The 144,179-nt window shown below is 44.1% G+C and overlaps 2 protein-coding genes across 2 annotated transcripts; one reads left to right on the forward strand and one right to left on the reverse strand.

Annotated features, from left to right (window-relative positions):
• Positions 1-4,136: 4,136 nt before the first annotated feature.
• On the reverse strand, positions 4,137-77,804 carry LOC134339526 (acylphosphatase-2-like). Its single transcript, XM_063036122.1, has 4 exons — positions 77,546-77,804; positions 54,064-54,080; positions 24,147-24,256; positions 4,137-5,661 (listed from the first exon to the last, which is right to left on the reverse strand). The coding sequence occupies exons 1-4, from the start codon at positions 77,604-77,606 to the stop codon at positions 5,547-5,549; spliced, it is 303 nt and encodes a 100-aa protein (XP_062892192.1). The 5' UTR covers positions 77,607-77,804; the 3' UTR covers positions 4,137-5,546.
• Positions 77,805-88,544: 10,740 nt separating this feature from the next.
• On the forward strand, positions 88,545-110,650 carry LOC134339608 (probable G-protein coupled receptor 75). The gene is made up of 2 exons (XM_063036271.1): positions 88,545-88,840; positions 108,282-110,650. Exons 1-2 carry the CDS (start codon positions 88,723-88,725, stop codon positions 109,937-109,939), a joined length of 1,776 nt encoding a protein of 591 aa, XP_062892341.1. The 5' UTR covers positions 88,545-88,722; the 3' UTR covers positions 109,940-110,650.
• Positions 110,651-144,179: the final 33,529 nt, after the last annotated feature.

The raw sequence follows: 144,179 nt of genomic DNA on the forward strand, positions 1-144,179 counted from the left end.
TCAGTTATTAGTAACTGAGCTGTTGGCCATGGTGAATCGAAAATATGGAAGAAGATGTTGCACTTGATTGGGTCATGGACAGTGGAGGTAGACAAACCAATTTTCTTTGTTCTTGCCACCTGCTTGAACAAGATGGAGACAGCCATTTTGTGAGACCCTCCTTTTCTGCATTTCCTCCCCCCCATCCCCCCCCCCCCCCATTTCGTGGACTCTGAACTGGTTCTTGCTCTGGGATAATCTAATCAGAGCAATTGAACGTGGACACAAGGAGCTTCGGGCAATGACCTGCTAAACCTGCTAAACCTCGAGTAGCTGTGTACTATGTAAAATGGCAGATCTACTAGAGATGCAATCTTTAATCTTGTGCAACTCAGTGTCTGGGTCACCTACCTTGACCGGTTTGAGCCAGTCAGAGTTGAAAGGAACAAAGGCACGAGGCGTCTGGGTCACCTACCTTGACCGGTTTGAGCCAGTCAGAGTTGAAAGGAACAAAGGCACGAGGCTGTGGGGTCAGAAACCATAGAACAATGTTGGGCGTGTCCCCGGACCAGAGCCGATATGAAGGTGGTAAGGAAAATCAGGTGATATTTATCCAATGACACTGGAACGCGACTTTTGAATTGATGAGGAATGAATATAAAAGCAGACAGTTCCAGTGCGCTATCGGCTACCGGTTGGTGGTGTAGTGGCACCAGCACTGAACTTCAAGGCGGAAAGTCATGAGTTCAAACCCAGCTGGGTCCCAACCTGGGCAGTGGCAGTATCTGTGTGGAAGAAAGGCATAGACTATGGGTTGGAATTGACTTAACGACTGAACAACATCGCAAATTCAAGCGTCCCCTCACCCCATCCCAGGCACTGAGAGAAAGGATCGATCGCCTGGCCAACAGGGATCCTCTGTTTCACTGTTATAAATTGGGGAAATTTACAAAGTAAGGTGGCTTTAAACGGTAACTCCTTTGCTCGCATCTTTGGAAACAGCTCTATTTCTATCTTTGACATCTTTTTTTTTTCCTTTTCGAGGTTCTCAGACTTTGGTTCTTCGCAGGAATGGGACGCAACAGACTTTTAACATCATAAGTCAGTGAGTTGTTTTGATATGCTGTGAAATGGAGACATCCCTTTTTCCCTCAATAGGGAGAGAGAGAGCCTGTGGTATGTCAAATACCGGGTGAACGAGTAGTCTTTAGGGTACTGCCAGTCTGTGTCTATATTGATGCTTTGCTGCATGCTTGAATGTTTGGTGGAGGGTGCAGATGCTTTTTTTTGCTGGTGGGGGAGGGAGAGGCAGTTGTTGCCTTGCTGCTCCTTATATGTGGGTGGGGGGAGGTGGGGGGGCACTTTGGGTTTCTGACATTTAACTGTCATTTATCTTCTAGGGCACTCCTCTGTTTTTGTGGATGTTTGCAAAGAAAAAGAATTTCAGGATGTATATTGTATACATTCCTCTGACATTAAATGTACCTATTGAACCTAATGAAAATGGTCTAAGTCAGCGGTCTCCAACCACCGGGCCGCGGACCGGTACTGGGCTGCAAAGCATGTGCTACCGGGCCGCGAGGGAACGATATGATTTGGCGATATGAGTCAACTACACCTTTCCTCATTCACTGTCACGCACTGCTGAGATTGAACGCACGCGAGGCCGTCACCTGGGCGTCATCCATGTCAGCGGGGAAGGAGATTAACTCCTCAAGCTTGCAAATGACGGCGGGCTGAAAAGTATGTCTGACATAACATCTCTGCCAGCATTCTGGATCAAAGCCAAGGCGAAATATTCTGAGGTAGCCACGAAAGCACTGAGAATGTTGCTTCCATTTCCAACATATCTCTCCAATGAATGCAACGAAAACCAAATTGCGGAATAAACTGGACATAAGGAACCCCCTTCGAGTATCGCTGTCTCCCATCACCCCTCGATAGGACCGTGCTGTTGCAGGAAAACAAGCCCAGGGCTCCCACTGATTCAGTGATATTGGTGTATTGCAAAGATTTTATATGTTCATACGGGGAAAATATGTGCTGTGTGTTAAATATCCAAACGTTACTTAAAATGTTATGATGCTATTGACTTATAAGTGACTTATATAACCATATAACAATTACAGCATGGAAACAGGCCATCTCGGCCCTTCTAGTCCGTGCCGAATGCTTGGTCTCACCTAGTCCCACTGACCTGCACTCAGCCCATAACCTTCCATTCCTTTCCTGTCCATATACCTATCCAATTTTTCGTTAAATGATAATATCGAACCTGCCTCTACCACTTCTACTGGAAGGTCGTTCAACACTTACTTCAAGCTCCCCTGTCCTCCTCTGATAATTGACTTATCACTATATTCATGCGAGGAAAATATGTGCTGTGTGTTTAATATTAAATTCTTTAGATAAACCCTTTTAGAAAGGAAATTGAGTGTATCAGCCACTTATCACCTAGAAGGTACAAGAGCCTCAGGACTCGCACCACCAGGTTCAGGAACAGTTACTACCCATCAACCACCAGGCTCTTGAACAAAAGGGGATAACTACACTCACTTGCCCTGTCATTGAAATGTTCCTATAATCAATTTTCTCACTTTAAGGACTCTTTTTCTCATGTTCTCATTATTTATTGCTATTTATTTATATTTGCATTTGCACAGTTTGTTGTCTTTTGCACTCTGGTTGATCTTTCATTGATCCTGTTTACAGTTACTATTCTATAGGTTGGCTGAGTATGCCCACAGGAAAATGAATCTCAGGGTTGTTATGGTATACTTTGATAATAAATCTGGTTTGAACTTTGAACAACTATTTATTTTTGTATGCTGCTTGCTGAACTGCAGGGGTGTTTGTGGTTGCCAGTTAACCTACCAGCATGAAGATGCATGGGCCCTCAGCTGTACAGTTGATTCTCAACCACCTTGTGGTCCAGTCAGTCACTCAGCTCAGGGAGCAACCAGCATTCATTCACTAATCTTATGAAAGAATTCAGACGGGTGCATTCTTTGTGTGTCCACAAACAACAGATCCATATATCTTTTCTTCAGCTGTGGTGCCCCACCTCAATCAAAGCTCAGATAGTTTGGACAATGGCTATTTACATGTGCTCCACTACTGAACCATATAACCATATAACAATTACAGCACGGAAACAGGCCATCTCGGCCCTTCTAGTCCGTGCCGAACTCTTACTCTCACCTAGTCCCACCGACCTGCACTCAGCCCATAACCCTCCATTCCTTTCCTATCCATATAGCTGTCCAATTTAACTTTAAATGACAACATCGAACCTGTCTCAACCACTTCTGCTGGAAGCTCGTTCCACACAGCTACCACTCTCTGAGTAAAGAAGTTCCCCCTCATGTTACCCCTAAACTTTTGTGCTTTAACTCTCAACTCATGTCCTCTTGTTTGAATCTTCCCCACTCTCAATGGAAAAAGCCTATCCACGTCAACTCTATCAAACCTCCTCATAATTTTAAATACCTCTATCAAGTCCTCCCTCAACCTTCTATGCTCCAAAGAATAAAGACCTAACTTGTTCAACCGTTCTCTGTAACTTAGGAGATGAAACCCAGGCAATATTTTAGTAAACCTCCTCTGTATTCTCTCAATTTTATTGACATCTTTCCTATAATTCGGTGACCAGAACTGTACACAATACTCCAAATTTGGCCTTACCAATGCCATAGAAACCATAGAAAAACTACAGCACAGAAACAGGCCTTTTGGCCCTTCTTGGCTGTGCCGAACCATTTTCTGCCTAGTCCCACTGACCTGCACACGGACCATATCCCTCCATACACCTCCCATCCATGTATCTGTCCAATTTATTCTTATTTGTTAAAAAAGAACCTGCATTTACCACCTCGTCTGGCAGCTCATTCCAGATGCCCTATACAATTTCAACATTACATCCCAACTCCTATATTCAATGCTCTGATTAATAAAGGCCAGCATACCAAAAGCTTTCTTCACCATCCTATCCACATGAGATTCCACCTTCAGGAAACTATGCACCATTATTCCTAGATCCCTCTGTTCTACAGCATTCTTCAATGCCCTACCATTTACCATGTATGTCCTATTTTGATTAGTCCTACCAAAATGTAGCACCTTACATTTTTCAGCATTAAACTCCATCTGCCATCTTTCAGCCCATTCTTCTAACTAGCCTAAATCTCTCTGCAAGGTTTGAAAACTTACTTCATCATCCACATCGCCACCTATCTTACTTACTAAAATTTTCTTTTTTTTCCAGGAGGTTGTTCAACAGCTTCCATCTCTTCCACCCCTTCAGCGGATTCATGTATAAACTTCGCACAAGTCTCACAATTAGGGTTACTGTTCCGGTTTAATGCAGTCTAAGCAAATGCACTTTGAGCAAAGTAACTCCAAGGAGAGAGTTCTTTCTTGAACATGCCATGCTGTTCCAATATCGATATCTTACATTAATGATGTTGACCAAACCCCAAGACACGCCTATCCAATAGCACAATCCAGCGCAGGACAACCTGGCTTGTTCTGTTGGCCACTTTAGGTCATTCATCAAAAGGACAGTGGTGCAACGTTGTAAAAGCAAAAAGAAAATATGGTTGTGGGGTTACTCAAGTCAAGTACGATGTTCTAAGAGGTTGTCTGTTGGTGGGTCTTCAAGCGGAATATGGTGTGCGGTCACTCAAGTCGCCTCCAAGAGGACCACTACCTTATCGTAGGGTTTGGAGGCTTGCATGCCTTAGTGACCCGGGAGAGCAGTTTTGGCTGGAATCAGGGCTTTCTGCTTTGGCTTTTGGTAGGGTCTCCCATACAAAACAGTTCAAAGGGTAGAGGCCGGACTAAGAGTGGACTGCCAGCTCTCCAGGTTTGTGAGGGTTCAGCTCGGGGCTAACAACCCCGACTGGTCAAAAAAAAAGGTAATTGCTATGGAAACAGCAATGAAGAATCTTTCTACATCTGAGCGCGACGGTGTGGACAGACAGAGATGGAGGATCTTCACGGCTGTCTTAAACGTCAGTTGTGTAATGGCTAGTAAATAAGTAAGTTGAGTATGACGTTCTTCTAGGAGATTGCCTATTGGTGGGTCTTCATATGGAACATGGTTGTGGGGTTACTCAAGTCGAGTTTGATGCTCGTTCGATTCTCCTTTCGCTGCTATAAGGCAGTTTAAATCACATGCTCCAGGATGAAGATTACTTTGAGCTACAGTGCAATAAAAGAAAAACTTTGGGAAGTAGCACAAGGACAGAGGAAAATGTTGCCAGATTTTCCTGGAGACAAGGGAGAAATCACCACTCAACCACTTCCCTCGCAATATTTGGGGCACCCTCCTAAAGATCAATAGTACCACAAAACAGAAACCCAGCAGGGAAGCATGAGGTCATCGATATATGGCACAGTGTTTACTGTCAACATCGGAAAGTGGGGAGGTTTAGCGTTGACGTGAAAATTAGGCTTTAACACAACGGAAAGAAACCATTCCCCTCCAGTCTGGGATCACTCATATTCACATTCCTCCTCCCAGCTAAATGACATGAGCAGTGGCGTTTGCAATCCGGGCACCAGGTTTAGTACTTTGTCGAGAAATTATTAAAATCCAGTTTGGAGATAGCTCTCTCATTGGAGAAATGGGCTCTGTCAATTCGAGACATTGGGCTTCCCACGGACTTGAGCCAATTCATCCTGCAACAGGAAGCAGAGAAGAAAATTATTGGAAAACAAAATTGGTAGCGATTTGTAGATAACTGGTGTTTTACTACGCAAATGTTTGTGACATGAAAGATATATCTCCCTCCAGGCACTGACTGCCCATTCACCTCCTCCCTCACCTCCATTCAGACCTTCCAGATGAGGCAGCACTTCACCTGTGAATCTGCTGGGATTGTCCTTTGTGTCTGGTGCTCCCAATGCGGCCTCCTCTATATTGGTGAGACCCGTCGTAAATTGGGGGGGGGGGGGCACTCCGTCAAGCACCACTGCTCCATCCGCCAAAAGTGCGACTTACCGTTAGCCAAACATTTGGATTCAGATTCCCTTTCTGCACCATCTGCCACAAGTCTGTTCTGCTTTTAGCATGTTTCGGGTTTGAGCTTCAGATAAGGGGCTATGTCGTTCAACTTAGGAATGTGGTGTCAGCCAATCAGGATGGCAGAATTGGGAGAAGGTTTCGGGATGGAGAGGTTTTTGTGATGGACAGTGTGGGTCGAGGTCTTTTTGGCGGGAGCTGGGAGAAGACAGGAGAGAAGATGGCTGAGGTTGCCGTTCCTGTTGCACAGGGTGCTTGGTGCAGATGAATGGCTTCATGGAGGAAGGACTGATACTCCCACGGGACAGCCCGTTTGTACGAGATGGATTTTGGGTGACATTTGGAACGTGATGTGGGCTTTCACGTAGACCATGGGTCCAGTGCATGAGTTAAAGTCAACTTCAAGATGAGCTCCATCTTTATGTGCACATTTGGACTGGGTTAATTATAATTTTTATTTTTTAATTTTCTTTTTCCTACTAACCGTTTGATAAAGCTGAAATTTGTAAATATACTTCCTGTATAACCGTATACAGCGTGCAATCTGTTATTTCTTGCTGACGGCTAATTGCATGGGGCCAGTATTTGCACAGATCGAGGTCCGGGTGGTCGAGTCATCCCAACTTCCCGGTCTTGGTGGGACCCAGGTCATACCGATCCTGGATCTATGGAGTTTGAGAAAGGTGGTTTTCTCACGCTGAGTCCGATGGTTGTTAACAAGGGGCTAATGAACTTCGTCTCTCGAGGAACCCGGTAAAAAGGGGTTTCACGTAAATAAAGAACAAGAACATGAAATAACGAGATAAGGAGTCTTTAAAGTGAGACCATTTGTTGTGGGTACAATTCTACACTGCCATCATAGACAGCATTGTCTCATCAGCCATTACTGTTTGGTTTGGTGCAGCGTCCTCTCATGGAATAGGAAACCTATAGTGAACCATTAATAAGGACACTACCCGCCCTGCCGGAAAGCTCTATAGGGCTATTAAAACATAAGCTTCATGCCATCTTAAAAGTTTCTTTCTCCAGGCAGTTTATCTGATCAATCATTCCAGTTAGCCCCTCCCCACTCCCCTCTGTTACCTCAGTCACTGCACTGTAGACACTTTAAACCAGTTTTTATAATGCTATCTATATTGTAAATCCCCCAAGGGGACCACAACCTTGTCCTAGGGTTTGGAGGTTCGCGTGCCTCAGTAACCCGGACAGCTATGCTGGCTGTAGTCAAACAAACTTGTTACAGAAACAGCAATGAAGAGTCCTTCTACATCTGAGTGCGACGGCGTTCCTGAACCTCCACACGGGATTTGCGTGACTGACGGTAGTGAAAACCGTGAGGAAGCCACTGACATGACCAAGGAAGCCCTGAACACCGCCAGAGACAGAGGACCCTCATCGCTGCCCCAAACGCCAGCAGGGTAATGGACAGTAAGTAAGTTACATTGTAAATACACGCTGGTATTTATGTAGTTATGCACATTTTATTCCATATCAGTGCTTCATTGAACCCTTCGAGCCATGCCACCCAGCAATCCCCCGATTTAATCCCAGCCTAATCACAATGACCAATTAACCTACCAACTGGTAGGTCATTGGACTGTGGGAGGAAACTGGTGTAGTCACGGGGAGAACATACAAACTCCTTACAGGCAGCAGCGGGAATTGAACCTGGGTTGCCTGAGCGGTGAAGTGTTGTGCTAATCACTACCGCGCTAAGGAAAACCTCCTCAGAGGCCAAATAGCCAGTTACTGATCCTTGATGTACATGTGACCCACCAGTAGCTTAAGGGATTTTACAAATAACCTAAATGGACTCACAACCCACCCTCCCTCGTCCTCTATTCCCCACTCTGAACTTGCACTTCTTCCCACCTGCCTATTAGTTTCCCCTGGGTCCCCTCCTCCTATTCTCCAGCCTCCTCTTCTATCAGATTCTTTCTTCTCCAACCTTTGACCTTTCCCATCCACCTGGCTTCACCCTTCACCTTCCAGCTCACCCCCTCCCCCCACACTTTTTATTCTGGCATCTTCCCGCTTCCTTTCCGGTCCTGAAGAAGGGTCTCGACCCGAGACTCGACTGTTTATTCATTCCCACAGATGGTGCCTCGACCAGCTGAGTTCCTCTAGAATTTTGTGTGTGTTGCAATGGCACACAACGTGGCAGGAATTGAACCCAGGTTGCCTCTACATTGCTAACCACAATGCTACTGTGTCTGTGACACATCTCACTGTGTGTTTCGATGCTTATGTGACAAATAAAGCTAATCTCTTTAAAAGTGACACTTTCGATATTGAAGCTAAAAGATATGACAAGGTAGTATTCACATCAAGGAGTTAAGCGCTGACTGCAAGAGTAATGTAGTTCTGAGTGAAATCACATCTAATATTCTGAGGCGCAAATGGATTTGGGAGTCCTTTTGCAGGATTCCCTGAAGATTAATTTGCAGGTTAAGTTGGTGGTGAGGAAGGTAAATGCGATATTAACTTTCATTTCAAGAGGACTGGAATATAAAGGCAAACACGTAATGTTGAGATTTTATAAAGCACTGGTGAAGAACATGCTGAAACTGGAGAGGGTTCAAAGGAGCTGCACGAAAATGATTCCAGGACTAAATGGCTTGTCGTATGAAGTGTGTTTGATGGCTCTGGGTCTGTATTCACTGGAATTCAGAAGAGTGAGGGATGACCTCATTGAGACCTATCAAATGGTGAAAGGCTTTGATAGGGTGGATGTGGAGGGGATGTTTCCAATGGTGGGAGTGTCAAAGACCACAGGACACAGCCTCAGAATAGAGGGGTGTCCTTTTAGAGCGGAGATGAGGAGGAATTTCTTGAGCAAGAGAGAGGTGAATCTGTGCAATTCATTGCTACAGGCAGCCTGGAGGCCAAGTCTTTATGAATATTTAAAGGCAGAGGTTGATAGATTCTTGACTGGTCAGGGCATGAAGGGATATGGGGAAGAAGGCAGGAGAATGGGGCTGAGAGGGAAAATGGATCAGCCAAATGGCCTAATTCGACTCCTATGTCTTTTGGTCTCATGTAATGGTTGGAACCAAAGCATGATGCGGCAAAGATGCGAGTCAGTTGTCTAGTCAAATCTCTTACCTGCTTCTTGGTAGAGAAAACCACAAGCAAAGCACTCCCTATCATTGAGCACGTCTACAGGAAGCACTGCCATAAGAAAGCATCATCCATCGTCAAGGACCCCCACCATCCAGCCCATACTCTCTACCTGATGCTGCCGTCGGGTAGGAGGTACAGGAGCCTTAAGTCCCACACCGCCAGGTTCCTGAACCAGTGTGGGTGACTTCCTCACCTCAACTCTGAACTGATTCCACAACCTAGGACTCCTGTTCTCAGTATTATATTTTGTCGTTCCTCTTCGCACCTAGTGGGGCATCGGGCAGCAATCTTTGACGTTTCCTTCGCATTTTCCATTTTTTTTTCATGAGGCCGAGTTGCTACCTCGACGTTCAACCCAGCACGGCTGGAGAGCGCGCAAGGAGCCGGCAGGACTCGAACCCGGGACTAGCGCCTTGAAATCCGGCGCAGATGCCACTGCACCACTGACTGGCTTTCAGTGTTATTTATTTACTATTCACTATTATTATCTTTATTTGTGTTTTCACAGTCCGTCTTCTTCTGCACGTTGGTTGTGTGTCAATCTTTGTGGGTGGTTTTTCATTGGTTCTATAGTGCTACTGTGAATGCCCGCAAGGAAATGAATCTCGGGGTATGGTATATGGTGACATATACGTGCTTTGAAAATACATTTTTTTTTAACTTTGCAACAATTTTACTGAATAACAGAGCAACTTCAAGGCAGCACAAAATCTACTCTTGTTGCCATTTTAACCAAATTTCAAGAGTTAGCAGAAGAATTTGTGCAAACAATGCAACTGGAAACAATTACCACAACAATTCCAAAGTACCTAATCTCTCACACTTAAAATAATATAGGTCCAATGCATTATTTTAGCAAAGGAACGTCTCGCCTTTATTTCCTGGGAGCAGGCAAATTTGACAGAGGGAATCTAGGTTGCCTCGATCCGTCACACGAATTGAGTCTCACAGTCGAGGAAGATGATGGTGCCAAAAAAAAAACAACTGGCTGTGATGATATAGAGGCAACTGTGTCATTCGGCCTTTTACAATGTTCTTGTTGTTAATCATGCCTCTGTGCTAAAGGTTTGTTCTTTTTTATCAAGTCTTTCCAAGGTCTTCGTCTCTGTAAACCCATTTCTCCAGGACAGTTGTTGTGCCTTCATCGGCCGGGGTCTCCAACTCCAGCACCTCCTTTCAACCTCTCTGCCTCTCTTTTCAACTATCTGCAGATGGCTATTTTGCAGAAGATGCTCTTCTTTCACAACAACTCATTGTTCATTCTGGCTTCCTTCCCCTTCCTTTCCCATGACTGCTGACTAGGCATCGCTCAAATACCATCTATAAATTTGCTGACGATACAACCATTGTTGGTAGAATCTCAGGTGGTGACGAGAGGGCGTACAGGAGTGAGATATGCCAACTAGTGGAGTGGTGCCCCAGCAACAACCTGGCACTCAACGCCAGTAAGACAAAAGAACTGATTGTGGACTTCAGGAAGGGTAAGACGAAGGAACACATACCAATCCTCACAGAGGGATCAGAAGTGGAGAGAGTGAGCAGCTTCAAGTTCCTGGGTGTCAAGATCTCTGAGGATCTGACCTGGTCCCAACATATTGATGCAGTTATAAAGAAGGCAAGACAGCGACTATACTTCATTAGGCGTTTGAAGAGATTTGGTATGTCAACAACTACACTCAAGAACTTCTATAGATGTACCATGGAGAGCATTCTGACAGGCTGTGTCACTGTCTGATATGGAGGGGCTACTGCACAGGACTGAAAGAAGCTGCAGAGGGTTGTAAATTTACTCGACTCCATCTTGGGCACTAGCCTACAAAGTACCCAGGATATCTTCAAGGAGCGGTGTCTCAGAAAGGCAGTGTCCATTATTAAGGACGTCCAGCACCCAGGGCATGCCCTTTTCTCACTGTTACCATCAGGAAGGAGGTACAGCAGCCTGAAGGCACACACTCAGCGATTCAGGAACAGCTTCTTCCCCTCTGCCATCCGATTCCTAAATGGACATTGAACCCTTGGACACTAACTCACTTTTTAAGTATATATTATTTCTGTTTTTTGAACAATTTTTAGTCTATTCAATATACATAGCGTGTAATCGAGTTATTTATTTATTTATTTTTTTCTCACTTCAATATTATTTGTTGCATTGAACTGCTGCTGCTAAGTTAACAAATTTCATGACACATGTCGGTGACAATAAACCTGATTCTGATTCCGATTTCCAGTCCTGCTGAACGGTCTCAGCCTGAAACATCAGCTGTTTATTCCTTTCCATGGATGCTGCCTGACCTGCTGGGTTCCTCCAGCATTTTGTGTGTACTATTTTGAAGTTCCAGCATCTGCAGAATCTATTGTCTCTCTCACTTTTCTGTTGGAAAACCTTCCTCTGATGATGACTGAACATGCTATGCTGTCATCATTTAGCTTGGAGGTAAAAAAGTTAGCACATTTGGCTGGTAACTTAGTAGCACAAGACCATAGACCATAAGATTATAGGAGCAGAATTAGGCCATTCGGCCCATTGAGTCTGCTCCACCATTTCATCATGGCTGATCCACTTTCCCCCTCAGCCCCAAACTCCTGCCTTCTCCCTGTGTCCCTTCATGCCCCGACTAATCAAGAATCTATCAACCTCTGCCTTAAGTATACATAAAGGCCCCCACAGCCGCCTGTGGCAATAAATTCCACAAATTCACCACTCTCTGGCTAAAGAAATTCCTCCTCATTTCCGTTGTAAAAGGGCACCCCTCTATTCTGAGGCTGTGTCCTCTGGCCCTAAACATTCCCACCATTGGAAAGATCTTCTCCTCATCTGTCGAGGCCTTTCGCCATTCTATAGGTTTCAATGAGGTCACCCCTCGTTCTCCTGAATTCGAGCCATCAATGTACAAGCACGAACAACGGGAACCTCTGGGCGTCCTACCCAAAAGAGCCAGCAAGCCACCAATTTGAATGGGAAATATTTTCTCCAGCCCTCGGTCACTTGCTTGTTACGTTACACTCACTGGCCACTTTATTAGGTTCCAGTTAATATCAGAGAAGGTATATGGGATACAACCTGAAATTCTTACACTTCACAGACATCCACGAAACAGGGGGAAAAAACTCCGAAGAATGAATGACAGAAAAACGTTAGACCCCCCAAAGCCTCGCTCCTCCCCGATGCACAAGCAGCAGCAAAGCATCAACCCTCCTCCCTCCCCCACTTGCTCCAGCAGGAAGTGTCAGCGCCCACACCCACCAAGCAAGCAATGGCAAAGCCCCCAAAGAAAGACCATGACCTGCAGTCCAACGACAACCATTGTCCACCCGCCAATTCGACAAGCCCCAGGCTCCCTCTCTCACTAATGAGGGAGAGAGAGGTGTCACCCTTTCCACAGTGAGAGGGGAGATGAACAGGTCGCTTTCTCAACGTTAGGGTCTGACGCGACGCTTATTCGAGCTCACCCGACTCGAGAACCAGCGCTCTCCCCCCCCATCCCTATCGAGGGAGAGCGCAAACGCTCGAGTGCAGAGGGCTCCGACAGCCGCTCCCACTGTCTCGATGTTTCGATTTCCCACGACACTTCAGGTGGCGACATTGTTGGGGAATCAGGTCCATAGGGGCTGCCTGACTCTGTACCCTGAAGACTCCGCATGTCCTGGAGATATCGAAAACGGCCAGTCAGCAGGCTCTTGAAGCCGGAAAACCAGATTGAGTGCAGCTGTAGATCACGGACTCTGACAGAACCCCAAGAGGTGCCGACATGGTTGTTGTTCAGACCAAACAATAGAATAGGGAAGAGATGAGATCTAAGTCACTTTGACCGAGAATGTTTGTAGGTGCCAGACAGGGTGGTTTGAGTATCTCAGAGACTACTGATCTCCTGGGATTTTTACAATAGTCTTTAGATTTTACAGAGAACAGTACAAAAACTATCCAGTGAGAGACAGTTCTGTGCATGAAAATGCTTTGTTGATGAGAATGGCCAGACTGGCTCAAACTGACAGGAAGGTGACAGTAACTCAAATAATCACCCGTTACAACAGTGGTGTGCAGAAGAGCATCTCTGAATACACAACGCATTGAATCCTGAAGTGGATGGGCTACAGCAGAAGATGACAAGGTACCTAATAAAGTGGCCACTGTGTATACTTATAATAAGGGTTGCAACTTGATTGTGTTTGGGAACTGGTAGCACCCATCTTCCGAATCTAGTCCTGATGGCAGCTTTCAGGAAAGTCTATCTTTTCCACTGATGGGATACATTTATAACCTGACCTCATTCACACACCTCTCTCCAATGAATTTCTGACTTTGTGCTAAATGGTCTTTATAAAAATAGCATATATCTGGCCTAGTTTACTGTAGAAGGGACAAATCTTTAAAAAGATCTTCATGTCCGAAAAAATATGGAAAAATGTCCAATGCACAGCTTTGCTAATTTTGTCCTTTCCTTTAATTGGTGATTTAAACTTTGATGTACTTCAGTTTTAAAACCAAGGTTTAACTGATTTAGTTCCCCAGAGGGGTATGTTTTAAATAGGTCATTTCTAACCTCTACCTTTATATGGTAAAACTCCAATAATCCAATATCCCACTGTTGAGAAATCTCAATGGTGTGGCATTTGGCTCAATGGGGCCCCATTCCCATATTTTCTTAATCATACTTTTTCTGGTAAATAATCACTGCAATCAATAGCCGGTAAATTCCCTTTCGGAGTTGAGATTCTGAACTGCCTACATGACCCTGCGTCATTGAAGATTTAAATTTATTTATTTTCAAAGAATGTATAAATTATACAACCTTGAGCTTTGCTTGCTCACAGGTAGCCACAGAGCAAGAAACCTAAAAAAACCCCATTAAAGAGAAAAAAGAATAAAATTAAAAATAAAAGACCAACACCCAGAGTGCAAGAGAAAGAAAAAAAATTTAAATCATGCAAACAACTGAAGCGAAGAACAACAGCATTATGAACCAAAATTAAGTTCTCAGATCCGAACCCTGGAGCTGCTCAGAGTAGGCCCAAGGCCTGGAGTAGGCTTTGCGATATGCACTAGAGTACCAAAGGTGCAGGAGGGTTGTGTCATGCCGTGTACAAGTCGAATGAGGTGGCTTGGCCCAGGCAAAGTTTGGCCATTGCTGGAGGTGATTTGATGCGGCAGAACTGAGGCGAGACAAGGTAGAGTCCAGGCAGAGCCTGGGCCTGAGAGCAAAGAAACACCTGAGGTTTGATTGATTTAGGTGCTGGGTCGAATTGGAAAGTTTGGCTACAGGCTTAATCAAAGCTCTGGGGCCTGGGAGCAAGGAACAAACCGAGGTTTGGACGATTTAAGCACGGAACCAGATTGAAATGGTCAGGGAGTCGGGGCCAGAGACGAGGGTCAGGCCAGTGTTCAGCTCACTGCTCCACAAGGTTTACTCGTCTCTGCGTTGAACTGAGGCTGTGGCCTGCAGTTAACGCACTCCTGAATCGGCTGTGGACTCACATTTGTGAACTTCAGTGCTGAATGTTATTTCCTTGTTTTTCTTGTTTGCAAGATTTGTTTTTTTTTTCTCTGCACATTAGGTGTTTGATGGCCTTCCTTCTTTTTAATGAGTTCTATTGGGTTTCTTTGTTTTGTGGCTGCCTGTAAGGAGACGAATCTCAAGTTTGTATAATAATATATTATTTGATAATAAATGCACTGAACTTAGTTTAAATGACACAGGAACCCGACTATGTACACAGTATACTAACCCTGTTTCCCACAGGTTGAAACGTTGAATACCAGAGGGCATGCATTGAGGGTTGGGGGAGGGAAGTAGGTTCAAGGGGGATGTGTGAGGTAGGTTTTTTACTCAGAGGGTGGTGGATGCCTGGTATGGTGGTGGAGGCAAATATATTAGAGGCTTTTAAGAGATATTTGGATAGGCACATGGATGTGAGGAAGATGGAGGGATATGGACGTGGATTAGGTAGGAGGGATTAGTGTTTGGGTGTTTTTGATTTGCTTTTTCGCTGGTACAGCACAACATTGTGAGCCGAATGGCCTGTTCCTGTGCTGTACTCTTCTATGTTCTATTATTATAATACAAGATCACTCAAATATTATTGAAATATTAAATACACGACTGTCTTGTTCTCCAATTTTTAATGGGTTCTCCAACCTGGTACTCCAGCTTCAGTGCTGTCGACAAAAAAGCCTTGCAGAGGGTGGTTAGGGGAGCAGAGAAGGTTATTGGGGTCTCCCTACCTTCTGTCCAAGACCTCTTTCAGAGCCGATGCCTCCAGAAGACACGATACATCATTAAAGACCCCTCACACCCTCTCCATGAACTGTTTGTTCTTCTGCCATCAGGCAAACGTTACAGGAGCATCAAAACTAAAACCACAAGGCTACTAAACAGCTTCCTCCCACAGGCAGTCAGACTGCTAAACAGCTGCTCCACCTGACTCTGCTTTGGACACTTTTAACTTGCACTGGACACTTATAACTTGATTTTAACTGTTGTGTTTTACTATTTATTGTTATGTTTATTATTTAGTGTTGCGTTTGTTATGTTATGATTGCACTGCTCCTGGGAAACGCTGTCTCATTCTGCCCTGCGGAGCTGATGTACGGTTAGAATGACAATAAAGTTTTTTGAATCTTTGAATCTTTGAATTCGGATATTCCAAAAGGCCTGTATCACGCCTGTCTACAGATCTGTTCAAAGTGTCAAAGACGAAATTAAGTATTTTACAAATGGTCATAGTTCTTCAGAAATAATAAAGTTATGTGTTTTTAAAAAAAATTTTCAACATTTTTGTACTTGTGTTCTTCAGGAACTACGGATCTACTCTTTACGGAAATGGAGCAGGGGACCTTACTTCCTCTTTTGCCTGTTACACTGCTGGCACTTAGGACAGGAATGAAAGTCCTCCATCTCTGGTGGCGTTTGTGGCCATCATAGGTCTCGGTTTACCGTCATGTAAATCCCATGTGGAGACTCAGGAATACCGTCACACTCAGATGGAGGAGGATTCTTCACTGGTGTTTCCGTAACAGTTTTCTTCGATCAGTCAGGGCTGTTTGCCGAATCTGGAGGAACGGTCGACCACTCTTAATCTGGCCTCTACCCTTTGACCTGTTTGGCATGCTGATTCTACCAAGAGCCAAAGGATAAAGCCCTGATTCCAGCCTACATTGCTCTCTGGGTCATTGAGGACTGCAAGTCTCCAAATCCTATGAGGGAGGAGAAGATGGCGGCGCGACGGCAGCGCGTGTGGCCAATTCGGTGGTGATGTCTGTTATCTGTCAAGTAGGGGACCGTGCACAATTCTGATTTGATGGAGACGGATGTGAGAGTACGGAGGAACATCTGGAAAACTTCTGAAATGCCCGCTTCGCTGCCACTGCTACTGTGTGGTAACCGGAATCTCCGGAGCAGAAGGCCCCGAATCCTCGGCTTTGCGTGTTTCAGTGGCCGGGGTGAGGTCGAAGGCGCTCGGCAGAGGATGGCACTCTGGAGGCTGTATCTGAGAGGCTGGTCGGAAGCTCGAAGTTTTCGGATGGATGGACTTAGTGTCAACTGGGGTCGGCTGCTTCCAAGGCATCGGCAAGTTGTCGGTGCCTGGAGGTTTATGGCAGGGAGTTTCTCCCTTTTGCTGCCTGCTATCAGGGACTTTTGAGACTTACTGTGCCCATGGTTTGTTCTTCATCAAATTATGGTATTGCTTTGCACTGCTGTAACTATATGTTATAATTATATGGTTCTGTCAGTGTTAGTCTTTGGTTTGTCCTGTTCTCTGTGATATCACTCTGGAGAAACATTGTATCATTTCTTAATGCATGTATGCATTTCTAAATGACAATAAAAAGAGAACTGAGTTTCTCATAATCTAAAGTTGTGGTCCTCTTGGAGAAGTGAACCTTACTTACAGGCCACAATAGCTCTAAGCACTACTGCAGCTGAATCAATGGCTTGCTTTCTACCACTGCTGTAGAAAATTATCTGCGCAAAAAGATAAAAAAGATACTCAGTGGCCACTTTATTGGGTAGGCCGACCTGTACACCTGCTTGTTAATGCAAATATCCAACCAGCCAATCATGTGGCAGCAACTCAGTGTATAAGAGCACACAGATGTGGTCAAGAGGTTCAGTTGTTGGTCAGACCAGACACCAAAATGGGGAAGAAATGTGATCTAAGTGACTTTGACGGTGGAACATTGTTGGTGCCCAATGGGGTGGTTTGAGTATCTCAGAAACTGCTGATCTCCTGGGATTTTCACGCACAACTGTCTCATGTTTTTTGATTTCTCAAATGCCCCCAATGCCATGCAGCCCTCATTGCTGGGGGAAAACCTCCGTTTAATGCAGGTTGGCACTTCTATTGTATCCTGGATAACGGACTACCTGACTGGCAGACAACAGATTGTGCGGTTTCAGTCATGGCTATAAGCAGCACTGGGGCCCCACGGGGGACTGTATTGGCTCCCTCCTGTTTACCCTGTGTACCTCGGGCTTTAGATACAACATTGAGTCATGTCATCTGCAGAAATTCTCTGATGACTCAGCCATAGTTGGGTGTATAATGGGAAGATGAGAGGATGATGTGGAGGACTTTGTCAAATGGTGCAAGCTGAATCATCTGCAGCTCAACATCAGTAAGACAAAGGAGATGGCGATGGACTTTAGGAAGACTAGGCCTGCACTGCTCCCTGTTACTATTGATGGTGAGGACATGGATGTGGTGAAGATCTCCAAGTACCTGGGGGTTCACCTGGATGTACTCGAGTGGAACACCAACACAGAGGTTGTGTACAAGAAGAATCAGAGTCACGTCTACCTCCTGAGGAGACTGAGGTCCTTTGGAGTGTGCAGGCCTCTCCTTTACATGTTCTACCAGTCTGTTGTCACCAGTAGAATCTTCCATGCGGTGGTGATGCCAACAGGCTCAATAAACTGATTAGAAAGGTTTGGCTCTGTTATTGGAGTCAAACTGGACACACTTCAGGCTACGGTAGAACAAAGGACCCTACGGAAAATCCTGGCAATTCTGGACAATGTTTCTCGCCCTCTGCATGCCACCTTGGCTGAACAGAGGAACACCTTTAGTAGTAGACTAAGTCAACTGCACTGCTCCAAAGAGCGCTATATGAGGTCATTCTTACCCTCGGCCATTAGGCTCTATAATGAGTCAACCTGTAGCGGGGGAAGTGGTGACCCCCCCCCGTTAGAATGTTTGAGGTAACTTATTTTATTTATTCTTTCTACCTCTCTTCTAATATTTATATCTGTGCACTTGTCATGCTACTGCGACACTGTAATTTCCTGTGGAATCAGTAAAATATCTATCTCTCTATCGCTGGAGCTTACAGAGAATGGTGTGGGAAACAAATATCCAGTGAGTGGTAGTTCTGTAGGTAATGTTGATGAGGGAGATCGGAGGAGAATGGCCAGACTGGTTCAAGCTGACAGGAAGGCAACAGTCACTCAAATAACCGCGCGTTACAACGGTGGTGTGCAGAAGAGCACGGCTGAATGAACAACACGTTGAACCTTGAAGTGGATGGGCTACAACAGCAGTTGACCATGAACGCACACTCAGTGGTCACTTTATTAGGTACAGGAGGTATCCAATGAAATGGCCACTGAGTGGATATACATTCTTCAGAACTTTTCACTTTATTGAGCGCGAATCGCAAATGCCGACACACTCTCCGGGCAATCCTTTAAGAATATTCTTTTTTCTCTGAGACACTTCTTCCGGAAGTTAGATTCAGCCGGCTCTTTTCCTAACTGTTTCACTTGCAGTAATTTTGGTGTTCTATCAGCATGGTTTCACTTGGCTGGTTGATGAGATGAGGCAGACTGAGCAGGGCAGGCGGGGTTTAGAAGAATGAGAGCTGACCTCATACGAGAAGGATTGAAAGAATAGATGCAACATATTGACGCAGCTACAAAGAAGGTATAATAGCGGCTATATTACATCTGCAGTTTGTGGAGATTTGGTACGTCACCAAAGACACATGCAAATTTCTACAGGTGTACTGTGAAGAGCGTTCTGACCGGCTGGATCACCGTCTGGTGTGGGGTTGGGGGGAGCCGCAGGGAGTTGTAAACTCAGTCAGCTCCATCATGGGCACCAGCCTCCGTAGTATCCAGGACATCTTCAAGGAGCGATGCCTTGGAAAGGTGGCATCCATCATTAACGATCCCCGCCACCCAGGACATGCCTTGTTCTCACTGCTACCATCAGGGAGGAGGGACAGAAGCCTGAAGGCACACACTCAACGATTCAGGAACAGCTTCTTCCCCTCTGCCGTCCGATTTCCGAACGGACATTAAACCTATAACACTACCTCACAACTTTAAAATTTTTTATTGAATTTAACTATTTAATATAATTATATTTACTACAGTAATATTAATTTAAATAATTCATGGCTCTGCCTGTCTGACAATGGATGCGCCCGGTTCCAGGGAGCAGACCTGGGCGATGAATTTGGAGATCCTGGGCTGCCCCGACATCAAGATCCCCCTCCCGGCCTCGCGGGTGTGGTCCAAAGGAAAGCGGAGCAGTACGTTTGGCATCAGCTCGGCTGCAGGAGCTGCCGGGAGGCGACGTGATACGTCATCCAACCACCTCAGGGGCTCCACTCCAGATCTGTGTAGGGTTTACTCCCTAGCCTTCTCTTCTCCCGAAGATACCCACAAGGCAGTGGGGTCCATAACCCTGGATAGGGGCCCATACCGGGTACGGTCAGCTGGAGCCAGCTGAGCCCAGGACTCGAGTAAGGCAGGGTCGTCACGCCCTGTGGTAGTGACAAATGGAGTCACTACCCACTACCCATTGCAGTAATATAAGTATAATTATATTAAATAGTTAAATAAGTCGTGAAAATTCTTTTTTAAAATAGTGAGGTAGTGTTCATGGGTTCAATATCCATTCAGGAATCAGACAGCAGAGAGGAAGAAGCTGTTCCTGAATCATTGAGTGTATGCCTTCAGGCTCCTGTACCTCCTTCCTGATGGTAGCAATGAGAAGAGGGCAGGTCCTGGGTGATGGGGGTCCTTAAGGATGGATGTTGCCTTTTCGAGATATCATGCCTTGAAGATGTCCTGGATACTACGGAGGCTGGTGCCCATGATGGAGCTGACCGAGTTTACAACTCTCTGCAGCTTACTTCAAACCACACCCCACCCCCCCATACCAGACGGTGATGCAGGCTGTCAGAATGCTCTCCACGGTCCATCTGTAGAAATTTCTGAGTGTTTTACTTGACAAACCAAATCTCCTCAAACTCCTAATGAAATATCGCTGCTGTTGTGCCTTCATTGTGGCTGCATCGATATGTTGGGTTCCAGGTGAGAGCATCAGAAACGTTGGCATCCGGGAACTTGAAATTGCTCACTCTCTCCATTTCTGCTTCCTCTATGAGCATCTTCCCCTTTCTGAAGTCTACAAGCTGTCCTTTGGTCTTATTAACATTGAGTGCCAGGTCGTTGCGGCAACACCAATGAACTGGCTGATATAATCTCTCTCCTGCACGTCCTCTCACCTCCGTCTGAAATTCTGCCAACAATAGGCATTTTGACAACAAATCTATAGATGGCATTTGAGCTGTGCCTAGCCATAGTGGAGAGTCTATTACTCAAAGATTGACTCACAATAACAGATCCATCATTTAGGATGGACGCAAGGAGAAACTGTATTACAAGTTGCCACAGCATCATGGGCTGAAAGGCCTTTACCATACTGTAGCATTCTATGTTCCAATATATCTCCCTCTTTCTTCTTGGATTTGGGTTTGGACTGTTTGTTGTGTTTTTTTTGCACATTGTTTGTCCATCCTGTTGGGGTGGCCTTTCACTGATTCTATACTGTTTCCTGTATTGATTATGATTGCCCACAAGAAATTAATCTCAGGTTTGTATATGTACACTTTGATAATAAATTTGCTTTCAACTTTGCTAGAAGCTCAACAATTGAGTAAATGCAAAATTAGGTCTGACTGATTTTGGATTAACCAGGGGAAGAAGGTTAAGATTATAAAATATGATTATATAATAGGCATCCATAAGTCTTGCGAGACCATGGATCTGCACCTGGGAAGTCTTCACTCTCCAGGTCGCAGGCCTGGGTAAGGTTGTATGGAAGACCGGCAGTTGCCCATGCTGCAAGTCTCCCCTCTCCACGACACTGATGTTGTCCAAGGGAAGGGCATTAGGACCCATACAGCTTGGCACCGGTGTCGTCGCAGAGCAATGTGTGGTTAAGTGCCTTGCTCAAGGACACAACACGCTGCCTCGGCTGGGGCTCGAACTCACGACCTTCAGGTCGCTAGTCCAATGCCTTAACCACTTGGCCACGTGCCCACGCATCTGTATTATAAGAGTAACTTTATTTGTCACTTCGTACATTGAAACATACAGTGAACTGCATCTTTGCATCAACGACTCACACCGACTGAGTGTAGGTTGGAGGCAGCCTGCTAATGTCGCCATGCTTTTGGTGACAACATAGTCGGCCCACAGCTCGCTAACCCTGAACGGTACGTCTTTGGACCATGGGAGGAAACTGGAGCACCCGGAGGAAACCCAGGCGGTCTCGGGGAGAACGTACAAACTCCTTACAGAGAGCGGCGGGAATTGAACCCTGATTGCGGTCGCTGGTATTGTAAAGCGTCGCACGAACTGACTGGGCTCGAGGATCAACCACCGGGTTTGAGGTTCTATTGTGTTTCTTTGTACCTACTGTGAATGCCTGCAAGAAAATGAATCTCAGGGTAGTGTACAGTGACGTACATTTTGAGACCCTCCGTTGGTCGGGGTTGGCCATGGATGATGATTTCGAGCTGTCTAGATACATAAGCCAGGGTGGTATAATATGGAGAGCAAGCTGTTGCCCATGCAGTAAGCTCTCCCTCTCCACACAGCTGACGAATCTTAGGCAACGGCAGAGACTGATTACAGAGGGGTTGCAGCAGTTGCCAGTCAGCATTGAACTCAGCGTAGGATTGTTTCAGGGACTCCAGCTCCGGATTTTTCCCTCAGGGTTTACTCCCGAAGCCTTCCCCATGAGTGGGTACAGCCGCAAGGCAACGGAGGTTTGAGATCAGAGTTTTCTTTCTTCTAGGTGAGCTGATGAGTCCCATCTGCCCGGAGCGGCTGGTTTTAAGGCACCAGTAACCCGCCTTTGCCCCTTCTCCTATCATTGGAAACGGTTCGGCTGGGCTTAGTAGCAAAGCCACACGTGAAGGCCGGGAGCTGGACTTGGTTGTCAGAGGCTATTTGAGACGCACGCCATTGGAAGCATTTAGTAGGTAGTGGGAGCTTGTCCCCATTACCACCTCCCCCGGCTATGACAACCTAAAGGAACCTAACTCGATGGGGTACCTGGTATGGCTCTGAAAACCTGTGCCAACCAACTAGCAGGAGTATTCAAGGACATTTTCAACCTCTCACTGCTACGGGCAGAAGTTCCCACTTGCTTTAAAAAGGCAACAATTATACCAGTGCCTAAGAAGAATAATGTGGGCTGCCTTAATGACTATCACCCGGTGTCACTCACATCGACAGTGATGAAATGCTTTGAGAGGTTGGTCATGACTAGACTGAACTCCTGCCTCAGCAAGGACCTCGACCCCTTGCAATTTGCCTATTGCCACAATAGGTCAATGGCAGACGCAATCTCCATGGCTCTTCACGTGGCTTTAGACCACCTCGACAATACAAACACCTACGTCAGGATGCTGTTCATCGACTATAGCTCAGCATTTAATACTATCATTCCCTGATTGAGAAGTTGCAGAACCAGGGCTTCTGTACCTCCCTCTGTAATTGGATCCTCGCCTTCCTAACCGGAAGACCACAATCTGTGCGGATTGGTGATAACGTATCCTCTTCGTTGATGATCAACACTGGCACATCTCAGGGGTGTGTGCTTAGCCCACTGCTCTACTCTCGGAAGACACATGACTGTGTGGCTAGGCAGAGCTCAAACACCATCTATAAGTTTTCTGACGATACAACTATTGTTGGTAGATTCTCAGGTGGTGACGAGGGGGCGTACAGGAGTAAGATATGCCAACTAGTGGAGTGGTGCCCCAGCAACAACCTGGCACTCAACGTCAGTAAGACGAAAGAGCTGATTGTGGACTTCAGGAAGGGTAAGACGAAGGAACACATACCAATCCTCACAGAGGGATCAGAAGCGGAGAGAGTGAGCAGCTTCAAGTTCCTGGGTGTCAAGATCTCTGAGGATCTAACCTGGTCCCAAAATATTGATGCAGTTATAAAGAAGGCAAGACGGCGGCTATACTTTATTAGGAGTTTGAAGCGATTTGGCATGTCAACAAATACGCTCAAAAACTTATATAGATGTGCCATGGAGAGCATTCTGACAGGCTGCATCACTGTCTGGTATGGAGGGGCTACTGCACAGGACTGTAAGAAGCTGCAGAAGGTTGTAAATCTAGTCAGCTCCATCTTGGGCACTAGCCTACAAAGTACCCAGGACATCTTTAGGGAACAGTGTCTCAGAAAGGCAGTGTCCATTATTAATGACCTCCAGCACCCAGGGCATGCCCTTTTCTCACTGTTACCATCAGGGAGGAGGTACAGAAGCCTGAAGGCACACACTCAGCGATTTAGGAACAGCTTCTTTCCCTCTGCCATCTAATTCTCAAATGGACATTGAAGCTTTGGACACCATCTCACTTTTTTAATAGACAGTATTTCTGTTTTTGCACATTTTTTAAATAATCTATTATTGATTTACTTGTTTATTTATTATGTTTTATTTAATTTATTATTATTATTATTATTATTCTCTCTCTCTGCTAGATTATGCACTGCATTGGACTGCTGCTGCTAAGTTAACAAATTTCATGTCACGTGCCGATGATAATAAACTTGATTCTGATTCTGACATAAAAATAAATATACTTTGAATTTTGAACTTCTGCTTTTGTTTCTGTTGGCAATTAATAAATCCAATGGAATATTAATCCACCAGGAGTACTCGTTGAAGAGTGGCTACCCTATTTCCATCTTGGGCTACTTACATGAAGTTGACTTTCTCAGCTGCCCCCTGCACCTGCCCTGTCACCGTGCCTCCTGCAGTGTTCTTCACCCAGCCTACCAGGCCCAGTCTCCTGGCCTGCTCCTCCGTGTACTGAAAGAAAGAAAAAGGGGAAAATATTATTTCAAGTCAAAGGCAAACACAACGGTAAGGGTGATGGGCAATGGTGATAGGGTGGAGACTGAGAAAGTTGAAAAAAAAAACAGAATATATAATACTGGCCTATAAATTAGATCACAAAACATTTTATGTCCACAGCTGCTAAAGAACAGATGGAGTGGAAAGGGAAGATAGATATTTTTTTAATTTTTTTGCATCATTCTAGAAATTCACATAAAATTGCACATCAAAAGATTGGGAATTGACTAGTTACTCTGAGCCAAGTTCTTAAGTGCCTTTTCATCGCATAAGGGGAGATTTCTAAGGCATCCGTTAGTCTTGTGAGACCATGGACCTGCGCCTGGAAAGTCTTCACTCTCCAGGGCGCAGGCCTGGGCAAGGTTGTATGGAAGACTAGCAGTTGCCCATGCTGCAAGCCTCCTCTCTCCATGACACCGATGTTGTCCAAGGGAAGGGCATTAGGACCCATACAGCTTGGCACCAGTGTCGTCGCAGAGCAATGTGTGGTTAAGTGCCTTGCTCAAGGACACAACACGCTGCCTTGGCTGGGGCTCGAACTCACGACCTTCAGGCCGCTAGTCCAATGCCTTAACCACTTGGGCACTACAAGGGGAGATTAAAGGTTAGCTTTATTTGTCACGGATATATGAAATATACAGAGAAGTGTTGTAGTATGTATTCACGGCCAACACAGTCCGAGGATGAGCTGGGTGCAGCCCGCAAGTGTCGCCACACACTCCAGCGATGACATAGTGTGCTCACAAATCTCGGCAGGACAACACGGATCCCAGCAAGCAACAAGACAGCAACAGCAAAACCAGCCCTTTCCACACACACTCATCCAACCCTCAGACAGGCCTCCGGTTACTAGGCTTTGACTTCTGGACTCTGGTCTTCAGTATTGACTCCCGGACTAGCCAATTGCAAGACCCCAGACTTCAGGTGTGAACAACAGGCACGCCGACTGACTAGCCCTCATGCCTCCTCCTCGCACGGACTCCTGATCGCTGGCCGCTTGAGCGTGCAGTGAGGCCTGGACTGCAGATGTCCTTCATCACCTGCCCATGTCACTGGCCTTCAAGTGGAGAGCGGAGTCCTGGACTGTGAGTGGTTTTCATCACCCACCCTTGTCGCTAGACTTTGAACGTGGCACGTGGAGCAGAGGCCTGACCTCTAACTCCTCCATATCTCTGTCCCTCAACCCTAACCTGACCTTTAACTCTCCTCTCTGTCCCTAAACCCATCCCTATGAACAATCCCTACAATTAAGTCTGAGCCACGATCTTGGGTTTAAGGGCAGAGAGAAACCCTCTTGTTTATCGATTCTCTGTCTCTATCTTAAAAAGTATTAAAAACTCTGCTTCCGCTGTCCTTTGAGAAAGGGAACTCCAAAGCCTCAGCACTCAGAGAAAAAGTGTTTAGTTTTAAATCAGTGACCCCCAAAGTTCCAAATTTTCCTACAAAAGGAACCATCTACTCCAAATACGTCCCATCAAGGTCCCTCAGGATCCTAGATGTTTTAATCACTTCTTTCATTCAAGTACAGTGGATTCCGGTTAATTGGGCCGTCAGTTAACTGGGACAGCCACTGATTTGGGACAACTTCCAAAGAACTAAAACTAATCGAGAAAATAGCTGAGATTTTCTTCGTTTATTTGGGATACTATGCTAATTAGCAGCACGAGACAGTTGCCAAACAGTTTCTAAGTAATGTCAGATGCATTCAAAGGTATATTTATTATCAAACTCTACAACTCTGAAATTCATCTTCTCCAGACAGCCACAAAATCAAGAAAGAATGGCAGCGTGATCATCAACTCCCAAAAAAAAACAAACAAAAACAGAACAGGCACATCGAGCTCCAAATCCCCCTCACCAACACACACACAAAAAAGAGGAAGAGTGGGCAAAAGACATAGAATACAAAAACACAGATTGAAAGAAGTCTATAGTCCCCAAGTCCATATTCAAAATGCAGAAAACTTGGGTAACATTCGCTGGACACAGTGGTAGCCTTTCCCTCTCTGGTAGCGAGCGATCCCACCAGCGATCAAATGGTAGTTTCCCCTGTCCGGCAATACAACGATCCCCCATTGATTAAAAGGTGGGCAGCTGGCATTCAGCTTCTGCATTCGCCTCGATGTTTCAATTTCCCTGGTCGTTTTAATCAGTGAACATTGGAAGCTTTAATCAGCGAAACGGAGTGGAACATCATCCCACAGCCTTATTGCCGTGAGGTTTGCGCTCGCTGCCTCCTGGAATCCTCTCGGAGACTGCAGAGCACTGAAACACCCCAACAATTTCCAAACTGCAAATCACAGGCTCCAGCAGTTCCGGGATCACGTTCAAGACAAAAAAAAAAACAACAGAAAACATAAAAGAAGTGAAATATATGGTTTCATGATCTAGCTAGAAGATGTCGACCGAAAGAGCATTGCACGCAGACGCCATCTTGACCGCTCACTCGTATGGGAGTCAGACACTATACTGTGTTTAGAGCAAACAGTGGCTGGCGGCATTTTCGTGAGTAAGTGGGCCAAAATGGCTAGTTTTGAGAATGAAGATATCATTTATGAAGGCCAGTTGAATTTAATGTCATATGCACAAAAACAGGTGTAATGAAAAACTGACTTCTAGCAGCATCACATGCTTGTGGCATCTTACAAGGAACTTCAAATGACAAAAAAATAAATAAATTGAACTCAATTTTTCCAAGAACACATAAAGTCCATTTTAGTGCAACGTGTATGTGGTCAATAAGGTCAGAGTTCTACACAGTTCTGTACTGGTTAGAGTTGTGTTGATTGCTTTAAGAACTTTGGTCAGTGAGACCAAAGAACTGATTATGGACTTTAGAAAAGGTAAGGCGAGGAAACACACACCCGTCCTCATGGAGGGATCAGAAGTGGAGAGAGTGAGCAATTTCAAGTTCCTGGGAGTCAATATCTCTGAGGATCTAACCTGGGCCCAACATATCGATGCAGCTACGAAGAAGGCACGACAGCAGCTATATTTCATTTGGAGTTCGCGAAGATTTAGTATGTCTCCAAAAACATTTGTGGAGACCATTCTAATTGGCTGCATCACCGGCTGATATGTTGGTGGTGGGGTGTGGTAACTGCAGAGAGTTGTAAACTCAGTCAGCTCCATCATGGGCACCAGCCTCCGTAGTATCCAGGACCTCTCCAAGGAACAGTGCCTCAAAAAGGCGGCGTCAATCATTAAGGACCCCCATCATCCAGATATTGCCTTGTTCTCATCGGGACGGAGGTATAGAAGCCCGAAGGCACACCCTCAATGCTTCAGGAACAGCTTCTTCCCCTCTGCCATCCAATTTCTGAATGGACACTGAACCCATGAACACTACCTCACTACTTTTTTATTTCTGTTTTTGCACTACTTCTTTACTTTAACTTCTCTGTGGATTGTCACCTTGTCGTGGTGGAGAAGCTTGTGTGGTCCTGTGATCCCGAGAGCGATGCCGTCTGGAGCTATGCTCCTGGTAGGGTCACCCATGGCAGTAAGGTCGAGGGTGAGGTCCCTGACAAAGAACAATCCAGCCAAGACCTCAGCGGTGGAGCAGGCGGATGAAATTACTTCGAACTCAACCGCTGTGAAGGCGGATGAAGGCTGCAACAAATCCATCAGCTCCAATCGTCGTGGTTTCCATGCCATTGGGATCAGTTGGTTGATTTGTGAAGTATCGTGTGCTTCTTGGAGTGCAACATCAGGTACACGTTAAACAAATACACACACAGGCGTCTTCGCTCTGTGGGCCACTTCTTCAGAATGAAGACCATCATCCTCGACCTCAAGGGACAGCCACGACGATGACTTTAACTATCTAATATATATACTTACTGCCATTCGCAGTTCTTTCTCTATTATTATGTATTGCATTGTACTGCTGCCACAAAGACAAAAAATTTCACATCATATGCCGGTGATACTAAACCTGGTTCTCATTCTGAAGGCCGAAGGGAAGTAGCTGTTATTGAACCTGGTGGTGTGGGACCTCAGACCTCTGGTTGCTGCGAGAAGATGGCACGGTCCGCATGGCGCTGCGTTGTTAAGTTAGTGGCAGTTTGTTACAGAGACCAAAAAATGGATGCATTTGCATTCTGTTTTGGCTATCAAATCCGATCCCCATAGAAAGTTTGTTTTTTTCAGAGCAGGGGTTCCCAACCTGGCGTCTACGGACCCCTGTTTATGGTAGGGTCCATGGCACAAAAAAGGCTGGGAACTCCTGTTTCAGAGAAACAAGCTGAAGGGACCCTTGTCCTAAACAGCTTTGGCAAGTAAATATTGGAGATGTGGAAGTCAATCAGATCGCAGTGATTAGGTGATACACAGAATGGAAGATAGGCATTGGAGAAGGTCTAGCAAATGACCCTGGGTATGAAAGGGTTAACTTATGAGGTGTGTTTGATGGCTCTAGGCCTGTATTTGCTGGAGTTTAGAAAAATGAGTGAGCCAGGAGGTTCTCACTGAAACCTGTCAAATGTTGAAAGGCCTAGACAGGGTAGATGTGGAGAGGATGTTTCCTACAGCCGGGAATACTGGGACCGGAGGGCACAGCCTCAGAATACAAGGATGTCCCTTTACAGCAGAGATGAGGAGGAATTTCTTCAGACAGTGGGCGGTGAATCTGTGAATTTCATTCCCACAGGCTAAGTCATTGGATATATTTAAAGTGGAGGTTGATAGGTTCTTGATTAGCAAGAGCATCAAAGGTTTTGGGGAGAAGGACGGAGAATGGGATTGAGAAAGACGATAATCCAGCCATGATTGAACAGCATAGTGGACTTGATGGGCTGAATGGCCTAATTCTGCTCCTATATCTTATGGTTTTAGAGAAATAAAAGCAGAATATTCCAGGTCAGCATTTTGAGAGAAATGGTGTTAAAACTTCAGCTTGACAGCCTTTCATTAGAACTGAGAGTGGTTAGACATGAGTTGCGACGTTACGTCGAGTTTGATAAGATGTCGGTGAAGTCTAATTTGGAATATAGAGTGCAGTTCTGGTCACCTACCTACAGGGAGATATATCAGTAAGATTGAAAGAGTACAGAGAAAATGTACAAGGATGCTGCTGGGTCTTGAGGACCCGAGTTAGAGGGAAAAGTTGAATAGTTTAGGATTTTATTCCCTGGACCACAAGAGAATTAGGGAGATGTGATAGAGGTACAAAAATTATGCAGGGTATAAATAGGGTAAATGGAAACAGGTTTTTCCCACTGAGTTTGGGTGGAGGCTGGAACTAGAGGTCACGGGCTAAGGATGAAAGGTGAAACGTTTAAGGGGAAAATGAGGAGGATCCTCTTCCCTCGGGGGTGTGCGAGCTGCCAGCGGAAGTGACAGATGTGGGTTTGATTGCAATATTTAACAGAAGTCTGAATAAGAACATAAGAACATAAGAAATAGGAGCAGGAATCGGCCATCTGGCCCATCGAGCCTGCCCCGCCATTCAATAAGATCATGGCTGATCTGTCCGTAAACTCAGCTCCATCTACCTGCCTTTTCCCCATAACCCTTAATTCCTTACTATGTAAAAATCTATCTAACTGTATCTTAAATATATTTAGTGAAGAAGCCTCAACTGCGTCCCTGGGCAGAGAATTCCACAGATTCACCACTCTCTGGGAAAACAGTTTCTCCTCATCTCCGTCCTAAATCTTTTCCCCTGAATCTTAAGGCAATGCCCCCTAGTTCTAGTCTCACCTACCAATGGAAACAACTTTCCTACTTCTATCTTATCTATCCCTTTCAAAATTTTGTATGTTTCTATAAGATCCCTTCTCATTCTTCCGAACTTCAGAGAGTATAGTCCCAGGTGACTCAATCTCTCCTCATAGGTTAACCTCTTCATCCCTGGAATCAACCTGGTGAACCTCCTCTGCACTGCCTCCAAAGCCAGTATATCCTTCCTCAAGTATGGAGACCTGGAATCTTCTTTGGTATCACATTACAGTCCTTCCAGGTGAGGGCGACACATCACCTGCGAAACCTGCTGGGGTCACCTGTTATGTCCGGTGCTCCCGACGTGACCTTCCTCCACATTGTTGAGACCCGTCGTAAACTGGGGGGGGGGCTGCTCCATCCTTCACAAGCGGGACTTCCTGGTGACCAAACATTTTAATTAAGTGCATGGATGGGAGTTGTATGGAGGACTATTGGTGAGATGGAGATCGATGGGACGCGGCAGAATAAGTTCAGCACGGACTAGATGGGCTGAAGGGTTAATTGTCACGTGTGCCGATGTGCAGTGAAAAAGTTTTTTCATGCCAATCCATACAGATCATTTCTTTACATCAGTGCCTTGAGGTATGTACCTGATCTGTATGCAGTGATTCGCCTGGCGGGAGATTGAAACATCCCCGCGAGAGGCTGCGGGTCCTCAAGTCGGGGGAATTCACACAAGCGACGTGGCAGATTGCAAGATCGGAACAGCGAGCTGCTGGCCTCCCCTCATGCTGCGGCAGGAGTGATATCCCTCTTTCCCTCACTAGTGAGAGAGAGAGACAGCCTGCCTGAGATGTCGAAGTGTTGGGATGGACGGTCGTTTTTGATGGACTCTGGGGGCTTTGCTATTGCTTGCATGGTGGATGGTGGGGGGGGGGGTTTGATACTTCTGCTGGAGCAGGGGAGGGAGAGGGAGAGGGGAATGGGGGGGGAAGGTTGATGCTTTCACAGTTGCCTGTGTGTGGGAGGGAGGGGGGATTTGGGGTTCTAACATTTTTTTGTCATTCTTTGTTTATTTTTCCTCTCTGTTTCGCGGATGTCTGCGAAGAGTAAGAATTTCAGGTTGTAAACTGTATAAATTCTCTGATATTAAATGAAATCGTTGAATCTTATTTTAACAGAGAAATGGCCCTGCTTCTATCAGGAGAGATTTACCATACTTTTGGCCAGAAGTTGCAATGACATCGTTCTTTAAATAGACAGCATTCTGAGTACACTGACGTCGTCTTCTGCACACTTGGTCACCCTGCCTAGCACCCAGTTCGCTGGTTGTCTGGGTGATATCATCACAATCCATGGAAACAGAATGCAGCACTGAGTTTCTAGCTTGGTGCTCTGTCGTGACTAATTATCCAAGCTCCCTCTGTTCTTGCTTTCAATCTCATTTCCTTTGATTCCTTTCATGCTCAGACCTACACTCAGTGGCCATTTGACCAGGTACCCCCACTGAGTGTATGTTCGTGGTCTTCTGCTGCTGTAGCCCATCCACTTCAAGGTTTGACGTGTTGTGCGCTCAGAGATGTTCTTCCGCACACCGCTGATTTAACACGTGGCTATTTGAGTTACTGTCACCTTCCTGTCAGCTTGAACCAGTCTGGCCATTCTCCTCTAACCTCTCTCATTAACAGGGTGTTTTCGCCCACAGAACGGCCGCTCACTGGATTTTTTTTTTGTTTTTCACACTGTTCTCTGTAAACTCTAGGGACTGTGTTACGTGAAAATCCCAGGAGATTAGCAATTTCTGAGATACTCAAACCACCCCCTTGGCACCAACAATCATTCCACAGTCAAAGTCACTTAGATCACATTTCTTCCCCCATTCCGGTGTCTGGTCTGAACAACAACTGAACCTCTTGACCATGTCTGCATGCTTTTATGCAATGAGTTGCTGCCACATGATCGGCTGATTAGCAGGTGTACCTCATAAAGTGGGCACTGAGACTATTAATATTAATAAAAAGTCAAATAATGATTCAGTTTCAACCATTTTCCAGTGGTAAAAAAATTCAACAGGTTCATTCTCTCTGGGAGAAGAATCTCCTCATCTCGACTCCATTTCACTGATTAAAGCGGTGAGGGAGATTGAAACATTAAGGGGAATGTAGAAGGAGAGCGCTGGCTGCCTGCCTTTTTATCACTGGTGAGATCGCTCTGCCGCTGGAGAAGGGAGAGTGTGCGGCCTGCCACTGTGCCTGGAGGGTGTGATCGATATTTCTGTGCTTTGGATATGGAGTTGGACTATAGACTTCCAGACTTATAGTTTTTTAAAATTTTGTGTTTTCACCCTATCTTTCTAATTTTTTTTGGGTGGGTGGATTTTGGGTGTTGCCGTTATTTTCTTTCTTGGTTATGTGGCTATCTGGAGAAGAAGAATTTCAGAGTTGTATGCTTTGATAATAAATCAACCTTTGAACCTTTGAAATGACATCCCTTACCCTTCAACTGTGAATCCATCTTTCCAGCATCTGGTATGTCCAAACATCTAAGAATCTCTTGTTCTTCTACTGCACCTCCTCTCATTCTTATATCTTCCAGCAAATAGCAGCCAATAGGTCCAATCTTGCCAGTCTGCCTGAGTGTGGTGACTTGATGCACACCTCTCGCTGCAGATCCACTCATTGTTGCTATTACAGTCATTCTTTCTGTAGCTGTTACGCCTTATTCTGCATTCTGTTGTTGTTTTATCATGTTCTACCTCAAGGTGGGCACGTGGCCAAGTGGTTAAGGCATTGGACTAGTGACCTGAAGGGCGTGAGTTTGAGCCCCAGCCGAGGGAACGTGTTGTGTCCTTCAGCAAGGCACTTAATCACACATTGCTCTGCGATGACACTGGTGCCAAGCTGTATGGGTGCTAATGCCCTTCCTCATAGAGGGGAGACTTGCAGCATGGGCAGCTGCTGGTCTCCCATACAACCTTGCCCAGGCCTGCACCCTGGAGAGTGAAGACTTTCCAGGCGCAGATCTATGGTCTCGCAAGACTAACAGATGCCTTTACTTTACCTCAATACCTCAAGGCATTGATCGTGTGGATAGTCAGAGGCTTCTTCCAAGAACTGAAATGGCTAGCACTAGAGGGCATAGTTTTAAGGTGCTTGGAAGTAGGTACAGAGGAGAGGAGATGTCAGGGGTTAAGTTTTTTACCCAGAGAGTGGTGAGGCGTGGAATGAGCTGCTGGCAGCGGAAGTGGAGGCGGAAATGATAGGGTCTTTTAAGAGACTCCTGGATGGATACATGGAGCTTAGAAAAATAGAGGGCTATGGGTAACCCCAGGTAATTTCTAAGGTAAGGACATGTTCGGCACAGCATTGTGGGCCGAAGGGCCTATATTGTGCTGTCGGGTTTCTATGTTTCTAATGACACTGTAATGTTCTGATCATAGTCATAGTCATAGTCATACTTTATTGATCCCGACGGAAATTGGTTTTCATTACAGTTGCACCAACCAAGAATAGAGTATAAATATAGCAATATAAAATCATAAATAATTAAATAGTAATATGTAAATTATGCCAGGAAGTAAGTCCAGGACCAGCCTATTGGCTCAGGGTGTCTGACCCTCCAAGGGAGGAGTTGTAAAGTTTGATGGCCACACGCAGGAATGACTTCCTATGACGCTCTGTGCTGCATCTCGGCATCATAGGAAGTCATTCCTGCCTGATCTGTATTAACAGTATGCGTGACAGACTTTTCAGTACATGTGACAATACTAAACCAATTCCAACCCACAAATTGCTGGACTCTTCCACGACAAGACCATAAGACATAGGAGCAAGAATTAGGCCACTCAGCCCATCGGGTCTGTACTGCCATTTGATCATGGCTGATTTATTTCCCTTCCCAACCTCAATCTCTCTGGAACCTTTGACGCCCTCACTTACAGCTTGTCATATGAAGAGCGTTTGATGGCTCTGGGCTTGTATTCACTAAAATTCAGAAGAATGAAGGGGTGACCTAATTGAAACCGATCGAATGGTGAAAGGTCTCGATAGAGTGGATGTGGAGAGGATGTTTCCGATGGTGGGAGAGTCAAAGGCCAGAGGACACAGCCTCAGAATAGGGGAGCATCCTTTTAGAATGGAGATGAGGAGGAATTTCTTCTGTCAGAATGGTGAATCTGTGGAATTATTTGCCACAGGCAGCTGTGGAGGCCAAGTCTTTGGTTATAATTAAGGGAGAGGCTGATAGATGTAATACACACAAAATGCTGGAGGAACTCAGCAGGCCAGGCAACATCTATGGAAAAAAGTATAGTTGACATTTCAGACCGAGACCCTTTGGCAGGACTAGAGGAAAAAAAGATGAGTAGATTTAAAAGGTGGTGGGAGGGGAGAGAAAAACACAAGGTGATAGGTGAAACCGGGAGTGGGAGGGATGAAGTAAAGAGTTGGGAAGTTGATTGGTGAAAGAGATATAGGGCTGAGAAGGGGTAGTCTGATAGGAGAGGACAGAAGGCCATGGAAGAAAGAAAAGTGGCGGGGGGGGGGAGTACCAGAGGGAGGTGTTGGGCAGGCAAGGATGGAAAAGGGGCTGGGGAATGGTGCAGGAGATGGGGCCATTACCGGAAGTTCGAGAAATCAGTGTTCATGTTATGAGGTTGGAGACTACCCAGGTGGAATATAAGGTGTTGTTCCTCCAACTTAAGTGTGGCCTCATCACGACAGTGGAGGAGGCCATGGATGGACATAGTGGAATGGGAAATGGAATTAAAATGGGTGACCACTGGGAGATCCCACTCTTTCTGGCGGACAGAGCATAGGTGCTCAGTGAAGCTGTCTCCCAATTGGTCAGGGCATGAAGGGACACAAGGAGAAGGCAGGAGATTGGGATTGAGAGGGAAATGGATCAGTCATGATGAAATGGTGGGACAACTGGCCTAATTCTGCTCCTATATCTTATGGTCTAATCAAGAACTTTGCAAGCCTTGTTTTAAAGAACACGCTTCTTTAGATAAGGGAACCAAACCAGCACACAGTACTGAAGGTGTGGTCCCAACAAGCCCTTGTACAACTGTAGCAACCTCTCTTCCTATCTTCACTATGAAGGGGATCATCCTATTTGCTTTCTTTCCCCAAAAGTTACTTTCCCCAAACAGTAAGGCTGATCAACACCTCAACCACACACACCTACCCACCCTTACCACTGCTTAATCATTTCCTGCCAAAGTCACCTTATATACAGACACTCCTGTGCCTAGCATCATTTCATGGACATATAATCACAACTACCTGGACTATATCATGTCCCATGTTGCCACTTGTAAAAATACTATCCCCTTCTCTCAATTCCTCCATCTCTGCCGCATCTGCTCTCAGGATGAGGCTTTTCATTCTATAACGAAGGAGATGTCCTCCTTTTTCAAAGAAAGGGGCTTTCCTTTTTCCACCATCAATGCTGCCCTTCAACTGCATCTCTTCCATTTAACAGGTCTGCTCTTACCCCATCCTCCCGCCACACTACCGGCGATAGGGTTCCTCTTGTCCTCACCTACCACCCCGCCAGCCTCTGCGTCCAGCACATAATTCTCCGAAACTTTTGCCACCTCCAACTGGATCCCATCACCAAGCACATCTTTCCCACCCCCCTCTCCGCTTTCCGCAGGGATTGCTCCCTACGTGATTGTCCATCCGTCCCTCTCCACTGATCTCCCTCTTGGCACTTATCCTTACAAGCGGAACAAGTGCTACACCTCCTCCCTTACTACCATTCAGGGCCCCAAACAGTCCTTCCAGGTGAGGCGACACTTTGCCTGTGAGTCTGTCGGGGTCATATACTGTGTCCGGTGCTTCCGGTGTGGCCTCTTGTATGTTCAGTGAGACCAGACATAGATTGGAAGATCCCTTTGCCGAGCATCTACGTTCTGTCCACCAGAACAAGTGGGATCTCCCAGTGGTCACCCATTTTAATTCTGCTTCCCATTCCCATCCCTGTTCTAATATGTTTATCCACAGCCTCCTCCACTGTTGGGATAAGATCACACTTAAGCTGGAGTAACAACACCTTATATTCCGTTTGGGCAGCCTCCAACCTGATGGCATGAACATTGATTACTCAAACTTCCAGTAATGCCCCCCCTTCACCATTTCCCATCCCCTTGTCCTTCTCTCATGTTATCTCCTTGCCTGCCCATCCCCTCCCTCTGGTGCTCCTCCCCCACCCCCTTTTTTCTTTCTTTCGTGGCCTTCTGTCTCTTTCATCAATCAACTTCCCAGCTCTTAGCTTCATCCCTCCCCCTCCAAGCTTCACCTATTACCTGCGTTTCTCAATTCCCTCCCTCCACCTTTCAAATCTACTCCTCGGCTTTTTTTCCCTCCAGTCCTGCCAAAGGGTTTCAGCCCGAAACGTCGACTGTACTTTTTTCCATAGATGCTACCTGGCCTGCTGAGTTCCTCCAGCATTTTGTGTGTGTTGATCAGAATCAGAATCAGGTTTAATATTACCGGCACGTGTCATGAAATTGGTTAACTTTGCGACAGCAGAACAATGCGATACATAATAATACAGAAAAAATATAAATGACAATAAGTATGTATATGTATATTAATTAGCTAAATTAAAACATAGTGCAAAAACCGAAAAAAGTGAGGTAGTGTTCATGGGTTCAATGTCCATTCAGGAATCGGATGGCAGAGGAGAAGAAGCTGTTCCTGAATCGTTGAGTGTGTGTCTTCAAGCTCTTGTACTTCCTCTCTGACTATAATCTATTTATAAGTTATCTTATGTATTTATATTTATTGTGTTTTTTAATTATTGTGTTCTTTCTATTATAGGGTATTTTTGTGCTGCATTGGATCCAGAATAGAGTCATAGAAAAGTACAGCACAGAAACACGCCCTTTGGCCCATCTAGTCCGTGATGAACCATTTAAACTACCTACTCCCATTGACCTGCAATGAGACCATTGCTCTCCATACCCCTACCAACCTTGTCCCTATCCAAACTTCTCTTAAATGTTGAAACTCATATGCACCACTTGTACTGGCCCTCTCACGACCCTTTGAGTGAAGAAGTTTCCCCTCATGTTCCCCTTAAACTTCTCATCTTTCAGTTCTGGTCGCCTCACTACAGGAAGGATGTGGAAGCCATAGAAAGGGTGCAGAGGAGATTTACAAGGATGTTGCCTGGATTGGGGAGTATGCCTTATGAGAATAGGTTGAGTGAACTCGGCCTTTTCTCCTTTGAGCGATGGAGGATGAGAGGTGACCTGATAGAGGTGTATAAGATGATGAGAAGCATTGATCATGTGGATAGTCAGAGGCTTTTTCCCCAGGGCTGAAATGGTTGCCATAAGAGGACACAGGTTTAAGGTGCTGGGGAGTAGGTACAGAGGAGACATCAGGGGTAAGTTTTTTACTTAGAGAATGGTGAGCACGTGGAATGGGCTGCCGGCAAAGGTGGTGGAGGCGGATACGATAGGGTCTTTTAAGAGACATTTAGATAGGTACATGGAGCTTAGTAAATTAGATGACTATGGGTAAGCCTAGTAATTTCTAAGGTAAGGACATGTTCAGCACAACTTTGTGGGCTGAAGGGCCTGTATTGTGCTGTATGTTTTCTATGTTTCACCCTCAACCCATGACCTCTGGTTATTGTCCCAAACAACCTTAGTGGAAAGAGCCTGCTTGCATTTAACAAATTCTTTTGTTCTCCTTTACACGTGTGGACCGGAAACTGACATTAAACGATCTTGAGTCTTGAATCCCAGCTGCCTGCTGCACTTGAAGTTTACTTTCATTGACTGGTGTACAACAACATCCTGGTTTTAGATCTCCTTTTCTTTCCCCAATTTAACACCCTTACCTCATCCTGTCAAAGTCACGATGGAGCTTCTCTGCATCCATTTCGCAGCTCAGACTCTCACTTAGCTCAGTAATGTTGACAAACTTGGATACGTGACATTTCATTTTTCTCATCCGAATCATTCATCTACATTGTGAACAGCTGGGAGGCAAGATATTTCAAAGGTCAAAGCAAACTTGCTATCAAAGTCCAGACACATCACCGGTTACTACCTTGAGATTAATTTTCATACAGGCATTCACAGTGGAACAAAGAAATAAGATCATAAGTCCATGAGATATAGGAGCAGAATTAGGCCACTCGGCCCATCGAGTCTGCACCGCCATTTCATCATGGCTGATCCATTTTCCCTTTCAGTTCCCGGTCTCCTGCCTTTTCCCTGTATCCCTTCATGCACTGACCAATCAAGAATCTATCAAATACAAGAGAATCAATGAAAACTTACAAAGACTGACAAACAACCAATGGGTAAAAGTAGATAAACTGCGTTAATAAATACATAAATAAATAATACTCTGTGGGCACGTGGCCAAGTGGTTAAGGCGTTTGACTAGCGATCTGAAGGTCGTGAGTTCGAGCCCCAGCCAAGGCAGTGTGTTGTGTCCTTGAGCAAGGCACTTAATCACACAGTGCTCTGCGATGACACTGGTGCCAAGCTGTATTGGCCCTTGCCCTTCCCTTGGACAACATCACTGTCGTGGAGAGGGGAGACTTGCAGCATGGGCGTCTGCCGGTCTTCCATACAACCTTGCCCAGGCCTGCGCCCTGGAGAGTGAAGACTTTCCAGGCGCAGATCCATGGTCTCACAAGATTAACGGATGCCTTTAAAAGCAATACTGAGAACATAAGTTGTAGAGTCCTTGAAAGTGAGTTCATAAGATATAGAAGCAGAGTTAGGCCATTTGGCTCATTGAGTCTTTCCCACCATTTCATCATGGCTGATCAACATTCTCTCTGTTAACCCTTCATGCTCTGACTAATCAAGAACCTATCAACCTCTGCCTCAAAGATATCCCATGACTTGTCCTCCAGAGCCGCTTTTGGCAACAAATTCCACAGATTCACCACTCTCTGGATAAAGAAATTCCTTTATGAAGGAGCACGAAGGGGAGACTATCAACATCATCCTTAACAAGGACCACTGCTCTCAGTCTGAATAGGGCAGATTGAACTAAAAAAAGCCTGAAAAATCTACTTTTTATTCTTTGTAGATGAAGGCAATAAATAAGCTCGTCTTAGTGCAGACAGAGAATGAATGTTAACATCTCGAGTGAGTCTAGTGGTTGTAGAATCAGCTCAGAGCTGAGGTGAGTGACATTCTTCCATGCTGGTTCAGGAGCGTGAAGGTTAAAAAGTAACAACTGTTCTGAACAGGTGGTGATCTATTCACCTGCTCCACACAAAGATTTATTTCTGAAGCAAAACACACAAAACGCTGGAGGAGCTCGGCAGGCCAGGCATCCTCGATGGAGGGGAATAAGCAATCTTCTTTTTGGGCCTAGACCCTGCATCAGGGCCTCCGGTATCTCCAGAATCCCTTGGGTTATCGCCTATTTCTATTCTCTGCTAACCAGTCTGCCAGGCAGTTCCCGACCCATCCGTAGCTTATCCCCCAATCCCAATCTTTCGAAGCGACTGAACCCAATGTTTGGATGACGATTTATGCACTGGGCCAGATTGAAAAGGCCAGGGTGTCAGGGTCCGAGGCGAGGGTCGGGCCAGTACAGCTCAGTGCTGAACTAAGGGTCTCTGGGCAAACTGTCTTTGTGGACTTCAATTCTGACCGCTATTTGCTTACGTTTGTTGTTTGCATGATTTGTCTACTTTTTCTCTCTGCACATTGAGTGTTTGATGGTCTTTTTTTAAAAAAGGGTTTACGCGTTCATTTGGGTTTCTTTGTTTCACGGCTGCCTGTTAGAAGACGAAACTCAAGGCTGTATAATATATACTTTGATAATAAATGTACTTGAACTTTGATGTACTTTAAGTTTCATGGCAACCTCTTAAATGGGACTTTTCAAAAGCCTTCTGAAGGTCCCAAATACAGCACGTTCTTCTCCTATTCTGTACTCTGAAAAAAGATCAGCTGGTTTGATATACCACATCTTTTGTGTTAACTCTGTCTGATCCCTTCACTGCTTTCAAACTCTTTGATACTAAATCTTTTACATGTGACTCTAGCATTTTCCCTGCTCCCAATTATTAATTACTAATTTTCTCCCTTCATTATGGGCCATTACACCACTGGCATTTAGGGCCATCTCTCTCCATCTCTCTCTGTCCTTGGCCATCTTCTCTATTGTGCCCCATGTGTGGTTCAGAGTTCTCATTTTCTCCTCTACGGTACGGTGCCAAGTTGTCTTTGGTCCCCTGCCTTTCCTCTGCCCTTCAGGGGGGGTTCCAAGGAAGTGCTGTCTTTACGATGGAGTTGGCCTCTCTTCTCATCACATCCTCAATCCATCTCTGATATTTCCTCATGACGATTGTGGCCACGTCCTCGCGGCGACACTGAAGGAGTAGGGCGTGTTTGGAGATCTTTCTTGGCCAGAGAATACGAAGGATCTTCCGGAGGCTCGTGGTGCGGAATGACGACGGCTCGGCAAGGTCACTGTCTGACACTTTCCCTCGGCCTCATTTATAAAGAGCAGGGTTACGTCAGCTGTCCTTCACTCTGTCAGAATTGTTCCAGAATCTACAAAACTTTGGGAAGTAACCAGCAATGCATTTACTCATACCTATTCTGCAACCATTCTGAGCCAAGTTCTTAAGTTCCTTTCCATTAAAAAAGGGAAATTAAAGATGAACTTTAATTGTCACGTGTACATTGAAACAGAGAGTGAAATGTGTCTTCTTGCAGCCTGTGGATATGCAGGGATCAGCCCATAAGTGTCGCCATGCTTTCACCGCCAACATAGCATGGCCACAACTTACTAACCTTAACCCATACGTAATTTGCACTCGGAAGAAACCCTCTTGGACACGGGGAGAACGAACAAACTCCGTACAGACATCAGCGGGAATTGAAAGAGCAGGGGAGAAGAAGATGGCGGGGCAACACAGCACGCGTGGCCGCTCCAAAATGATAATGTATTTGTTAAGCAGGGGCTGTGCACAATCCTGATTTGATGGAGACAGACGTGAGAAACACGGAGGAACATCTGGAGAAACTTCAGAAATGCCCGCTTTGCTGCCGCTGCTACTGTGCGATCGAGAATCTCCGAAGGGGAAGGCCCCAAATCCTTGGCTGTGCCTATTGCCTGTTGCCGGGGCTGGGGTCAAAGCGCTCAGCAGAGATGGTGCTCGGTGCTTGGTGTCAGAGGGCTGGTCGGAGGCTCGAAGTTTTCGGATGGACTCAAGAGTTGGCTGCGGTCGGGTGCTTTCAGCGTGCTGCATCGGCAAGTTTGCGGCGCTGGAGGTTCATGGCAGGGAGAGTTTCTCCCTTCTACCGTCTGCGTGAGATGATGGGACTTTGGAGAGACTTTGAGACTTTTTTTTACTGTGCCCATGGTCTGTTCTTTATCAATTATGGTATTGCTTTGCACTGTTGTAACTATATGTTATAATTATGTGGTTTTTGTCAGTTTTTTTTAGTCTTGGTTTGTCTTGTGTTTGTGTGATATCATTCTGGATAAACATTGAATCATTTCTTAATGCATGCATTACTAAATGACAATAAAAGAGGGCTGCGTGTCCTCATAATCTAATCTAATAGTGTTACGCGAACTGCTATGCTGCCATGCCTCCAGGAAAGTATGATTTACGTTAGCCTACAAGGCATAGTAGCAGAATTAGGCCATTCAGCCCATCGAGTCTGCTCTGCCATTCCATCATGGCTGATTTATTATCCCACTCAAACTCAATTCTCCTGCTTTCTCTCCGAATTGAAGTGGTGGAGTCCAAGCCCGAGGGTGTATCGAAGTGGCAGAGAGCAAGGAATGACCTGAGGTTTGAATGATTTGAGCGCCAGGCCAGATCGAAATGGTCGGGGTGTCGGATTCGGAGGCGAGGGACGGTCCAGTTCGGCTCGCTGTTCCCGCGGGGTTTGCTCGCCTCTGTGTTGAACTGAAGCCGTGGCTCTCTCTCACTGCTCACCGGGCATCTGACGGTCTTCTCTCGTGTTTAATGGGTTCTGTTGGGTTTCCTTGCTTTGTGGCTGCCTGGAAGGAGGCGAATCTCAAGGCTGCATAAAGCAAACCTACTTTTTGATAATAAAAGTACTTTGAAAGTTGTATCTTGCAGCATCACCGACATTCAAGGGAAGTTTCAATCATTGCTGATTTTCTGCGGGCAAAGTCACAGGAATAAATTTAGAAAAAAAGGCTAGTGACAGTGATGCTGACAACAGAACTGAATTGCTTGGTAACCGATCTGGTTCACAGACAGTCTTTGGTTTACGGAAGTCTGCCCTCCCTACCCAATCAGGCCTGTCTGTGGCTCCAAACCACAGTAAGATGGTTGAATCTTCTCTGCTCTCTGTCCCAGCAAGCTGATCATTACACAGACTATAAATGTCCCACATGAAAAACAAGAGTTGTTTCCTTTGCAGCAGTGAAACTGGGAGGTGACAGTCCAAGTGAAATAATGCTGCAAGGAATTAAATTGCATTTAATTGCATCTTAGCTCCATGTATATGAAAGGATAATTATCCTTCAATATTTGAGCATCCTCTGTTACTGATACATATACTGTTACATGATACACATAAAGTGGAGGAGGAGGAGAAGATGGCGGTGTGACACAGCGCGCGCAGCCTTTCCGGTGATGAATATCTGTAATCTGTCAAGTAGGGGACCGTGCACAATTCTGATTTGATGGAGACAGACGTGAGAGCACGGAGGAACATCTGGAGAAACTTCTGAAATGCCCGCTTCGCTGCCGCTACTACTGTGTGGTAACTGGAATCTCCAGACCAGAAGGCCCCGAGTCCTTGGCTTTGCTTGTTTCAGCGGCTGGGGAGAGGTCGAAGGCGCTTGGCAGAGGATGGCGCTCGGGAGGCTGTATCGGAGAGGCTGGTCGGAGGCTCCAAGTTTTCGGACGGACGGACTCAGTGTCGGCTGTGGTTGGCTGTTTCCAAGGCATCGGCAGTTGTCAGTGCCTGGAAGTTTATGGCAGGGAGTTTCTCCCTTTTGCCGCCTGCTATCGGGGACTCGGGACTTGGGAGTCGATCGGGACTTGAGACATTTTCTTACCGTGCTCATGGTCTGTTCTTTATCAAATTATGGTATTGTTTGGCACTGCTGTAACTGTATGTTAGAATTATGTGGTTCTGTCAGTGTTAGTCTTTGGTTTGTCCTGTTTTTCTGTGATATCACTCTGGAGGAACATTGTATCATTTCTTAATGCATGTATGCATTTCTAAATGACAATGAAAGAGGACTGAGTGTTCTCATAATCTAAAAAATATATTAATACTTTGCTCTCTATTTCCTTAAGAGTTTGCGGAGATTTGGCATGACATCTAAAACTTTGACAAACTTCTATAGATGTGTAGTGGAGAGTATATTGGATGGCTGCATCATGGCCTGGTATGGAAGCACCAATACCCTTGAACAGAAGATCCTACAAAAAGTAGCAGATACTGCCCATTCCGTCACGGGTAAAGCCCTCCCAACCATTGAGCACATCTACATGAAATGCGGTCGCAGGAAGGCAGCATCCATCACCAGGGATCCCCACCGCCCAGGACATGCTCTCTTCTCGCTGCTGCCATCAGAAAGAAAGCATAAGAACATCAGGACTCACACCACCAGGTTCAGGAGCAGTTTCTACCCCTCAAACATCAGGTCCTTGAACCAAATGGAATAGCTTCATTCAAGTTCACTTGCCCCATCTTTGAAATGTTCCCTCAACCAATGGATTCACTATCAAGGACTCTTCATGTCATGTTTTTGATATTTATTGCTTATTTATTTATTGTTTATTCTTTTTGTATTTGCAGAGTTTGTTGTCTTCTGCACTCTGGTTGATCTTTCATTGATCCTGTTTACAGTTACTATTCTATAGATTGGCTGAGTATGCCTGCAGGCAAATGAATCTCGGGGTTGTAGATGGTGACATATATGCACTTTGATAATAAAATTTACTTTGAACCCAAATTCTCACCCTAATTATGAAATTGTTTTGAAATTAATTTTGTTTTCTCCCCCAGTTTGGTCTTCACTATTTGTATATTAATCACGTGGTTGCAAATTTTCCGTTCATCTGGTTTAACTTGTGTATTCATTTCCTTCACCCCCCCCCTCCAATTTAGCTTGTGCATTCAGTCCACTGTTTGTATATAGATCATGAGATTGCAAATCTCCCTCACTGTTTAATCATTCTCTGTAGAATGACCCATCTCTGAATGTTTAAGGGAGGGCTTGATACAAACACTAAGTTGGCACTTGATTAGATACCTCTTCTACCTAATAAAATGGCCACTGAGTGCACGTTTGTGGTCTTCTGCTGCTGTAGCCCATCCACTTCAAGGTTTGATGTGTTATGCGTTCAGAGATGCTCTTCTGCACACCACTGTTGTAACATGTGGTTACTTGAGTTACTGTCGCCTTCCCGTCAGCCTGAACCAGTCTGGCTTTTCTCCTCTGACCTCTCTCTCATGAACAAGTCATTTTCACCCACAGAACTGTCGCTCACTGGATGTTTTGTTTCTCTCATCATTCCCTGTAAACTCTAGAGACTGTTGGGTGTGAAAAACCTAGGAGATCAGCAGTTTCTGAAATACTCAAACCACCCCATCTGGCACCAACATCATTCCATGGTTAAAGTCCTTTTTTTCCCACATTCTGATGTTTGGTCTGAACAACAACTGAATCTCTTGACCAGGTCTGCATGCTTTTATGCACCGATTGCTGCCACATGATTGGCTGATATTCGCATTAATGGGCAGGTGAACAGGCGATCACTGTGGGTATTTGAGGGATTGGCGAATAGTGGGAGTAGAGGGGAATAGCTGTGAATAGCTAAGTGTAGTGGGGGAAAAAACTCAGTTCACAGAGAAACACTGACTAGGTTCTGACAAAGGCAATTCTTCCAGAATCTGAAATAAATCATTTTATAATCAGAATCAGGTTTAATATCACTGTCATGATATTTGTTAACTTTGCAGCATCAGTACAAAGCAATACAATGTAATAGAGAAAAAACTGTGAATTACAGTAAGTATTAAGTATTAAATATATTAAATAGTTAAACTAAATAAGTAGTGCAAAAATAGAAATAAAAGAGTAGTGAGGTTGTGTTCATGGGTTCGATGTCCATTCAGAAATCAGATGACCGAGGGGAAGAAGCTGTTCCTGAATCGCTGAGTGTGTGCCTTCAGGCTTCTGTACCTCTTTGCTGGTGGTAGCAATGAGAAGAGGGCATGTCCTGGGTGATGGGGGTCCTTAATGATGAATGCCACCTAGTCCTGGATATCCTGGAGGCTAGTGCCCATGATGGAGCTGACTAATTTCACAATTCCTCGCAGCTTACTTTGATCCTGTGCAGTAGCCCCTCCCTCCCCCATACCAGACCGTGATGCAGCTTGTCAGAATTCTCTCCATGGTGCATCTGTAGAAATTTTTGAATGTTTTATGAGACGTGCCAAATCTCCTCAAACTCTTAATGAAATATGGCCACTGTTGTGCCTCCTTTATGGCTGCATCGATATGCTGGGACCATGTTTGGTCCTCAGAGATATTGACATTCAGGAACTTGAACTGCTCACTCTCTTCACTTCTGATCCCTCCATGACGGTTGACGTGCGTTCCCTCGTCTTATCCTTTATGAACAGCATGGCATCCTGTCCTTCTAATTGCTTTTCTAGTTTTGAAAACACCAAATTAAATTATGAGAGCTCGTGCCAGGGGCAGTGAGTCTCAGCTGCCAGACATGGAAGAAGTCACAGACAATGCGCCCCATAACTGCCTGACAAGGAGCAGTAAAGATTGCTTGCCCCCACGGCAACATTGTCTAAATTTTCCCAAAGAAATGTATTATCTTTGGATGGAGGAGGAGAAGATGGCGGCACGACGGCAGCGCGCGCGGCCTCTCCGGTGATGATGTCTGTTATCTGTCAAGTAGGGGATTGTGCACAATTCTGATTTGATGGAGACGGATGTGAGAGCACGGAGGAACATCTGGAAAACTTCTGAAATGCCCGCTTCGCTGCCGCTGCTACTGTGTGGTAACCGGAATCTCCGGAGCAGAAGGCCCTGAAATCCTCGGCTTTGCGTGTTTCAGCGGCTGGGATGAGGTCGAAGGCGCTTGGCAGAGGATGGCGCTCAGGAAGCTGTATCGGAGGGGCTGGTCGGAGGCTCTAAGTTTTCGGATGGACGGACTCAGGGTCGGCTGTGGTCGGCTGCTTCCAAGGCATTGGCAAATTGACGGTGCCTGGAGGTTTTTGGCAGGGAGCTTCTCCTTTTTGCCGCCGCTATCAGGGACTCGGGAGTCCATTGACTCAGGGACTTTTGAGACTTTATTTACCGTGCCCATGGTCTGTTCTCCATCAAATTATGGTATTGCTTTGCACTGCTGTAACTATATGTTATAATTATATGGTTCTGTCAGTGTTAGTCTTTGGTCTGTCCTGTTTTCTGTGATATCACTCCGGAGAAACATTGTATCATTTCTTAATGCATGTACGCATTTCTAAATGACAATAAAAGAGGACTGAGTGTTCTCATAATCTAATCTAATCTTTCATTCCACAAAGGGCTGGATTGCTGCTGGATAAAATCAGCTACATCCAAATGGTAAGGGGTCGCTCATGACTGGCTAACCTGGTTGTAATTCTTTAGGAGAGCCCTGACATGGTGTGTTGAGAGAAAAGACCTCCGAGCTTGGCAATTAGTTTGCAGACGTTTCACCTCCAGTTGAGCCTGACTTCCTCAGGGCACAGTTGTTGGTGTTTATCTCTAGAAGTGCTCGTGTTTTTTATATATAGTCTCACCCCACCCCCCATTTGTTAGCCTTGGTCCTGATCGGCTACCCCTTCAGTTGACCTTTGAATTCTGTTGGCTTGTGTCTCTTTGGCTCTTAGGGGTTTGTAGATGGAGTCTATTTCGATACTTTATGGAGTTATCAGAAGAAATAAACATCTAAATATTTTCGTGCCTGCTCCGCGTTTGTCTGCGACAGAACCTCTGTGGCTTCCTTCTTGGACCTCACCTACTGAGATCAGTGATGGTGGATCACGGGCTCCGTACCGCCTGTTTGAATTCCCATACTGAGGGTGTCACCTCGACTGGTGATGAATCATCCACAGGCTAACTGCCAACCTCGGCGAACTCCGCAACATCAAGCACCTCGACCCGAACTACCAACGTTCACCGCCATCAAAGGATTGCTGGCATCAATTTGAACAGCGAGGCAGACCTACAACACGACAGTGGGCAGCTGGTATTATAAATCCTAAACATGAATAGGGCCTCGGGAGCAAAATATGTCCTCTCACAAGTGGGTGGTAGATAGTGGCTGGAATGGTCGTGAAGAATGTCTTGAGTATCAAGTATGAGAATATCAAAGTTCCATCCAACTTAAAGCAGAACATCAAATCTGGGGCACAAGAGGTTTTCAGGCATCAGAGCCAGTGCGCTCCACTGAAGGGGGGTCTGGCGCAGCGTCCAGGCTGGAGGAAGTGTTGTCCCCCCCCCCCCCCGTCTACTCAGCAGCAGACAAGCTGTATTGTGGCCGGCTGCAGATTTCTGCGGCAGTCATGCACACAGGGTCTGGATTATTTATCTTGCATGGCTGTATTTTACTGATATCTTGCACGTGTTTGCTATCTGAAATGTGCTACGCGTGCTTTGTGCTGTGTGGGTCTGTTGGTACTCTGTTTTTCACCTTGACCCTGGAGGGACGTCTTTCATGTATAGTTGAATGACAATTAAACTTGAATTCAATTGAATTGATAATATGCTAAGGCAGAACGTGGTCATTCTCCTTAGAAGGTGGTTCAGGGAATGGGGGAAGACCGATTTAAAATTTGGACTGAAAAGTACAGAAGTGGGAGAGTCTAGGACCAGAGGACACAGCCTCAGAATACAAGGACATTTCTTCTAGAACAGAGATGAGGAGGAATTTCTTTAGCCAGTGGGAAAGGATTTTTCCAATCGTGGGCTGCGAGGGGTGATTGATAAGCTCGTGGCCTAAGGTAGAAGGAGATGAGTTATACAGCTCTTGTTACATACACATGCAGTTCAACTCTTTGAGTGATTATGCAGAAAGTTTGAGGTTAATAACTCATCAGGGGTGATTAATAAGTTCATGGCCTAAGGTAGAAGGAGATGAGTTATTAACCTCAAACTTTACAATCACTGAAAGAGTTGAACTGCTTGTGCACATAATGAGAGCTCATCTCCATCTACCCTAGGCCACGAACTTATCAATCACCCCTGCTGTGGGTACTTTCTGGAGGTCCAAGATCTGTATACTCCATGACCGCTGGACTAAGTGTGTTAATGTAGGTGGGGACTATGCTGAAAAATAAATGTGCTAGGTTTTCTAAAATTGATTCCTTCTAACCAAGGCCACAAAATTATCAATCACCCCTCGTAGTTAGCCTAGGACCAGCGGGCACAGCCTCAGAATCCAAGGACGTCCCTTTAGACCAGAGATGAGGAGGAATTTCTTTAGTCAGAGGATGAAGAATCTGTGGAATTCAGTGCCACAGACAGCTCTGGAGGCCAAGTCATTGGGTATATTTAAAGTGGAAGTTGACAGATTCTTGATTAGTAAGGACATCAAAGGTTACAGGGAGAAGGCAGAAGAATGGGGCTGAGAGGGAAAATTTATCAGTCATGATGGAATGACAGAGCAGACACAATAGGCTGAATGCTCTATTTCTGCTCCTGTGTCTTCAGGTCTCTATGTCTCTGGGTCCCTTTACTCTACCATTAGCCAAGAAATCAAACTTGCTTTGATATGGAACGCAGAAAAGCATGCTAGCAGGGGACCCTAGGCATTCCCAAAAATAACGTGCCAACCTCCTGCAGCACGCAGCACAGCACCACACCAGTGCTCAGTCGTAAAAACAGCTCTTGAAAGACAGAGCTGAAAAATGTTTAAAAAAAATCAACAGACCAGATCAAAACTCTGCAGTTCTGGGCACTTCTGGTCACGAATGGTGACGCACAGTTGAACAGATTGTTCAAATGGAGAACTTTACCAGTACTGCAGAAGCTGTTCGGTTCACTGCATATAATATCACAATATGGTTGACAGCGTTAAACACAGAGCATTAAGGTATAATTCAACAGCTTGGCTGCAGCACTAATGACCTGCTTTTCAGAATGAATTATGCCTTGCGACAGGCTGTTCCAGTACGGTCACAACATTGGTATCTGCCCAGCTCCATCATGGGCCACAAGCCTCCCCAGCATCAAGGAAGGAGATATAGAGGCTGAAGGCACATGCTCGGCAATTCGGGAACAGCTTCTTTCCCTCTGCCATCCGATTTCTGAATGGACATAGAACCCGTGAACTTTTTTTGCACTATTTATTTGGCTCTTTTGGTCTGCACTGTGCTCTCCGCAACGTTGCTGTTAAGGCTGATTTATACTTGTGCGTCAACTCGACGCCATAGGTACGGCGCTGCCGCGAACCCTACGCGGATCCCTACGCCGTAGCCTGACGCGCACCTCTCCCAAAATGTAACTACGCATCGCGGCAACGCAGACCGCAACAGCTGTGATTGGTCCGCTTGGTAGCATCGCATTTCCTCCTCCGCTGCAGTACCTTCCCATTGGGCGACTGAAGGGCAGGGAAGGAACTCTGGCTGCAATGCTTTCCATAAAGCATAAAGCTCCGAAATTATGGAGGGCACATGGACACATTTCGCTTTCACGAAAAAAGACGCTTGCTTTAAACGTTTACCCCGAGAAAGACTACCATGACCGTGAAGCTTTGCACAGGCAGGTGTGTGCGCATGCGTGACGTGCCCGGATCGCAGAGCGACGCAGACACACCAAGGCACAAGTATAAATGCTCACAATGGCGTAGGCCGCTTGCGTAGGTTATGGCATTGAGTTGACGCAGAAGTATAAATCAGCCTTTAGTTTATGCGCGACTGAAATTCTTGGAGCAGTCAGGATGTCATTTCTGAGGTATTTCGAATGTACAGAAGGGCCATTGTCGACCTTGAAGGCACCTTTATCTGAGGTCATGTGTTTATCTGTTTTGTGCGAATACTTTGAAGAGATGTTTCTCCTCTTTATCCTCTCGCTCTGCTGTGCTGCCGTGTGTCTCCGCTCTTCGGCACAAAGTTTTGATACAGCTCTTCTTGTGTGCATTTGGATGGTTATTGTGATATCGCTCCTTCTTACTGTCAGTTACAGTTTCTATTATTATCTATTGCAATTTATTGCTGCCACAAAGACAACAAATTTCACGATGTACGCCGGTGACTTTAAACCTGGTTCTGATTCAGAATGGAAAATTGCCCAGAATGCAGCTCAAATCAAATCGAGGTAATCATTAGCCAGTCTTACCACAATCATTAGCAAAGTGCTGGAAGGTATTTTTGATAGTAGTAATCGATATAAACAATAGAGCTGAATTAATTGAAGAGATGAGGCAAGATTGAATGCTCTCAATATCAAGCTGATGTTTGACTAAATGCGGCTTAAGAAACCCCTGTTCAAACCAAGGGCAACGGGCACCAAAGGGAAAACACCAATGGCTGGAGACAAAACTCATAAAAAGTAAGTTGGTTGGAGGTCCATCACCCCAGCTGCAGGACATCAGTGTGGGAGCTCCTCAGCACAGTATCCTAGGCCAACAATGTATTGATCTTTCTTTCTGTTACGTCAGAGGCAGGAGCTGGTCGCCAATGATTAGATTACGTTGAAGTCTATTCAAAACTCTTCAGTAAATGAAGCAACTTGTGCATGTCTGTGTACAGGAGTGTTTGACGGCTCTGGGCCCCTACTCACTGGAATTCAGAAGAATGAGGGATGACCTCACTACAGTGGGTGTGGAGAGGATGCTTTCTGTGGTAGGGGACTCTAAGACCAGAGGGCACAGCGTCAGAATGGACAGGCGTCATTTTAAAAAGGAGACAAGGAGGAATTTCTTTAGCCAGAGAGTGGTGAAACTGTGGAATTCATTGCCACAGGCAACTACGGAGGCCAAGTCTTCATGTATATTTAAGGCAGAGGTTGATCGATTCCTGATGGGTCAGGGTGTGAAGGGATACGGGGAGAAGGCAGGAGATTGGGGCTGAGAGGAAAATGGATCAGCCATGAAGTGGTGGAGCAGACTCGATGGGCCAAATAGCCTAATTCTGCTCCTATATCTTATGGTCTTATCAAAAGCTAAACATCATTCAAAGTTCAAAGGAAATTTATTATTGAAGTATGCAGTGTGTCATCATACACTATCCCGAGATTCATTCTCTTGTGGACATTCAGAGCAGAACAAAGAAATACAATAGAATCAATGGAAAACTACAAAGACTGACAAACAACCAATGAGCAAAAGCAGCCAAACTGTTGTTACTGCGCAATTGGGAATCTTCCGGAGGGAAGGCCTCAAAATCCCCGGCTTTGCCTGCCGTTGGCGACCGAGATTGAGGTCGAATTGTTCGGATAGAAATGGTGCTCAGTACTCGGTGTCGGAGAGCTGATCGGAGGCTCAAAGTTTTCGGACTCTGAGTCGGACTGTGGTCGGGCGTGGCAGGGAGAGTTTTTCTTCCTTCCCCTGTCTGCGTGAGATGTGGGACATTTGAGAGACTTTGAACTTTTTGCTGTGCTCATGGACTTCTTCATCAAGTTATGGTATTGTTGCACTGTTGTAACTATATGTTATAATTATGTGGTTTTGTTTGTTTTTTTCAGTCTTGGTCTGTCCTGTGTTTCTGTGATATCACACCGGAGGAATATTGTATCATTTCTTAATGCATGCATTACTAAATGACAATAAAAGAGGACTGCGTGTCTTCTAAATAAATAATATTGAGAACATGAGTTGTAGAGTCTTTGACAGTGAGTCCATAGGTTGTGGAATCATTAAACATCACTCGGTGTTAAATGGCATTACAATTATCGAGTACCCCATCATCACGTCCTGAATGACACCACTATTCAGAAATGGAACCGGATAATAATCATAATGAGAAGGAGACAAAGAAGTCGAAGACGACGATTTCTTAACATATATTAAGTAGTTCTTAACTACACCCAGTACTGAGCCCAACATATTGATACAAAGAAGGCACAACAATGGCATTATTTCATTAGGAGTTTGAAAAGACTTGGTACGTCACCAAAGACTCTGGTAAATTTCTACTGATGTACAATGGAGAGCATTCTAACTGATTGCATCACCGTCTGGTGTGGTGGGGGGGCCGGTGGGGTCACTGCACTGGATCAGAGTAAACTGCAGGAAGTTGTAAATTCAGCCAGCTCCATCATGGGTACCCGCATCCCAGCATCGGGGCCACCTTCAAAAGGCGGTGCCTCAGAAAGATGATATCCAACATTAAGGACCCCCATCACCCACGACAGGCCTCGTTCTCATTGTTACCATCAGGGAGGAGGTACAGGAGCCTGAAGGCACACACTCAATGATTCAGGAACAGCTTCCTCCCCTCTGCCGTCCGATTTCAATGAACCCATAAACACTACATCACTACTTCTTATATTTCTAGTTTTGCACAAATTTTGTATTTTAAAAAATTATACACACGCACACACATACACAGTGCCTATCGGAAGTATTCACCCCCTCCCCCCAGAAAGTTTTCATGCTTTACAACAGGGGTCCACAACCATTTTTGCACTGTGGACCGGTTTAATATTGACAATACTCTTGCGGACCGGCCGACCGGGGGGTGGGGGGGGGGTTCAAGTAGGGTTAAACTCACCTCAACGTGTCTTTTACAGTTAGGGTTGCCAACTTTCTCACTCCCAAATAAGGGACAAAAGTAGCAGTCAAATACGGGACACTTGTGTTTACCCTGAGAAAGACTACCATGACCATGAAGCCCTGTGCGGGCACCTGTGTGTGCATGCGTGTACGTGCGGATTTTTTCCCACAGATCGCTTTTGGCTTAATCTTCCTGACTACACCGTACATACATTATTTCTACTTTATATAGGCTGTGTACTTACCATATCATTCCTGCTTTTACTATATGTTAGTGTTATTTTGGGTTTTATATGTTATTTGGTATGATTTGGTAGGTTATTTTTAGGGTCTGGGAACGCTCAAAAATTTTTCCAATATAAATTAATGGTAATTGTTTCTTCGCTTCACACAATTTCGGCATGAAAGGTTTTATAGGAACACTGTACCTTAGCGGGGGAAATACGGGACAAGGGTGGTCCCGTACGGGAGAAACCAATTTAGCCCAATATACGGGATGTCCCGGCAAATATGGGACAGTTGGTAACCCTATGTTCAAGTTCAACAGTGCGTGACAGGGAATGAGGAAAGGTGCAGCTGACTCGTATCGTTTCCTCGCGGCCCGGTAGCATATGCTTTGCAGCCCGGTACCGGTCTGCGGCCCGGTGGTTGGGGACCGCTGTTTTACGACATTGAATCACAGCGGATTTAATTTGACTTTTTTGACACTTATCAACAGAAAAGGGTGTGTGTGGGTGTGTGTTAATAGTCTTTTATTATTATGTATTGTATTGCAGTGTACCGCTGTCAGTATTATTAAATCTGATTCTGTTTTTAACTACTATTTTTAAGAGCTGAGCATATTGAACCCCTCAGAAAATTAACTTGGACAGTCAGAATCGGAATCAGGTTTAATATCACCAGCATATATTGTGAAATTCGTTGTCTTTGCACAGCAGTACAATGTCATACATGATAATACAGAAACAATTGAATTACAGTAGTTAAATTAAATACGTAGTGCGTAAATAGAAATAATAAAGTAGTGAGGTAGTGTTCATGGGTTCAATGTCCATTCAGAAATTGTATGGCAGAGGGGAAGAAGCTGTTCCTGAATCACTGAGTGTGTGTCTTCAGGCTTCTGTACCTCCTCCCTGATGGGAGCAATCAGAAGAGAGCATGTCCTGGGTGATGGGGGTCCTTAACGGCGGATGCTGCCCTTTTGAGGCATCTGCTCCTTGAAGGTGTCCTGGATACAACGGAGACTAGTGCCCATGATTTGAGAATTCCTTTCAAGATGTATGGGTTCCCATCCTTTCCCCTTCAGTAAGCACATACTCACAATTGACACTCTGGTACCCTAAGTGACATGGATAGCTGTGGTGAGAAACGGATCCATTGGGAGTCACCAATCTTACCTTTCGGAAGAAGACACCTGGAAATGGAAAGGAAAATAAATATATTATTCATCATTTCCTACAGAGATTGTAGCTGCAATGCTTATCTCTAGACCTGTTCCCTTGGTCTCCAGCAGCTGGATACAAGTAAATACTCTGCTTGGATGTGGAGGTATAGTGGCACTTTGAGGCACGACTTCTGGTGCTTTGAGTTTCTAGAACTCTTCTGCACCCTCACTATACTAAATGATAGGTTATCCCTATCCTTTTAAAGCTGCCTGCATTATTAATTAAAGCTGGGCACAAGTCCAGATCAGATAAAAATACAGGAGATTCTGCAGATGCTGGAATTCCTGAGTAACTAACACACACAAAATACTGGAGGAACTCAGCAGGTCAGGCAGCATCTGTGGAGAGGGATGAAGGGTTTCAGCCTGAAACGTCGGCTGTTAATTTCTCTCCATGGATGCTGCCTGACTGGCTAAACTCCTCCAACATTTTCTGCTGGATTGAACTGAACTGAGCTGCACTGAATATGCCCAGACTCTTAGATTTTCTGTTCCACATTCTGTGTTTCTTGCTTGTTTTTTGCTGTTTGCACAATTTGTTTGTTTTTTTTTTGCGTGTGGGGGGAGGGTTGACGTTTTTCTTTGAACGGATTTGTTTCATGGCTGGCTGAGGGAAGATGAATCTTAGGGTTGTATACTTCTGGGTCAAAGATTAATTTTATTGTCAAAGTATGCTGTTCAGTACAACTCTGATATTTGTCTTCTCCAGATAGCCAGGAAATACAGAAAGACCATGGGAGTTGATGAAAGAAAACACATCAACTCCTCCCCCCCACCACCACACAAAAGAAACAAAACTCAGAGACCCCAAAGTCCCCCATCCTCTACTCTGCAGAAAAAAACAGTGACAATGCATCAAATTCCCACCCCTCCTCCTGTAGAAGAAAAAGTGACACCTTGACTGGAAGTTTACACTGCAAAAAGATTGACTTAGATGATAAATATACTTTATACTTTATTGTCGCCAAACAATTGATACTAGAACATACAATCATCACAGTGATATTTGATTCTGCGCTTTACGCTCCCTGGAGTTCAAATATTAAATATTAAAAATATTTAAAATTAGTAAATATTAAAAAATTAAATTATAAATCATAAGTAGAAAATAGAAAAATGGAAAGTAAGGTAGCACAAAAAAACTGAGATGCAGGTCCGGATATTTGGAGGGTACGGCCCAGATCCGGGTCAGGATCCGCTCAGCAGTCTTATCACAGTTGGAAAGAAGCTGTTCCCAAATCTGGCTGTACGACTCTTCAAGCTCCTGAGCCTTCTCCCGGAGGGAAGAGGGATGAAAAGTGTGTTGGCTGGGTGGGTCGTGTCCTTGATTATCCTGGCAGCACTGCTCCGACAGCGTGCGGTGTAAAGTGAGTCCAAGGACGGAAGATTGGTTTGTGTGGTGTGCTGCGCCATGTTCACGATCTACTTCACGATATACTCTGAATCTTGAATATATCCTCATATTCTTTCAAAGATACTGCAGTAATTTTTGGGTTTTAATTTGTGTTGCTTGGATTATGGTGGAGAATACTTTCACATGTGAGGTTTCAATAAATAAAACCTTCATTCCTAGTGCCCAATTTTGATTGTTTCATCCATCAGAAGGCTTTCCCTTGCAAGCATGCTAGACAAAAACTATTGAAATTAAGTTCTACGTACCATCTGCTTCCAAATGTTTGACAGATATATGAAAATATCCATTTTTGCAAGGAATATCTGTTAATCTATTGCAGACAAATTAATGCCCCCAATGAAGGAGGTAAATACAAAACATAATTAGTCCGATGTTTTGTGTTGGTTCCAATTAAATAGCCAGCAGGTGATCACAGTCGCTTTCAATAAAGCTTGCTGGAGGCCTGCCCAACAGGTTTTCGTTGTCAAGCCTTCTCTGAGCAACACTGGGAAGCAGCTGGTTTCGAGATGAGAGCTGGCAGTCAGATATTCTAACGCAAACACGAGGAAATCCACAGATGCTGGAAATTCAAGCAACACACACAAAATGCTGGTGGAACGCAGCAGGCCAGGCGGCATCCATAGGAAGAAGCACGGTCGACGTTTCAGGCGGAGACCCTTCGTCAGGCTAACTGAAAGAAGAGATAGTAAGTGGGAGGGGGAGGGAGAGACCCCCTCCTGTCTTCTATCATTTTGGATCTCCCCCTCCCACTTTCAAATCTCTTCTTTCAGTTAGTCCTGACGAAGGGTCTCGGCCTGAAACATCGACTGTGCTTCTTCCTATGGATGCTGTCTGGCCTGCTGCGTTCCACCAGCATTTTGTGTGTGTTGCTAGTCATATATTCTATATACTCATGCCTGTTACGCCGTTGGCGTTTTGGGCAGCGGCGAAGGTCCTCCATCTTGGGCAGTGTCCAGGGCTTCTTTCATCGTGTCAGTCGCTCCCCCTCAGTTTTCACTGTCAGTCATGCAAGTCCCGGGTAGAGACTCAGGAATACCGTCACAATCAGATGTAGAAGGATTCCTCATTGCTGTTTCCGTACCAGTTTTGTTTGACAGTCAGGGTTGTTAAGCCCTGAGCTGAACCTCCGAACCTGGAGGGCCGGCAGACCACTCTTGTCTGACCCTTTGACCTGTCTGGCATGGGTGACCCTACCACGATCCAAAACATAAAGCCCTGACTCCAGCTCTCCAGGTCACTGAGGCATGCAAGCCTCCAAACCCTACGACAAGGTTGTGATCCTCGTGGAGGCTGGTAGTAAGGTGGAGTGGGAAAATGTGGTTGCTACTCTGCCAGACCCATTAAGGGCAGGCAGGATTCAGTCAAGGCTTGGAGAGGACTATGGTGGATCTCCTGCTGTAGCCCCAGCTGACAGACTGACTAGGTTGGAGTTGGGCAGTATCTCATGAGGCCGTCTTGGTGATGGAGCGGGTATGTTGTCTAAAGTTCTTTCCAGGATCAAATGCAGCATGGGTCTCGTCCCAAAACGTCAACTGTTCACTCTTTTCCACAGATTCCGCCTGGCCTGCTGAGTTTCTCCAGCACTGTGTGTGTTGCTTGGGGTTTCCAGCCTCTGCAGAGTTTCTCTTGATCGTGATTCTGAGCAACCTTGTCTCGAACAAACTGAGAGGGAGGGAAAAGACTTGTTTGGGAACAGAGCTTGTGGTGGTGACAAGGGAGCAAATCTCACTAAACGTTTGCTGATAGATAACATCCCCTTTACACAGCAAACTATTAAAAGCAAACACCGCGTTCTGCGATAGAAGCCGTTTTGCAGTCCCCAACTGGAATAAATCATCCTTTCTGTTGTGCAGAATCCATCTGTTCTGCTGCTACTGAGGGAATAATCTACTCTGATATCAGTGACTGAAGATAAAACCAAATGTGTATTCTACAATATGAAAGCAGCTCTCTCAGGCCCTTCTTAATGGAGGGAGCTTTAATCTTGATAGAACAGGGTGATAAAATTGATTCCGCAATTAATTCTGAAAGGCAGCATGAAGCATTGTCTGTTCTCAGTTCAGACAAATAGTCCTGCTGTCTGTTGTTGCAATCTGAAGTTAAACCTCAGCAGGAATGATTAAAATGCTTGTCTTGCACAGATTATTGGAGGAGCCATCTGCTTTCCAGATGTATGGCTTACAGCGCCACCAAGAGGACAAAGATACACATTAATATTCAAACCCAACACACTGAAGAACTAGCAGGCTCGTCTTGATGAAGGGTCTCGGCCCGAAACGTCAACTGATTACTCTTTTCCATAGATGCTGCCTGGCCTGCAGAGTTCCTCCAGCGGTTTTGTGTGTGTTGCTCTGGATTTCCAGCATCTGCAGATTTTCTTGTGTTTGTGTTACTTCGCTCCATCCGCCAAGAGTGGAACTTCTCGGTGACCAGACATTTTAATTCCCATTCCCTTTCCTGCATGCCGGTCCATGGCTTCCTCCTATGCAAAAGTGAGGCCACCCTCAGGGTGGAGGAGCAACACCTTACATTCCATCTGGGTACCCTCCAATCTGAAGGCATGAACATCCATCTCTCCTTCAAGTAAAAAAAATTTCACTCCCCACCCCCTACTCCTTCTATTCCCCACACTGACCTCTTACCTCTTCTCACCTGCCTATCACTTCCATCTGGGCTCCCTCCTCCTCACTTTCTCCTTTTGTCCACTCTACTCTCCTGTCAGATTCCTCCCTCTCCAGCCCCTTGACCTTGCCTAACCACCCACCTTCCAGTTTGTCCTCCTTCCCCTTCCCCCATCTTTTTATTCTGGCGTCTTCCATCTCAGTCCTGAAGAAGGGTCGCATCATGAAATGCCAACTCACTTCCTTGGATGCTGCCTGACCTTCTGAGTTGCTCCAGCATTTTCCAGGAGACTGGAAAATTGCAAATGTCGCTCCACTCTTCAAGAAGGGATTGACTATTAAGCGAACACGAGGAATTCTGCAGATGCTGGAAATTCAAGCAACACACATCAAAGTTGCTGGCGAACGCAGCAGGCCAGGCAGCATCTCTAGGAAGAGGTACAGTCGACGTTTCGGGCCGAGACCCTTCGTCAGGACTAACTGAAGGAAGAGTTAGTAAGAGATTTGAAAGTGGGAGGGGGAGGGGGAGATCCGAAATGATAGGAGAAGACAGGAGGGGGAGGGATGGAGCCAAGAGCTGGATGGTTGATTGGCAAAAGGGATATGAGAGGATCATGAGACAGGAGGCCCAGGGAGAAGGAAAAGGGGGAGGGGGGAAACCCAGAGGATGGGCAAGGGGTATAATGAGAGGGACAGAGGGATAAAAAGGAGAGTGAGAGAAAGAATGTGTGTATATAAATAATTAAAGGATGGGGTATGAGGGGGAGGTGGGGCATTAGTGGAAGTTTGAGAAGGCAATGTTCATACCATCAGGTTGGAGGCTACCCAGACAGAATATAAGGTGTTGTTCCTCTAACCTGAGTGTGGCTTCATCTTTACAGTAGAGGAGGCCGTGGATAGACATGTCAGAATGGGAATGGGACGTGGAATTAAAATGTGTGGCCACTGGGAGATCCTGCTTTCTCTGGCGGACAGAGCGTAATGATCTCCCAGTCTGCGAAATGATATCCCAGTCTGCGTCGGGTCTCGCCAATATATAGAAGGCCACTTCGGGAGCACCGGATGCAGTATATCACCCCTTCCGACTCACAGGTGAAGTGTTGCCTCACCTGGAAGGACAATCTGGGACCCTGAAAGGTGGTAAGGGAGGAAGTGTAAGGGCATGTGTAGCACTTGTTCAGCTTACAAGGATAAGGATGAGGTCTCAGGCTACTTGGAGGCACATGATAAAATAGGCTGGAGTCAGCAAGGTTTCCTAAATGGAAAATCTTGCCTGACAAATCTATTGGAATTGTTTGAAGAAGTAATGGGCAGGATAGAGAAAGGAGCATCTATTGATGTTGTGTACTTGGATTTTCAGAAGGCCTTTGGCAAGGTGCCACATATGAGGCTACAAGCCCATGCTATTACAGGAGAGATAGTAGCATGGATAAAGCAATTTATCCATGGATAATCCATATAGCATGGATTAAGCATGCCCAGTTGATTGGCAGGAGGCATAGAGCTGGCTGCCAGAGATCAATGGTGTTTCACAAGGGTCTGAGTCAGACTGATTCTTTTTACATTATATGTCAATGATTTAGATGATGGGATTGATGGCTTCATTGAAAAATTTGCAGATGATACGAGATTGGTGGAGGGGCAAGTAGTTTTGAGGAAGTCGAGAGGCTATAGAAGGATTTAGACTGATCAGAAGAATGGCCAAAGAAAATGGCAGGTGGAATACAACATTGGGAAGTGTATGGTCATGAACGTTGGTAGAAGAGATGAAAGGGTTGACTATTTTTTCTAAATGGAGAGAAAATACAAAATAAAACTTAGGTGTGAAAGGACTTGAGAGTCCATATGCAGGATTCCCTCAATGTTAATTTGCAGGTTGAGTCTGTGGTGAGAAAGGCAAATGCAATGCAAGCATTATTTTCAAGAGGACTAGAATGTAAAAGCAAGAATGTGATGTTGAAACTTTATAAAGCACTGGAGAAGCTTCACTTGGAGTATTCTGAGCAGGTTTGGGCCTCTTATCTTAGAAAGGATTTGCTGAAACTGGAGAGGATTCAAAGGAGATTTATGAAAATAATTCCAAGATTAAATGGCTCGTCAAATGAAGAGCATTTCATGGCTCTGGGCCTGTATTCACTAGATTTCAGGAGAATTAAGGGTGACCTCATTGAAACATATCGAATGGTGAAAAGCCTGATAGAATGGATGTAGAGAGGATGTTTCCTGTGATGGGAGTCTAAGACCAGAGAACACAGCCTCAGAATAGTGCAGAGCATTTAGAGCAGAGGTGAGGAGGAATTTCTTTAGCCAGCAAGTGTGAATCTGTGAAATTCATTGCCATTGGCAGCTGTGGAGGCCAAGTCTTTATGTACAGTGCCTATAAAAAGAGGTCACCTCCCCCTCTCCCACCGGAAGTTTTGTGCTTTATTGTTTTACACCATTGAATCACAGTGGATTGAATTTTAGCTTTTATGACACTGATCAACAGAAAAAACTCTTCTGTCAAGGTGGAAACAAAATTTCTACAAATTGGTCTAAATTTATTACAATTATTAAATACAAAATAATTGATTGCATAATTACTCACCCCCTTCAAGTCAGTATTTAGTAGATGCACCTTTGGCAGCAATTACAGCCTTGAGTCTGTGTGGATGGGTCTCTATCTGCTTTGCATATCTGGACACGGCAATTTTTCCCCATTCTTCTTTACAAACCTGCTCAAGCTCCGTCAGATGGCATGAGGATCGAGAGTGAACAGCCCTTTTCAAGTACAGCCACAAATTTTCAATTGGATTGAGGTCTGGATTCTGACCACTCCAGGATATTAACTTTGCTGTTTTAAACCATTCCTGTGTAGCTTTGGCTTTCTGCTTAGGCTCATTGTCTTGCTGGGAAACAAATTTCCCAAGTCATGGTTCTCCTGCAGACTGCATCAGGCTTTCCTCCAGGATTTTCCTGCATTCATTTTTACCCTCTACCTTTAAAAGCCCTCCAGATCCTGCTGTATTGAAGCATTCCACAGCATGATGTAGTCACCACCATACTTCATGGTAGGAATGATATGTTTTTGATAATGTGTGGTGTTTGGCTCATGCCAAACATAGCATTTAGTCTGATGGCCAAAAAGCTCAATTTTGGTTTCATCGGACCATAGAACCTTCTTCCAGCTGACTCCAGAGTCTCCCACATGCCTTCCGGCAAACTCTAGCTGAGATTTCATATGAGTTCTTTTTTCCAACAGTGGCTTTCTCTTTGCCACTCTCCCATAAAGCTGCGTCTGGTGAAGCACCTGGGCAACAGTTGTATGTGCACAGTCTCTCCCATCTCAGCCACTGAAGCTTGTAACTCCTCCAGAGTTGTCATAGGTCTCCTGGTGGCCCCCTTCACTAGTCTCCTCCTTGCACAGTCACTCAGTTTTTGAGGATGGCCTGCTCGAGGCAGATTTACAGCTGTGCCATATTCTTTCCATTTCTTGATGATTGACCTAACTGTCCTCCAAGGGATATTCAGTGACGTGGAAATTTTCTTGTATCCATCTCCTGACTTGTGCTTTTCAATAACCTGTTTACAGAGTTGCTTGGAGAGTTCTTTTGTCTTCATGGTGTAGTTTTTGCCAACTGTTGGACCTTTCAGATACGGGTGTATTTTTACTACAATCAATTGAAACACCTTGACTGCACACAGGCGATCTCCATTTGACAAATTATGTGACTTCTAAAACCAATTGGCTGCAGCAGTGATGATTTGGAGTGTCATATTAAAAGGGGTGAATAGCAATACAGTCAATTATTTTGTATTTTATATTTGTAATTCATTTAGATCACTTTGTAGAGATCTGTTTTCACGTTGACATGAAGGAGTCATTTTCTATTGATCAGTGGCAAAAAAAAAGCCAAATTCAATCCACTGTGATTCAATGTTGTAAAACAATAAAACATGAAAACTTCCAAAGGGGGTGAATACTTTTTATAGGCACTGCATATTTAAGGCAGACGTTGATAGATTCTTGAAGGCATGAAGGGATATGGGGAGAAGGCAGCAGATTGGGGCTGAGATGGAAAATGGATCAGCCATGATGAAGTGGGGTGTAGACTCAATAGGCCAGGTGGCCTAATTCTGCTCCTATATCTTGCGGTCTCCAAGCATTTTGTGTATGTTACTTTAAAGTTCTTGCTGCCAGCAGCAAACACACTCTCAGCATGGATTCCTGATGTGCAAAGCTCCGCACCATTTTTCCAGGTAGCATGGGGATGACTGAAATTTTATTACAGTACCAGCAACCTGAGCTCAATTCCCAAAACTGTCTGTAAAGAGCCTGTCGTTCTCCCCGTGACTGCATAGGTTTCCTCCGGGTACTCTGGTTTCCTCCCACATTCCATTGTCATATGGTTAGTAGGTTAATTGTCCACATGGGTGTAACTGAGTGGCGTGGGCTTGTTGGACTGGAAGGCCCTGTTACCATGCTGTTTTTCTAAACAAATAAACTAAAAATACAGTGCATTCCAGTTAATTGATACCACATTGATGAAGGTAGAGCAGTAGATGCAGTATAGATTTTAGCAAGGCATTTGATAAGGTACCTCATGCATGGCTTATTGAGAAAGTAAGGAGGCATGGAATCCAAGGGGACCTTGCTTTGTGGATCCAGAATTGGCTTACTTACAGAAGGCAAAGAGTGGTTGTAGATGGGTCATATTCTGCATGGAGGTTGGTCACCAGTGCTGTGCCTCAGGGATCTGTTCTGGGACCCCTTCTCTTTGTGATTTTTATAAATGACCTGGATGAGGAAGTGGAGGGATGGTTTAGTAAATTTGCTGATGACACAAATGTTGGGGGTGTTGTGGATAGTGTGGAGGTCTGTCCGAGGTTACAGCAGGACATTGATAGGATGCAAAACTAGGCTGAGAAGTGGCAGATTGAGTTCAACCCAGATAAATGTGAAGTGGTTCATTTCGGTAAGTAGTGTAAAGATAGAAATAAAGTAGTGAATAGATTTTTTAAAATGTGCAAAAACAGAAATACTGCATATTAAAAAAGTGAGGTAGCGTCCAAAGCTTCAATGTCCATTTAGGAATCGGGTGGCAGAGGGGGAGAAGCTGTTCCTGAATCGCTGAGTGTGTGCCTTCAGACTTCTGTACCTCCTACCTGATGGTAACAGTGAGAAAAGGGCATGCCCTGAGTGCTGGAGGTCCTTAATAATGGACGCTGTCTTTCTGAGACACCGATCCTTGAAGATGTCCTGGGTACTTTGTAGGCTACTACCCAAGATGGAGCCGACTAAATTTATAACCACTGCAGCTTCTTTCAGTCCTGTGCAGTAGCCCCTTCATTACAGACAGTGATGCAGCCTGTTTTAGACTGTATTTGTTGACATGCCAAATCGCTTCAACTTCTAACAAAGTATAGCCGCTGTCTTGCCTTCTTTATAATATATTGCTATGTTGGGATCAGGTTAGATCCTCAGAGATCTTGAACTTAAAGCTGTTCACTCTCTCCATTTCTGATCCCTCTGTGAGAATTGGTATATGTCACATGCAGACAGCTACTTGGAGACACAGGTGAGAGCTGAGTATCCGGTGGGGACCACAAACATTCAAGATGACTGTTAATACTTCCAAACTCTTTGTAGTTCCTAACTTTCGATGTAGTGAAATCATTTCATTCTCACTCTCTGGTGCTTCTGGCATCTCCAAGCCTGAAAGCTTGAAACCGCAGTGAGCAAAATGGTTCTGAATTGTCTTACTCCTTTTTTCTCACCAGCCATCAGTGACAAAAATCATTGCTTTTTGAACACAAACACATGCAACTGACGCTATTTAAAAACTGTTCTCTCTAAGTGCAGTGTAGTGTTGAACGGCCACACAACGTGCACGCGACTGACACTGGTTGAATCTGTTTGGTAACAGTGTCCTGACCCAATTAAGTGGCATAGTGTCCCAAATAAATGAAGGGAATCCCAGCTATTTTTTAGATTTGTTTTTGTTCTTGAAGTGTTGTCCCAAATAAGAAGCTGCCCCGCTTAACTGATGGCTCAATTAATCAGAATCCGCTGTCTCACAACTAACCATGTTTGATAGCAACTTTTCAGGAAGGAAGCAGCCTGTCCCATCCAGTTCTATCTACAGCCACACCGAGGCCGGACGCAAAGTGGAAGAGGAACATCTCACATTCTGTCTTGGCAGACTCCAACCAGATGGCATCAACATCAATTCCTCTAACCTCCAGTAAAAACATCCCTCTCACTCCCGCCCTGCTGTTTTCCCTTAACCCACTGGCCTCTTTACCCTTGCTTATTCCCCACACCCCCAGCCCCCTCACATCATCTTCTCTGGTTCCCCACCTCCTTCCTTTTATTCTGTTATCTACTGTCCTCTCCAGTCAAATTCCTTCTTCTTCAGGTCTCTGCCCCTTTGACCTATCAGCTCCCAGCTCTTTACATCATTCCCACTTCTTCACCTGGATTCACCTATCACGTGCCAGCTCGTTCTCTTTACCCCTCGCCCCACACTTTTAATTAGCCTTCTGCCCTCGTCCATTCCAGTCCTGATGGCCCAAAACGTAGACTGTACATTTCCCTCCATAGATGCTGCCCGACCTGCTGAGTTCCTTCAGCGTTTTGTATGTGTTGCTCCAGATTTCCAGCTCTGCAGCCTTTCTGTTGTGTTCTGTCGAGTCTATTTACAGACTCATGGCAATTTGATTGACTCTTAATATAAACTTGCTGATGACACAGCCGTTGCTGGCAGAATCTCAGATGGTGACGAGAGGGTGTACAGGAGCGAGATATATCAGCTAGTTGAGGGGTGTCGCGGTAAGAACCTTGCACTCAACGTCAGTTAAACCAAAGAACTGATTGAAAATTTCTGGAAGGTTAAGATGAGGGAGCACACACCAGTCCTCATAGAAGGATCAGAAGGGGAAAGAATGAGCAATAATATCACTGATGATCTCACCTGGACCCAATATATCAATGCAGCTACAAAGAAGGCAAGGCAGTGGCTATATTTCATTAGGAGTTTGAGGAGATTTGGAGTGTCACCTAAAACACTCAAAAATTTCTCCAGATGTACTGCGGAGAGTATCCTGACCCTCCGGTATGGGTGAGAGGGGGGTTAATGCACAGGATCAAAGTAAGCTGCAGAGAGTTGTAAACTCAGTCAGCTCCATCATGGGCACCAGCTTCCATAGAATCCAGGACATCTTCAAGGAGCGATACCTCCAAAAGTTAGCATCCATCATTAATGGACCCCCATCACCCAGGACGTGCCCTCTTTTCATTGCTACCATCAGGAAGGAGGTGCAGAAGCCTGAAGGCGCACACTCAACGATTCAGGAACAGCTTCTTCCCCTCTGCCATCAGATTTCTGAATGGACATCGAACCCATGAACACTACCTCACTCTGTTTTTACACTACTTAATTTAACTATTGATATACGTATATATATTTAATGTAATTCAGTCTTGTCCCCCTCAATTATCATGTATTGCATTGTACTGCTGCCGCAAAGCCAGTAAATTTCTCGACTTACGCCGGGGATATTTAATCCAATTCTGATTCTAAAGGGCTGTGGTCGCTCAGCTGAGAGACCAGATTGAATGGACAATACATGTTACCATGGCTACCGAAGTTCCATCCATTGAGAAGTACAAATAAGATGATGAGGACTTATCAAATTCTGAAGCTGAGGCACTATCGAACTGAACAACACACACAAAATGCAGGAGGAGTACATCTACGGAGAAGAATAATGAGCAGATGTTTTGGGCTGGGACCCTTGATCAGGACTGCAAAGGATTCCTTCTGGCTCATTCCCCATTCCTTTCTAGACCTGATGAAGGGTCTTGACCCAAAGCGTCGGCTCCTTCTTCCTTCACATAGATGCTGTCTGACCTTCTGAGTTATTTATTTATTGAGACACACAGCAGAATTGGCGGGAGGAGGAGATGGCGGTGTGACGCAGCGCACGCGGCCTCTCCGATGAAAGGATATCATATTTGTTAAATAGGGGCTGTGCACAATTCTGATTTGATGGAGACAGACATAAGAAGCATGGAGGAACATCTGGAGAAACTTCTGAAATGCCCGGTTTGCTGCCCCTGCTACTGTGTGATCGAGAATCTCCAGAGGGAAGGCCCCAAATCCTTGGCTTTTCCTGTTGCTGGCGGCCAGGGCTGGGGTTGAAGCGCTTGGCAGAGATGGTGCTCAGTGCTCGGTGTCAGAGGCTCGAAGTTTTCGGACGGACTCGGAGTCGGACTGTGGTCGGGTCCTTCCAGGATGCTGCATCGGCAAGTTTGCGGCGCTGGTAGCTCATGGCAGGAAGAGAGTTTTCTTCCTTCTCCCGTCTGCACGAGATGATGGGACTTTCGAGAGACTTTGAACTTTTTTTTACCGTGGGCTGTTCTTCATCAAGTTACGGTATTGTTTGCACTGTTGTAACTATGTTATAATTATGTGGTTTTTGTCAGTTTTTCAGTCTTGGTCTGTCCTGTGTTTCTGTGATATCGTACTGGAGGAACATTGTATCATTTCTTAATGCATGCATTACTAAGTGACAATAAAAGAGGACTGCGTGTCCTCATAATCTAGTCTAACCTAATCTAATTGACCCTTTTGGCCCTTAGAGTTGCGGTGCCCAGCAACCCATCTATTTAACCCTAGCCTAATCAGGGGGAAATTTACAATGATCAATTAGCCTACTAATTGGTACATCTTTTTGGGCTGTGGGAGGAAACCAGAGCAACCGGAGGAAACTCATGTGGTCATGGGGAGAATATACAAATTCCTTACAGGCAGTGGCAGGAATTGAACCTGGGTTGCTGGTACTGTAAAGCGATGTGCTGACTATTATGCTACTGCACCACCCTACAAGTTCCGCTATCATTTTGTGTGTGTGTGTGTTGCTCTGGATTACCAGCATCTACAGAATCTCTTGCACTGGCATTTAGGGCAGTAATGATGGTCTCTGGCGGTGTTCAGGGCTTCCTTCATCGTATCAGTAGCTTCCCCTCAGCTCTCACTACTGTCAGTCACGCGAGTCCTGGATGGAGACTCTGTATCTGGAAGGTCCAACTGCTGGTGAGTCAGGATCCTGGCAAAAACTACACCATGAAGACAAAAGAACACTCCAAGCAACTCTGCAAAAAGTTTACTAAAAAGCATAAGTCAGGAGATGGATAGTAGACGATATCCAAGTCATTGAGTATCCTTTGGAATACAGCTAAGTTAACCATCAGGAAATGGAAAGAATATGGCACAGCTGTAAATCTGCCTACAGTAGGCCATCCTCAAAAACTGAATGACTGTGCAAGAAGGAGACTGGTGAGAGAGGCTACCGAGAGACCTATGACAACTCTGGGGGAGTTACAAGCTTCAGTGGTGAAATGGGAGAGACTGCGCATACAACAGCTGCCGCCTGAGTGATTCACTCATTGCAGCTTTATGGTGGAGTGGCAAAGAGAAAGCCACTGTTAAAAAAATTCACATTAAGTCTCGGCTAGAGTTTACCATAAGGCATGTGGGAGGCTCTGAAGCCAGCTGAAAGAAGGTTCTATGGTCTGAGGAAACCAAAATTAAGCTTTTTGGCCAAACGCCACGCATCATCAAGAAGACATCATCCCTACCGTGAAGCATGGTGGTGGCTACATTGTGTTATGGGGATGCTTCATAGCAGCAGGCCTTGGAAGGCTTGTAAAGTTAGAGGGTAAAATGAATGCAGCAAAATACGGGGAAATCCTGATGCAGTATGCAAGAGAACTGGGAGTTGGGAGAAGATTTGTTTTCCGGCAAGACAATGACTCCAAGCATTAAGCCAAAACTACACAGGAATGGTTTAAAAACAACAAAGTTAATGTCCTGGTCAGAGTCCAGAAAATTTGTGGCTGGACTTGCAAAGGGCTGTTCACTCACTCATGATCCCCATGCAATCTGTCAGAGCTTGAGCAGTTTTGTGAAGAAGAATAGGGAAAAATTGCAGTGTGCAGATGTGATAGAGACTTATCCACACAGACCCAAGGCTGTAATTGCTGCCAAGGGTACATCTACTAAATACTGACTTGAAGGGGTGAGCACTCAAGCAATCAATTATTTTGTGATTTATATTTGTTATTAATTTAGATCACTTTGAAGAGAATTGTTTTCACTTTGACACGAAAGAGTCATTTTCTGTTGATCAGTGTCAAAAAAGCCAAATTAAATCCATTGTGATTCATATTGTAAAACAATAAAATATGAAAATTTCCATGGGGGGGGTGAATACTTTTTATAGGCACTCTATTGCATCAAGGAACTTAATTGCTCCTTGTCAGGTACATTATTTCATGCTATCAGAAAAAAATCCTGCCCACTAACCTTCCCTTCCTGGTATGCTACCTAAACTAGCTTGTCCATCAGGCCCCCGCCATCCAGGCGATGTTCTCTTCTTGCTGCTGCCATCAGGCAGGAGGTACAAGAGCCTTAAGTCCCACACTTATCAAGTTCAGGAACAGTTATTCCCCTTCAACCATCAGGCTCCTGAACCAGCATGGATAACTTCACTCACCTCAACTCTGAACTGATTGCACCCTGCAGTCTAACTTTCGAGGACTCTACGAGTCATGTTCTTAGTATTATTTATTTACTATTAGTTTGTTTTGCCTTTGTACAGTTTGCCTTCTTTAGTGCATTGGTTGTTTGTCAGTCCGTGTTTACCTACTGCCTGTTACGCTGTTGGTGTTTATCTCTCTGTCTGTTCATACCATCACACTCAGGCGGAGGATTCTTCATTGCTATTTCCCCGTAACAATTTTATTTTTTGGTCTAGTCAGGATTGTTAGCCCTGAGCTGAACCCCTGACCCTGGAGGACTGGTGGATCACTCTTAGTCTGGACTGTATGGCATAGCTGACCCTACCAAGAGCCAAAGCATAAAGCCCTGACTCCGGCCAGCATAGCACTCCGGGTCATTGACGCATGCAGGCCTCCAAGCCCTACAACAAGGCTGAGGTCCTCTTGGAGAGGTAGATAAATTAGCTGCTATAAACTGCCTCAAGAAAGCAGCATCTGTCATCAAATATCCCCACCACCCAGTTCATGCTCAATTCTTGCTGCTGCCATTGGGGTCAAGGTACAGAAGCCTCAGATCCCACATCACCAGGTTCAGAAACAGTTACTAACCCTCAACCATCAGTTTAACCAGTGTAGATAATTTCACTCATCTCAACTCTGAACAGATTCTACAACCTACAATCTCACTTTCAAGGACTCTACAACTCATGTTCTCAGTATTATTTATATATTTTTGTCTCCCTTGATTGTTTTCTTTTGCACATTGGTTGTTTGTCAGTTTTTTTCCCCCCACTGTGAACACCTGCAAGAAAATGAATCTCAGGGAGGGAGATGGTGACATATATGTACTTTGATAAAAAATTTACTTTGAACTTGGCTCTCTCTCTTTCTCTATTTTTATGAAGGATACCAAACATTAAGCATTAACTGTTTCTCCTTCCATAGATATTACCTGATCTGATGAGCTTTTCCAGCATTTTCTGTATTTATTTCAGGTTTACTGTGTTTGTGGTTGTCAAAGCATTGTAGTACAAGTAGGCTTGGCAGGAAGGCGTAAAGCTTAACTGTTTCAACAGAACAATATATTTGACTCGGAACAAGTTTAATACAAATTCACTCAATTGATTCCAAGGAGGAGTGTTTGTCCTTTGAGGTTCAAACGTTCATTTAATATCAGAGATGTATACAGTATACAACCTGAAATTCATACTCTTCACAGACATCCACAAAACAAGAAACCCTCAAAGAATGAATGAGAGAAACATCGAATCACTGACCAATGAAATAGACAAACAGGTATTAAACCACTTGAATGAGAAGAGTGACAGATGATCTAATTGAAATGTAAAGGGCTCTGAATGGATCAACAGGGCACATCTCTGACAGGTTTGAGGCTCTAGGCCATTCAGGGCTCAGATAAGAAGATTATTGTTTAGCCCAGAATTTGGGAAGGGTGAATTGTGGAAGCCAGTGTGATCTTCTGCTGCTGTGGACCATCCAGTTCAAGGTTTGAACAACCCTGTCTGGCACTAACAATCATTCCATGGTCAAAGTCATTTAGATCACATTTCTTCCCAATTCTGATGTTTGGTCAGAACAACAACAGAATCTCTTGAGCATGTAGGGGTAACATGAGGGGGAACTTCTTTACTCAGAGAGTGGTAGCTGTGTGGAACGAGCTTCCGGCAGAAGTGGTTGAGGCAGGTTTGATGTTGTCGTTTAAAGTTAAATTGGATAGATATACGGACAGGAAAGGAATGGAGGGTTATGGGCCGAGTACAGGTCGGTGGGACTAGGTGAGAGTAAGAGTTCAGCACGGACTAGAAGGGCCAAGATGGCCTGTTTCCGTGCTGTAGTTGTTATATGGTTATGTCTGCATGTTTTTATGCATTGATTTCGTGGTCGCATGATTGCATTAGTGAGCAGGTGTACAGGTGTACCTAATGAAGTGGCCACTGAGCGTACATGGGAATGAAATGAGAAAGTGAATGGAGCAGAGGGTTACTCATGGAATGATACAGCAGTTTCAGGGGGCCATATACCCTATGGCAGCTGGAGTTTAATCCCAATAAATGTGAGGTGCTGCACCTTGGTAGAAGAGAGAGAGAGAGAGCCTGTTACGTATCAAATTGTTTGATGAACAGTGGCTTTTGATGGACTATCGATCACAGTCTCTCTCTGGGGGCTTTGCCGATGCTTGCATGGTGGTTGATGCTTTCTGATGGAATAAGCGGGGACAGGGGGAGGGTTGGGTTGATGCTTTTGTTGCTGCTTGAGCATGGGAGAGGGAGGGCTGGCTTTGGGGTTCTGACGCTTTTCTGTCATTCATTCTTTGGCGTTTTTTTCCGTTTTGTGGATGTTGCTGAAGAGTAAGAATTCCAGGTTGTATATTCGACATTCTCTGATAGTAAATGAACATTGAACATTGTGGGGTGAAGGGCCCGTTCCTGTGATGTACTGTTCTATGTTCTATAAAATGTTTGCTTATTGATTACAAAGCTTCCCCTTCCGCCAACCTGACCTCTCTGCATTCCACATTGAAGCGATATAATTACTTTTAAATTCAAAATCTTAATTTCCTAGTTGAAAATTTTAAAAAAAAACAGAGAATGCCAGGAATACTGAGGGGATCTAGGAGAAACCATGAGGAGAGAAGAAGAGTTAATACTTCAGGTTGATAACCATTCATCAGAATTGGGAAAAGTTAGGAATAAAATGTTTGATTATCATTTCTCTCTTGCTTGTTTATTATGGAGTGGAGGCTGCTATTCAGCTCATCGGGTCCTTGCAGGACATTCCCATAATTACTCCTCTTGTTTCCTTATAGTCCCTCCCACATGCTCATCAATTCCTCTTCTATTACTTGCCCAAGGGCTAATTCACAGCAGCCAATTATCCTACCAGCGTGTCTCAGGACATGGCAGTTCGGGCGTACTCTGGAGGTAGGGTGTATGGCAAATATTAATTTCACCAGCAGCCAATCTTCAGATCTGGATGTGGATTTCAGATTGGATTTAAAACACCAGCTCAGGACAATTAGACCTCTGACGCCTGCAGATGCGCGAATGCAGCCCGGAGTCAGCGGGGATCAACACTCATTTTGGGTCTGGAGTGTGGGTGCGAAGAAGGTGGTGTGTGAAAACTATATGCAATTCAGAGGAAGCATTGCAGATGCATTGTAAATATAGAATCGTCCTGCTGTTACCTTTGATCTTGTGCATATAAGAATGCCATGTAATATTGGGTTAGGAGGCCTCTTCTTCTGAAAGTGTCTCAATATGAAGCCTGCTGCTCACTCGAGCTGAATAAAATGCTCCTATATCCGCTAGCTTCAGTGTCTCTCCTGTGACTTTGTTCATGTCACAGCAATGGCAGCAAATGGTTGAATCCCAGTTGGACACAGCAAAAAAACGTTCAAATTTCATGCTGGCGGTGCCCACGTTCTGAGCTGAAACAAAGTGGCTTGAACTGGGAGGCTGTGGTACAGATTGCTCTACTATTGTGTCACCCACTATTGTATGTTTCTAACTCAAAATGTTAGCTGTTTGTTCTCTCTTTTGACCTGCTGAGTGCTTCCATCATTTCCCATGTTATTTTGATGTTGTTGGTTCTTGTTGCTTGGGTTATTCTGCAGGACATTGTGGGTATGCTATGTTGGCACCGGAATGTGAGGTGACACCTGTGGGCTGTCTCCAGCACGTCCTTGGGAATATTGGTTGTTAATGCAAATGATGGTTGGATGGGACTACAGCTAGGGTTAAGGGTGAAAGGTGAAAAGTTTTAGGGGGATATTCTTCACTCAGAGGGTTGTGAGAGAGTGGAACGAGCTGCCAGCACAAGTGGTGCATGCGCGCTTGATTTCAACGTTTAAGAGAAGTTTGGATAGGCACACGGATGGTAGGGGCATGGAGGGCAATGGTCTCATTGCAGGTTGATGGGAGTCGGCAGTTTAAATGGGTTGGCATGGACTAGATGGACCAAAAGGGTCTGTTTCTATACCGTACGTTTCAACGACTCTCATTTACACATTTCACTGAATGCTTCGCTGTACACGTGATACGTAAATCTGAACCTTAAATCTTTTATTCTAGATTTCCATCATCCCAGTATTTTGTTGCAGGATCATATCTTTATTGATCAATGGTCACAATAAAAATAAGCAACTTATTTTATTCAATCACATTACTTAAGAGTAATCTTTTTTTTCTGCTTTCTTTTTGTTGTTTCACAGCCTAGATCTTTGTGTTCAAGTCTGTGAATACGGTTTGACTTAAGCCTAAATACTCCCAACCAAGCTACTGCTGATGAGAAAATGAAATTAGAAATGTACAAAACTGCGATAGTGCAATCGAGTCAGAGAGTCATAGTTAAGTACGGCACGGAAAGAGGACCTTTGGTCCGCCTAGTCCATGCTGAACTATTTAAACTGCCTATTCCCATTGATCTGCACCGGGACCATCACCCTCCATACCCCTAACCATCCACGACCTTATCCAAACTTCTCTTAAGCATTGACATTGAGCTCACTTGCACCTCTTGTGCTGGCAGCTCGTTCCACACTCTCACGAGCCTTTGAGTGAAGAAGTTTCCCCTCATGTTCCCCTTAAACTTCTCACCTTCACTCTTAACCCATGACCTCTGGTTGGAATTCCACCCAACTTCAGTGGAAAAAGCCTGCTTGCATTTACTCTCTCTCTATACGCCTCAATTTTGTATACCTCTGTCAAACCTTCTCTCAATACCTTGCTAACTTTTCTCACTTACAACGTGCATCCGAACTGAGAGTGTGTTAGCTTTCTCCTCAATGAGGAGTGACTGGAAGGACTGGGAAATTGGAATATTGGGATCATTATCAATATATTGAGTTGTGGAACTGGTTCACTCATGTCCCCTAGGGAAGGATAACAGTCATCTCGTGTGGCCTACATGTGACTCATTGATGTGACAGACTTGTAACGCCTCTGAACTGGCTAAGATATTCACTTCCAGAGTAGTTGGGAGTGGGGGAATAAGCGCTGGTGATGTATCATGAACAATTAAACAAAAACAAGGAACAACGCAGGCTGGGGAATGTCACACAGAGAGAGTCCCTGCAACGAGAGAGCGTCACTTGCTGCTTCGGACGGAACTAATTCTCCAACTATAGGCACAGTGCAATGCTCATTTGAGAGATCTGACGAGAAGGATGTGAACAGATTTGAGTAGGAACTTACTTGTTAAAGTAAGTACATATTCAGCACAGCATTGTGGGCCGAAGGGCCTGTATTGTGCTGTAGGTTTTCTATGTTTCTATCATGTTCGCAGACTTTTTGTGAAGCATTGAGGGGAGAGAGATGGCATAGGAACTACCGTGAAGGCCCTCTTGCCTGAGATTTCTATTGAGACATCTACATGTAATGAGACATCATATGGCTTTGGGAATGTGTCTTATCGACAACAAAATAAAGCAGTGCCCTTTTCCTCTGAATTTCTGAGACCAGCTGTAGCCTGCCTTTGGACAGGATCTTCTAACTTCCACCCCTGAAATGGTCTGGTTCAAAACAAGTCCAACCCACCCCGCCCCCCAAAAAAAAAAGTTTTACGCTGTTAACATTAAAAATATCCACAATATTACTACACACAGATACAATTGTTGCCACGGGCAGCAGTAGAGGCCAAGTCATTGGGTGTATTTAAGGCAGAGATTGATAGGTATCTGAGTAGCCAGGGCATCAAAGGTTATGGTGAAAAGGCGGGGGAGTGGGACTAAATGAGAGAATGGATCAGCTCATGATAAAATGGCAGAGCAGACTCGATGGGCCGAATGGCCGACTTCTGCTCCTTTGTCTTATGGTCTAATTATCTATTTGCAGCCGTTATGGTACAATTTGGGAATGAAAGGGTTAATGTATGAAGAGCATTTGAATGGTCTGGGCCTGTACTCACTGTTGTTTGGAAGAATGCGAGGGTGGATCTCATTGAAACATATTGAATATCGAAAGGTCTAGATAGACTGGATGTGGAGAGGATATTTTCAGTGGCTGGGGGAGTCCAGAAACAGGGGGCACAGCCTCGGAGTACAACGACGTCTTTTTGGAACAGAGATGAGGAGGATTATTTTTAGCCAGAGGGTGATGAATCTGACAGCTGTGGAGGCCAAGTCATTGGATATACTTAAAGCGGAGGTTCATTGGTTCTTGATTAGTAAGGGTGTCAAAGGTTACAGGGAGAAGGCAGGAGAATGGAGTTGAGAGGGATAATAAATCAGCCATGATGGAATGGTAGAGCAGACTTGATGGACCAAATCTGCTCCTATGTCTTATGGTCTTACACCATTGTGTAACTTCATTAGGAATTTGAGGAGATTTGGCATACTTCCAAAATCACTCGCAAATTTCTGCAGATGTACGGTGGAGAGCATTCTAACTGGCTGCACCACTGTCTGGTATGGGGGGAGGGCAGTGGGGGCTACTGCACGGGATCGAAATAAGCTGCTGAAAGTTGTAAATTTAGTCAACTCCATCGTGGGCACTAGCGACCATCGTATTCAGGACATCCTCAAGGAGCGATGCCTCAAAAAGACAGGGTCCATCATTAAGGACCCCCATCACCCAGGACGTGCCTTGTTCTCATTGCTACCGTCAGGAAGTAGGTACAGGAGACTGAAGCCACACACTCAACGATTCAGGAACGGTCTCTTCCCCTCGGCCATTCAATTTCAAAATGGACATTGAACCCATGAACACTACCTCACTACTTTATTTCTATTTTTACATTACTTATTTAATTTAACTATATATATAGTTAATTATAATTTTAGCACCTGAGTCAGTTCCCCATTTCATTATCAGACAATTTGGTACAGACAAGAAGTCGAAAGTGTGATTTTCTACCATGGTTTCCTGCCCTGCAGGTGTTTTGAATGTCATACCATTAAGGCTGCATTGGGATTATTCATAACAGGTTATGATTTTCCAATAGATTGTTCTGCAGTGTAACAAACTGTACAATAAATGCAACTCTGGTAACTGCTTTTATATATATCGAACTTCCGGTACTTACCACCCCCTCCTCTCCTTCACCATTCCCCATTCTTGTTACCTTCTCTCACCTTCTCTTCTTACCTCCCGCTGGTGCTCCTCCCCCTTCCCTTTCTTCCATGGCCTTTTGTCCTCGGGTCACCCCACTTTGGGAAGGATGTTGAGGCTTTGGAGAGGGGGCAGAAGAGGTTCACCAGGATGCTGCCTGGTTTAGAGAGCGTGCGCTATCACGAGAGGCTGGATAAACTTGGGTTGTTTTTGCTGGTGCGCTGGAGGCTGACAGGAGATCTGACAGAGGTTTACAAGATGATGAGAGGCATAGACGGAGTGGACAGAGAGTATCCGTTTCCCAGCTTTGAAATGTCTAATACCAGGGGGCATGCATTGATGGTGAGAGAGGGGAGGTTCAAGGAGGATGTGAGGGGTAAGTTATTTTTACACAGAGAGTGGTGGATGCCTGATATGGTGGTGGAGGTAAATACATTAGAGGCCTTTAAGAGACGTCTGGATAGGCACATGGATGTAAGGAAGATGGAGGGATACAGACATGGTGTAGGTAGGAGGAATTAGTATCTGGGTGTTTTTTATTTGCTTTTTAGCTGGCTCGGCACACCATAGTGGGTCTGTTCCTGGGCTGTACTCTTTTATGTTCTATGCTCTCGTATCAGATTCCCCCTTCTCCAGCCCTTTATCTCTTTCACCAATCAACTTCCCAGCTCTTTACTTCACCCCTCCTCCAGTTTCACCTGTCACCTGCCACCTGGTACTTCTTCACACCTTCTTACTCTGACCTCTTCCCCCTTCCTTTCCAATCCTGATGGCCCCAGCACAAAACGTCGACTGCTTATTCCCATCCACAGACGCTGCCTGATCTGCTGAGCTCCTCCAGTACAATGTGTATTGCTCTAGACTTCCATATACACACACACACATATAAATTTACTGTAGTTTATAGCTTTTAAAAATCATATATAGCTTTGTACTGCTGCCGCAAAATCAACAAATTTCACAAAATAGGCCGGTAATATTGAACCTGATTCTGGCCTTTAAAGAAATACTAAGGACCACAAAACATAGGAGCACAATTAGGCCATTTGGCCCATCAGATCTGCTGTCCATTCCATCATGGCTGATTTCTTATCCCTCTCAACCCCATTCTCCTGCCTTCTCCCCGCAATCTGTGACCCCCTGACTATCAACCTCCGCTTTAAATATACCCAGTGACCTGACCTCCACAGCCTTCTGCGGCAACGAATTCCACAGATTCCCCACCCTCTGGTTGAAGGATTTTCTGCTCATCTCTGTTCTAAAGGGATGTCCTTCTACTCCGAGGCTGTACCCTCTGAATTGAGACTCCCCCACTACAGGAAACATCCTCTCCCATATCCACTCTGTCTAGGCCTTTCAATATTCGGCATGAAATATAGGTCTATGACACAGCACACGATGATGATGACAGTAAGTTTTCTTTAGAGCAACAATCTCTACAATAAATATAGCTCTGGTAAAAATTCTACAGCACAACTGAAGAATCCTAGAAATGCAAGGGGCAGCTGCATATTCGCTGGCACACATAGATAAGTAAATTATGATTTATGGGATTTAAGTTTTGTCAGCTACTCTTACCATAAATGTTTATAAAATGGGATTGATTTTCGAATCACCCACATCGCCTTAGCACTTGCTTCCACTGATAGCAGTTGTCTTTTTTTTGCAGGTCAAAGCAAGTTCTGCTGTGCTATTTTCAGCAGACACCCTTTGTCCAGCCAGAAAGAGAAGAAATGAAAATTGAAAAAAAAACAACACAGGAAAGGAGGCTTGTCCTGTATCATACTGACCCTGTACGTCCCCAAAGATCTCGTAATCCACGGATTTCAGTCCTGTGCTGGAGGAGCTCATCTCTGAAGCTGCCGTTGACAGATGAGTGTGCTACAGCCTGACAGTAGAGCCACTGCTTCTGTCTGCAAGCCTCTACAGGATCCGAACGGGAACAAAATCCACTTCCATCAGTCAGAGGGAGGAAACACAGAAGCAAGGGAGAGAACAGTAAAGATAATTAGGGCAAAAACACAGACTGAAAATCTATCAATATTACTGAGCTAAGAATGTGTAATGTTCTCATATGTCAACAATGAATTTCAGCTATACTTAATTTGAGCTGGTTTAAGATATTACGTGGAATTTAGAACAGTTTTGATCTCTAATTTCAACTTGCTATTAACTTAGGTGAAAAAAAACATACATTAATCACTATCATGAGAACGGTCCTCTTTCTTCAAACACATTTTTTTCTGCATATTGTGGTTTTGTAAATGCAGTACTCCTGATTTTATTGGAGACAGATTTCCACCCAGAGGTGACAGATTTAATGAAGTTTAACTGAATTTGTTACGGCCGTCAGCTGTCAAGCTTGCTATTCACGGTTACAATTATGGTCTGTGAAACCTTGTTCTGTCCAAAATTAAGGCGGCCAGAATACTTGGAACGCAGCTAATTGGGACGCATCGTGACCAGTACATTTTGGGTCAATTTAGCAGCTGCCCCAATCAGCAGAAGTTTCATGGAAATAGTTAAAAAGGTATAAAAAAGACAAAACCACCATTTAACTGAGTATATTATTTATTTAAATGAAATACAGAACAAATTAAAACACTGCTAAAACTACGACAGTATTATAAAACTGTATTAGTTCCTAATGGTTATTGACAGAGGAATTCATCCAGTGAATACTGCCGTGTTCTTTTGATTGACTGTAAATGAACAGATAATGGACTACCTTCATAAAATGCTTGTGATGATTGCATCCTCCAAATCGCCATTTTCATTGTAACATTCAAGATGATTTTCAATACCTTAAAATTCTTTGTAGTTCCTAACTTGTTGAAGTAGTGAAATGGTTTCATCTTCACTCCTGGCCATTTTTGGCATCTCCAAGCCTGAATGCTTGAAACCACAGTGAGCAGAACATGTCTGAGTTGTCTTACTGCTTATTTCTTGCCACCTATCAGTGACAAAAATCACTGCTTTTTTTAACAGAAACACATGTAACTGACGCTATTTGCTCCAAGCATGGTTTGGTGTCTAACCGCCACACAAGTGCACATAACTGACGCTAGTTAGAAACTATTCAGAAACAGTCTCCTGTCCCAATTAAGCAGGATAGTGTCCCAAATAAATGAAGGGAATCCCAGCTATTTTCTCGATTAGTTTTTGTTTTTTAAGAGTTGTCTCAAAGGAACAGCTGCCCCAATTGACTGACGGCCTTCTTAACCAGGACCTATTGTATTTCTTCTTTTTTTGCGTGTGCCTGCATGTGTGCGTGCGCGTCTGTATCTGCGTGTGCATGCGTGTGCGTCCGTGATGATGTCTTTTTCATGGCTTTTACAAGGCGCGGAGTGAGAGAGACTGTGTGGCTCGCCACTCCTCACACAGACATTTCACAGTATTTTTCCCTTTTGTTTTATGAGGTTGAGTTAAGGGATTGGACACGCTGTTGGCAGGAAGCATGTTCCCGCTGATGGGTGAGTCCAGAACCAGAGGCCACAGTTTAAGAATTAGGGGTAGGCCATTTAGAACGGAGTTGAGGAAAAACTTTTTCACCCAGAGAGTGGTGGATATATGGAACGCTCTGTCCCAGAAGGCTGTGGAGGCCAAGTCTCTGGATGCTTTCAAAAAAGAGATGGATAGAGCTCTTAAAGATAGCGGAATCAAAGGTTATGGGGATAAGGCAGGAACTGGATTCTGATTGTGGATGATCAGCCATGATCACAGTGAATGGCGGTGCTGGCTCGAAGGGCCGAATGGCCTACTCCTGCACCTGTTGTCTATTGAGTTGCGATCTCGACACTCAACCCGGCACGGATGGAAAATGTACTCGGGAGCGGATCCGACTGGTTTCGAACCCGGGAATCTCCGCTCCCGGGTCTGGCGCTGATGTCATTTCAGAATTGTAAGGGAGTTTGATATTCTAAGTTACTTGCATTGTTGTAGAATTTGTTACATCCAATGGAGACTAAATTATGGAAAACTGTGATATTTTTGACAGATAACCTTGGACCATCCACAGAAAGGAGATGAAATAAGATTTTAAAATGATCCAGGAGAGATTTTCCTTTCATTATAATCAACAGTTTACATTTTCAAAAACACAATAATTCATAAATTTTGCTTTTGATTATCACAATTATTGTTTTTTTTGAAGGTCAATACAAAGAAAAATTCAAATTACCAAACCCAATAGTTCGCTAAATGCTACAAGTAAACCCTTAGCGTGCTGCCTTATAACCTGCTTCAAATATTTGCAACAAAAGTTTAGCACTGAATTGAATTAAGCCTTATTCAAACACACCTTAAAAATCTCAAAGTTGCTGGTGAACGCAGCAGGCCAGCAGCATCTCTAGGAAGAGGTACAGTCGATGTTTCAGGCCAAGACCCTTCGTCAGGACTAACGAAGGGTCCTGATGAAGGGTCTCGGCCTGAAACGTCGACTGTACCTCTTCCTAGAGATGCTGCCTGGCCTGCTGCGTTCATCAGCAACTTTGATGTGTGTTGCTTGAATTTCCAGCATCTGCAGAATTCCTGTTGTTCACCTTAAAAATCTGATTACTTTCACTTCAGAATTGACTTTGCTGTGAATTTACCACTGCAGCTGTTCAGAACAAATGCTTCTGTGATGGAAAAGAGCCCTTCTTAAATCTTGTTAGTCGTTGATCATTCATTACATCTAACTCTCATTCAGGTCATGAATGGACCTTTCTCTTCTCCTTTTGACTTTTAATGGTGGTTGGCAGTCCAACTTAAAGGTGCATTACCGCCACCAACTGGCCTGGGGTGTGGTGTGGAGAATTGGGAAAGAAAAGCCCACTAGATCGTAAGTAATGCAAGATGATACTGTGAATTAAATCAAAGCCACTCCCATGACTTAATAAATGAAAACTATCAAGACCCAAAGAGTGTAATGAAGCCTGCATTTGATTTATTTGAACCTTATTTGATTCACACTGTAATAAAATGTGTTCAACTGTTTCATAATGATGATAAAACCTGCACAACACAACGTTATGTTTTCCAACAAGATATAAGGAATAATTCAGTCTAGTATGCCCAAGCTGTGTCAAAATAATTCCTTCCCTTCTTGTTTTACCCCCTTCTCCCATAAATGCAACAATTTTATGTATTCTGTAAAGGAGTCCCCCCTTATCCCACAAGTCTTATTGTAACTTTTAACAGCATTTTTAGCCAATCCATTTACCTATCACCTTCTAGCTGGAGTCTTTCCCCTCCCTCCCACCTTTTTTATTCTGGAATCTTTCCCTTTCTTCTTGGTCCTGAAGAAGGGCCTTGGCCCAAATCGTCGACCATCTATTCATTTTGATAGATGCTGCCTGAGCTGCTGAGTTCCCGAGCTTTCTGTGTGTGTTGCTTCAGACTTCTGGAAGAAAAGTATTTGGTCTGCTTTAATGATGCTCAGTAGGTGGTGGTAACGTACCTTACATTGTTTGCCAACCGCCATTAAACATTACTAGAAGAAGAAGAGGTTCAGTTGTTGTTCAGACCAAACATCAGAATGAGGAGGAGATGTGATCTAAGTGACTTTGACAGGTGGAATGATTGATGGTGCTTGATGAGGTGGCTGAGTATCTCAGAAACTGCTCATCTCCTGGGATTTTCACACTTAAGTCTCTAGTGTTTATAGGGAATGGTGCAAAAAACAAACAAAAAAAAATCCCTTGGGTGGCAGTTCTGTGGGTGAAAACGCCCTGTTAATGAGATAGGTCAGAGGAGAATAGCCAGACTGGTTCAAGCTGACAGTAACTCAAATAACTACGCATTCCAACAAAGGCATACAGAAGAACATTTCTGAACTCACAAGAAATCAAACCTTGAAGTGAATGGACTACAGCAGCAGAAGATCACAAACATACACCCAGTGCCCACTTTATTAGGTACAGTGGCCATTGAGTTTACATTTTCACAAACTTTAGCACAAATTGTACTGCCTCTGGGTTACACTTAGATTAGTTAAACTATTTATAGTAAAGGAATTAGTTATACTTACATTGGAATATACATTAAACTATTCAGGTCACCAACCTAAATCCTACAGAAGCTACCTTTTCCCTGTATTTAAATTATTTATCAGATGTACATCGAAACAAACAGTGTAATACATTGTTTGTGTTATTTATTTATGAGATACAGCATGGAATAGGCCCTTCGAGCCAACCGCCTAGCCTTTGACAAGGTTCCACATGGAAGGTTAGTTAGGAAGGTTCAATCGTTAGGTATTAATATTAAAGTAGTAAAATGGATTCAGCAGTGGCTGGATGGGAGACGCCAGGGAGTAGTGGTGGATAACTGTTTGTCAGATTGGAGGCCGGTGACTAGTGGTGTGCCTCAGGGATCTGTACTGGGCCCAATGGTGTTTGTCATATACATTAATGATCTGGATGATGGGGTGGTAAATTGGATTAGTAAGTATGCAGATGATACTAAGATAGGTGGAGTTGTGGATAATGAAGTAGATTTTCAAAACTTGCAGAGAGATTCAGGCTAGTTAGAAGAGTGGGCTGAAAGATGGCAGATGGAGTTTAATGCTGATAAATGTGAGGTGCTACATTTTCGTAGGACTAATCAAAATAGGACAGACATGGTAAATGGCAGGGCATTGAAGAATGCAGTAGAACAGAGGGATCTAGGAATAATGGTGCATAGTTCCCCAAAGGTGGAATCTCAAGTGGATAGGGTGGTGAAGAAAGCTTTTGGTATGCTGGCCTTTATAAATCAGAGCATTGACTATAGGAGTTGGGATGTAATGTTGAAATTGTACAAGGCATTGGTGAGGCCAAATTTGGAGTATTGTGTACAGTTTTGGTCACCAAATTATAGGAAAGATGTCAACAAAATAGAGAGAGTACAGAGAAGATTCACTAGAATGTTACCTGGGTTTCATCATCTAAGTTACAGGGAAAGGTTGAACAAGTTGGGTCTTTATTCTTTGGAACATAGAAGGTTGAGGGGGGACTTGATAGAGGTATTTAAAATTATGAGGGGGATAGATAGAGTTGATGTGGATAGGCTTTTTCCATTGAGAATAGGAGAGATTCAAACAAGAGGACATGAATTGAGAGTTAAAGGGCAAAAGTCTAGGGGTAACATGAGGGGGAACTTCTTTACTCAGAGAGTAGTAGCTGTGTGGAACGAGTTTCCAGCAGAAATGGTTGAGGCAGGTTCGATGTTGTCATTTAAAGTTAAATTGGACAGCTATATGGGCAGGAAAGGAATGGAGGGTTATGGGCTGAGTGCAGGTCAGTGGGACTAGGTGAGAGTAAGAGTTCGGCATGGACTAGAAGGGCCAAGATGGCCTGTTTCGGTGCTGTAATTGTTATATGGTTATAATCATGGGACAGTTTACAATGACCAATTAAGCTACTAACTTGCACATCTTTGGACTGTGTAGGAGGAAACTGGAGCACCCAGAGGAAACCCACTTACGGGCAGAGGTAGGAATTGATCCATCAAAACTACTGTCCGTCCCAATATTTTGACGTGTCAATGGGCTCGCCCTCTCACTAACGAGGGAAAGAAAGAGAGAGTTATCGCTCCTGCCACGGTGAGAGGGGGGCCCACCATCTCGCCGTTTCAATGTTACAGTCTGCAGCGTCGGTTATTCGAGTTCCTGTACTGGTGCTAGCCACTACATTAACAACCAGCACAACATAATGATGTGCTGGAGGTGGCCTGCAAGTGTCACCACACATTCCGGTGCCAACATAGTGAGTCCACAAAGTTCAGCAGAACAACACGACAACGAAAAAGAAAAACCAGCAAAACAGACCTCTTTCCACCCCATTTATGTGTATTTATTCTATTCTGACTGTGTCACATAATAATTAGGGTGTTTGGGGTGACGGGGAAGGGGTGGCACCTCTGATGAAAGGGTCTGTTCAACGGTTCAATTTAACATCAGAGAATGTACGCAGTATGTCTGTCTGTCTAGGTACCATATCCGATGCGAACTTTGGTGACCATGGTTTTCCATATAGACCTATCCTTCGTTTTTTGGATGACTTCCATTTCCTCAATGTGTAGCCACCTGGCTATACTTTTGATGTACATAAGCCGAGGTCTTCCTCTAGGTTTGCTCCCCTCGATCTTTCCAGAGAGTTTGAGTTTTTCTAGTTCATCTTTCCACATGATGTGTCCTAGGAATCTGAGTTGTCTTTCTCTTATTGTTGGTATGAGTGATCGAACTGCTTGGGCTCTTCTGAGAACTTCTTCATTCGATGTGTGTGTGGTCCGTGATATTTTTAACATTCTCCTGTAGAACCATAATTCAGCTGCTTCGAGTCTCTTTTCCATTGCTGGAAGAATGGCCCAGCGTTCACTTCCATAAGTCAGGATAGAATAAGTGTTTTTAGTGTATGCAGTATACCAACTGAAATTCTTACTCTTCACAGACATCCAGAGAAAAAAAAACAAAGAATGAAATGATAGAAAAACCTTAGAATCCCAAAGCCCCCCTTCCACACATAAGCAGCAGCAAACCATTCAACTCTCTCCCTCCCCCACTTGTTCCATCAAAAAGCATCAGCACCCACCCCCACCCCCCCACCATGCAAGCAATAGCAAGCCCCTGGAGTCCATTGAAAACTACTGTCCATCCCAACACTTCGACATCTCAGACAGGTGCTCCTTCATGAGCGAGGGACATGACGCTCCTGACGCAGCAAGAGGGCAGGCCAACAGCTCGCTGTTTCGATGTTACAGTCAGCAGCATTGCTTATTCGAGTTCGGCTGACCTGAGAATCAGCAGGTTCTCTCTGTTGTCATGTCCATTCTGGAGCAGCCCTCTCACCTTTGGTCCCCACCGGACCCTCCGCTCTCACCTGTGGTTCCAAGTAGCTGTTCGCACACGACAGTGACCACATCCCGGTACACCACTTCGACAGTCAGGCTGAATCGGGTGAGGGTAGCTGGCAGGCCTCTTACTCCGGTGAGACACAAACATGCCTGTTCTATCGGTGGACTGGGCAGATGAAATCACCAGTGAGATCCAAGCCCAGGAAGGTGGTCTTGCCAAGCTTTGTGGCGAGCAAAGGGCACAACAAAGCACAGGAAAAAGTCACAGCAATTCACCACAACCGAGGAAATTTGTGACAATTATTCATGCCACTGGACCCAGACTTCCAAGGTTGAGAGAGTGGAACTGCGATGCAAAGGCTTTTCCACTTTAAAAACTCTCCCGCGCAGGTTTCTCTGTCATCGATTGATATGATGGACAACCAATCACATTATAATTACTTAAGAGAATCAGCTACAAATTTTATTTATGTATTTATTGAGATACAGCATGGAATAGGCCCTTCTGGCCCTTTGAGCTTTGCCGCCCAACAATCCCGATTTAACTCTCGCCTCATCATGGGCCAATTTACAACGACCATTTAGCCTACCAAGCGGTTGATCTTTGGACCGTAGGAGGAAACCGGAGACTCGGAGGAAACTCGCGTGGTCATGGGAAGAGCCAATAGACTGGTCCTGGACTTATTTTCCATCTGGCATAGTTTGCATTTTGTTGTTTGATTGTTTGTGGTTTTTGTATTGCTATATTTATGATCCATTCTTGGTTGGTGTGGCTGTAACGAAATCCAATTTCCCTCAGGATCAATAAAGTATATCTATCTATCTATCTAACTCCTCACAGGCAACAGGGAAATTGAACCCAGGTCTCCTGTACTGTAAAGTGTTGTGCTAACCACTACTCTACTGTGAATATTGATTTTTCTAACTTCTAATAATTACTCACCTTTTCCCACATTTTCCATTTCCATTCTGGTTACCCTTTAAACCCTTCTCTTCTCAAAGTTCAAAGTAAATTTATTATCAAAGTACATATATGTCACCATATATACAACCCTGAGAATCATTGTCTTGCGGGCATACTCTATAAATCCATAAGCAAATCATAATAATAATAATAAAATCAATGAAAGACCCCACCAACTTGGGCATTCAACCTGTGTGGAAAAGACAACAAACTGCAAATACAAAAAGAGAAAAATAACAATTATAAATAAATAAGCAATAAATATTGAGACCATGAGGTGATAATTAATATTATTCCTTACTTTCTCTTCCACCATTTTCTATTTCAATTTCACATCTTTTGCTTTTGTGCCAGAATTAGAATTGACCTGTTGTTAAGTTATTCTTAAAATAGTATTTCAGGAAATGATCACAAAACCTACTAAAAACAATATCACTTTCACTCCACAGCGTCTTATCTATTAAGGAGCAACAAGTCAGTCTCCAAGAGCTATACCATGAATCATTTCCCAATCTTTGCAAAGTTTTCTTGAAATAAGTTTGTCTTCTTCCCTCGTTTTCTCTTTTGTACGGGCTGCCACAACTTTATATTCAGCGTTAGCAAAGTTTAATCATTTTAATTAACTGCCGTTGTTCAGATTGTCACAACAGCTTTTGAAACCACAACATAATTCAAGATTGTCCCTGGTTTCCTCCTAGATGCATTTTGCAAGACAACACATGGAAGATAGCAGCTATAACTCACTTTTGAAATGTTTTGCTGCCATTAATATGCTTCAAAGGTTCAAAGGCTCATTTTGTCAAAGTATACGTGTACAATACAACTATGATATCTGTCTTCTCCAAATAGCCATGAAATACAGAAAAGCCATGGGAGCTGTTGAAAAGAAAAACTGTCACTCCACCCAGCCCAACATGAAAAAGGAAAAGAAACTGAACTTGCAAACCCCAAAACCCTCCCACCCCATGCACAAAAAAACTAACAGATCGTTCACACCCCCAACATCCTCCCTTACAGAAAAAAGCAACAATAACGTCAAATCCCCAGTCCCTCCCTCACAGAAAAAAACAGCGACGATAACATCAAAACCCCATCCCCCTCTCTCTCACACAAAACCAAAACAGATTTGCCCACTCAGAAAAACATCAACATCAGATCCTAAACCCCAACTTCCCTCTTGCATAAAAAGCAATACATCACCCACCACCAACCGGCAACAAGGAAGAAAACACCGAAAACTGAAGACCAATAAAAAGTACAGTCCGACAATCACATAAACCTCAGAATATCCAAAACGTCATTCTGTCGGCTTTATGCTTGATCATAATCTTCTGTTCTTTGATATGCAAAACACAACTGTGATAATTATAGGCATCCGTTAGTCTTATGAGACCATGAATTTGCGCCTTGGAAGGTTTCCAGGGCGCAGGCCTGGACAAGGTTGTATGGAAGACCAGTAGTTGCCCATGCTGCAAGTCTCCCCTCTCCACGCCACCGATGTTGTCCAAGGGAAGGGCATTAGGACCCATACAGCTTGGCACCAATGTCGTCGCAGAGCAATGTGTGGTTAAGTGCCTTGCTCAAGGACACAACACATTGCCTCAGCCAAGGCTCGAACTAGCAACCTTCCAATCACTAGATGAACGCCTTAACCACTTGGCCATGCGCCAACACCATAAAATCTGCTGGTTTTTACTTTACATATAAACTGTTCATTAATAACGACAATAATAAGTTGCTTTTATGTTCCTTGTAGCATATCAGATATACTATATGTTCTTCTTCCAGAAAAATACAGCTGCCAGTTACACTACACTCGGTGACCACTTTATTAGATGCAGGAGTGGAACGCGGTTTGGCTTCTGCAGCTGTGGCCCATCCAAGGTTCAATGTGTTGTGTGTTCAGAGATGCTCCTCTGCCAGCCGCTGTTGTATCACGAGTCTCTGGAGCTACAGTCGCCTTCCTGTCGGCTTGAAGCAGTCTGGCCATTCTCCTCTGACCTCTCTCATTAACCAAGAGCTTTCCCCCACAGAACTGCCGCTCACTGGATTTTTTTTTTTGCACCATTCCCTGTAAACTCTAGAGGCTGTGCATGAAAATCCCAGGAGATCAGCAGTTTCTGAGATACTCAAACCACCCCATCTGGCACCAATAATCTCTGCAAACTCTGGAGACTGTCGTGGGTTAGCAGTTTCTGAGATACTCAAACCACCCCATCTGGCACTAATAATCTCTGCAAACTCTAGAGACTGTTGTGGGTTAGCAGTTTCTGAGATACTCAAACCACCCATCTGGCACCAGCAATCATTCCACAGTCAAAGTCATTTAGATCACCCAATTCTGATATTTGGTCGGAACAACAACTGAACTTCTTGACCGTGACTGCATATTTTTAGGCACTGAGTTGCTGCCGTACGATCGGTTGATTAGATATTTGCACTAGCGAGCAGGTGTACAGGTGGAACTAATAAAGTGGTCACCTCGTGTAATCTCTTCAAATAATGACAACAATAAGTTGTTGCATGCCTTGTACTTTTTCCAGAGATGCTTCCAAAATATTCTCCTGACAGTAACTACATACTCTAGTCCTGAACTTCACTGACCGATGTATGACTCCTATGTAAATAGAATATGGCTTCAACCCCTCAATACACCGGTTTAAGTGCATTTATACCCAAGCATGTACGTTAGGATATGCACTTATAGGAGGTTATGTAAAACTGAGACGGCTGTGGACTCAGAATATTAAACAGCATGCATGCAGAATTGGATGATTATTTTGAAATCTTCAAAATTTTGGGATCGAAGAGATAGCTAACCATTCGCATTTATCACAAAATATGTGTCCACGGACAAGTTCACCAATCTGTCCATGAATGCATCAGGGCCACAGCTTGCAAGCAAAACACATTTCTAATTCGTACGTACTTGTAGTTTCCATGGCAACGCTCCTTAGAAACCAGAGATCGCTCCAGACTGCAGCATCAGATGAGGAAAAAAGCTTGTTTAAACAATGAGACCGCAATGTATTGAATGGACTAATTGATTTCCTTTCAAAGTTACCATTTGGATTTTCATTTTAATTGTTTGCAATGTGGATGGGTTTCTGGTCACCATTTGATGCAACCTGGTATGTGTTGTTTTTTTTTAGTGTCGGGCCTGAAAATTTCTGATTCTCTCAGTCATCAATGTCAAAAGCTGCGGTATCTAGCCTGAATGCCAAACTGCTTCTCTTGTCTCGTGGAGATTTAGCACGCCATCCATCACGGCCAAAATGTGACCCTATGATCAAAAGCGAACCAAGTGGTAAGTATGTGGCACTTAATTCATTACCAAATAATGATAATGTTAGTAAGCTGTTACTTCATTGCAAAATCTATTTCAGAGTAAATATCAAAAGTACCAAGGTCGCTTTCTTTAATTTTTTCCATAGGTGCATTGTTTCTAAGACAAAAACTGCTGGAAATGGAAATGTTTTTTCCTTTCTTCCAAAGGCAAAATTAAATTTAATAAGAATATAAGGTCGTAATAACATTGAGCAGATATTGTTGATGTGATGTTTGGAGCAAAATGTATAAACGCATTGAGATACATATCACGTAAATTTTATACATGTGTAACTGCATGTGTCTGCAGTACATAACAGAGGAGGCAGGCTGAAACACACAGGGATATTTCAAAACCATGGATGACAATTGCTGTCCCAGCAATGTGCAATCAATGCAAGCACCTTCTTCCCCATCATCTTTTGGAATGTACTAAATTTGGTATTTTTAAAGGAAACTATGAAACTACAACTGTTAAATGAAAAGAAAGGTTGAGCGAGCTGGTCTGGTTTGGAACTTGGTGAAGGAAAGTCATACCGCAAGGCTGGTCAACCAACTTTCTTCTTCCAATCATCAGCTCAAGTTGAAGATGCAACTATTAATTAGGTGACAAATTATAGTTGTGCTTTGTGAAAGGTTAAATTAGCACTGTATAGATATCGGTGTAGGCTACTTCGAGTGGTGTCCCTGCAATTAACTGTCACGTCATAAGACTAGCATGCAAAGTGGATTCAGCTCTAAATGACTAATTGTTAATCAGTTTCTCACACTGGTTTGAGAAGCTCCTTTACTACCACGATGAGGCCACACTCAGGTTGAACGAGCAACACCTTATGTTCCATCGGGGTAGCCTCCAAGCTGATGGCATGAACATTGATTTCTCTGACTTCTGGTAATTGCACACTCCTCCTTCACCAATCTCTGTTTCTGTTTCCCTCTCTCATCTCATCTCCTCACCTGCCCATCACCTTCCTCTGGTGCTCCTCCCCCTTCCCTTTCTTCCACAGTCTTCTGATCTCTCTTATCAAATTCCCCCTTCCCCAGCCCTTTCTCTCTTTTCCCAATCAACTTCCCAGATCTTCACTTCACCCTTTTCCCCATTCCTGGTTTCACCTATCTCCTGCCGCCTTGTACTTCTTCCTCCCCACCCCCCACCTTCTTATTCTGACTTCTTGCCCATTCCTTTCCAGTCTTGATGATGGGACTCAGGCCGAAACGTCGACTGTTTACTCTGTACCATAGATGCTGCCTGACCTGCTGAGCTCCTCCAACACATTGTGTGTACTGCTCTAGATTGCCAGCATCTGCAGTACATCTTGTGTATGTCTCTCTCTCCTTCCTTCCCTCCATATGTGTGTTTATGTATTTATACATATACATACACACACACATATATTACTGTAATTTGCTTTTTTATTATCATGTATTGCATTGTACTGCTGACGCAAAGACAACAAATTTCACAACCTATCGGGTGATATTAAACCTGATTCTGGCCTTTAAAGAAATTCTAAAGTCCATAAGACAAAGCAGTAGAATTAGGCCATTCAGCCCATCACATCCATACCTCCATTCCATCATGGCTGATTCATTATCCCTCTCATCCCCATTCTCTTGCCTTCTCCTCGTAAACTTTGACACCCTGATCAATCAAGAACCTATCAGCCTCCGCTTTAATTATACCCAGTGACTTGGCTTCAACAGCCGTCTGCGTCAATGAATTCCGCAGATCCACCACTCTCTGGCTAAAGAAATCCCACCTTATCTGAAGTGTTGCCTCACCTGGAAGGACTGCTTGGGATCCTGAATGGAGGTGAGGGAGGGGGTGAATGGACAGGAATCGCACTTTGGCTGCTAGCAGGGATAAGAGCCAGGGGGCAGAGCAGTGGGGAGGGACGAATGGAGAAGGGAATTACAGAGGAAGCGATCACCGTGGAAAGTGGAGAGGGGGAGGGGAGGTAAAGATATGTTTGGAGGCAAGACTCTTTTGAAAGTGGCTGATGTCTAGAACTCACTGCTAGAGTAACTGGTGCAGTCAGATAAAATCACCATATTTAAGAGACACATTGACAGATGCTTGAATAGGCAAGGCACAGAAGAAAATACACCTCTTCTGGGAAAATAGGGTTAGTGATAACGGGACAAAGGTCAGCATAGATATGGTGGGTTGAAAAGCCTAGTTCTGCATGCAAAAACTCTTGGACTGTATGCTGAGAGTTGGCCACACATATATATGAGAACCCAACTGATCTCTTTTGTCAGGATCTGGAGTGATTCTCATAAAAAAAAAGAGATGGTAGTAATTCACAAGAGCCTGGTAATCCTTGAAATGAAAATTTAAATCCCTTTAACTACAATGCCTCTATTTTGTTCGTTTGACATTCTCGAATCAGAATCAGGTTTTATATCAGCATATGTCGTGAAATTCGTTAACTTTATGGCAGCAGTATTATGCAATATGTAAACTGTGAATTACAGTGTGTATATATATATAAAAAAGATAAGGTAACATTTTATTTATCCAGAAGGAAATTATTGTTGCAAGATTTCACAGTCAGAAATATATACTTTAAAATACAAAATGTAAGTATTGGGGTCGATAAAAATGGTGTATATATACTATAATATTAAATATCAATTAAATAAGTAGTGCAAAAATAGGAAATTTAAAAAGTAGTGAAGTAGTGTTCAATGTCCATTCAGAAATTGGCTGACAGAGAGAAAGATGTTCCTGAATCGTCGAGTGTGTACCCTCACTATTCTGTACCTCCTTCCTGATGGTAGCAATGAGAGCCAGGCATGACTTGGGTGTTGGGGTGGGCATGCAACAGGCAGTAGTTACTGGGGAGGGAAGGGGGGAATATCTACATTCAGAATTTAAATGTATATTGTACTGCTGGTCACAATATGGATGCGAAGGATCATGAGTCGATTAGTTGGTTGTATTCTCACTTGGCTCTGGTTGGCAAAATCTTTTCCTCTCAGGATTGATCAGAAACTGAGTGTCACTGTCGTGGCAGTCGGTTTCAGTGTCTCTTGGCTTCTTTCCTTGGTAGGCGTGTCATTCCATTCCCAAAAAAAAGCCTCCTTTGGCAGCCATTTCTTTGCGGTCAACTTTTATACAATGTGACCTCCAGCTGAACCAACGACTGCTAAAGCACTGGGCAACAATTACGGTGGCTGACTGTTGACCTAGGGGTAGAGTTTGAATCCCACAACAGCAGTTGGAAGATCACTTAAATTACAGATTTCTTAAAGCTAATCTCAGCAATAGTGACTATGTGAAACTACTGGACTGCTGGTTCATACCATCTGGTTTACAGATATCTTTCAGTAAATGAAACCTGAGCTTATTCACTATGCCAAAGTCTGGACAGACCCAGTGTAATACAGCTGACGTTACAGAATTTCCATAACACAGCAAACCGGTCAGCCCGTCAAGTTTATTTCAGTTCAAATCCCAAGCCCCATTACGCAGCTCTTTTCCCCACAGATGAGCAAATTAATTTCTGCTGAGTACCTGTTCAATTCCCTACTGAAGTCATTGACTGACCCAGTCTCCCACTCTTTAAATTTCGAAGAAAATTTTATTATCAGAGTACATATATGTCACCATATACAACCATGAGATTCATTTTCTTGTGGCCATACACAATAAATCTATAGACCTTAATAATAAAAATTCAAGATGATAAATGTAGAAAATGCCGAGGAAAAAAACAGAAACAATCCAACGTATTACAGGATCCTGTAGCAGTTTAACTCAATCTGATTACTTATACCAGGCACAGTCAAGTGGCAAACATCATTCATCAAAACCCTGCTTTAAAATACAAACTCATAAAAGAAATCACAGCTTACTATAAAAACAAGCCTGATCCAGTTTCAGAGTCAGAATTCCACAAATTATATTACGACTGATCCATTATTACAGATCAGACAATCCATGATAACCGTCCAGATATAATAGCAGGAAAAGCAAACAAGAGCAATTTACTTAATAGATATAACTATTCCAAACACACATAACTTACAGAAATCACTAAGTTGCAAACACCAGAAATATGCTGAATTAAAAGAGGAAATTGTCTATCGTCTATTGAAATTGAAAGACGATGGAACATGAACAGGGAATACATTGTTCTGATTGTAATATCTACAACTCATCCTGAAGTTATTATACAATCCATTAGTCTTGCGAGACCATGGATCTGTGCCTGGAAAGTCTTCACTCTCCAGGGCACGGGCCTGGGCAAGGTTGTATGGAAGACCAGCAGTTGCCCATGCTGCAAGTCTCCCCTCTCCACGACACCAATGTTGTCCAAGGGAAGGGCATTAGGAGCCATACAGCTTGGTACCAGTGTCGTCGCAGAGCAATGTGTGATTAAGTGCCTTGCTCAAGGACACAACACGTTGCCTCGGCTAGGGCTTGAACTCATGGCCTTCAGGTCGCTAGTCCAATGCCTTAACCACTTGGCCACGTGCCCACAATAGCTACAATAGCTAAACAATTAAGGCCACAGAGCAATATCTATGTAAATCTTCAGAAAGCCACAATACAAAACACCACTAGAATAGTCAGAAAGTTCCTAGCCATCGAGAAATGAGTGTGCTTGGCTATGTCCAAGCCTCAGGTTTTACCAGCTTGAGCTGAGAAAAAATGTTTTACAATAATGATAATAATAATAATAACCATAACAGGATCAATGAAAGACCACCCAACTAGGGTGTTCAGCCAGAGTGCAAAAGGCAACAAACTGCAAATACTTACAGGCAGTCCACTACAGATCTCAAATGTATTTTTAAAATGTTTTTGCAAACCATCCTCTTGTATTTTACTCAAAATTATAAACCTCTTACTGGTACTTGATCTATTCACTTGGTTTATCTAATTTTACTTTATCTGAACCAATTATAATCTCAAACACTTCCTTCAAACTTTCTCTCAACCTTCTCTTTCTCTAGGATAACGTCCCGAGCATAACTTTACACCGACATATCTCATCACTGGAGCCATTTGTCAGTTTTTTTTTGGTGGTAAACTGACTTCAACACTGTGCTTCAGTTTGTGGCCGAACCAGTGTTTGCCTCTGTTTTTGAAAATACAAAACACTGAAGTGTTGTGTCCAATTGCATTCGGAGTTTGAGGAGATTTGTTACGTCACCAAAAACACTCCCAAATTTCTGCAGATGTGCTGTGGAGAGCGTTCTGACTGGCTGTGTCACCGTCCAGTGTGGGGGGAGGGAAGGGGGCAGCTACTGGCCAGGACTGAAGTAAGCTGCAGAGAGTTGCAAACTTAGTCAGTTCCATCATGGGCACTAACCTCCACAGTATCCGGGACATTCTCAAGGAGCAGTACATCAAAAAGGCAGCATCCATCATTAAGGGCCCCCACCACCCAGGACGTGCCTTCTCATGGTTACCATCCTGAAGGCACACACTCAATGATTCAGGAACAGCTCCTTCCCCCTCTGCCATCTGATTTCTGAATGGACACTGAACCCATGAACACTACCTCACTGGATGATACCAGTTGTAGATATTACAACTGGGACTTCCAAATACAGACTGATAAGCAGGTACTGGCCAACCAACCAGACACAGTAATACTGTACTGAGCAAGGTACAGAAGAAAGCAATAATAATAGATGTGGCAATCCTGAAGGAAAAAAGAATATGAAAAGCTGGAACATAACATAAGAAATAGGAGCAGCAGTAGGCCATCTGGCCCATCAAGCCTGTGCTGCCATTCAATAAGATTGTGGGTGATCAGGGCATGAACTCATCTCCATCCACCTACCTTTTCCCCATAACCCTTAATTCCCCTACTATGCAAAAATCTATCCAACCTTGTCTTAAATATATTTACTGAGGTAGCCTCCACTGCTTCATTGGGCAGAGAATTCCACAGATTCACCACTCTCGGGGAAAAGCAGTTCTTCCTCATCTCCGTCCTAAAATCTACTCCCCCGAATCTTGAGGCTATGTCCCCTAGTTCTAGTCTCACCTGCCAGTGGAAACAACTTTCCTGCCTCTATCTTATCTATCCCTTTCATATGTTTCTATAAGATCTCCTCTCATCCTTCTGAATTCCAACGAGTACAGTCCCAGGCAACTCAATCTCTCCTCATAGTCTAACCCCCTCATCTCTGGAATCAACTTGGTGAACCTCATTCATACCACCTCCAAAGCCTGTATATCCTACTATTGAATTGCACTAAACAATTTGCACTATTGTTTTGTTTGCTTTTTGCTTCTGTACAGCGAGAGCTCAGGGAAACTGGCATCAAATTCCCTGTATGTGTCCACATACTTGGCGATAATAAAGGATTCTGATTCTGATCCTTCCTCAAGTCAGGAGACCAGAACTGCACGCAGTACTCCAGGTGCAACCTTATCAGTACCCTGTACACTTGCAGCATAACCTCCCTGCTCTTAATGAAGGCCAACATTCCATTTGCTTTCTTGATAGCCTGATGCACCCGCAAACCAACCTTTTGTGATTCATGTACAAGCACTCCCAAGTCCCTTTGCACAGCAGCATGCTCAATTTTTAAAAATCATTTAAATAATCTGCTCTTTCATTTTTCCTTCCAAAGTGGATGACCTTGCATCTACCAACATTGTACTACATCTGCCAGACACTTGCCCACTCACTTAACCTATCTATATCTCTCTGCAGACTCTCCATATCTTCTGTACAATTTGCTTTTCCACTCAGTTTAGTATCATCAGCAAACCAAGATGCACTACACTTGGTCCCCTCTCCTAGATTGTATATCGTGAATAGCTGCAGGCCCAGCACTGTCTGCTGTGGCACACTGCTCACCACTGATTGCCAGCCAGAGTAACACCCATGTATCCCAACTCTGTTTTCTATTAGTTAACCAATCCTCGATCCATGCTAATACATCACCCCCAACTCCATGCATTCTTATCTTACGGATGTCTCTTATGCGGCACCTTATCGAATGCCTTCTGGAAATCCAAGAAAATAATATCCATCTGTTCCCCTCTATCTACTGTGCTTGTTATATCCTCAAAGAACTCCAGTAAGTTTGTCAAGCAGGACCTGCCTTTGCTGAATCCATGCTGCATCTGCCTGATGGATCCGTTCCTTTCCAGATGCCTCTCTATTTCTTCTGTACTGATAGGTTCAAGCATTCTCCCAACTACAGATATTAAACTAATTGGCCTGTAAGTTACCTGCCTTTTGCCTACATCCTTTTTTGAACAGTAGGGTTACATTCGCCATCTTTCAATCTGCCGGGACCTGCCCAGAGTCCAAAGAATTTTGGTAAATTATCACTAAAGCCTTCACTATAACTGCTGCCATTTCTTTCAGTATCCTGGGGTGCATTCCATCAGGACCAGGGGACTTATCTATCTTCAGGTCCACAAGTTTGCTCAGCACTACCTCTTTCTTTCTTTCTTTTTAAATCTTTTTATTAAATAAGTATACAAAAAGGTAAGCCATATAGACACTAATACACTGTTAGACTATAATAAAATTACAGAAGATATTAATACAAAAAAAATACTACAAACAATGTAATTTAAACATAACATACCAAGGTAACATAATAGTATACTAATTTTATATATATATCAATAGAGAAAAGGAAACCCCCCCCCAAAAAAAACCCACTGTGCAACTAACTAAAAGCAAAGCAAAGCAATGGGCTAACTTGAAACTAAACAGAGTTAAACTTAAAATCACGTCCTCAATCCCGACCTCCATTAAAAACAGTAAAAAAAAACAAGAAGGGTATATATTACATTAAATGAAAATATTGAATAAAAGATCTCCAAGTCTGTTCAAATTTAAATGAGGAATCATAAAGATTGCTTCTAATTTTCTCCAGATTCAAGCATAATATCATCTGAGAAAACCAAAAAAAGGTAGTTGGAGCATTAAGCTCTTTCCAATGTTGTAAGATACATCTTTTCGACTACCTCTTTAGTGATAGCTATTGTATCGAGGTCCTCACCTCCCATTGCATCCATAACATTTCTCTTTGGCATGTTAGACGTGTCCTCCGCCGTGAAGACTGACACAAAATAGCAATTCAAAGCCTCTGCCATTTCCTCATTACCCAATCAATTTCCCCTTCTCGTCTTCCAAGGAACATACTTCCACAAAATAATCTGCAGATGCTCTTGTCAAAGGAACACTCACAATGCGCTGGAGGAACTCAGCAGGTCAGTCAGCATCAGCTGAAAAGATTAGTCGATGTTTCGGGCCGAAACCCTTCGTCAGGACTGAAGGAAGAACTTCGCGGAGGGTTTGAAGAATGCTGATAGTTGAAAAAAACAGTAATTTGAAAGACAAAGGGGTGGCGGAGGGGAAGCAGGGAGGTGATTGGTGGGAGAACAATGCGAAGTAGTAGAAGGAGGCGGAACTATGAGGGAGGTGATGTGAAATAGGGATAAAGGAAGGGAGGGGGAGGGAATTACTGGAAGTTGGAGAATTCTATGTTCATACCAAAGGGCTGGAGACTACCTAGACGGTATACAAGGTGTTGCTCCTCCAACCTGAGTTTAGCCTCATCGTGGAGGTAGAGGAGGCCATGTATGGACATATCTGAATGGGAATGGGAAGCAGAGTTGAAGTGGGTGGCTAACGGGAGATCCTGCCTGTTGTGGCGGACGGAGTGGAGGTGCTCCACGAAGCGGTCCCCCAATCTGCGTCAGGTTTCACCGATGTAGAGGAGGCTGCACTGCGAGCACCGGATGCAATAGATGACCCCAACAGATTCACAAGTGAAGTGTTGCCTCACCTGGAAGGACTGTTTGGGCCCTGAATGGTGGCAAGAGAGGAGGTGTACGGACAGGTGTAGCGCTTACGCTTACAGGGATAAGTGTTGGGTGGGAGATCCGTGGGGATGGACATGCGGATAAGTGAGTCGTGGAGGGATCAATCCCTGTGGAAAACGGAGAGGGGTGGAGAGAGAAAGATGTGCTTAGTGGTGGGGTCCTGTTGAAGGTGGCGGAAGTTGCGGAGGATAATGTGCTGGATCCGGAGGCTGTTGGGGTGGTAGGTGAGGACAAGGGGAACTCTGTCCCTGTTGTGATGGCGGGAAGATGGGATGAGGGCCGAAGTGCGGGAAATGGAGGAGATACGGGTGAGGGCATCATTGATCACCGTAGAAGGGAAACCACAATCCTTAAAGAAAGAGGACATTTGAGATATCCTGGAACAGAAAGCCTCATCCTGGGAGCAGATGCAGTGGAGACAGAGGAACTGGGAATAGGGAATGGCATTTTTGCATGTGGCGGGGTGGGAAGAGGTATAGTCGAGGTAGTTATGAGAGTCAGTGGGCTTGTAGAAGATGTCAGTGGACAGTCTGTCTCCAGAGATGGAGACTGAGACATCGAGAAATGGGAGAGAAGTGTCAGAGATAGACCAAGTGAATTTGAGGGCTGGGTGGAAGTTTGAAGTAAAGTCGATGAAATTGACGAGCTCAGCATGGGTGCAGGAAGCAGCACTAATGTAGTCGTCAATGTATCGAAGGAAAAGTTGGGGAGCAGTACCAGAATAGGTTTGGAGCATGGACTGTTCCACATAACCAACGAAGAGGTAGGCATAGCTGGGTCCCATGTGAGTTTCCATAGCTACACCCTTAGTCTGAAGAAAGTGGGAAGAGCCAAAAGAGAAGTTATTAAGTGTGAGAACCAGTTCCGCCAACCAGAGGAGGGTAGTGGTGGTGGGGAACTGGTGAGGTCTGTTATCCAGGAAGTAGCGGATGGCTTTGAGGCCTTCTTGATGGGGAATGGAGGTGTATAAGGATTGGACATCCATAGTAAAAATGAAGCGGATGGGACCGGGGAACTGGAAGTTAGTGAAGAGGTGGAGGGCATGGGATGTATCGCGGATGTAGGTGGGGAGGGACTGAACTACGGGTGACAAAATGGAGTCCAGGTAGGCAGATACAAGTTCGGTTGGACAGGAGCAGGCAGAAAAGCTTACAGGGATAAGTGCCGGATGGGAGATCCCTGGGGATGGACGTGCGGAAGCTTACAGGGATAAGTGCTGGGTGGGAGATCCGTGGGGATGGACGTGCGGAAGCTTACAGGGATAGGTGCCGGGTGGGAGATCCGTGGGGGTGGACCTGCGGAAGCTTACAGGGATAAGTGCCGGGTGGGAGATCCGTGGGGATGGACGTGCGGAAGCTTACAGGGATAAGTGCTGGGTGGGAGATCCGTGGGGATGGACGTGCGGAAGCTTACAGGGATAGGTGCCGGGTGGGAGATCCGTGGGGGTGGACCTGCGGAAGCTTACAGGGATAAGTGCCGGGTGGGAGATCCGTGGGGATGGACGTGCAGAATAGTTTCATACTTTCACTTTAGCCACCCTTTTCCGCTTTATTTAATAAAAATTTTTACTATCCATTTTTATATTTTGTGCTAGTTTATTTTTATAATCTAGCTTCCCTTTCTTTTTAAGATTTAAATTTTATTGAATTCTTTAAAAATTTTTCCCCGAACCCTTGAGTCAGTGTTGGAATTATGTAATTCATAGCTGACAAAACATAAAATTATCCATAAAATAAAAACAAACATGGCAGAAATAAATATCACTATAATAACCATGTGTGTCTATTTAGACCTCTAATAACAGAAAAGACTGTCATTCAGCAATATGCTTCACCACTACATTCCCTACTATTTGCCCCCCCCAGGAAACCTAAATATTTGCCCCATTTTTGTGTATAGATGTCCAATCTATCAAACTGTTTGTAAGACATGCGTTCAAAAGCTGCCACTTGGCTATTTCTGTGACCCACTCCAGAAATGATGGTCCCCCCAAGTTCCTCCAGCCTCTAAGTATAATTTGTCTTCCTATCATTATACTTGTCTGGATCCAATTTTGAGAGTGTTAATCCCCAAGTAACCCAAGCGTGTCTCCCAAGACAAAAAGTCTGGGGCAGAAAGGGAGTTGAATACCTCATATTCATAATCCAAAGTACTTGGATTCTGGGACAGGACCAGAGCTCATGTACTGAGTCCCCTTTATCCGCCTCACAGCGCCAGCATTCAGGGGTGTTTTTCAATCCTAATCTACGTAACCTTGCTGGAGTCCAATAGAAACGGTGTAGGATCTCAAACTGAATCAGGCGCACACTCAGGTCTCTTGACACTGTTTTGACATTTTTGCAAATTTTGTCCCACTCTTTTGTCTCAAAAGTCACACTCAGGTCTTTTTCTCCATGCTCTTTTAAGACCCAACAGAAATATGTCCCCGGAGATTTGTGTTAAAGCTGAATAATAAGTTGAGGCTTCGTGACCTTTACCATATGCAGCCAGTACAGTCGACAGTTATAGGGGTTGCTGTGTAGTTGTTTTAGCAAATGATGCAGTTGAATGTATCTCCAAAATGTGACCTAAAGATATCATACTGTTGGGTTAATTGATAAAAAGATTTTAAACTATCACCATTACAAAGGTCTCCCAACTTTAAGGACTCTTTATCTCACGTTCTCGTTATTTATTGTTATTTATTTATATTTGCATTTTGTACAGTTTGTTGTCTTCTGCACTCTGGTTGAATTTGCAAACCTGCTTTAAACTTTCCCCCTTTCACCTTAAACCTATGCCCCCTAGGATTTCACACTGCCACCTTGGGTAAAACACTTTACCCTAGCTTTCGTAATTTTATCTACTGTGGATTCCTGTTAATTGGGCCATCAGTTAATTCTGGCAGCTGCTTATTTGGGACAACTTATAAAGAACAAAATCCAATTGATAAGATAGCTGGGGTACCCTTCATTTATTTGGGAGACTCTGCTGGTTAACTGGGGCTGGAAACTGTTGCTGAACAGTTTCTAACTGGTGTCAGGTGCGAGCATGTGTGGCATTAGACATGTCACCATGCTTGGAGCAAGCAGTTTTTAAATGCATTAGTTGTGTGTGCTTGTGTTCAAAAAGCCATGATTTTTGTCATTGATAGTTGGTGAGAAGTAAGCAGTAAGACAATTTAGAACTGGTCTGCTCACTTGAGTTTTCAAGTATTCAGGCTTGTAGATTTCAGAAACAGCTGGGAGGGAAAATTAAACAATTTCACTACTTCAACAAGTTAGGCACTATGAAGAACTCTTGAAGGTACTGATAATCATCTGGAATGTTATAATGAAAGTGTAGATTTGGAAAATGTAATCAATGATTGCACTGTATGAAGGCAGCCCTTTACCTGCACGAGGTATCTGCATGGGCTTTTTTCATTTACAGGCAAACAAAAGAATACACCAGTGAACACTGGATGAATTTCCTTGTTGATAACTATTAGGAACTAATACAGTTTCATCGCACTGCAGTAGCACTGACAGTTTTGTATTTTTTCTGTATTCCATTCAAATACATGGCACAGTAGCGTTGTGGTTAGCACAACACCCTGCAGTACCAGTGACCCGGGTTCAATTCCTGCTGCTGTCTGTAAGGAGTCTGTATGTTCTTCCCGTGACCGTGTGGATTTCCTCCGGGTGATCCAGTTTCTTCCCACAGTCCAAAGACGTACCGACTGGTAAGTTAATTGGACATTGTAAATTGTCCCATGATTGGGCTAGGGTTAAATCGGGGTCGGCTGGGCCCTACAGCTCAAAGGGCCAGAAAGGCCTATTCCGCACTCTATCTTGATAAATAAATAATCCGTCATTCAGTTAAATGACAGATTGCTTTTTTTATACCTATTAAACTATTTCCATGACACTTCTGCTAACTGGAGCAACTGCTTAATTGAACCTAAATGTATTGGTCCCAAAGTGCCCCAATTAACTGGAATCCATTGTACTTCAATCAAGTTGCGCCTCAGCCTCTAATGTTATCCAAACTCTCCTTGTTGTTAATACACTCAAATGCAGTTAGTATGAGGTTGCTTTGCTCTATTCTGGGATTAGAAGGGAATAAAACTATAAAGAACTGGAAATACTCAGCCGAATAAGCAGGATCCATGGAGATTTCTGTTGAAAAGCCAACTCTGGTTCTCTTTCCAGTATACTGATCATCTGAATGGTTCCAACACTTTATATTTTTTTTATTTACGGTTTCCAGCATTCAGAGTATTTTGCTACTGTGTCAGGTTTAATGGGGACTTCATGAAATTTATTTCGGCAAGTAGTTCAGTATAAGAGTAGTTACGCTATAGTGGCTGGGGAAATCTAAAAATACCCCTTGAGCCAGACTTTCACTCGACGTTGTAGTTAAGTCGCACATTCAAGTAAATGGTACAAATGTGCTCAATAGAGATTTCTTCTGAGTAAAGAGGTTCAGTAAAGTTGATTGTTCAGTAGTTTCTTTTCCGCATATGTAGATCTTAAAATAAGTTCCTTAAGGTTGTTATAGTTGGCGGTGATAATGGGGACAAGCTCCCACTACATATTAAATGCTGCCAATGGCGTGCATCTCAAACAGCCTCTAACAACCAAGTCCAGCTCCTGGCCTTCATGTGTGGCTTAGCTACTACACCCAACAGAACCATTTTTACTAACAGAAGGGGCAAAGGCGGGTTACAGTGCCTTAAAACCATCGCTTCGGATAGATGGGGCTCATCAGTTGTGGTTGGCAGCTCAGCTAGGAGAAGAAAAACTCTGATCTCAAACCTCTACTCCCTTCTGGCTATAACCACTCATGGGGAAGGCTTCGGGAGTAAACCCTGAGGAACAATCTGGTGCTAGAGTCTCTAAGGCAACCTTATATTGAGTTCAACGCTGACTAGCAACTCCTGTGATGCCACTGGTGTCAAACTGTATTGGTCTCTGCCATTCCTTTGGATTCATCAGTTGCATGGAGAAGGGGAGTCTGCTACATGGGCAACAGCTGTTCTCACATTGTATTGCCCTGGCTTGCGTATCTAGATAGCTGGGACACAACATCCATGGTCAATCCCGACCAATGGAGGGGCTCAACCCTCAGATCTTCAATCAGGCTCTGTGAAAATTAAATAGCTACATTTTTAAAAGATTAAAAGATTAGCTTTATTTGTCACATGTACAAGATTCCACTTGTACCAAAAAGTGTTGGGCCCCAAGTTTAAAAAATGATGGACATGGGCCTAAATTTAGGGCCCCAGTCTTTCCAAGTGAGACAACACTTCACCTGAGAATCTGCTGGGGTCACCTATTGTGTCCTGATGTGGCCCCCTCTACAATGGTGAGACCCATCATAAAACTGGGGACGTGCTTCGTCGAGCATCTCCGCTCCATCTGCCAAAAGCGGGACTATCTGGTGACCAAACATTTTAATTCTGATTCCCATTCCTATTCTGACTTGTCAGTTCATGGCCTCCTCTTGTGCCAAAATGTGGCCACTCTCAGCGTGGAGAAGCCACACCTTATACTCCATCAGGCTAGCCTCCAACCTGACATATGAATATCGATTTCTCCTTCCGGTAAAAAAAATTTTCTTCCCACTCCCCTCTTCTTCTATTCCCCACTCTGGCCTTTCACCTCTTCTTACCTGCCCATCACTCCCCCCGGGTTCTCTCTTTCTTTTCTTTCTCCTATTGTCCGCTCTTCTCCCCGTCAGATTCCTTCTTCTCCAGCCCTTGACCTTTCCTACCCACCTGGCTTCACCTATCACAGGGGTCCCCAACCTTTATTGCACCGCGGACCGGTTTATTATTGACAATATTCTTGCGGACCAGCCGACCCGGGGGGGGGGGGTGTAGGTTTGCCAACGGACCACAGTAACCGTCAGATACGTTGTGTTTACCCCGAGAAGACTACCATGACCATGAAGCCTTGCGCGGGCACCAGTGCGCATGCATGTACGTGCTGATTCACAATCACAACCAGAATATAGGTGATAAGAACTGTAAGTCACTTATAAGTGGCTAATGCACTCAATTTCATTTCTAAAAGAATTTAATCTAACAAATTTAATATTAAACACAGCGCATATTTTCCTCGCATGAATATAGTGTTAAGTCAATTATAAGTCAATAGCATCATAACATTTTAAGTAACGTTTGGATATTAAACACACAGCGCATATTTTCCCCGTATGAACATATAAAATCACTGCAACAGATCAGTATCGCTGAATCAGTGGGAGCCCTGGGCTTGTTTCCCTGCAACGAGATGGTGCTATCGAGGGGTGATGGGAGACAGTGATACTCAAAGGGAGTTCCTTATGTCCAGTCTATTCCGCAATTTAGTTTTCGTTACATTCATTGCAGAGATATGTTGGAAATGGAAGCAACGTTTTCAGTGCTTTCGTGGTTATCTCAGGATATTTTGATCCAGAATGCCAGCAGAGATGTTATGTCAAAGACACTTTTCAGCCCGCCGTCATTTGCAAGCTCGAGGAGTTGATCTTCTTCCCGTGCTGACATGGATGACGCATGCGTAATGACCTCGTGTGTGTCAAGCTCAACAGTGACCGTGACAGGGAATGAGGAAAGGTGCCGCTGACTCATATTGCCAAATCATATCGTTTCCTCGCGGCCCGGTGGTTGGGGACTGCTGACAATCACCTCCAGCTAGCCTCCTTTCCCTCCCAGCGCATTATTCTGGCATCTTCCCCCTTCCTTTCCAGTCCTAAAGAAGGGTCTCGGCCCCAAATGTCAATTGTTTATTCATTTCCATAGATGCTACCTGACCTGCTGAGTTCCTCCAGTGTTCTGTGTGTGTTGCTTTGGATTTCCAGCAACTGCAGACTTTCTTGTGTTTAGGATTTCCCACAGGCTATGTTTTGAAATGACTCACGGTCACATCTCCATCAGAGTGCAGCACACTCTGAGAGCATGAAAATAGCATTGAGTTTAAGGAAGAGAAAGCTTACAGACCATCATTGAAAGAAAATTTATGATACTTATCTAGACCAAAATTTGTAGCTGTACAACATTCCAGAGTGAATGAGCTTTCCATTTCATTCTCTTTGTCAACTTCTGCAGAAACTATATTCTCATGTCCTCTACGATGCTATGTGGAATGGAAAGGTTCAAAAATTATTTTTGCTGGCTGAGACATTCAGGAAAATTTACGAGGGGAAATACCCTTTAAAAACAGAGCTAAAACAAATCTGGGAAATTCCACCAACAAGTTGGAGAATATATTTTACCCAAAGGATGGTAGAAAATCTCCCACAAAGCTCCTTGATATTTAATTATCAATCTGAGACTACTAGGTGAAAGACAAGTTTCTCAAGAATTTTGAGTACACACCCACACACACACAAAATGCTGGAGAAAGTCAGCAGCTCAGGCAACATTTATGGACAGAAATAAACAGTTGCCATTTTGGGCTGAGGCCTTTCACCTGATGAAGAACATCGGCCCAACTGTTTATTCTTTTCTATAGATTTTATTTATTATTTATTGAGATACAGTGTGGAATAGACCCTTCTGGCCCTTCGAGCTGCATCGCCCAGCATTCCCCCGATTTATTCCTCGCCTCATCATGGGACAATTTACAATGACCAATTAACCTACCAACCGGTACGTCTTCGGGATGTAGGAGGAAACCGGAGCACCCGGAGAAAACCCAAGTAGTAATGAGGTGAAAGTACAAACTCCTTGCAGGCAGCGGTGGGAATTGAACCTGGGTCTTCCGTACTGTAAAGCATTGGGCTAACCACTACACTACAGAGCTGCCCCCGAGCTCCCTGACTGCTAAGTTCCTCCAGCAATTTGTGTGCGCTGCTCAGATTTCCAGCATTTGCAGAATCTGTTGTGTTTAGAATAGGAAGAAATATTTCTTTTTCATAAAAATGGTTATGTTCTGGAATTCTCTACCTGAAAGGGCCATTTGAGGAGTTAATTGGGACTTTCAAATGAGAAATCATTTGGGGGGGGGGAAGAAGGGCTGCAGAGAAAATGCAAGGTATCAAGAATCACCAGGTAGGACAGTAAGTTGAGCTGCCGGTTCACAGCTCCAATCCTAACCTCTGGTGTCTTCTGTTTTCTCCCTATACATTTGTTTGCACAGGCTTTCTCCCAAATCCTACAGAAGTGCAGGTTGGTAGATCAATTGGCCATTATAAATTGTTCCCAGAGCATCTCAGGGACAGAATGGAAACGAGCACAAAATTGGACTACTGCATATTGGGCTTGATGGTGAGACCAGCATGGAGTATGTTGAGGTTACAAAAAAGGAAGTGTTGGAGATTCTGAAAGCATTAAGATAGGTAGAGCTTGATAGGTTCTTGATTAGTAAGGGTTATGGGGAGAAGGCAGGAGAATGGGGTTGAGAGTGACAAATGGATGGTGTAGCAGACTTGTTGGGCCAAACGGACTAATTCTGCTCCTGTCTTATGGTCTTATAAGTCCCTTGGGCCAGAGTGAATATATCCTAGGTTACTATGGGAAATGAGGGAACAGTTAACTGGGTCGTTGACAATGATCTTTGTGCCATCCCTGGCCACAGCAGACTGGATCAGAGGACTGGAAGATGGCAACTGGTATTCTATTTGTTCAAGAAACACAACAGAGATTTTCCTGGAATTATAGACCAGCGGGTTTGACATCAGTGGTGGGCAAACTAATGGACAGAATTCTTCAGAACAGGATTTACAGGAATTTGGAGAAGCATTTTCTTATTCGGGATCATCAACATGGCTTTATGAGGGGCAGGTTGTGCCTCGAGATTTTTGAGGATGAAGGGAGAATGGTTGTGAGGTGTATATGGACCTTATTGAGACATTTGACTTGGGAGGCTCATCCAGAAAGGCATGATGCTTGGGATCCATGAAAACTTGGCTACATGGATTCAGAATTGGCTTGCCCATTGGAGGTAGCGCAGGTAGTAGGAGGTCAGCGACTAGTGGTGTTCCACTGGGATTCACTCTGGGACCCCCTACTCTTTTAAGATTTTTATAAATGACCTGGAAGAGGAAGTGGAAGCGTGGGTTAGTAAATATCCAGATGACACGAGGGTTGGTGGTATTGTGGATCAAGCTGAGGGTCGTCGTAGGTTACAATGGAATACAGAAAGGATGCAGGGCAGGGTGGAGAATTTGCAGTTGGAGTTCAATCTGGAGAAGTGTGAAGTGATACACTTTGGAAGATCGAGTTTCAAGGAAGAGTACAGGGTTAATGGCAGGATTTCAAGCAGTGTGGTGGAGCAGAGGGATCTTGGAACCTGAATGCATAGATCCCTCAGAGTCGCTGCACAGGTTGACAAGGGTGGTTAAGAAGGCATATGGTATGTTGGAGTTCTTTAGTGGGAGATGATTTCAACAGCTGTAAGCTACAAGGCAATGTTGCAGCTCTGTGGAACTCTGGTTAGATCACACTAAAGAGTATTGTGTTCAGTTCTGTTTGTCTCATTATAGGAAAGATATGGAAGCTATATAGAGAAGGTGCAGAGAAGATTTACCAGGATGCTGTCAGGATTAGATAAAATGTCTTATGTGGAAAGATTGAGTGAGCTCAAATTATTATTATTATGAATGAAATACAGAGCAGAGTCGGTCTTGTGATACCTCGAGCCGTGCCGCCCAGCAGTCCCCGGATTTAATCCTGGCCTAATCACAGGACAATTTACAATGACCAGTTAACCTCCCAACTGGACTGCGGGAGGAAACTGGAGCACCCAGAGGAAACCCAGTTGGTGTACAAACTCCTTACAAGCAGTGGGGGGAATTGAACCCAGCTCGCTGGTACCGTAAAGCGTTGTGCTAACCACTATGCTACCGTGCCACTCCAGTGAAGGAGGATGAAAGACGACAACAGAGCTATATAAGATTATGAGGTTATGGATAGCCAGCACCCTTTTTCCCAAGGCAGCAATGGCCAATAACCAGAAGTCTGTTTGAAGCATGGAGTAAAGTTTTGGGGGAGATGTTGGAGGTAGGTTTTTCATTTTACAAAGAGAACGGTCGGTGCCTGGAACACATTGGCAAGTGAGGTGGCAGAGGATGATACAATTGGCACAACTAAAAGACTCTGATGGGCACACAGATGCTAGAAAAAATTTAGGGTTATGGGCTGTGTCAGAGGGAAGGACTAGATTAATCACGGAGTGGGTTTCTTCCCTCTTCTCACTATTACCGCTGGGAAGGTGGTACAGGAGCCTGAAGGCACACACTCAGTGATTCAGGAACAGTTTCTTCCCCTCTGCCATCAGATTTCTAAATGGACATTGAACCCATGAACACTACCTCACTACTTTTTGATCTCTGATTCCTTTGCACTGCTTATTTTAACTTAACTATTAAATAGACATACTGTAGAGTTACTTAATGTAACTCAGTTTTCCCCCTCTGTATTTACCAAGTATTTCATTGTACTGCTGCTGTAAAGTTAACCAATTTCACGACATAAGCTGGTGATATGAAATCTGATTCTGATATGGGCCAACACAACATTCTGGGCCAAAGGGTCCATGCCCTGCTGTACTGTCCTAGGGTTGGCAAAGACTCGGTGGGGTGAAGGGTCTGTTTCTATGCTGTATGATGCTATTAACATATTTATTTCTGATTTCAGGAACCATAATTAATCCATTAAAACATTTTCCAGTGTTACAAGTGAACTCTACAAGAATGGACGCCCAACCGTCCTTTATAAAGGAAAAGCTCCTTTTCAATATGAATACAAGCTTGGAATGCATCTTTCCTCTGCTCACCAACTGCTCTCCAGGCAAGAACCACACAGAAGTGAAGACGGCCATCCACAGAGCCACGCTGGCCACATGCATTCTTCTGCTGATCCTGGTGTTCTGCCTGGGCTCCTATGGGAATCTCATTGTCTTCTCGTCCTTCTTCAACCCAGCCTACAGGAAGTTTAGGACGCATTTTGATTTCATGATCCTGAACCTGTCGTTCTGTGACCTTTTCATCTGCCTTGTGACCGCCCCCATGTTTGGCTTTGTGATGTTTTCCAACAATGGGAATAGCATGTCGGACACTTTCTGCTTCACCTTCCACCTCACCAGTACAGGATTTGTTATCATGTCACTGAAAACCGTGGCTGTTATAGCCGTTCATCGTCTGCGCATGGTGTTGGGACAACAGACGAATCATTCCTCCTCGTTTCTCTGCAGACTCCTTTTTACTGTCATACTGTGGATCATCAGCTTCACCTTGGCCACCTTATCGGCCATGACGAGGTACCACAGTTCCAGGATCTGTGTCCCCTTGCTTGGGTTGATCAACGAAGACGGCAAGGCCATTTTGTACACCTACGTTGTCGACTTCACCCTTTGTGTGGGCATTGTTGCAATTTCTTACGCAATGATCGCCCAGACTCTGCACAAGAACGCACAGGTACACCGGTGCCCCATAATTACTGTGGTGGACCCCAAAAAGCCTGATAGTTTTGTCCCTCCTGAAGGATCAGGACCCTCTTTATACAGGAAACAGAAATCCAACAAAGCACCCCATGTGCAGATACACCTGCACGCCCATGACCAAAGTAAAAATGCTGCAGCATCCAATAAAAAGCTAGAACAAACTGTGAACCTATCAGCTGTCAAAGATTCCAAAGCAGTCGTGACTTGTATCATGATACTACTATCGGTGGTCTGCTGTCTACCACTGGGTATTGCATTGGTGCATGATGTCCTTTCTTCTGAAAATAGTTTTATCATCTATCAGTTTGAGCTCTGTGGGTTAACCTTGGTATTCTTTAGGTCAGGCCTCAACCCATTTATCTATTCTCGTAACAACTCGGGCCTCCGCAAGAAGGTGGCTTGGTGCACGCACCTCGTGATGCTGCTGCTGTGCTGCAAGCAGAAAACGAGGTTGAAAGCGGTGGGAGATGGCAGCCTGGTTGCAAACAGGAACAAGTCTTCTCACCATGATACCAACTCAGCATACATCCTCTCTCCCAAGCCGCAGAGAAAGCTAGTCGACCAGGCCTGTGGTCCGAGTAACTCAAAGGACGCCTTTGCCTCGGTAGAGCCCCAGCAAAAAGCACAAAGCTCCTCCACACCCATTAACACTAGGATAGAGCCTTATTACAGTATCTACAACACCAGTGCCCTTCAGGAGAACAGCACTCCTTCAAGCCTGCAGCCCAAGAGACATGCCTTAGGGTCAGCTCAATCCTATACTGGAATGTACTACCACATCTCAAAAACATCAGATTTCATGCAGGACTATGACAGCAACTCTGCCAAACACATTCCCATTCCGTCTGTCTAAACCAAAAATCATTCTGCGGGAATGGACATCATATTGTTGGCAAGAATGCTTTCCCTTGAGTAATATAAAGTAACGCCGCTGATCACAGGGCACTGTACTGTTAAAATATCAAACATATAACAATGAACACTGGTTATACCTTCCTCTTAAGCCCATCACCCCTACTGGGGCATAGGCAGCTTGCCAGGATACTCTGTCCCAGGCCAGTCCTTCAAGTTGACCCCAGGTGTAGCCCATCTTCTTAGTGTCAGAACCTTCCTCTCCCAGGGACAAGGTCTCCGGAGCCTCTGTTGGTGTTTCTAGAGGGTTTTTACGGGATAGGGGTTGGTAGCCCCATGACCAACCCTCCTCCTTTTGCAGATGGGCTCGGGACCATCGACAGCGGGGTTGATTTTTATCCAACAATCCATATAACGCTGATTCAGCATGGCTTTTGTACGTTTCCCTGCCAGGTGACATGGATATAGGCTGCAAATTGTATAACTGTACACCAAAATTGTCAAAAAATCACAGGATATTGTTGGCAACAAAGTGACTGATGATGCATTAAACAGGCTTACGGAAAGGATGGAATCCATGCACCTGCTCCACATAAATGACATCTCTAATCTGCTTTTCAGGATTCAGCTGAGATGTTAGATTGGTATTGGCCTCCTTGGTTGAAAGAAGTTTCAAGGAGATTTTGATAGAGATGCATAAGATTTACAAGGATATTGCCGGGACTTGAGGACCTGAGTTATAGGGAAAAGTTGAATAGGTTAGGACTTTATTCTCTGAACTATTGGAGCAAGAGAGGAGATTTGATAGAATTATGAGGGGTATAGTTAGGGTAAATGGAAGCAGGCTTTTTTTTATTGAAACACAGCAACTCAGCAGGTCAGGCAGCATCTATGGAGGGGAATAAACAGTCGACGTTTCAGGCTGAGCCCCTTCAGCAAAATTGGAAGGGATGGGGGAAGAAGTCAGAATGAGAAGGTTATGGGAGGGAGGGAGAGGGAGTACAAGCTGAAAGGTGACATGTGAAGCCAGGTGGGTGGGGGAAGGGGAGATGAAGTAAGAACCTGGGAGGTGATAGGTGGAAAAGGTAATGGGCTGGAGAATCTGATAGGAGAGCGGACCATGGGAGAAAGGGAATAATGACAGGTTGGGACAGGTAGGGGGAGATGACAGGTTGGTGAGGAGAAGAAAAGAAATAAGAGGGGGCCAGAGTGGGGAACTGAAGAAAAGGGAAAGGGAGAAGGAGAACATTACTGGAAGTTGGAGAGATAGATGTTAATGCCATTAGGTTGGAGTCTGCCCAGAGGGAATATTAAGTGTTGCTCCTCCAACCTGAGAATGGCCTTGTTGTGGCTGTAGAGGAGGTCATGTTGGAGTAGGAATGGACACCAGAATTAAAATGGTTGGCCACCAAGAAATTCTGCTTCCTCAATCTTTCTCTACAGTAGAGGAGGCTGCATTGGAGTACTGAATAGATGACTCCAATAGATTTACAGGTGAAGAGATGCCTCACCTGTTTGGGGCCCTGAATAGAGGTGGTGAATAGGCAGGTGTCACACTTATTCTACTTGCAGGGATAAGTGCCAGGAGGAAGATTAGTGGAGAGGGACAAATGGACAAGGGAATCATGGAGGGTGGGTGGGAAGACGTGGAGGTAAAGATGTTTTTGGTGGTAGGATCCTGTTGAAGATGGGGAAAGTTGCAGAGAATGATATGTTGGATGCGAAGGCTCATGGGGTGGTAGATAAGGACAAGAGGAACTCTATCACTGTTAAGGCAGCAGGAAGATGGGGTGAGTGCAGTGTCCTGGAAATGGATATGGCAGAGACAAAGGAACTGAGAAAAGGGTATAGCATTTTTATAGAAAATAGAGTGGGAAGAGGTATAGTCAAAATACCCTTAGGAGTCGGTAGTTTTATAGAAGTTTGTCTCCAGAGATGGAGACAGAGTGATCAAGAAAGAAAAGAGAGGTGTTAGAAATGGAGCAAGTGAATTTAAGGGTAAGGTCAAAATTGGAGGCAAAGTTGACGAAATTGATGAGTTTGGCAGGGGTGCATGAATCAGCACCAATGCAGTTATCAATGTCGCACAAAGAGAGTTGGGGAGCTTTACCGGGGAAGGCTTTGGATATGGACTGTTTCACGTAGCCAATGAAAAGGCAGATATAGCTGGGTCCATGGCTACATCTTGAGTGGGGGGGAGTTGAAAGAGAAATTGTAGAGGGCGAGGACTAGTGCTGCCATTTGGATGAAGGGTGGTGGTGGTGGAAGGAAACTGGTTGGGTCTGTTGTCAGGAAAGAAGTGGAGAACTTTAAGACCTTTGTTGGGGATAGAAGTGTATTGGGACTGAACATCCATGGTGAAAATGAGCCGATGAGGGCCAGGGAATTGAAAGTTGTTGAGGAAGTGTCAAGGATATAGACGGGAAGGGGGATAAAATGGAGTCAAGGTATGTGGACAGGAGTTCAGTGGGGCAGGAGCAGACAAAAACAATGGGCCTACCCGGACGATTAGGTTTATGGATCTTGGATAGGAGGTAGAAACAAATAACTGTGCGATAAGGAAACTATGAGTTTAATGGCTGTGGATGGGTGTTGGGTTTGGTGATGGTGATGGAGACAATTCTCTGATAGTCTAGAGAGGGGTCCTCTTCAGGGGGTAAATAAGAGGAGGTACCTGAGAGTTGTCGCCTGGCTTCAGCAAAGTAGAGGTCAGTCCGTCACACTTTTGTCTGCAGGTTTAATGGTGAGGTTGGGATTGCTGCCGGAAGAGTGGAAGGCAGTGCGTTCAGAGGAGGTAAGGTTCGAAGGGGAGAGAGGAGAGTGGGAATAAATGGAGCCTTTTCTGACTGGCTGCAGGTTACTAGCGGTGTTCCACAGGGATCTGTGTTGGGACCAATTCTTTTTACGTTACATGTCCATTATATGGATGATGGAATTGATGGCTTTGATGCAAAGTTTACAGATGATATGAAGATAGGTGGAGGGACAGGTAGTTTTGAAGAGATAGAGAAGCTGCAGAAGGACTTAGACATATTAGGAGATGGACAATGGCAGATGGAATACAGTGTCAGGAAGTGAATGGTCATGCACTTTGGCAGAACAATGAAAGGGTTGACTATTTTCTAAATGGAGAGAAAACACAAAAAACTGAGGTGCAAAGGGACTTGGGAGTCCTTGTGCAGGATTCCCTAAAGGTTAATTTACAGGTTGAGTCTGTGGTGAGGAAGGCAAATGCAATGTTTGTATTCATTTCAAGAGGACTAGAATATAGACGCAAGGATGTAATGTTGAAACTTTATAAAGCACTGGTGAGGCTTCACTTGGAGTACTGTGAGCAAGTTTGGGCCTTCTATCTTAGACAGGATGTGCTGAAACTGGAGAGGGTTCAAAGGACATTCACGAAAATTCCAGAATTGAATGGTTTGTCATACGAAGAGCATTCAATGGGTCTGGGCCCTGTATTCACTAGAATTCAGAATGAAGGGCAACCTCATTGAAACCTATCAAATGGTGAAAGGCCTTGATAGAGTGGACGTGGAGAGGATGTTTCCTTCAGTAGTAGAGTCAAAGACCAGAGGATGCAGCCTCAGCCTTTTGGAGATGAGGAGGAATTTCTTTAGCCACAAGTCATTGAGAATATTTAAAGCAGAGGTTTATAGATTCTGGATTGGTCAGGGTATGAAGGGGCACGGGGAGAAGGCAGGAGATTGGGGCTGAGAGGGAAAATGGATCAGCCATGATGCAATAGAGGAGAAGACTCGATGGGCCAAATGGCATAATCCTGCTCCTATATGTTATTTTCTTATAAGTCCTGGTTAAGTGACCACTGACATCAGGCAGACAGTCTCTGAAGAGTATTGATAATGGCTGCGGTCACCCGTCTTGCAACGATACTGCTCAGAAGAAGGCAACAACAAACCACTTCTGTAATTCGCTAAGACCATAGACCATGAACGCACACATCATATGACATGGCGCATGATAATGATGGTGGATAAGTATATGGGTGGTATGAAGGGCTATGGTCTAGGTGCTGGTTGCTGGGACTAGGCAGAATAATTGTTTGACATGGTCTAGAAAAGCCAGAGGGCTGTAGTGCTCCTTGACTCTTCAGATTATGATCTTAGAATCTTGATTAAGAGGAGTAATTAATATTGTTCAATTGGAAGCACCATAGGACATGTGTTTAAAATCATGACAAATAGTATTGAGGGGACAGAGGTGATGAGGATTTTAAAAAATGTCGAGTGTGTTTGTAACCTGAAACTCACTAGCTATGAGAATGATTGAAAGTTAATCAGAGCTTTCAAGGGTGGGTTGGGAAGGTACTCCAGAAAAATAATTTGAGTTACTGGAAAGAATAAGTTAATTAGACTTTATAAGATTGCTCGACAAAATGCCTGTGCTTTTGGGCTGAATGGTCTCCAGTTCCACAACAACTCTGTGTTCTGTCAGCCGAATCATTTGCCAGAGAAACAAAGTGAAGGTAAGTGATTTCTGACAGTGCCCAATCTCATCTTTTATCAAATAAAGTGAGTTTAATTATCACTGAAACATACTTGGATAAAACGAAAGTGTTCCTCTGGGGCCAAGGTGCAAATCATACACAGCACATTCAAAATAATGAGCAAAAAAAAAACATATATATAGTCCAAGACCTTGAGTGACATGTCTCGCAAATTGATGGTACAGTTTCTGGCACCAACCTGGTAGACAGCACCAACGAGAGAGGCCAGCCTCCAACCGAGCAACGATGCCACGCCACACCATCTCTGGCCTCTCCGCACCTGGAATGCAGCAACAGGCAAGCCTGAGGCTTGAGGCCTAATCAAGCAGGAAGCAATATTATCACTCCTGAGACTATGACCTGCCCTACTGGATCTGTGCAGACCCAATGATATAATGAATCCTCGTGATGTGGTGTACACACTGTACCTCAGTTATAACTCAAAGTAGAGTGTTCCACAGGTTCTGAAGATAAACTACAAAAGCAGCCATCACAGATTACCACAATATTACATGATTCTCTCCTTATGTTATTCAGTGAAGGTAACAATTTTGAGAAGTATAGAATGGGAGTCTGTCCCAAATACTGCAGTACCAAAGTAGCTGTACTGAAGATACATAGGACAAAAGTCTGATCTCAGACCTTTCATTTAATTGACATACTGGAGGGAGTTCACAGTCCAGGCAGCTAATGATTAACACAAAGGACTAGAAATTTGATTGCACACTGGTGCTTTATTTTGAGCATCACACAATCTAATTTCAATTTTAGCCAAAATAAATTGCATTGATGATTGTTACTTCCATGTGAAATCATCGCAGCTGCAAAATTAGGCCTGGTACACCCCTGTGCTATTGACTTGACAAACACAGTGATATGGGATTAGCTCAGGTCAGCATGGATGAGTTATGCCCTGGGGCTTATTTTCATGCTGTATAGCTCATTGACTGCACTTGATGTTCTGTTGGCAACAGACATGCACCTGAGCTCAAAGTAAATTCATTATCAAAGTACAGATACCTCACCACATACAACCCTGAGATTCATTTTCTTGAGGGCATACTCAATAAATCTATAGAATAATGACCATAGCAGAATTGATGAAAGACCGCACCAACTTGGGCGATCGACCAGTGCGCAAAAGACAACAGACTGTGCAAATACAAAACAAGGGTGCAAGCTGATTCAATGGAGACTTTAAAAAGGGGATTGGACAAATTTCAGTGGGAAAAAAATTGACAGGGCTATGGAAAATGAGGAGGAAATGTACGGTGGGACTAATTCATCAAAGAAGAAACATAGGTTCAAAAGGATGAATGGCCTCCTGTCTAATAATTTAATGGTGGCAGGTGTGCAAAGACAACAAACTGCGCAAATACAAAAGGAAGAAATAATAAATAAGCAATAAACATTGAAAACATGAAATACAGAGTCCTTGAAAGTAAGTCCATGAGTTGTGGGACCAGTTCAGTGTTGGGGTGAATGAAGTTATCCCCTTTGGTTCAAAAAAGCCTAATGGCTCAGGGGTAATAACTGTTTCTGAAGCTGGTGGTGTGTGTCTTGAGGCTCCCGAACCTCCTTCCTGATGGCAGCAGCGAGACGACAGCAAGTCCTGGGTGGTGGGGTTTGCTGAAGATGTACAGCATCTTCAGCAAATGTACATATGTTGCTTTCCTGTCAACAGTGTTTCATGTAGATGTGAATTGCGGAGAGCTTTACCCGTGATGAGCTGGGCCATATTAACTACTTTGTGTGGAATTTTTCGTTCAAGGGCATTGGTGTTTCCCTATCAGGCTGCGATGCAGCCAGTCAATATATTCACCACTGCACATCTATAGAAGTTTGTCAAAATCTTTGACGTCATGCCGCAAGCTCCTAAGTAGAGGTGCTGCCATGCTTCCTTGGTAATTGCACTTACGTGCTAGGTCCAGGCGCTGAAATAATTACACTGAGGAATTTAAAGCTGCTGATCCTCTCCACTTCTGATCCTCTAATGAGGACTGGCTCATGGAACTCTGGTTTCTTTCTTCTAAAGTCTATAATCAGCTCCTTGGTCTTGCTGATATTGAGTAAGAGGTTGTTGTTATGCAACCGCTCAGCCAAATTTTCAATCTCCCTCCTACGTGCTGATTCATCACCACCTTTGATTCGGCCTACGACAGTGGTGACATCAGCAAACGTGAATATGGCATTGGAGCTGTGCTTAACCATACATTCATAAGTGCAAAGCAAATAGAGCAGGGGGCTGAGAACACAGTTTTGTGGTACACCTGTGCTGGTGGATATCATGGGAGATGTTGTCGTCAATCTGAACTCACTGGGGTCTGCAAGTGAGGAAATTGAGGATCCAATTACACAAGGAGGTATTGAGGCCGAGGTCTTGGAGCTTGTTGATTAGTTTTGAGGGTATTGAATGCTGAGCTTTCATTGAAAGAGGAACCTGATGTGTCTATGCTGTCCTGATGTTCCAGGGTTGAGTGAAGAGCCAGTGAGGTGGCATCTGCTGTGTAATGATGCCACTATTTATGCACATGTTAAAACCCATAAATTGGAGCTCAGAGCTCCACACCATGGCTATTTGTGGGACTGTCCCGTTTGAACAAGGAGCACAATATGTTGCACATTTGCTTTTACCCTGGCAGTAGGAGAACTAAGTGACCAAATTCCAAAATGATTGAAAATCTTTCCTCCTTTTCATCAATCCAATCCTATTAATAGCATCCAAGGGAGATATGGTATGGAAAAACAGGCTCTTTGACTCAAGTCCATTGCAACCATCCACCATCTACTTTAATCCTGTTCTACAACCTAGGTGCAATTCATAGAGGTCAATCATCCTACTGGCCTGCACGACTTTGAAATGCGGGAGGCAGCCAACATGATCACAGGGGGGACAGAAGAGACAGCAAGATCTGGAATCCTGAGCAACCAACAATGTGCTGGAGCAGTGTTTGTGAGAGAAAAGGACTGTTCTGAAACCTTACATCAGATGTTGCAAGGTTTGGATGTGAGACATTGAAAATTCCTTCTCTCCTACAGATGCTACCTGACCTGCTGAGTTGCTTCACAGATTGTTTAGTGATTGCAGGGAGAACATGCAAACTCCAAACAGACAGCAGCCAAGGTCAGGAGTGAATCTGTGTCGCTGGCACTGAGAGATACCACTTCTACTACCCACACCAGCATGCCACCAACTTTTGAACTTCCTGCTGTTAAATCCTCAATAATGAACTCTGGTATTTTCCTTAATATCGTTAATTAATCTGTTCCTCATATTCTCCTTCCCTCTTTTTTTGTAAAAGAAGATATGCTTAAAGCAAATTACCCCAAAATCCACGTACTTACTTTTACAGTACTGTGCAAAAGTCTTAGGGTTTAAAACTAGAGTTGCAGAGGATTGGGAACCAGAGTGCTAGAACTGTTAGTAGAGAGGCTGTGAAGACAAATGTTGGTAAGACCTCAGTCAGAGTCAGGATTCAAAAGGCTGAGTGTGATGTTACTAGTGTCCTGAGCTGCGTACATTTCAATGCAAGAAGTATCACAGGAAAAGCAGGTAAGCTCAGGACATGGATCAGCACCTGGAATTATGATGTTGTAGTCATTAGTGAGATTTGGTTGCAGGAGGGACAGGACTGGCAACTTGATATTCTGGGGTTCCGTTGCTTTAGAGGTGACAGAGTGGATGGATTAAAGGAGGAGGGGTGGTATTACTAGTCAGGGAAAATGTCGTAACAGTACTCCTTCAGGATAGACTGGAAGGACTGATGTGGAATGGAGAGATAAGAAAGGTACAATCATGTTAATTGGGCTGTATTACAGACCATCCAACAGCCCTAGAGATTCAGAGGAGCAAATTTGTAAAGAGATTGCAAACTGTTGTAAGAAACATAAGCTTGTTATAGTAGGTGACCTTAAAATTTCCAGGGAATCCCATACTGTAAAAGGACTAGATAGGATAGAGTTTATCAGATTTGTTCAGGCAACTTTCCTTCATCAGAGTACACAGTAGTCCCAACGAGAGAGTATGTGATACTGGATCTGCTATTAGGGAATGAGACAAGGCAGGTTTCCAAAATTTGTGTTGGGGAACACTTTGCATCGTGATCACAATGCCATTAGTTTCAAAGTTAACAAGCAAAAAGATATGTCTGGTCCATAGGTTGAGACACAGACATCTCACCTCTCCCGGATGTTCTGGGAGTCTCCCCCCACCGCCCCCCGCCGCACATTGATAGTGGCTCCCTGATGCCCGCAAGTTATATACAATATCATGGAAATCGATTTTTTTGAGAGTGAGGGAGGGAGGGAGGGGGGAGAGAGAGAGAGAGAAAGAGAGGGAAAGAGAGAGAGAGAGAGAGAGAGAGACGTAGCAAGAGAGTGACAGAGAGAGCATCCTGATAGGTCTCTCTTTGTGCTAAGTAGACCTATCAGTTTTCTCTGTGGGTGGGCTTTACAGTCGACCTCTTTCTCTCTTTCATTGTTCATCAGTTCAGTTGTGTCCTGCAGTGCCATGGCAGAGTGTTCCAAAAAAAAAACATACTTCACGCCAGACTACACTAATGTGTACCCCTGCCTAACAGGGGTCAAAAATAATGACAGTGTTGTTCGCTGCACTGTTTGCAACAGTGATTTTTCTATTGCCCATGTTGGGTTAAATGACTGTAAAAGACCTGTTGAGGTGAGTCCTGGATTACGTCTCAACTAACCTTGAAGGACTGGTGCCAAACTACAAAAGTTTGCCAGTTGATGAGTTCTGGGGGAAGCTGTCCAAAGTAAAATCTGTGAGCACAGGGCAGTTGAGATTCAAGGAGCTCTGCCAGTTGATGAAGCTGCTTTTGGTGCTGCCAGCTTCTAATTGTGATGTAGAAAGGGCATTCAGCATAGTGCATCACATTAAGACAGAATTCAGAAATCAGCTGTCTCACAAAACGCTTGTGAATCTGATGTCTTGCAAAATTAACAAATTCATTAACACAGACTGCTATGAGGTTGAGACCTCCCTGAAATGAGTTTTTGCAGGGTGGGATGTCTGGGAAAATGTGGTGCGTGGCCAAGTGGTTAGGGCGTTGGACTAGCGATCTGAAGGTCAAGGGTTCGAGCCTCAGCCGAGGCAGCGTGTTGTGTCCTTGAGCAAAGGCACTTAACCACACGATGCTCCAGTCTACCCAGCTGAAAATGGGTACCGGCAAAATGCTGGGGGTTAACCTCACGATAGCCTGGCATCCTATCCCGGGGGGGGGGGGGGAAGTCTCGTACTCTCAGTCACTTCACGCCACGGAAACCAGCATAAGCACAAGGCTCGTGACAGACTTTAATCTTAATCTTAATGTCTGGGAACATTACAGCAGGTCCAGCTGGGAAGAAAAGAAACAGGGATTTTCATATTCCAGAGCTTAAAAAAAAGTTGCAGTGAAGGTGAACACAAGTGATTCTGCAGGTTTTAGAAACCTTGAGCAACACACAGAGAACGCTACTGAGTCCCAGCGAGGACTCCTGATGAAGGGTCACAGCTCAAAACGTCAACTAATTATTCCCTCTCCATAGATGCCGCTTAACTTCGTCGAGTTCCTCCAGCATTTTGTGTGAGTTGCAGAGAAGGTGTTGGGGTGGGTGGGTGGATGGATGAGGCAAGGGCCTCATTAGGAGGAGGTCAGAATTGCCCGCTGGTATAAAAAGGAAACCTCACTGGTGGAAGAGAAAGCGAAGGAGCTTTAAAATGTCACTACACGAATGTGAAACCGTTAGAATGCAGGGGATAGATTCTGTGCAGAGAGAAACCCCGAGCTAATGGATAACCTTACAGCAGAGCTGGCTAATTTTGACTCAAGCAGAAGGAGCCGACGGCGGGACAGGTGATTGAAAATCTTCCAGCGGTCCGACGCCGAACACCATGAGGGGACAGCCAGCGCATGCGCACTAAAAGCCAAACGGCGGGCGGCAGCGACGGGCGCATGCGCACTAGGAACCAAACGACAGGTGACAGCGAAGGGCGCATGCGCAGGAGGAAAGCCGCCCCCTGCCTGCCCCGAGCAGCTCGAGCATGCGCACTGGGGGTTTCGTTTTGGCGGCAAACTGCCCGAGGGCGGGAAAAGGCGTTGGCGTTTTTCTTTAAAAAGTTTGAAATGCCGTTGGCGGCGTCCGGGAATCTTCAGAGAGAATCCAAGACTCGGGAATTTTCTTTCCATTACAGGTTAAATCCTAAAGCTCCCCCCCGGAGTTAATGGAGGCGGCAGTTCGACAGGTAATGGGATCAGCGTGTGCTCTGTTCCTGAAAACACCCGGAGAGTCCACGCATGCAGTTATAGACTGACGATTACACGATTTCTCCAAAATATCAACTGTTTCTCGTTCTCCAAATTGATGAATTACATTTTTCTTAAGTGCATGTAAAGGCTTCCATTTCACCTTTTGCATTTAAACATTTACAGAGTTGTGAACATAGACTCACTTTAGAATATCCACCCAGGATATCCAGGTGTGCATTACTGGGGGAAAAAAGTAGCCACCTCCATTGCTTATTATTGTTTTCAATTACAGAAAAATATATACTTGGAGAGTTGAGTTAGTGTGTGGTTGGACCATCACTCTACTCTCTTGGTGACCTGGTGCAAAGATCAATAATGGATACTTCAATATGTTTTGACAGATTGATATTGCTGAAAGGGGTGAAGCAATTTCAATGGTGAGTTTTTTTTTGAGGGGACACAGGCTGACATATATAGTCCATGCCTGATTTTGCTCAAGAAGGTGGTGGTGGGTGGTGGCTGTCTTCTTGAACTTGACAGCAGCCCTTCATTTCATAAGCAACACTGGGAAAGGATGGTAGATCAGTCATCCACACCACCTGTAGGGAGGTCTTGACAATCTTACAAGAATCTAAAGCAGAAAATCAAAATGAAAGAGAGGCAGAACAAAATAAAAAACCTGCCAGATTTAATATTGTTCTATCAATCATCACTCATTTGTGGAAGACATTTTGTCAGAACCGTGAAAGAGTGAAACCATGCTGGTTTTAGTTTACCAGCATTATATATGCCCTCAATTAATTATCTGGTTGATCATACTCCCTAAATTGGGAGCATAATGGCCAGCAAGGAAGGCTATCAAAGTTTGCAGAGGGATCTGGACCAGCTGGAAAAATGGCTGATAAATGTCAGGTGGAATTTAATGTAGACAATTGTCAGGTGTTGGGAAGAGAAACCGGGTTAGGGCTTATAGTTCTGTGCAAAAGTATTAGACACATATACCGTATATGGCAAGGGTGCCTCGGACTTCTGCACAGTACTGTATTTGTCAACTTGGAGCGGAGAGTGAGCTTGTAAATCTGGCAGGAGCAAAGGATGTTAGGAATGGCGCAGGTGGAGCGCCATGGGAATAATATGGGACAGATGGCAGAGAAGGTATGCCAGAGGTGATGGGTGCAGACACACCCAGCCCTGAGACACCAGGCAAAATCATTTGATTCCAAACAATTTGTTTACAGAACATAGAAACCCACAGCACATTACAGGCCCTTTGGCCCACAATGCTGTGCCAACCATGTAACCTACTCTAGAATTTCCCTACCGCATAGCCCTCTATTTTTCTAAGCTCCATGTACCTATCTAAGAAACTCTTAAAGGACCCTATTGTATCCACCTCTACCACCATCGCTGGCAGTTCATTCCACGTACCCACCACTCTGTGTGTGAAAAACTTACCTCTGACTTCCGCTCAGTACCTATTACCAAGCACCTTCAAGCTATGCCCCCTCGTGTTAGCCATTTCAGTCCCGGGAAAAAACCTCTGGCTATCCACATGATCAATGCCTCTCATCATCTTATACACCTCTATCAGGTGACCTCTCATCCTCCATCGCTCAAAGGAGAAAAGGCCAAGTTCACTCAACCTATTCTCATAAGGCATGCTCTCCAATCCAGGTAACATCCTTATAAATCTCCTCTGCACTCTCTCGTTAGGATCCACATCCTTCCTGTAATGAGGTGACCAGGACTGAACACAGTACTCCAGGTGGAGTCTTACTAGGGTTACCTGACAGCTCTTGAACTCAATCCCATGGTTGATAAAGGCCAACACACCATATGCCTGTCAACCTGTGCAGCAGCGTTGAGTGTCCTATGGATACGGGTCCCAAGATCTCATTAATCCTCCCCACTGCCAAGAGTCTTACCATTAATATTCTGTCTTCAAATTTGACCTATTGAAATGAACCACTTCACACTTATCTGGGTTGAACTCCATCTGCCACATCTCAGCCCAGTTCTGTATCCTATCAATGTCGCACTGCAACCTCTGACAACCCTCCAGACTATCCGCTCCCAACTTTTGTGTCATCAGCAAACTTGCTAACCCCCCCTTCTACTTCCTCCATCTACGTCATTTATAAAAATCACAAAGAGGATGGGTTCCAGAACCGATCCCTTTGGAACACCATCCTCCATGCAGAGTACGAACTGTCCACAACCGCACTTTGCCTTCTGTGGGCAATCCACAAAGCAAGGTCTCCTTCTGAATGAGCCTTGCATGGGGAACCTTATCGAATGCCTTACTGAAATCCATATGCACTACATCCACTGCTCTACCTTCAACAATGTGTTTATTGAACATTACAGAATGTCTCTCTGGTTCTTCCGGCTCCCTCTCCTCTCCCTTCCCCTTCTCCCAACCATGATTCCCCCTCCCTGCCTCCTTCCCACTCTCCGCAATAGAGACCCATGTCATAATTAGGTTTATCATCACTCAACTATGCCATGAAATTTTTTTCGTGGCAGCAGTACGGTGCAATACATAAAATTACTACAGTACTGTGCACAGTGAAAACACAACAAAGGGATCTGAGATTACAGATACATTCAGTAGTTCCTTGATAGTGGTGTTACAGGTAGCTGGGGTGACAAAGAGCACGTTTGGCATTGAATTGAGTACAGTAATCAAGTATTGAGTTCAGGTCCTGGGAGTTATGACATGTTGTCTAAGACATTGGTGTGGCCTAATTTGGAGTATTGTGTGCAGTTCTGGTCACCTGACTACAGGAAAGATATAAATAAGGTTGAAAGAGTACAGAGAAAATTTGCAAAGATGTTGCCGGTTCTGGAGGATCTGAGTTATAAGGAAAGGATGAATTGGTTTGCACTTTATTCCTTGGAACGTAGAAGATTGAGGGGAGATTTGGCAAAGTTATACATGGGTATAGATAGGGTAATTGCAAGCAGGCCTTTTCCACTGAGGTTGGGTGGGACCACAACCAGAGGTCATGAGTTAAGGGTGAAAGGTAAAAAGTTTAACAGGAGCATGAGAGGAAACTTCTTTGCTTGGAGGGTCATGAGAGTGTGGCCCAGAGTCCAACCAACTGTGAAAAGCTGGTGTCTTAAATTGACTTTTGTCTCATTAGCATTCACAGGTGAAACACAGGGGGAGAATGTCTTTTCAAGGTGTCACATAGACCAGGTTATCTTTCGCAGCTAAAATGGCACTTAACTCAAAACATTACCTGCCTAAGATCAGACATGAATCAAAGTATTGAATGCAATCATTCAATTATTGATGCCAGTCATGACTCAATGGACAAAATGTGTTTTCCCTCCAGATTATAGAAAACCTCATTATTAAAATAAAACATGATTACAGAAGATTCCAAAGGCCTCCTGCTCTCGAAGGAGATCTGTTTGTACGGGTTAATGCAATAAACACCAGTTTACATTCCCACAGAGAAGGGCTCTTTTGTATTGTGACAGGTAGGTACATCAAACTGAAACAAATTAGTTTGACAGATTTGATAGATTGATTTTGGATTTGGCCCCGATGCTAATTTTGAATGGTTCCAATTTGCTCAGTGGCAGCTGCTGGACAATGGATCGCCAACAATGAAACCGATAAATTTTACAAAGGTAAGCATGTTTTCCAAACCCATTTGGACTTTTAAAATTGGTTCTTATACATTGCTGTGTATTATACTGATGGAAATTGTGTTTAAAATATGTTGGTAGAATGCAGAATCACCGAATGATAACCCTGGAAAGAATTGTACAGCACAATGGAAATCTGCTGAGGTTATCAAGTCTAAAGCGGTTCTTTCAAAGTACAATCCAAACAGTCCCTTTGTTTTCTGCTCCAGATTCCTGGATCTGGCATCTCTTATGTCTCTAGTCTCTTTGGATTATTTTAATGCTCTTGATTCTATATCAGCCTGCAAATTTCCTAATCACCCAACAAGCTAAAAACTCTTCATATTATTTCTGGTCTTTTTGCTGAAATCTAGGCTTCCTGTTTATAGATCCTGTCACCATTGGATACATTCACTCTGTCTGAGCTATTTCTTTGATTTAACATGCATCTATCAAATAGTCTCTTGGTGTGTAGCTAGTAAATTATACCCAACTGATAAATCTCTTCACAACCTAAAATCTGACGTACATAATTGGGTACAATCTGCAAATGAGTCAAGCTATTGTTTGTACAGTGTATTAGTGTAAAGCTGATGTACAGTATCACTTCTGACTTACAGTTTCACATACAGTAAAAGGGAGAAACAGCATTTTTGTTTGTCATTTCCAGCAACCATTATGCTTTCCTTTTGTAATCTCAGATTATGATTAATTTCTCATAGCGTCATAGAACACTACAACACAGAAGCAAGTCCTTTGGCCCATCTGGTCTGTGCCAAAATATTAATGTGCCTAGCCTCATCAACCTGCACCTGGACCATAGCCCTCCATACCCCTCCTATCCATGTACCTCTCCAAATTTCTCTTAAGTGTTGAAATTGAGCTCACATGCACTATTTCCGCTAGCAGCTCATTCCACACTCTCACGACCCTTCAAGTGAAGAAGTTTTCTCTCATTTCCCCTAAACATTTCACCTTTCATCCTTAACCCATGACCTGTAGTTCTAGTCTATGTCAAAAGCAGTGGAAAGAGCATGCTTGCATTTAGCCTATCTGTACTTTTCATAATTTGATAAAGTTATATAGAGCAGTTAGGGAGGGTTTAAACTAACTTGGCAGGGGGATGGGAACCGGAGTGATTGGGCTGAGGAAGGGACAGAGAGTCCTAGCCTGGTTTTCCCAATCCACTTTCATGTTAAAATCCCCAGCGATTATCATGACATTGCCTTTCTGACGTGCCTTTTCTATCTCCTGTTGTAATTTGTAATCCAATCTCAGCTGCTGTTTGGAGGCCTGTATACAACTGCTATTAGGGTCCTTTTACCCCTGCCATTTCTTAACTCAACTCATAGAGACTACTCCTTCCGATCCTATGTCATCCCTTTCTCATGATTTAATATTATTTCTTATACACAGGGCCACACCACCCCCCCCCCCCCCGGCTACTAACCTATCTTTCCAATACACCGTATAACCTTGGATGTTCAGCTCCCAATGACAACCATCCTTTAACCAAGTTTCAGAGATGGCCACAATGTCATACTTGCCAATCTGTAGCCGAATTTCAAGATCGTCCATTTTATTTCTTATGCTGCGTGCATTCAAATACAGCACTTTCAGTCCAGTATTTGTTGCTTTCTGTTTTAACTGCGCTACGCCTCTATTGCCCTGTAACTCATCCCACTGGCTGTGATTATGCCTCATCTCCTGCCGTCCTTTCTATTATCTCTGTTGCATGCTATCTTTGACTTATTTCTGCTTTCCCCTTCCTCAGCCCGATCACTCTGGTTCCCGTCCCTCTGCCAAGTTAGTTTAAACCCTCCCTAACTGCTCTATTAAACCTGCCTGCCAGGATATTGGACCCCTTTTGTACAGGTCGTACCTCCCCCACAGAAGATGCACCAGTGATCCAGGAACCCAAAGCCCTGCCCCCTACACCAGTCTCTCAGCCACGCATTAATAAGCCTGATCATGCTATTCTTGCGCTCGTTAGCACATGGCACAGCAGCAATCCTGAGATTACTGCCCTGGAGGTCCTGCTTTTCAGCTTCCTGAATTCTCTCTTTGGGACCTCCTCCTCCCTTTTTCTACCTCTGTCATTGGTACCAATGTGTACCAAGACTTCTGACTTTTCACCCTCTCCCTTCGAATACTCTGTACTCGATCCGAGACATCCTATACCCTGGCACCTGGGAGGCAACACATCATGCGGGTATCTCTATCAGGCTGACAGAACCTCCTGTCTGTTCCCCTCCCCATGGAACCCCTATGACTACCACATTCCTCATCTTCTTCTCTCCCTTCTGCCCCACGGAACCAGGCTCAGTCCCAGAGACCTGATCGCCATGGTTGTCCTCTGTCAGGTCACCCCTTCAACCGCATCCAAAACAAGATAACGATTACTGAGGTGGTTGGCCACAGGCATGCTGAGTTCTTTCCATCCCTTCCCTGGCAGTCACTGATTTATCGAACTCCTGTAGCCTTGGGGTGACTAACTCCCTGTAGCTCCTATCTATCTCCTGTTTACTGTTCCTAGAAAGTTGTTGATTATGGATGAGTTAGTTAGCCCAGGATCCCTTAAGGAACAGCCTTGGTTGTTTGTGATAGCATAAATGATTGCAAATAAGTTCTTTGTGAAAGGTTTGCATATTCCTTGCTTCTCATACATTGAGAAAGTCCCCATCTCCTCAGTTCCGAATGAGAAGTTGACTGTGGCTCAATTCTACGACTAACAAAAGAAGTGAGTAATTCCTCATATGTGAAGGGAAACACCAAATTTTTGCAGTGATTGATTCATAATACTTATTCTCATTATTATTTTTACTTAAATGGCAAACATTTCTACAGTGGGGAAAACACAGTATTAGGAAATGGCAAAGATGAGCTGGGATGTAAAGTAATATCCCGTATCTCTGTGGACACTTTTAGCAGGAAGTGTGATAATTAGGGAACGTATTAATTAGTAAAGCAATTAACAGAGAGTTGAGAAAATACTTTAATCTAACAAATTCCAAATCTCAGTGTCTGATGGGTGATAAAGGCAGAAACCCTTAACAGAGACAATTAAGAAGAGTCTGAATAAACAGTTGAAGCCCTGTAACATACAAGGCAAGGCTGTGGAGTGAGAATAGGGCAGTTGGTTTTACTCAAATAGTGACCCTTTTTTTTTGCATTTATTTCACGTCTTAATTCTTCCGTCATCATCTGACATTGGACTTCTGGTGCACTGTGTTTGTCCCTGTACTTGACTCAAAGTGAGATCTCCATCTAAGTTGTAAACAAGTTCGTAGATGTTCACCATGGTGGGCTGGATCTCAGAGAATGATGAAGTCGAGTACAGAAAGAAGACAAAGAACCTTACACAATGGTGTGAAGGTGACAACGGGAAGTGGGGCAGAATACACACCCTTCTTGGTATCAATGGTGCTGAGGAGGAGATGGCTGAAAACTTCAAGTTCCTACAAGTAAATATCACCAATAGCTTGTCCTGCTTTTTTACAAATATGCAAAAGTTTATTCACCACACAAAAACATAGAATAATCAGGAGTTCACAAAACTGTTTATAATTTCAATCAAGATAGTAATACTATCATCTACAAAACACTCAAGCCTCTGCGGGGCCCACTGTTCTTGGAACTCTCCCGTTGTGCCCATGGAGAGCAGATGCCCCTCCAAGGACATCTGGGCATGGATGTAATGCCAGAAGAGGGGCAGGCAGTTGGCTTGCACAGAGCCCTGGTCTGTCCACCAGCTGGTTCAATCACGTAGGTGCGTTGGCCAAGAAATCATACAACTGCCTACCTATAAGGCACATTCACTGTAACTCTAATATTATATTCTGCAATCTACTATTGTTTTTCCTTTTCCTACCTTGATGTAGTTATGTTTAGAATGATCTGTTCAGATGGCATGTGAAACAAAGTTTTTCACTAATTAACAAAACTGTTACGTTATACAGAATAAAGATTCTTTGAATGTGTGCATGTTTGATCCATTAATTTTAATTTGTCCAGTTATAGAAAAGCTGTTATTGCAGCTGTCCTTGACTGCGAGGCAACCAGATACAGAAAATGTTGATTTAAATGAGAGGCTCGGCTCTTCATTGTTCAGACTGACATTTGAGGTATGAATAATGTATTAAACTCTAATTGATCAGTTTTTGTTTCTACTTACTATGTGTTTGAAGAAGGACAAATTAATTTTAGTCTGGATATCGTTGACAAGGGCAGGAATTATTGTTTATTCCCTAGCATTTCAGTACAGCTGTCAGGAGTTAGCCACATTTCTCTGAAACACACAGGCCTAATTGGGTCAGAACAGGCGCTTTCTTGAAGGACAATTGCAAATTAGTTGAGTTTTACAACAACTTGGCAGCTTGATGTCACATTTCTTGAGATGTGCACAAGACAAATGCATGAGAGATAAATGTATGGAACCATATGCTTAGGATATTCCACAAAACGGCCACTTATACTACTTTGTTATTTATCCCAAAATAACTTGTCATTGAAATACCTCATGCCACAGTAGGGATTGAGCTCCTATTCCCAGAGTAGTAGTCCAGAAGTGAAATACAGCAGCAAACCATAAAAAGCTGGAGGAAATGGACAGTCAGCTTTTCTGGTTGAGACCTTTCATCACCTAGACCCGAGGAAGGATCTCAACCTGAAACGTCAACTACCATTTCCATCCATCTTCCGGCATTTTGTGTGTTGCTGCAAATTTCCAGCATCTGCAACCTCTTGTGTCTCCAGTAAACCACTTAAGCTTCCAGGATGCCAGTGCTATAGCCTACTGCTAGGTTGTATCACTCCAGTAGTATTTAGACCATAAGATTTAGGAGCAGAATTAGGCCATTTGGCCTATTGAGTCTGCTCCACCATGTCATCATGGCTGATCCATTTCCCTCTCAGCCCCAATCCCCTGCCTTCTCCCTGTATCCCTTCATGCCCTGACCAATCAAGAATCTATCAACCTCTGTCTTAAATATACCCAATGACTTAGCCTCCACAACCACCTGTGGCAACAAATTCCACAGGTTCACCACCCTCTGGCTGAAGAAATTCCTCCTCATCGCTGTTCCAACTGGACATTTCTCTATTCTGAGGCTGTGTCCTCTGCTCTCAGACTCTTCGACCAGAGAAACCATCCTCTCCAAATCTACTCTATCGAGGCCTTTCAAATTTCAATAAGATCCCTTCTCATTCTTCTGAATTCCAGTGAAGATATGATACCAGTAGATAAATAATATTTACTATCATTTTTGTGATTGTATCTTGGCTGAATCGTGAAGAAGGGTTCTTTGTGCCTCAAGTGGTTAAGTCAATAAATTGCTTGAACTGGAACCTTTCCAGGACAGCATGCCTAAAGAATTTTTTACTTCACCCAGTATTTGTATAAATAATGACAGTTTCAAGTCTGGATATCCTACTTCAGTACTTTCTTTCTCTTCGGTTGTCCATCAAAATCCGATGACGACGTGCACTCCTTTAACAGTGAGATCTTTGATGACTATACAGTCCTATCCTGGACCCGCAAGCTTTATTGCAGGTGGGACATGTATATGTGATAGTGGTGGCAACCATGGCTGCATTTTTCCTGGCTCTCTTCTGCTGTCTTCTGCTTGTTCTTTCCATCTCCAGAATACGAAGCCCGTCCCTACACAGCTGTCAACACAGCTCCTGATACACAATACCTTTCCAACATCCATATGACAGAAGTCAGGACCACGAAGGTATATCCTTCAACTGCCTGGACAATCCAACAATCAAGGAGATTGACACTATCTTATTTGATTTGCACCCTATCCACCATTGTAATTACCACGCAAGGCATAGAATTTCACTGTACTTCAGTATGTACAACAATACTTCCCCATCCCCTTCACTTTCTGCAGGAATCATTCCCTCCATGATTCCCTTGTCTATTTGTCCCTCCCCACTAATCTCCCTCCTGGCACTTACCACTGCAAATGGCCCAAGTGCTACACCTGCCCATACACCTCCTCCTTCACCTCCATTCAGGGCCCCAAACAGTCCTTCCAGGTGAAGTAACACTTCACCTGTGAGTCTGCTGTGTCCGGTGCTCCCGATGGCAGCCTCCTCTACATTGGTGAGATCCCTTGCCAGTTGGGGGACTGCTTCCATGAGGACCTCGACTCCATCTGCCACAAGCAAAACTTCCTTATGGCCAAACATTTTAATTTCCATTCCTATTCCTGTCTGACATATGCTAACTAAGCTCTGATGAGGCCACCCTCAGGGTGGAGGAGCAACACCTTATATTCCGTCTGTGTAGCCTCCAACCAGATGGCATGAATATTGATTTCTCTTTCCAGTAAATAAATTTCCCCAACCGCTTCCTCTATTTCCCACTCTGACCGTTTACCTCTTCTTACCTGCCTATCAATTCCCCTGGATCCCCTCCTCCTTCCCTCTCTCCTCCTTCCCTCTCTCCTCCTTCCCTCTCTCCTCTCCTATCAGATTCTTTCCTCTCCTGCCCTTGACCTTTCCCACCCACCCGGCTTCACTTATCATCTTCCAGCTAGCCTCTTTTCCCTCCCCTCCCCACCTTTTTATTCCAGCATCTTCCCCCTTCCTTCCCAGTCCTGAAGAAGGGTCTAGGCTCGAAACGTCGACTGTTTACTAATTTCCATGAATGCTGCCTGACCTGCTGAGTTCCTCCAGCATTTTGTGTGTGTTCCTTTGAATTTCTAGCATCTGAAGACTTTCTCTTGTTAATAATAAACCAATTCTAATTCACTTCCTTCACCACCAATTCACTATATCTCCAGGTTGTACCATCTTCAATATGCTCTGCAGGCATTTGCCTAGACAATCATGTCAGCACTCCAAATCTGCAACCTCTGCCAACTTTTGTGTAGAGGTGGCATATTCTTCCTGTGACCTTAGGGTTTCCTGTGGTGCTGTAATTTTCCCCCACAACCTAAAGATGGCCTAATTTACAGATGAAACTCATAAAGTCACCCTGGTATACAAGTCAGTGGTGGAACTTAGAGGAGGGGGTTTTTGATGGGAATATGGACTGAATTAAGAATCTGGAGTTAGTGTCAATGGATGCTTGACACTGGCCTGGTCAGTGGACCAAAGGGCCCGTTTCCATGTTGTATGACTGTATTAGTATTATATATAGTATCCCTCCCTGTCATGTGGGAACTCGGGGTTCAGTTGTCCGCTGGGGAGGGAGTTTTCCTGTTAAGTGGACACACACTGGTGCAGTTCAAAACCACATTGGTTTCCTCCGGGTTCTCCAGTTTGCTCTACATCCCAAAAAACCATTGCACTGGGGCAGTTGCACTCTGTCGATCTCAGGGGTCCAGGTCTGTTGGCACAAACAAGCGTCACAAACTGGGCTGTTCTCTAGCTGCAGTGGACGACCCTGACGTCTTCTGTGCCTCTCCACAAAGTGTTGCAGAATCGCCTTTCTGGCTGTTGGATCTCGCTGTAGGTCTCGTCTGCCCAGTCTGCCAGAGCTGGCTTCTCATGCTAGGGCAGGCAAGTCCCTGTCTCAGAGGGGTATGAGTCTGATGGCCTCCCTCACCTGGGTTAGCCTACCTCTCAAAGCGGTGTATTGGGGTGTTTCCACTGTTGCATGCAATCAGGCACTTGGAGCCGCAGATGAGAGATGAGTATCTAGTGGGTATCAAAGGTGAGTGAGCTGCCCCAGAATGGAGATGACAAGTCCCTACACCTCCCTGGACACCCTTATGTCCATGATACCCACTTCTGAAAAACACTTTCATGCTTTGGTTTGGACTGAAGGAGGATGAGCGGTGTCTTAACAGAAGTGTACAAGATGATGATAGATATAAATCAGGTGGACAGACGGAGACTTTTTCCTAGCATGTAAATGGCTAATACAAGAGGGCATAATTTTGAGGTGACTGGAGGAAGCTGGGGAGCAGCCAATACCTGCCAAAAAGACATCTGCAGGCATTCTGACCTCTGCAAGGGACTGGCAGCTGTTAGTGGACCTCGAAGGGCAGCTGAAGTTCCCCAACCATATCGCAGCCACCACCCTGCGACCAGACATTGTCCTAGTGTCTGAGTCTACTAAGCAAGTGGTGCTGCTGGAGCTGACAATCCCATGGGAAGATAGCTTGGAGGAGGCCGTTGAAAGGAAGCTCTCCAAGTACACAGGACTGGTCAGCAACTGTCAGCAGGCTGGATGGAGAGCGAGGTGTCTCCCAGTGGAGGTTGGTTGTAGGGGATTCGTAGCCCATTCTTTAGTTAGAGCCTTCAGCATTTTGGGCATTGAGGGAGAGAGGAAGAGGAGAGCCATCCGCAGTACCACCGATGCGGCAGAGAGGGCCTCAAGATGGCTGTGGCTCAAAAGCGGGGAGCCGTGGAGTCATAAGTAGCTAGCCATCTGGACACAAGCTGGGGTCTGATCAGCCCCGGCTGGGTCACCTGGAGGAGGTTGTATGATGTTGAAAGACCCGAAACACCCGATGATTCCAGGAACATCACTGAAGATGTGTCCGGAAGCATCAGTAGATGTACGTACACAGCAGGAAACTGTGGGGGGGGGGAGGTATGTCAGGGGTAGGTTTTTTACAGAAAGTGGTAAGAGCATGGTACGAGCTGCCAGTGATAGTGGAAGAGGCAGATACATTAAGAACATTTAAGAGACTCTTAGATATGCACATGGATGAAAGGAAAATGGAGGGCTATGTAGGAAGGAAGGGTTAGGCTGATCTTCGAGTAGTCTGAGAGGTCAGCACAATATTGTGGGCTGTGGGGCTGCATCGTGCTGTACTCTTCTATGTTCAGCTGGTGGAGGTCAATCCCACAGAATCTGTCGTAGCCAAAGAATAACAGCTGAAGCTTCTTTGTTATGGGCTAACTAAGTATCTTTGACACATTTTGAGTGCAGTGTTTCTTCATGCTTTATGATGAGATTTTCTTTCCCTACCATCTATGGATGTTGCAAATCTGAAATAAAATCAAAACATTACACTGGAAATGTTCAGCAAGACGCAGTGTCTGTTAACATTCCGATTGATGAATTTTCCCACTTTACAATGCACTCTGTGTTTCCAATCTTCTGTTTTAATTTCAGATTTTTTTTGTCTTTTCCTTGATGTGTTTCCTTGAGGTACAAGAATGTACACTTTAACTAAAAAAATCCATTTTAAATTAACAAAGCAAAACATAAATATCCAGACCATGATTTTACACAGTGCATATGAAAGATGACGTGTAACGTGAATTTGAATTGTTAGTTAACCCCATTCACTCTGACTTTCCTTTCTTCATTTAATTAGATTTCGGAGAGGAATAGCACCATTATGGCAGATTGCGTAACAATTCAGGATTTCTTGCACAGGATCAGTATTGTCAATCCACAGGTATTTAAATGACATATAGTAACTGGCTGACATTGTGGGAAAAAAATGTTAAAACACACCAATATGCCCCTGTCGTAACCTCCTAATGTGTGAACCTAAAGCTGGAAAGTGATTAAGATGGATTACTCTTTTGTCAGCCAAGGCCTCCGGCCATCAAAGATATCTATTGGTCCTCTTGGTTTACAGGATTCCCCATGGTTCATCAGATCTGTTTGTTTCCAAGAGATTCAGCAGACAAAATTGGGGTGTAGAATAGAGTTTGTGGAAAGGTTGGAGCAATGGTACATTCAGGAATTTAAAGTTAAATTGGCTTTAGAGGGCCATTCCATTGTGAGGTCCTCATTATCTAATCTAATCTAATCTAATTAGATAAATCACACATGTATTTGCACTTCTGTGCGTTTTTGACTGGGCGGATGAGTTCTGTGACCTGCAGTCAACGAACAACACAGCCCTGGATTGAAGTGAACTGAAACTGAACTACTGTTTCGCTGACTTTGTGCTTTGATATTTTATTATCTGTGTTCGCCCGTTTTTTATTGCCATTCGGAAAATTTGTTTTTCTCTTGCACTTCGGGGATTTGATGTTTTTCTTTGAACGGGTTCCATGGTGTTTCTTTGTTTCATTGCTGTCTATAGGAATATGAATCTCGGGGATGTATACTGCATGCTTTGATAAGAAGAGTACTTTGAACATCCGTATTAAGCTGAATGATTTTTAGGAGATCCCTGTCCCTACTGTCCCCACCCCAACCTAATACCACTATTTATGCTACTGAGTGGGGAGGAAAGTAGATTAAGCCAAACAGATGACAAATTCTGTGGTTTGTGAGCTTATAGGAGAAGAATGAAGACTATGGTTCCTTTGTCACATTGAAGCTCCTCTTTATCCTCTGAACCTCTTGCCATAGTAGAACCAATATGATTTTAGATTGGACATTCGGGAACAACTTAAAAAGTGGAGAATTCAGTGGTGTGAATGATTGGTCAGTAAGGAAAAAACAGCAAAATAACAGTAACAAGTCAAAATGGAAAAGTATTAGACATGGAGAAAAAATATTAGAGAATAATGACAGTCACAATAGATGTAAAAACGTTTTAATTACAGTAGATAAGCTTTCAAAAATAAGTTCCATAGTATTCCTTTAAATTTTTAATTAAGGCATTTATATTAAATAGTGGTACATTTTTGGGCAAGACCTGATTGAGTTTATTTTAAAAGTCAATTGGTTAATGCCTAGGGTTGCTGTATCGTAAACTATGATATACATAGGTGGGGTTAAGTGTGCGTGAGAAATGGTTCAATGGTTCCATTCACCAACACCCATGAAAGAAGAAGGAAACCCCAAAGAATAAATGACAGTAAAATATTAGAACCTCAAAGTTCTCCTCTCTCGCCTGCCATGCACAAACAGCAGCAAAGTGTCAACCCTCCCCCACTTATTTCAGCAGGAAGCACCAACACCCTCCACCTACCAACTGAGCAGTAGCAAAGCCCCCAAAGAGAGACCATGATTTGCAGTCCAATGAAAACTAATTGTTCACCCAACAATTAGACACACCACAGGTTCTCTCTCTCCCTAACAAGGGACAGAGAGGTGTCGCCCCTTTTCCACAGCAAGAGGGGAGATCAACAAAACAAAACAGCTCGCTGATTATGATGCTACAGTCTGCCATGTCGTTTTTATTCTGAGTTCTCCAACTCGAGAATCAACAGCAAACTCTTCCCCACCTTTGAGAGAAAGAGAGAGACAGAGAGAGCACAATTGCCTGAGTACAGAGGCTTCCGGCAGCTGATCCGCTGTTCGTGATGTTCCATTTCTCCCGCGACACCTCAGTCGGCAACATTGGCATGGAATCAGCCTGTCCAATGCATGTTTAGTTGCCACAGTGTGTAGCCAATGCATAATGGAGCAGTCCTGGGTAAAATGTGCAAGACCTGTATTTGCACAATTTAAAATGGTGAGGCGGGTGGGGTACGACTTATTTCCGTACATTGTCGTGGAGTATCATCCATGGATCCTTTTATAGTCAAGTTTTTAAGAATTTAACTTTTTCTCCTGCTTGCTCATCTCTTTCCCAAAATCTTATAGTCACATATTTTACATTAGCCACGATCAGGCCACAAGCTGATCACACTCCAAAGCTCGATAGCCCTCAAAGTCTCTGTTCCCCCACTCCTCACGTAACTGGATACATTACCCTTCCAGATCAGTCTTAACTTTTGTCTCACCGTCAGCTTTGTATGAGTTTTATTTTGTGTGACATGTGAGTTTCTTGTGCTTTCTAGAACAAGCAGGACAATATTGTAAAAAATAGCAGGGCAGTTCTCAACAGTGCACTGATCAGCTTCTATCCCTCACTCAACGTTAATCACAAGAACAGAAAATTATCCAATCATCAGCACATCACTTTAGTGAAAACTTTGTGAGTACACATTTGCTGTTGTCACATCTCTGGTATTACAACAGTGACTTCAAAAGTATCTCACTGCAAAATGGTTTGGGATGTCCTGAAAGTAATGTGAAAGATGCTGTATAATTGTCAGATTTATTCTTAAACATAAATTTCCAAAGCTCTGAATAAGAAAAATATTTTTTTTCCCTCTTTAGCTGAAAATTGAGTTTTACGTTAAAGTAAATGAAGCTCTATCAAATCAATTTTTTGGGTAAGAATACTCATTTATTATTGCTTCACTAGAGAATTGCATGATTACTTGCTTTTTAAACAAAATGTTTAAAATCAGGTGACAATTCAGATTTCTTGGGGGGGTGTGGGTTGGGCTTACAGTTTCACCCTCTAGAAAATTGTTAGTCCCAAACACGAGAAAATTATTAGATTAGATTATGAGAACACTCAGTCCTCTTTTATTGTCATTTAGAAATGCATACATGCATTAAGAAATGATACAGTGTTTCTCCAGAGTGATATCATAGAAAACAGGACAAACCAAAGACTAACACTGACAGAACCACATAATTATAACATATAGTTACAGCAGTGCAAAGCAATACCATAATTTGATGAAGAACAAACCATGGGCACGGTAAAAAAAAGTCTCAAAGTCCCCGAGTCGATCGACTCCCGAGTCCCCGATAGCAGGCGGCAAAAGGGAGAAACTCCCTGCCATAAACCTCCAGGCAACATCAACTTGCCGATGCCTTGGAAGCAGCCGACCACAGCCGACATTGAGTCCATCCGTCCAAAAACTTCGAGCCTCTGACCAGCCCCTCCGATACAGCCTCCCGATTCGACCTCGCCCCAGCTGCTGAAACACGCAAAGCTGAGGATTCGGGGCCTTCAGCTCTGGAGATTCCAGGTCACACAGTAGCAGCAGCAGGTAAGCGGGCATTTCGGAAGTTTCTCCAGATGTTCCTCTGTACTCTCACATCCGTCTCTATCAAATCAGGATTGTGTATGGTACCCTACTTGACAGATTACAGATATCATTCACTGGAGAGGTCGCGCGCGCTGCTGTTGCGCCGCCATCTTCTCCTCCTCCTGACTGAGCATCTGCAGATGCTGGAAATCCAAGCAACACACACAAAATGCCGGAGGAACTCAGCAGGCCAGGCAGCCTGATTGGAAAAGAATAAACTGTCGATATCCCTTCTTCAGGACTGGAAAGGAAAGGGAGAAGTCAGAATGGGGAGGGGGAGGGAAGAAAATACAAGGTGGCAGGTGAGAGGTGAAACCAGGAGAGGGGGAAGGGGGTGAAGTAAAGAATTGGGAAGTTGGTTGGTGAAAGAGATAAAGGGCTGGAGAAGGGGGAATCTGAGAGGAGAGGACAGAAGACCATGGAAGAAAGGGATGGGGGAGGAGGACCAGAGGGAGATGATGGGCAGGTAAGAAGATAAGGTGTGAGAGGGAAACAAGAAACAGGAATGGTGGGGGGGGGGGCCCACAATTACTGGAAGTTTGAGAAATCGATGTTCATGCCATCAGGTTGAAGGAGACATGATAGAGGTGTACAAGATATTAAGAGGAATAGATAGAGTGGATAGCCAGCGCCTCTTCCCCAGGGCACCACTGCACAATACAAGAGGACATGGCTTTAAGGTAAGGGGTGAGAAGTTCAAGGGGGATATTAGAGGAAGGTTTTTCACTCAGAGAGTGGTTGGTGCGTGGAATGCACTGCCTGAGTCAGTGGTGGAGGCAGATACACTGGTGAAGTTTAAGAGACTACTAGACAGGTATATGGAGGAATTTAAGGTGGAGGTTATATGAGAGGCAGGGTTTGAGGGTCGGCACAACATTGTGGGCCAAAGGGCCTGTACTGTGCTATACTATTCTATGTTCTATGTTATGCATTTAAACCAGAACCACATGCCTGGGTACTAAGGCAAGCAATGGTATTAGGTTCCTGGGGATCTAATGGAGATTGTTCATCTTCATTAGCCACTGGTGAGATCCAGAAAACTGGAGGATAGCTAATATTGTCCCTTGTTCAAAAAGGGCAGTAAGGATAATCACAAAACTGCAGACTGATGACCATTACCACTGTAGTTGAGAAGTGTTGGAAAAGATTCTGAGGGACAGGACTTGTGTTCACTTGGAAACACAGACACTGATTAGGAGGAGTAAGTGCAGTTTCCTGCAGTGAAGATTATATCTCACAAATCTGATTAAGTGTTTTGAGGCGGTATTCGAGAAGATTGATGAAGGCAGGGCAGTTGATGCACTTTTGATAAGGTCCATCATGGTAGGCCAGTCCAGAAGATGACCATCAGACCACAAGGGATCTGAGGACTGAGATGTGTTGGTGATGAAAGCTGGCTGGGTGATAGGAGACAGAGGTTCATGGTAGATGAGTGTTTCTCTGACTGGAAACCTTTAACAGTAGTGTACCACAGGGATCTTTGTTGCTTATAATAAATGACTTGGATGAAAATCTGGTGACATAAAAATCAGTGGAGGCACAGATAATGAAATCAACTAGAAAGTTGGATGAGTGGTGGCAGAAGGAATTTAATCCAGGTAAGTGTGAGGTAAAACACTGAGGGAAGTCAAATCCTGTTAGGACATAGAGAGCATAAATTGCATTCATGTGCAGTGAAACACTGGGGTGCAAGTATATGGGGTGAAAGTAGCTACACCAGTGGATCAGGTAGCGAGGAAAGGCATTTGGAATACTCGCTTTCATAGGCTGGAGACTTTGCTTATAAGAGTTGGGATGTCATGTTGCAATTTTACAAAACTGATTAGTCCTCACGTATAGAATTCTGTACAGTTCTGGAACCACAGTGCAAGAGCAAGACTGCAGAAGAGATTCACCAGGATGTTACCTGGAATGGTGGGCTACTGTTCGAAGAAGAAACTAGACAGGCCAGGTTTATTCTGACTGGAATATCGGAGGCTGAGGGGATGGCCTTGTGGAGGTTTACAAAATTCTGATGGGCATAGATAGGTTATCGTTCTCATTGGGCAGGGAGTCGAGAACGAGCAGATTTTTAAGGGGAGAGAAAAGAAATTTAAAGGAAATCTGAGGTGTATTTCACACTGAAGGTGGTGAATATTTGGAATGAGCTGCCAGAGGGGATATAATGGTAGAGTCAGGTACTATTACAACATATTACACCACGATTGCACACAGTTTCACAATCCCAAATGCAACAATGTTCAGTCCACCCAGGTATGAAGGGAGTCAATTTACTGAGTGTAATGAAGCAATTTATTGTTTTGCATGACATCATCAGGAAGATGTTCTTGTTTAGCAATCTTACATTTAACCAGATACTTGAAAGTCCAGGCCTCTCTTACATTTACCAGAAACTTGAAAGTCTCAGTCTCCGGTTTTGAGGTATCAAATAAGCATTGTTAAACTATAATAAATTCTCTCGACAAAGTTCACATATAAATGTTGAACATACAATTGTCGCACTGCGCTATTTGAACACAAGTATCAACTTGTTTGTTTAAACACTGCCAACACTGGATTTTACCAATGATTAGATGAGGCTTACAGAGACCCAGAACAAACGTTTCATTGCACTATAAACAAAATCCATTTACTCCATAAACAAATGCTAGTTTAAAGAGCATTAGAAATGTACAGCACAGCAGCTTATAAATACAAAAACAATACAATTTAAGTAAAAATGCAATGAGTAGAATACATGTTCGTATAAATTATGGACATAAAATAAATCCCTGTCACTTAAGTGATTGCTGAGCACGATGGACAGATGTGTTATCTAATCATACGTGCTATTGACATTTAATTAATTGATATCTGCTCAAAAAAAGCAGTACGTACAGGAAAACGATAAGACTACATCAAGCAATGCAAGTGAACTTTATTGATTCAATATTTACCCAATGTTCTGACCCAGAACAGAAAATACTCATGAGTATTTGAATGTTTAAGTTCAAAATGAAGTATAAACATGAAGTGTAAATCAAAGTGCAATGCTAATGATGACATAAAGATAAATCTGTATGTTGGCCATCCTTGCAAAACATTGCTCTTGGTATAAACACAAGATATTACTAGCAACACACGAAAGTTCTGGAGGAACTCAGCAGGCCAGGCAGCGTCTATGGAAATGAATATACAGTGGATGATTTGGGCGGAGACTCTTCTTCAGAACTGGAAAGGAAGGGGGAGAAGTCAGAATAAAAAGGTGGGGTGGGGGGAGGCGAACTGGAAGGTGATAGGTGAAGCCGGGTGGGTGGGAAAGGTAAAGAGATGGAGAAGAAGAAACTGATAGGAGAGGAAAATGGACCACAGGAGGAAAAGAAGGAGGAGGGGACTCAGGAGGAGGTGATAGGCAGGTGAGAAGAGGTAATAGACCAGAGTGGGGAATAGAGGAGGAGGGCAGGGGAAGGGAAATTTTTTTTACTGGAAGGAGAAATCGATATTCATGCCATCAGGTAGGAGGCTACCAAGACGGAATATAGGGTGTTGCTCCTCCACCCTCAGGGTGGCCTCATCTCGGCATAAGAGGAGGCCACGGACTGACAGAACAGGAATGGGAATGGGAATTAAAAAGTTTGGCCATCAGGAAATTTTGTGTTTGATGGATGGAAAAGAGGTGCTCAACAAAGTGGTCCCCCAATTTGCGACAAGTCTCACCAATGTAGAGGATCAGATTCGCAGGTGAAGTGTTGCCTCACCTGGAATGACTGTTTGGGGACCTGAATGGAGGTGAGGGAGGAGGTATATGGGCAGGTGTAGCATTTAGGCTGCTTGCAGGGAGAAGAGGTGGGAGGAAGATTAATGGGAAGGGACAAATGGACAAGGAATTGTGGAGGAAGGAATCCCTATGGAAAGCGGAGTGGGGGGGGGAGATAAAGGTATGTTTAGTGGTAGGATCTACTTCCTCTGCTTTCCATAATTAACATTGTGGTGGTTGATCTTGGCAATTTTATTAGGAGGGGCAGTGATCACGATGCTTCATTCATATTTGTGCATTGGGTTGTTTTATATTCAGTGGTGTGTTGTGAGTGAGCGAAGTTGCATGACAAACAAGAAAAAATCTGCAGATGCTGGAAATCCAAGCAACACGTACAAAATGCTGTTGGAGGAACTTGTCAGGCCAGGCAGCATGTCTGGAAAAGAGTACAGTCAGCATATTGGGCCGAGACTCTCCAGTCCTGCTGAACGGTCTCGGCCTGAAATGTCGACTGTACTTTCTTCCATAGATGCTGCCTGGCCTGATGATTCCTCCAGCAGCATTTTGTGTGAAGTTGCATGACAGAATAAGATTTTAATTTGTCCACCATTGCATCAAGCTTCAACATCTCCCAGCAGCAATTTAAAGTGATCTGTACATATTGTGGAATTCCATGGTCAGGAACTTAGAGAAGTTTGAAAGACCCCATCCTTTTAGGAATATTATGGATTTTACTAACTACACCATATGCAATACAATAGATAATTGAGATTTCTTCCATGCCCCATTCAGTTTCTGAACTTCTTTATTGTTAATGTTGCATTGTTGAAGTTTGTAAGATTTTAAGTAACATTAGTGGACATTATTGAGAAAGCTGCATTGTAATTAATGAATAGAGAGCATGTAATTCTCCATCTGTATTGCTGCTGGATGGAACTGGTATTTTCATTCAAAAATCAGGAACTGGGTGGAATGCCAATATGTGACCTTGATTCAACATTAACCAAACTGATCTTTCTTTAGGAATGAAAAAGAGGACAAGTTTTGCATTAATGGACAATCTGTACTTTGTGCCAGCACTCACTATATCATGTAAGTGTGAAATGTTGGCACACCTGGATCTTATTTTCAGTTCTCAGAGTATGCAAGGTATTGGCAAAATTTATTTACCTTCACAGAGAAAATCGTGGGAAAAAAAGATTTTTGAACAATCGGTAGCTTTTTGGCAACATAGGTCTTAACTATACAGAGAGAGACAGAAAACATGTAATGCAAGTCATATTGGACTGAATGTCTCTCCCTTTTGAAACCAGTGAACCAAATGTGCTTTTATGATAATGTGCAAATATATTGAACGTTATCATAAACTTCCATAAACTTCCAAGTTAAAGTTTAATTAACATTCAAACATAGATGAAAATAGCCAAACAAAACAGTATTCCTCTGGGGCCAAGGTGCAAAACATTACTGTCAGCACACAGCACATAGCAAATAGCATATAGGTTTATAATTGTTTATTCCATTGCTAATTCCGAGATACGGGGGCACACATACCAGATATTGCAAGCAGAAAGACTGGCATAATTAATCTGTAGGCTGATGGATTGCTTCCTTTTTGGGATTGAAAATTTTGTGGCTATTAACTTGTACATCAGCTTTCGTTCCACATGAAAAAGTGTTTGTTTCAACTGATGTTCAGTTCCTAGAATATCAAATTGCAATATTTGTCCTCATTGTTCAATCCTCTTGCTCTCTTGCAGTTTATAAGCCGCAGTTTTATTTTCTTTAATTATATAAGTAAGTACATAATTATGCAAGTCAAATCAAATTAACTTTTTTTCTGAGAAGAGATGAAGAGCACGCAGCTCATCCACATTGCTGCCGACTCCACCCTGTGGCTGGGAAGTCCTTCTCTTTGTCTGTTCCTAATCAACTTGCAGAAGATGGAGTGTGTGGGTTGCTTGAAATGTTACCAATAGCAGCAATCTGTCCTTGCCTTAAGAACTATCCCAACAAACCTGCTAAAGTGTCAAGTGTATCTGTATCCTTTCAGTAACGAGTACATAGCTTGTGTGGATATACAGTAAACAGGAGCTGGGTTTCTCTGCTAATGTGTTTTTTTTTCTATAACGCTCTTTCATTGGTGTACTTTGTCCACCATATCTGTGGGGATGGGCAGAAGCTTTGCCCTGGCATTAGGAGGCACAAATCTGTATTTTATTCCTCTTGAACACTGGGCAGAAGTTGTCTTTGCCCCCAAGCTGGTTTGCTTATCTCACATTTGAACTGTGGCTTTCTTCTTAGTTTCCCAGGCAACAATGATCCAAAATCTCTGCCAAGTGACGCACTACCTACATCTGCTATCTGTCCCCCCACCATTATCTGGTCTAGACTTAGGACAACTCATTGGCAACCTCATAATGCCAGCAGCCCAGCTTCAATCTCAAATATCAAATGTGGAATATAAGTCTATGACTTAATCTTACTCAAGAAGCTGATTGTTTAGCAATGTCACCCATTACAACATGATAACAACACAACATAATCCTGATAAAACTTCACAGACGTGAAAAACTGATAGTTTCTTTTTCCACAGATACTGCCTGGCCAGCTGAATTGTTCTAGCTTTTTCTGTTTTATTTTCCAGAATTCCTTCGAAGTTCAAAGTAATGTATTATCAAAGTACATATATGTCACCATATACTATCTTGAGACTCATTTTCTTGTGGGCATACTCAATAAATCTATAGAATCAATGAAATACTGCACCAACTTGAGCGTTCAACCATTGCAAAAGACAACAAACTGCGAAAATACAAAAAGAAAGAAATTATAATAATCAAAAAAATAAATAAGCAATAAATATCAGGAACATGAGATGTAGAGTCCTTAAAAGTGAGTCACTAGGTTGTGGGAACATTTCAGGGAAGGGACAAGAGAAATTATCAAGATCAAAAGAATTCTGCGGTTCTTTTGATTTTCATTCTATCCACTCATGATCAACAGCAACAATACTCTCAAATTTGACCATAAGACATAGGAGCTGAAATAGGCCATTTGGCTCATCGAGTCTGCTCTACCATTCCATCGCAGCTGATTTATTTTCCCTCTCCTATCTTCTCTGTAACCTCTGACACCCTTAATTTGACAGTAAGTTGAGACGTATCCCTAAAATTGTCAAAGATATTAGATTTTAGAGTACAAACAAGCATATAAACACTAAGCAAACTAATTAAAGAGCTGAGAAATGATGCCAAGAGGGGAATTAATGCTAAGGGGTGCAAGACAAAGGAATAAAGAGAAATAAAAGATGGTGCTTCTGAAAAATCTAGCACTTTTTCAGATATGATAAAGAAAATTCCTT

The sequence above is a fragment of the Mobula hypostoma genome, chromosome 30, assembly GCF_963921235.1.
Source record: "Mobula hypostoma chromosome 30, sMobHyp1.1, whole genome shotgun sequence".
NCBI lineage: Eukaryota > Metazoa > Chordata > Chondrichthyes > Myliobatiformes > Myliobatidae > Mobula > Mobula hypostoma.

Excerpts from the sequence above, each read along its gene's own strand:
- LOC134339608 (XM_063036271.1), top strand. The coding sequence starts at position 88,723 with ATGTCAAAAGCTGCGGTATCTAGCCTGAATGCCAAACTGCTTCTCTTG. Across the intron at positions 88,841-108,281 it reads GATCAAAAGCGAACCAAGTG|GAACCATAATTAATCCATTA; the intron begins GTAAGTATGTGG and ends TTCTGATTTCAG.
- LOC134339526 (XM_063036122.1), bottom strand. The coding sequence starts at position 77,606 with ATGAGCTCCTCCAGCACAGGACTGAAATCCGTGGATTACGAGATCTTT. Across the intron at positions 5,662-24,146 it reads GCTGAGAAAGTCAACTTCAT|GATGAATTGGCTCAAGTCCG; the intron begins GTAAGTAGCCCA and ends TTCCTGTTGCAG.